The 102,852-nt window shown below is 27.8% G+C and overlaps 7 protein-coding genes, 1 long non-coding RNA gene and 2 pseudogenes across 9 annotated transcripts; 7 read left to right on the forward strand and 3 right to left on the reverse strand.

Annotated features, from left to right (window-relative positions):
* The first annotated feature begins 15,486 nt into the window (after positions 1–15,486).
* Positions 15,487–17,412, forward strand: LOC149062545 (uncharacterized). The gene is made up of 3 exons (XM_089217089.1): positions 15,487–16,416; positions 16,479–16,699; positions 16,783–17,412. Exons 1-3 carry the CDS (start codon positions 15,861–15,863, stop codon positions 17,113–17,115), a joined length of 1,110 nt encoding a protein of 369 aa, XP_089073215.1. The 5' UTR covers positions 15,487–15,860; the 3' UTR covers positions 17,116–17,412.
* An 804-nt stretch (positions 17,413–18,216) lies between these two features.
* Positions 18,217–21,319, forward strand: LOC149062546 (uncharacterized). Of its 2 annotated transcripts, XM_089217088.1 has the most exons (9): positions 18,217–19,073; positions 19,156–19,287; positions 19,392–19,450; positions 19,519–19,705; positions 19,774–19,971; positions 20,063–20,217; positions 20,392–20,560; positions 20,644–20,795; positions 20,956–21,319. In XM_089217088.1, exons 2-9 carry the CDS (start codon positions 19,218–19,220, stop codon positions 21,316–21,318), a joined length of 1,353 nt encoding a protein of 450 aa, XP_089073214.1. In that variant the 5' UTR covers positions 18,217–19,073; positions 19,156–19,217; the 3' UTR covers position 21,319. The 2 variants fall into 2 exon arrangements, with proteins under 2 accessions (XP_089073214.1, XP_089073213.1); XM_089217087.1 differs by having other exon boundaries at positions 18,217–19,287.
* Positions 21,320–26,419: 5,100 nt separating this feature from the next.
* LOC149062547 (uncharacterized) lies at positions 26,420–28,359 on the forward strand. The gene is made up of 3 exons (XM_089215354.1): positions 26,420–26,825; positions 27,771–27,910; positions 28,351–28,359. Exons 1-3 carry the CDS (start codon positions 26,420–26,422, stop codon positions 28,357–28,359), a joined length of 555 nt encoding a protein of 184 aa, XP_089071480.1.
* Positions 28,360–33,491: 5,132 nt separating this feature from the next.
* Positions 33,492–37,207, forward strand: LOC107169772 (uncharacterized). The gene is made up of 6 exons (XM_089217805.1): positions 33,492–33,690; positions 33,815–34,060; positions 34,432–34,605; positions 36,030–36,271; positions 36,772–36,937; positions 36,998–37,207. Exons 4-6 carry the CDS (start codon positions 36,182–36,184, stop codon positions 37,153–37,155), a joined length of 414 nt encoding a protein of 137 aa, XP_089073931.1. The 5' UTR covers positions 33,492–33,690; positions 33,815–34,060; positions 34,432–34,605; positions 36,030–36,181; the 3' UTR covers positions 37,156–37,207.
* Positions 37,208–40,805: 3,598 nt separating this feature from the next.
* On the forward strand, positions 40,806–50,946 carry LOC149062548 (uncharacterized; annotated as a pseudogene).
* Positions 50,947–52,159: 1,213 nt separating this feature from the next.
* On the reverse strand, positions 52,160–53,013 carry LOC149062549 (uncharacterized; annotated as a pseudogene).
* Positions 53,014–54,184: 1,171 nt separating this feature from the next.
* LOC107169771 (cullin-3-like) lies at positions 54,185–84,072 on the forward strand. The gene is made up of 16 exons (XM_089217716.1): positions 54,185–54,718; positions 72,075–72,321; positions 72,477–72,663; positions 73,490–73,687; positions 73,840–74,025; positions 74,432–74,635; positions 74,697–74,876; positions 74,957–75,151; positions 75,856–76,032; positions 76,265–76,435; positions 76,497–76,607; positions 79,566–79,684; positions 82,691–82,928; positions 83,032–83,201; positions 83,260–83,398; positions 83,483–84,072. The coding sequence occupies exons 4-16, from the start codon at positions 73,496–73,498 to the stop codon at positions 83,633–83,635; spliced, it is 2,235 nt and encodes a 744-aa protein (XP_089073842.1). The 5' UTR covers positions 54,185–54,718; positions 72,075–72,321; positions 72,477–72,663; positions 73,490–73,495; the 3' UTR covers positions 83,636–84,072.
* On the reverse strand, positions 60,464–61,282 carry LOC149062550 (uncharacterized). The gene has a single exon (XM_089215355.1). The coding sequence runs from the start codon at positions 61,280–61,282 to the stop codon at positions 60,464–60,466; it is 819 nt and encodes a 272-aa protein (XP_089071481.1).
* An 8,195-nt stretch (positions 84,073–92,267) lies between the features above and the next one.
* On the reverse strand, positions 92,268–93,323 carry LOC149062551 (uncharacterized). Its single transcript, XR_016189297.1, has 2 exons — positions 93,133–93,323; positions 92,268–92,475 (listed from the first exon to the last, which is right to left on the reverse strand). It is a non-coding gene; the product is annotated as an uncharacterized LOC149062551 (long non-coding RNA).
* A 624-nt stretch (positions 93,324–93,947) lies between these two features.
* LOC149062552 (uncharacterized) lies at positions 93,948–95,973 on the forward strand. Its single transcript, XM_089217762.1, has 3 exons — positions 93,948–94,199; positions 95,294–95,549; positions 95,619–95,973. The coding sequence occupies exons 1-3, from the start codon at positions 94,029–94,031 to the stop codon at positions 95,870–95,872; spliced, it is 681 nt and encodes a 226-aa protein (XP_089073888.1). The 5' UTR covers positions 93,948–94,028; the 3' UTR covers positions 95,873–95,973.
* The last annotated feature ends 6,879 nt before the right edge of the window (positions 95,974–102,852 follow it).

Raw genomic sequence — 102,852 nt, forward strand, 5'->3', positions numbered from 1 at the left:
CATGCGTGTGGACTTATTTTTCAAGTCAATTTATAGTCTGATACACGAATACACGATTATCATTATATCTGTGATTATATCTTGGCTGATATCACATCACAGATAAAAGATAAATGTATGTAATAATATATGTATCACATATAGCCGCCGAATTCATATTAGAATAAAAATAGAAATATATACCTATAAAAATAAAACATATTATTATAATATGCGCATACCATAGACATAATCTATTATGTCTATAGACATAATAGATTATGTCTATGGCGCATACGTAATATTTATATTTGATAATATTATGATTTGCCGCCAGAATTCATTTAATATTATAACAATCTTGAACAATGAACTTGAACTATATAGTTTATCCATACTAATAGTACTACTGTGTATTGTTCTGTGGTAAGGTAACTAATAGTTAATGATTTTTAAATTACAAAGTGTAGTTTAAATAGTTTAATCATGAATAATGAAAATAAGAAGGTAAGCAAAAAATTTAAATATACAGTTTTCAGCTAATTAATAGCAAAACATAATGAGTTCTCATGAGTCATGACAACAAAATAATGCATACAACTATATATTATAGTTCCTATATTGCTGTTCAACCAAAAACTTAAATTAAAAAGATTTGTATTATTTATAAAATTATAAAATGAATGTTTAGTTCTGTTGTAGACAGGTCCTTTCATAATTCTAACAGCAACAATCTTACTATGAATCACACAGTCTATAAAAGTGTCTATTATAATATGAATACAAATATAATATACAGACATACAGTACATAATAATTTAAGTACTTAATACAATATGAAATATTAGTAGAAAGCATCTAAATAGTAACTATTATGGAATTAAATGTTTCATTTATAAATACTAATTAAAATAACTCAGGACTTTTTTTTTGAAAATTAATTTTGTTTTTGGTATAAATAAAATGTTTTAAATAAATATTTAGCTCTATTAACATGAGATCATGTTTTTATAACATTAATTTTTAGAGATTTCAGTTAAAAATTCTATACATAATGTAATTTACAAATAAGTATATGCAAATTTGATGTAGAACCTAATACATTTTATTATTTCATTAAATGTAATTCTTGGTGAATAAATAACAACTAAATGTAAAAACAATTGTTTCATTTTCAAATAGCCTTAGTAGGTATTAATAACATTGAGTACTGCTTGTGGTATTCTTATTAACTAACATAATTTTTATTGTCTGAATTTTGTTCAATATGTAATAAATTATTAAAATATAGAATAAGCATATAATATATATATATTCTGAAAAATGAATGTATTTATATCATATATCACAATTCATATTATATTTTACCTACCTAATTGTTTTGCTTTTATATATTTTTCAGACACTGTTTTAAAATACAATAACAACATAATGCTAATAAAAAATATATATTCTTTAATTGATTTTATCACTATAGAAAATGTTCAGTATTTTAATTATTGAAATTTCTTTTCAATAATTAGACTTATAATAAACAATTAATTTATATAGTTTGATATTTATGTTATATAGATTATAGATATGTTAATAATTATCATAAAGTACAAGTGGGCCGTTCTATTGAATAATATTAAATTTGAACTCAAATGATATAATATCATTGTATATGAAAAAATTCTAAAGGAAGACGGTATATCAGCCTGTAATATTAGTTATTTCTATAGGTAGCCATTGTTCATGATATTATTGTGAATAAAGTAATTGATTTTAGTATTAGACATTAGTATCTACTACAGTAGGTTGAATTCATTTTTGCCAAAAGAATTATTTTTGAAAATGTCATGGTGTGAATAAATATAAAAATCAGGCGTGGACTAGTAAAAAAGTACAAGGATTGTTATATAATTTAAAGGTCATAAATAACAAATAAATTTGGGACAAATTTAAAATATGTAGATTATTTATAAAATATTAAAATATTTTATTTTGTTTTAATAAAATATTGAAAATACATAAAAACCGAAATAGGTATCAAGTTACAAGAAACATTCAAACAAAATTGTACAATATTAGATTACTTAATTTTCTATAATTGTATGGTGAAAAACTACAAATAAATTGATGGTCTGTTATTAAACATTCTAGTATTATATTTAATTACCTTATTAACATCATAAATCCGATTTTAGGGATTGAAGTATAAACAAGTAGTAGATTGTAGATATATGATTAAATAAAACTACAAAGATAAATGGTTAAGTGCACTTAAGTGCAGTACACTTAAGTGCAAAAGGTACTCATATAATATCTCAATCATAAATTTTTATGTACACTTCCAGTACAATAACTATAATATTAATAAAAATAATAAATTTACCAAGACAAATTAAAATCTTTAAAAATTGAAACTTGATAACAATTTAATTTAAGCAAGAAATAACCATCAAAAAATGTACTAATATTTACTTATAAAAAAACTGTTCAAACTGATTAACCTTTTTCCTTACTGGCTACTTAAATGTATTATTTATGATTATTATTAATATTTCATAAATAATAAATCTAGGCACCTACAATTGAATTACTGTAACTTTCATCTTCAAAATTCACATTTATTTTAAGCAAAGTAATTAATTAAGGCATATTTATACCGATATTGGGGCAAATATATTTTAAGGCAAGGGATGCTGTAGCGTCCCAGCATCACAGCCAGTCCGCGCCTGATAAAAATATACTCTAAAAGTTCCATATACCCATGAATAATTTTATTTAAATTACAACAAACTAGGTAACTAAAGTCATTATTGTTACAGCTTTAATATGTAATTTCGTCCAAATTTAGAATTAGATAAGAAAATATTTCCAAAGTTTTTTATTTGTTACCTAATACAAAGATAGAAAAATTGTCCATAGCACGGCCTATTATTGTTTGTTATACAAAATTCATTATGTGTAGTTTGAAATTCTACATAATATATATCTGTGTAATGATTAATTAATAAAACGTGTATATTATTAATTATAATGACAAATTACAAAGTACAATACTTGTGAATTTTTATTTAAATTTTATACCTACCTAACATGTTCAATATTTGATATGCTTTGATATTTTATAGGATTTTAATTGTGAAGATTGTGGAATTAAGTATAAATATAAACATACTCTTAAAAAACATCTATCAGAGAAACATAACATACAAAACATTAATGCTAAAGTGAAACCAATAAAATGTAAAAAATGCAACAAAACATTTACATTAAAGACAAATATGATACGCCACATGAAAACTTTACACTCAGAAATAATTAATGAAGCAAATGACTTGAGTTCAAAAGTAATTTTAAAATAAAAAAAAATATTCAATAACCTTAATTTATTTATTAAATTTAAATTTACAGTCTGTAAAAAATATCAAAAATGACAGTTTATTAAAATCAGAAATGTTTCAAAAAACAAATCAATCTATGCATTATAATTTAGAGGTATAATTAATAATTTTAAGTCAAAATAAATTTAATAAATATACCGTACATCTCTAAAAATATATTTTAATTTGTGCAATTTTCTCTTTTGTGTAATTATATTTTATTTAGATATGTATAAAATATTAATTTTAGAGTATAGTCCCTGATGGATATGATTATACAGTAATTGAATACACAAGCTTAGGAGAGGAACAATTCATAGCGAAGTTTGATATTAACAATTTTGGAGTTGATAATATAAATTCTTGGTTATTAACTATGAGAGAAAAAAGTAAAATAACATTTTTGTCCACAAGTGTAAGAAACTCTAAATCTTCTGAAATTATTTATAAGGTGAAAATAGTAAAATATTAAGAAACTATAAATACAATATAAAATATGCTAGTAATTCTTATTCTTATATATATATATTCAATGTATTGTTAAAGAAACGTTTTCGGTGTCATCATGATACAAGACCAAAAATAGGTAATACTCCAAGTCAGAAACATTACAATTGTAAAGCTACTTTAGGATTGAAAATTATTAAAGATTTAAGGTATGTGTAACTATTAATTTTAAAGTAACTTAAATTTAAATTTTTGGTTTTATGCCTTATTCACAGAAATGATAAAATTGGTTTAAAAAATAATTTACAAACTAAAGCAGAAATTGTATTAAAACACACACATAATCATGAAATTTTAAGGGCCGAAGTTATTAAACACAGAATTCCATCAGATGAAGTAAAATCTAAAATTTTGAAATTGTTTGAGGAAGGGAAAACACCCTCTAAAGCACTTTTTGCTTTTAAATCACAATTAAGAATTGAGAGAGGTAATAATTATTATGTATCTGCTGGTGATAGAGGAGAATTACCTGACCCACAATGGGTTTACTATTTGTATTACAAAATGTTTAAAAAAAATTTTGGAGTAGCTCATGGCAATGACATGATGGTATCTCTTAATGAAGCAATTGAAGAGTATAACACGGAATGCAAATCAAAGGTAGCTGCAATGAAAATACTTGATGATGGAAATTTTGCCATAGCAATATTAACACCCTTAATGAAAAGAATCAGTGTAGGCTTTGACGAATGTGGGCAGATACTTTTTATTGATGCATCAGCCAATGTGGATAGATATGGTTGCAAAGTTTGTATTATATACACAAACAGTTGTGCTGGTGGTCTACCTGTGGGTACAATTATTTTGACAAGCGAATCAACTTCTGTAATTTCAGTTGGTTTAGAACTATGGAAATCATTATTTCCATTAGATGCTTTAGGAGGAAGAGGTCAAGTAGGTCCCAAGATTTTTATGTCAGATGACTCAACAGCTGAGCGAAATGCATTACATGGAGCATTTACTCAGTCAGAACTTCTGCTTTGTATTTTCCACATACTACAGGCCGCATGGAGATATTTATGGGATATTAACCATGGCGTGCCCTTAGATTATCGTCAAACCCTTTACTTGGAAAAAAGAATATGGTATACTCAAAAGACAGAGATGAATTAGAAACTACATACAATAATGCACTTCAAAAACCATTAGTAAAACAATTCCCAAAGTTTGTAAAATACCTTCAAAATTTATATCAAAGAAGACAAGAGTGGGCACTTTGCTTTCGAAAAGGTTTAATTACACGGGGACAAAATACTAATAACATCAGTGAAGCTGGGATAAAGATAATAAAATATGTTATACTGGATAGGACAAAAGCTTATTCTCCAGTCCAGTTATTTTTTTTCATTGTTAACGACTTGGATGCTTTTTATGAGATAAAACTTTTAGATATCGCAGCTAATAGACCCCCACAATACTTTAAAAATAAAATTAACATTAGTAAAACGTTAAAAACTAATTTATCATATAAAATAAGTGACACACATTGCTCACTTTTTGAAGTGAATAACAAGGTACATAATACTCAATACACAGTAGATCTAAACCATGGAATATGTTCTTGTCCCCAACACAGGTTTTCCATGCAAACACCAAGTTTTTATTGCTAATGATTTAAATATTGATCTTAATATTTGCTTACCTATAACTGAAGAGACAAGAAAAAAACTTCACATTATAGCTACAGGTTCTTCAGACATTGAATCTGGATGGTATGGTCCATCAAAAATTGAAAATTCTAATACAAATAAACTGGATTTAATCAAAAAAAATAAAATAAATAAAGCAACGATGAACAATAATAATCAATTAAGTTACCAAGTCACAGATATAAGCAAAAGTATACAATTAATTGAAGAAAATCAACCTAAAAATCTTCTAGAAACACCTCCTGCCGAAGATTTTGAAAATGCGTTGACAAATTTTAATGAAGTTATTGAGAAAATGAAACGAGCTTTTGAATCTGACAAAGAATATTTTTTACCATCAATGAAAGCTTTTGTTAATTCTTTTCAAACAAATGTCCGTACACATGCAAGCCTTAATTCTGCTATGCAAACTTTTGGAAAATATTCTGGATTAAATCCAAATTCAAAAAAACCCAAATTAATGGGCACTAAGCAAATAGGAGTTCAACCTACTACTAGAGCTAGACGCAAAACAGAAATAGGTGGTAGAAGGAACTTGGCAGCAGGAAGAAATCCAAAATGGAAAAGAACTATGGAACATGGATATGTGCAGAAAATGACATCAAGACTTCAAATTAAAAGAAAACCATTTGATCCAACACAATTACCTTCAAAAGTATTAAAAACACCTCATTTACTATCATATTATGTAGAAAATAATAAGTTATTAGGAGCCACACATAGTGCAAAGTAGTTCTTATAGTATAACTATAATTTAAAAAAAAATAGATAAAATTTCAATAAATTTAAAACATTTAAGTTTTTATTTTTTAACCTATCCTTTAATTTCAATAGCAAGTGTTTAATTGAATTAATATGTAAATATTAAACAGAAATTAAAAAAAAAAAAAAACATATTGTGCAGAACTGATAATAAACAATCCTATATCCTTAAACCGTTTTGTTTATTAGGATTAATTGAGACTAAAAAAGGGATGTTGCTGACTTGGGTATAATACTTTTTAAAGTACCTATTCAGAATATGTATTTGAATACTTTAAGATAATAATATTCCCAAATATGTTTCGAATACTTTCTTTTAGTAGGATTAGATTTAAATTCAGTATGTATCTATAAATTAACATTATTATAATCTCGACATTATATTTAATAAGTAATAATTAGTAATATATATGAGTTAATATGTTATTTCATCATGGTCACAACTATAAATTGAACTAAATTCAAATTTCAAATACTAAATAGTAAATACCTAGTAAATATTTAAAATTGTTATCATTAAATGATTAAAATAAAATTGTTATTATTATGTATATGAATTCTAGCGGCAAATCATAATTATTAAATTTAAATATTACGTATGCCCATATAATGTGATATCAGCCAAGATATAATCACAGATATAATGAAAATCGTGTATTCGTGTATCAGACTATAAATTGACTTGAAAAATAAGTCCACACGCATGCGCAGATCATTGGTTAAATGATCAGGCGTAGCATGTTTTAAAATTTCGCCTCCCAGACGTTGAGCGCTTATCAACTCAGATAAGGTACGTAACCGCCATTCCTGCATACTCTATTTCCTATTCGTGTCTTGTGAGGAGTTTCATTAAAAATATTTATTTTTCAGATATAATTCAGAATTCAGGATGGTCCATGGACGAATGATAATTGATAATTATTAAAAATATTAAACATATTCAAATTTTAAATTATTTAACTAATCTGAACTACTAACATATATGGTAACACAAAAAATATCATCTATTATATACCAATGTTTGATTTTATCTTAACTGATTTTTATTTTTGAGTAATATAAGGGTTATAGCGTTATATAATGTATGTATAAAAACTGAAAAGGCTATATCATTACCAGAGGTATAATGTTAATGGATAATACATTTTATTATCAATAGAGTGTTATAAAAACGAGGTGATTAAAATATTGTAAAAACAAGATATTTAAAATTATAAAACAAAAGTAAAATACTATTCTCTATATACACTTATTAAAAAATGTATCTAAAATTTCAAAGAGTAAATTACAATTTACAGACAATTGATTCAATTTTGCTAAGAGGGCAAAGTTTGTACTTTATACTATTCAACAACAACAACCAATCAACAGTCATACTGTACCTAATATTCTAAGAAATTAACATGACATTTTGGTTAAACAGGGTTGTAGGGTGAGTTTAAAAATATCTAAATGTCATTCGATAAAATACAGAACCCAATAAAACTTAGTTATACTAAATAGAACAATAAACTGGATTCTATTTTAACTGTAAAAGACCTCTCATTATGCTCATAAATTATTAAAAACATCTAAATCATTTTAATAAAATTATACGACACTAAAAATATATGAAGAACAATTTTATAGTATAGTTCCAAAGTCTGGAGAAAAATCAGGTTCTAACATAGATAGTAATTCAATAAACGTGGTAAAAAATCGTAATGTTGAACAGGTAGCTCTTAAAAAATTACATACGCTTTGTCCATTGGAACTACACATAAACAAATCTTTTTAAATACAACTGGATTTAGCTATATTGCCATATTAAACATACATTTATATAATATATATAATAACTTGTTAATTATCTCATCAATGGACCACGGACGTCGGATAATAAAAATAGGTCATCACTACACTCATTAGTTCTATTAGAAATTATGTGTTGGGAGGCAACTTGCCAATTTGTATGCACCATAGAAATTAGAACCCTTCTAATTTAACACCTAACCTACATGGGAGGCTAAACACCTACAATTATATTATCCAAATCATTTTAATCCAAAGGCCCAACGTCGAAAAATTAAATCTGTATAAGAAGGGGAAATGTGGGGGAATTGGCCTCCAAAAAAACGATATGCTTTGGAGGACTTTTCGAAATGATTACGGAAATTTATGTTTTTTAAACAATTTTTAATGGAGAGGAAATTCAATATAGATTAAAAATTCTTAGTTTTTGGAAGGGGCGCGAGGTGGACTTGAGCTCTAGAAAAATAATAAAATATAAATTATATGGCATTTTAAGATATTGAAAGCGTGCGGTTGCGCGGTGTATTTTGGAACTTTTTTCGAAATGAACACCAAAAAATATGTTATCCAAAACATTTTTAATCCAAAGGACAACAAATTTAGATTCAAATTTTGTAGACATGAACACCAACATTTAAAAGAGAAAATAATTGAATTAAAATAGAAATTAAAATTATTAATAAAATAATATAAATAATTCATTAATACAACTAAGGCTCCTCCCAATAGTTATATTAAATAATATTATAAACAATAAATTATAATTATGATTATAATTATTGTTAGGAGTAAGTAAACTTTAAATAAGGTGCGCATTATAATGATATTGATTTGGAGTGAATAGATATTATGGGTGCGTATCGTTCTCTACTCTTATAAGAGCTGGAGAATGGCACTAATTATGAATATTTAAACTATCTAAATTTGTACTATTACATTCTTACTGATCTTCGAGAACTCTCGAGGTAGTGATTCGAGAATTTGATCAAATACACCGTAGTAGTGGAGTAGGTATTTAAGAATTGTTATAGGTTAGGTTAGGTTAGGTTAGGTTATTATTTTATTATTAATTAATTTAGCCCCCCACATCCCCCTTTGATGTTTCCAAAACTCGATCACTAAATACTGCACAGTTTACACTTTACACACCATATATTCATTGAAAACCAATTGATCATTATTTTTAATAAATAAAAATAAATTATTGATTATTATTAATTAGATTTGAAATAAATTTATAAATAAAATTTACAATAAGAACAATAAGAAATTTAGTACAAAAATAATAGTAACATAAATATTTATTTTTACTATAATAGTAGCTATTACATAGAACATTTAACAATATAAATTGTAAATGAAAAATACTTATTATTACTATAAATAAGAAAAAATCAAGTTTTCTTTGATTAGTTGCCAGTTCATCAATTACTACATCAATATTTATGTCTATTGTCCGATGAACTGATAAAATTGCTAGTCCGTTAAGACGTTCCTAATACAATAAAAATAATTAATAATATATTAGATAATTATAAATAGCATATCAATATTAGAAAATAATATAAGAAAAACCTCATTCGTTGAATTTCTGCAGTATAACTTTAAACGTTTAATGTGGAAAAGCCGCATTAAGGTGTTGCTGTAGAAACAGGTAAAGTAACTAATATTTTAAACAAAAATTGTACTTTTAGATAAATATCTTTATCACAGTTTTGTAAGGCTTCTAATCCATTTTTTGTTAGATTTGTACAGCTTGAAGCTAATTTGAGTTTCCACATTTTGAGTTCAGCCAAAACATTGTGCTTATTAATAATAGGAGAAAATATAGATCAACTAACTTTTGAAATTCTGTTTTATCTTCATCAGTTAAAGGAAAAAATATTATCATTCGAAAATAGTCTTCATCTGATTTTATATTTTGAGGATTAGCTCTATTAGTTTGTTTGGTTGTTATATGTTTTCTATTGATAGTAATCCTAAATAGGTCTGCAGATTTCTAGATAAGTGAATATTTAGATTAAAATATAAAATATACATTATCTATATTAATTCTATTATAAGGTTTCTATATTACCTTTGCTTCATTGAAAATTAATTTAAATTCTTTTCCAGAAGCTTCTCGTATATCTGTTAATACACTAATTATATTTTAAATTAAATTTATTGTTTATTTTTTAAATCAATTTTTTCTTTCTGCAACTGTTTGAAAACTGGCAATCCATATTTGAAAACAATACCTAAGATAAAACAACTAACTATTATCAAAATTTTTCAGATTAATACATTTGTATTTCTATAATTATAGAAATTTAATTCTAAATAATAATAACTATAATAATTTTATAATTTATTCAATTGAATTATTAAATAGGTAATTGAAATTCTATTTACATTAAATTTATATAGCTATGTATTTCATATTTTATTTTAATTTTACCTCGGTAACATATAGTGAAACTATAAACTCTGAGTCTTGAATACTCTTCAGAAGCATACTAGCATCAGTGGCAGATGAATCTTTCCATTTGTATTTGAATAACTCCATAAATTATTAATTACCTATTGACATTTAAAAAATTTAATTCATAAGCGTAGAAATTTAGGAAATATATCAAATACAGCTAACTTACCTATCATTATCAATTTGTAAAATTATTAGGAGGAACCCAAATCTGTTTCAAAACCTATGGAAAAAGCAATAAGTTAGGAATTGTTTATGATTTCATATTAATTATTTATAATATTTATAATAAATAAATATGATTTTTTAACTCTCAAAGTCTAAATGCTTGCAAAACATAATATTATAATAGAGTGCTGTAGTCAAACATTTTTTTGGGGGTCATGTGAGGCCCCAGCAATCGTCTGACTATTTCACTGTTATAATATCATATTACTTAGCTACCTATATTAAATATTACCTTTTGTTTTTCCTCATCTGTTAATGATTTAGGTGTTTTAGTAAATAAAGAAATATCATTAACACAAATCGCAGAATCCTTTACACTTTCATCAATATTATACTAATATTATCACCAGGAGCATTTTCTATCTAAGACAAATTAAAACAATAAAATATAATATACTCATACATTAGGCATACTTTACAAAACACATATAAGTGGAGTTACATATTATATATATATATATAAATATATAAAAATATATATATATAAAAAGCGGGTAAGTCGTGTATGTCGCTCTGCTGTACAGAAGGTTACAATTGGGTTACTCTAATGGATGGAATTAAATTTGAATCCAATGATATTATATCATTGTATACGAAAAACGATTCTGAGCGAAGACGGTTTATCTGTCTAGGATATATTATAGATTATTAAAAATTTTCAAATCTTAGTTTTAAAAAGAAAAATTTTTATGAATTTCTAGTTTGAAATAATTTGCGAATTTTCGTGATTTTTATATATGTTGTCAAAATTCAAACTTTGAATGCTTGTAAAAAAAAAATTGTGACTACGCATTTCTTTTATTTTTCAATTTTTATTGTAAAAATATATTATGAGCCTTGTATTAAATTTTCAAATCTTAGATATAAAAAGAAAATTTTTTATGAATTTCTAGCTTAAAATAATGTCTGTATTTTCGTGATTTTTACATAATATGTTGTAAAAATTCAAACTTTGAATGCTTAAAAAAAAATTTGTGTTTATGTATTTCTTTTATTTTTCAACTTCTATTGTAAAAATATGTTAGGAGCCTTGTATTAAATTTTCAAATCTTAGAATTAAAAAGAAAAACTTTTATGAATTTCTATCTAAGATAATTTGAACATTGCCGTAATTTTTACGTATTTAGTCAAAATTTGAACTTTAAATGCTTATAAATAAAAATTGTGCGTACGAATTTTTAATATTTTTTAACTTCTATTGTTACAATGTGTTAGAAGCCTTGTATTAAATTTTCAAGCTTTTCTACCGAACAAATAAATTTTTATCGATATTTATAGAAAAAAAACTAATAAAGTTGAAAAATTAAAATGTCAGTAAACAGCTCAAAACAAATCTAAATATTTTGAAAATTTTATCAAACATATAACATGCCTATATAAACATTCAGTCGAAATTTCAAGTATCTGTTGTAATTTGTTTTAGAGTTACACCAAAATAAGGAAATCACTAAAAGTGAAAATCCAATGTTGTAAGAATTTAAATTTAAAATGCTCATAAAAATTTAATTTGAATTTCAGGTGGACTTTTTATTTGTGATAAAGATTGAAAAACTTGTAAGGAATCTTGTATTAAATTTTTAAATCTAAGATTTAAAAAGAAAATTTTTTATGAATTTCTAGCTTAAAATAATTTGTGAATTTTCGTGATTTTTACGTATTTTGTCAAAATTCAAACTTTGAATGCTTATAAAAAAAAATTGTGACCATGAATTTCTTTTATTTTTCAACTGCTATTGTAACAATGTGTTAGAAGCCTTGTATTAAATTTTCAAGCTTTTCTGCCTAACAAATAAATTTTTATCGATATTAATTTAAAAAAAACTAATAATGATCGAAAATTTGAAATGCCTATGAATAGTTCAACTTAAGTCGAAAATTTTTGAAAATTGCATGGTGGATATAATATACTTATATAAACATTAGGTGAAAATTTCATGTATCTATGGTCATTTGTTTTAAAGTAACATCAAAAACCAAAATCGATTTTGTCGAAAAATGAGTGTGCGTAAAATTTCCCGTTTTTCCCTTAATTTTTAGTTTGTTTTTCTCAATTATTTAGAAAAGTATTAAGAATTTTTTACTTTTGACCCCCTAAAGTACCAACTAGATTCACTTTCTGATCGAACGAGGTACTGAAGTCAAAAATCGAAGGATTTTTACTGCCCCAAAACGTGATGACAGACACACAAAAAAAAAAAAAACACACATCATGGTAAAATCAATACATTCATCGCTCCGCTCAGAATCTAAAAACATATTATATTACACATAAAAAGTGTCCTTTTCGCAAAACATAAAAATATGTGAATTAAATTTTTAATTCAAATTTTATTTGAATTAAATAATTTATTTTATTTTAGTTCTTACTAGTGGTGGTTGTTGGCTAGTTATCTTTGAAAGTATTTTTTCCACTGGTACCTAATTGATCAAAAATCAATAAGACAATAATTAATAGATAGGTACGTTTAAAAACGAAATAATTTATATTTATAATTAGTTAAATTCGCGATGTGTGATTGCGTCCCACACAGCAATAAAATATTGTCAACATGTTTAAATAATAAGTTAAAGAGACATATTTTAATGTCTAAAATATTATAAAAAAATGTTTTTTAAGTTGTATATTCGTGATCTGAATATGTTTTAGCACAAATATTAATATGTTTACAATATGATTTACATAAATTTCTATCACATTAATTATTACATATTTCCAATAAATGATTTTATGATGTTTTTTAGTGTATTAAATATTTGTATTCAAATTTATTGTTGATTCTGATAATGGTTTGAAATTTAAAAATATATATACTACGCATATATAATACACCCTTATTATTTTTGTTTAACTAAATGAATTATATAAATTAATTATATGAATTAAACTATATGTCTGAAGTACGTATAGTAGTAAAATAATTGTAAAGAATCTAGATATGATATTAGTTATAATTATTAATTTTTTTATATGTATAAAAATATATACCTATATATTTATTTAAAATAACATTAATTTTTCTTTATGTATTATAATTATAATTATAAGCTATGCCAGAATAATTCATAAATGAATAATAATAAAGCAATTACAATTAAAAGACCATTTATTATTTAATATATACAATATAAAAAGATCATTAAAGTGTTAATTTATATTTATTTAATATAATAAAAATAAATTTGAACTCAACAACTAAAAAATTATTTAATACAATATAATATTATAATATTATGTATTAAAATATCGTAAAAATTATAAAATCAAAAACATCTTTTATATGTATGTAGTATATATAAATAATAATAATTATTAAATACAATGTAATATTAATATTATGTATTAAAATGTCGTGAAAATTATAAAATCAAAAACATCTTGTATGTATGTATATAAAATATTAGTAATAAGTATTTTGTTTTGTAGTAAAATATTAGTTGAAACAAACATTGAGTATAATTAAAATAAAAAAGTTGATCTTCAATTTATGTATGATAGAAATATAATATCAACATATTACAATAAATATAAAAAGTAGAAAAATTGGATGGGAATCTGATTTTTTTATTATGATATACATTAACAAAAAAATAAATATTTATAGGAAGTGCTTTACTACAAGAGTAGCAGAATCATTTTTGTTTTTTGATTTTATTAAGCGATAATTAGCTTGTGCTAGCCAGGATTTTTTTTATAGGGTTGGAGATATCACAATCTGGAACATTTTCAAATGTTTTCACTCTTTTTATAGAATCTAAAATATAAAAACAATTAAAATCTATTAACAATTTAAAAACTAAGATTTTTACCAAAAATTAAAGAACAACAGCAAAATCGAACCAAAACTTTCCAGACGACCTCAATAATTTCGATATTGCTCATTTTCAATTTGCACTAATTACATCAGTAGATGTAGAAAGAAGTTTCTCAAAGTATAAGAATTTACTTTCGGACAATCGCAGGTCATTTACTATAGAAAATATTAAACATGCACTCACGGAAAAAAATATAAACTAAATATTTTTAGTTGGGAAAAATATAGTTGAAGTAACTAAATTTTAGTTAGATTTACTATAAGATACCTAAATGGTTTAGTCAATAGAACCAGAATAATAAAGTTAAACAATCAATTTGTTCAACTGATCAATTTAGTTGAAGCAACTACAATTACATGGTTGCTTAAAATCTTCACTGTATCGTTTAGTTGTCTCCACTCAACGTTTAGCTATAAATTGGTATATTCTTAAATTTGCTATATTTAAATCAAGAATATTAGTATTTTTAATTTGTTTGGGTTTTTCTTCTTTTTTCGTTGTTTACTTATATATCAACCGACGCTGTAATCTCGTTCCCGGTTCCCTGCACGTCCTGCAGCCTGCAGTCCACACTCCGCAAGCGCGACAGTCAGTTTAGTCAAAAGTCAATGACAACCATTTACCATTTTAAAATATTTTGTCAATTTGTCATTTGCCTTCATAGTTATTCGTTATATTGCGTCGCTGCATAAAATATACTAGCATTTTTAATATACTATACGTTTATAGTGTTGTACTGTTGTACTGTTGTCTTGATTTTTTAGTCAGACAGTCAGTTAACCTATTGTTGCTTCAGTTGCTTGTGAAATTATTTTAATGGACGTCTTCACGAAAAATATTTTGTCCGAATGGGGTTTTGAATATATGATCGAACAATTTAAAGGTAAGTTGGCATAAATGCAGTTTGGTTCCCACGCGAATTTTTCGATTTTTTTTTTTCCAAAATGTGTGTTTCACGACACTGAATACAAAAGTCTAATTCCAAAATTCTCGCAAATCATTATTTTGGAAGTTATAGCCATCCAAAGTTTGCGATTTCACGTATTTAGTATTTACGCATGCATGCGCGCAAACCGGCTTTAGATACCCACTTTCTTACGTTTTCGTATTCTCGCCTCTCATTTATATGTTATTTTATTTTATTACAATATTATCTAAAGTAGTTTGATGAAAAATGTTAGATTATACCCTATAATTATATTTTTGTAAAAGTTATATTTAACTTATTAGTTTTATGTAGATATCTACCTCATTATAATTTTAATTAACGAGTTTCAAAAGGCAATAGAACTGATAATGTTTTATTTTCGTTTTAAATATTACTTTTTGAAGATTGCTATGTTAGTACCTACAAGCGTACTCCAGATCACTACAGTTTTTGTTACAGTTACGACAACATATCATTTTAAAATGACATCTATTAATTTTATTGAGTTGTATGATATATTTGAGCATAAAACCAATGGCCCCGTCTCAATGAGTGTTATACAAAAATTGCAATCGTGGAATTTGTTAGCCCGTGATGGTGTATTAAAATGTAAAAATGGTCATTATTTACAATTATACAGCGATATACGTTCTTTAGACGGGTTTAGTTGGAGATGTAGGGCACCTATAAATAAACAAAAAAACAAATGTGACTATTATCGATCGATTCGCATAGATACATTTTTTCATAAATCGCATTTGTCGTTATACCAAATAGTATCGTTTGCATATTTGTGGTTAGAAAACGTGTCACTGTCATTTATTGTTAAACAAATTCGAATTTCTCAACATACTGCTGTAGATTGGTCATCATTTCATAGAGAAGTCGTCTTCGAGGCTATGATTACGAATCATAATAAGATAGGTTAGTTTAAACTTAAATAAATCATTTTTTTATAGTATTAAAATAATTAATTCATATAATAGGTGGAGTCGGACAAGTTGTTGAAATTGATGAGTCCAAATTTGGTCGAAGAAAATATAACCGCGGGCATCGTGTAGAGGGGCAGTGGATTTTTGGTGGTGTTCAGCGAGAAACTGGGGCTTGTTTTTTAATACCCGTAGAAAAGCGAGATAAAGATACCCTATTAAGAGCAATCAATGATTGGATCTTGCCAGGGACTACAATTATCAGCGATTGTTGGAAGGTAGATTTAGTTTTTACTATGTGGGCTGTGCCGAGGGATATTGTGGTACTGAGTTGTGATATTGTGTTAATTTGTTTTACTAGAGTTATCAATGTTTGGAGGATGAAGGGTATGTTCATTTAACAGTGAATCATTCCATTCAATTCAAAAACCCAGAAACCGGAGCACACACTAATAATGTTGAGGGAATGTGGCGTCACGCCAAGGCTTCGCTTTCCCAATATTGTCGTAAAAAACGGTTTTATGGTGGATATTTAGCAAAGTACATGTTTTTGAAAAGGTGTCGTATATTAAACATTGAACCTCTAACGGAATTTTTTAAACTTGCTGGTGAGCTGTATAACTCAAAAGAAAACGATGTTTTGATAAGTGATGATGATAAAGACTCTTCTTCTACAGGAACGGATGACGATTAATAAAATATTGAAAAATTTAAATAAAATTAAAATTGCAAAAAATGTTTGTTTTCAATAACCCTCCCCATTCAAGTTTGATTTTTTAGCCCGGGGGGTTTGAGGGCCGAGCCCACATTCAACGAGAGGTCCGTAGGACCTCGAGTTTGGTGACTGGAGCTGGCAGGCGGAGGGAGCTACTTATACTTATTTTACTTTATCTGGCCATCAAGTCCGGCGACCGGAGCCGATAGGCTCCGGGAACCGGGGGTCCCTTGAATTTAAAGACATGAGTCATTTGTGTTAAATTAGTTTCAGATTACTTGTTAGGTCATCAGGCTGCCCGCAGGGCAGGGACGCTCTCCCCCCCGCGACCCCGGAGGGGTCGCCCCCCCCCCCAGGTTTGCTATTTAAGCCCCGGGGGGTTTGGGGGCCGAGCCCCCATCCAACGAGAGGTCCAGAGGACCTCGAGTTTGGCGACCGGAGCCGACAGGCGAAGGGAGCCACTTATACTTATTTTATTTTATCTGGCCATCGAGTCCGGTGACCGGAGCCGATAGGCTCCGGGAGCCGTGAAGTTTATTGACTTTAAGACATGAGTCATTTGTGTTACTTAAGGTTCAGTTTACTTGCTAGGTCACTTACCTACAGCGAACGTGCGTATATATTGGCGATGTGCACGGCATTAAAGTAGTGTTGCGCGTATATGCGTATAAACATAAAATCGCAAACTTTGGATGGCTATAACTTCCAAAATAATGATTTGCGAGAATTTTGGAATTAGACTTTTGTATTCAGTGTCGTGAAACACACATTTTGGTAAAAAAAAAATCGAAAAATTCGCGTGGGAACCAAACTGCATTTGTTCCGGTAAGTTAATACTTTTTATATTTATCTCCTTATTATTTATAAAATAACATAGTTAGGGTGCTCATAGTATTCGTATAATATGGAATATATTATTTGTGATTATGACTATTATAATATGACTATTGTAGCGTATTATAAAATCTGTGGTTGTAGCCTGTAGGTAAATATTTAATATATTAATTCAATATATTATTATCTTGTTATGTAGATACTTAGGTATCATTGATTAATAATTTAATAACCTTATTAAAAACATTAAAAATACACTTAGTGTTTGTATTTGTACTCTGATTTGTGGTCTAAGGCCTTAGGTACTATAACCTATGAAAAACTAAAAATTAAATTACATGTGTTTCTTTAAGTATCCAGAGTATCCTTTTGATATAATATTAGGTACCTACCTACTATACGTCTGTACAATACTGGACCAAATATTTAATAATGCATTACAATTTATATTTAATAGTTTTAAATACCTATCTATATATTATTTCAGAAGAAGAAATTGGGCGTGAGCAATTTCTGACATTAACAGAGTCTATGATTAGAGAGCTTATACCAAAGATGGGTAGACGATCTTCTTTTTATAGTAAATTTGTTAATTTTATAGAGAATCAAGTGAGTAAAACAATACTTAGACTTAGTACAAATAATTGAATAGGTATCTATTTGTATTTTGTGGGTACACATAGTGGCGTGCCCAGGAATTTTCAAGACTGTCTATACCCCCCTTGATTCTTTTAACGAACAACACTCCTTATTTCATAAGCTATTAATGTTTTAAAAATATTTTGAAATTTTTTTATAGTTATCTTATATAATCACAACATAGGTTTTGAATTCCATAATGTAGAACAGAATATTATTCGGAGTATTATGGTGCATACAAATTAAATTAGGTGTAGGTACTGCATTTATACATTTTAGACTTAGAGGAACCCCACAAAATGTTTTTACATTACTTGGCTCATCAAAACTTGAAATGCTTACAAGTAATTAGTAATAAACTACTCGTCTTAATTGTGTTTTATGTTACATTTATTTTGCATCCCTACAGAAAGTTAACAAAGATGTACACGGTCAAAATATTTCTATCAATCCTGGAACATCATGTATTTAAATTTTTTAATAATTAGCAAAAAATAATCTCCTTAGGTACCTTTAAACAATTTAATTATATGTTCATAATATTAGATTCAGAAGACATAACTACAGATAATTTAGGTTGTATTGATATTCAGAGTTTACCATTTGAAATGGATGATAACGCTTCAGGTTTAATAACACCATCTTTAATAATGTATGGATGTAATACATTGATTGATGGTAAGTGCCAACTAGTGTTAAATAATTTTTTTTATAAATTTCAAATTCAATAAATATTGACCACTAAATTGAAGTTACCATTAATATCCACAAAATAATTTTAGAAAGTATTCCTGCCTCAACTCAATTGACAAAAATGATACCAGTTGTTGATCCCGAAAAGGTATAAATATTTTGTAAACCTTTGTATTCTGATAAAAGTAAAAGAACTGAGTCTAAAACTTTTTCTAGGGAAACATTGTAAAGGAAATTCTGAATAAATGCCGAGATGGTTTGATGATTTTAAAATTTTACACAACAAATGGCATTTTAAATAGTGTTACCAGAAATACATTAACATCTATATTAATCAAACATGAATTACAAACTGAACCAGATCACCAAATTAATAAATCAAAATTTTTACTGTTAGCTGAAGGTAAATAATAAAAAATAGTTTTTATTTAAAAATTATTTTAATTCTAAAACTATACATCCCATGTTTAGGCATAGAAATGATTTTCCCTACTGAATCTAAGGACACATATTACACACCATATTGCAGAACTGGACAAATCCAAATTCCAACTAGAGGGAAATTGTACGATAAATATTGTAATCTAAAAAAAGAAATAAAGAAAATTGGAGCTCCTGCCACTATAGCATGTGTTAATGATGATGAAAATAATGCAATCGATGATGCCGGTACTTACCACTAGTTTTTATATTAATTCTTTTAATGTGATTTACAATCATCAAGAACTTAGAAAATAAAATAATTTATTATTTGCAATAGATAATGAAGACAGAATTCAATGGCTAAAAAACAATGTCGAGCCTGAACACATTTTGTACAAATATTGGAAAGAAACCTCTAAATTTAGAAATAAGAAAGGATTTTTAGAAACACATAGTTATCCCGCTTTAAAAAAACCTGCAGGCTACCTTTTGGTAAATAAGTTGTAATATTTCACCTTTAATAATTTGCATGATAATTTGTAAATCTAAATAAAATAATTAATTGCTCCGAATAAACAGGCTCAAACACTTTTATAACATAATAGTGTTACTAATTAATAAATTTTTAGTGTTTTCTTGAATTTATATATTTTATTTTCTATATAGATTGAAATTGATTTTGAAGAACTATATCCAGCAGATAAGAAATTATTGTTATTTACTAAGTTTGATGGTTTTATAGTCAAATTAATAAAATATATTGAAATACACAAAATCAAATTTGGCGTGCAAGAGACTTTGGTACTACAAGAACTTAGAGCTCCTTCAAATTCTGGTAAACTATTTAACATAATGTTATAATATTTATATTATACCTCATAAATATAATAAGTTATAATATTTTTAATATCTACCTAGGTAATGATACCATTGCAGCCTTGAGACTGATACCATTTTTATTTCAACCAATTACATTAAAATTGGATAAAAAAAGAAAACATTGTAGTACACCTTCGACTTGGCGTCCATCTAAAGTGGAGCAAGCTTCAGCTTTCATAAAATTTATTGCTGTAAGTTTCATAAATAATTATTTAAATTTTTTTCAAAATAAAAATATTATTGAATCCTTCATAGTATTTTAATACAAGTATACACATGTGACATTTTCATGTACCTACTGCTTAAACCAAAAATAACTAAAATTACTATATTTTTTTTTACTTATTATAGGATGCAAATGAATTAAAGACAAGCCACACACAAAAGGTAGACAAATCAATTCAATTTGAAACTACCTTACAGCCGTATGTTATTATTGTTGGACATAGTGTAGATGCATATCAAGAAGACCATTCCAATCCTACACCTATTGAATCATACACGGTCATAAATAACACTTATTACAAATTAGAGACTCCTCTAAAAGCTTTAGACATCTGCTTTAAATCGTATTATTCTTTAAACTTACAATATCCGATCGAAGTACAACATATATGGAGTTTTATCCAACAGTATTTTTTTGAAATTTTTGACAATAATGATAAAAAATTCCCTTCAGTTACAACTTTAATTAATGACTTAAATCATTTTTAAATAATTCATTGTGTAACAAATGTTTAGTAAATTAATTTAAAGAAAAAGTGTTTTCTTAATATTTCAGTTATAAATTTTTTTTATTTATATGTTATTTGCTTATCAAAATATACAACATTACAGACCTAACTGTATGTTTTGTTTTTTTCTAAAGGCTAATAAATTAACTCCTACTATAATTCACTATAATGGTTTCTTGTTTTTTATGTAAAAAATCTTTCAAATAATATGTTATAGATATGTCATACTGACGTATTATAAATCTCACATATGTGCTCGGTAACCGTTCGTCGGAGCCGTAACGTTAATATTCATTTTTATTTCCTTCCTTATACACTTGCCATATAACTACCTTTAAAATTCTAATTTTGTTAAATAAAATATTTTATATAAAAGATTATATAGATTATAAATCTTTGGTTTCAGTGGCGTAGCGTGTGCGTATGCTGTGTATGCACAGCATACACTTCACAAATTGAAAAAATATTTTTTTTTTATATTAATAATTTAATATGTTTATAAAAAAATGTTTGATTGTATTAATATTATATTTTATAATATTATTATATTTTGTATATTTTCTTCTAAGTTCATTAGGATTAATCCGCAACACTACGGCCGCCTCGCGCTTTTGTCCGTTATATTTATATCTAATAGCTAGTACATGACGTTCATTACGTACGCAGTATGCACGTAGGCGATTGCATACGGGTACAGACATTTGGCGACAGCTATTTATATTTCTTATCGATAATATTAATAAACAAACATAGAATTCTGGCGGTCGTGTTTTCGTCACTCGTGTATGCAGGATCAGTATTGCATACGCTATCGCATAGAACCGTTGTCCGTTTGTCGTATATTTTGCCGGCTATAAGTGCGTATTATTAATCGTATATTATAAGACAGTGTGACATATCGTTTTAAATTAAAACTATTTAAACTAAATAAACAATAATGAATATAAATAATACAATATGTGAGACAATATTTTAAGATAAGTGTAGGGGGTGTGGGGGGCTATGCCCCCCACGATTTTATCAACTTACAACTTCAATGCATACACTAAGCTGAAACGCACGCTACGCCACTGTTTGGTTTTCATTAACCACTGCGTGTACAAAACCTATAAATTCCATCGACCTGACTCTCGAGCCAACACCCCATACAGCAAATTTATGATTTTGATATTTATATGATATCTCGTTTAATATGTTCTTTGTATTATTATAGTAATATCTTAAATCTAATATTCTACTACTTTTATTTCAGCGATGTTACTCTGATATTGACATTGAGATATTTCAAAGTATTTATTTATATTATAATAAATAGATATTACAAACTTGGTATTATAATGATATGCATTTCTTCATATCTTCATAATATAAGAAATATATTGAAAGTGAGATATTTCTAAGTATTTATTTATATTATAACAAAAAGATATTAAAATTTAGTATTATAGTGATATGCATTTCTTCATATCTTCATGATATAAGAAATATATCGAAAGTGAGATATTTCAAATTATTTATTTATAATTTATATCACGTATAACAAAAAGATATTACAAATTTAGCACTAGAATGATATGCATTTCTTCATATCTGCATGATATGAGTTATAATAGTGCAACTGAGATAGGTATATCAAAGTATTTATTTATTCATATTATTATAACAAAAAATCATTCTGATCTGGCGACTGGTACTAAATTTATGATTTCAGCCGTCACCCTTCAGTATATTTGGGTTTTTGTTACGGCCGTTTTAAGAAAGTTAATAATATAAAGTTATATAATAAAATATAGTGGATTATAAAAATATAAATTCCCATAGATAACCATTGGGGTTTTCCCTATAATGTTCTACACACTACACTACGTCTTGTACAAGTCGTCGTTACGCCGAGAGCTGATTATCACGGTCCCCTCCAACCACCCTCACCATAATAAATAATAATAAACGGTTGAACGTTAAACAACGACTCGTAATTCGTATAGTTATTACTTATTAGTTAGTACGCCCGTACGACATTTTGGTGAAACCACGCGGTAACGCAGCAGCCTATATTAATTATTAATCGTATCACTGTACGCGACATTTGTTTTTTTATGTTTTTTTTTTTTTCGTAGCCTCGTCGTCTACATTTCTATATTCTCTGTAATACCTAGTTACCTACAGTGTATAGTTTTATAGTGTTTTACTAACCTACCCGTGACTGGCGTGACTTCAATACCATTGTAAGTATATACCTTTGCTCAGAACAGTCAGAACTCGTAAGTATAAAACTAAAATTTTAATTGCGTAAATTAGTTATTAATTAATACTAAAATAACAACATGCATAGACAAAATTTTATGAGTAAATCTACTAAACGAAGGAGATTATTGGAAGAAACTGCAAATTTAATTTCAGAACATTTACCCAAGATTCCTCTAATACTTAACCCTCCAAGTATAAGTATTTCTAATGTGTCGGTTAATGCTAATTCAGACGATAACAATTCTAATTCCGATAATATTGTCCAAAATATAAATCCAGTATCCGAAAACATCTTACATCAAATTGCATTAAATAATGGAATTAATAATTTAGAAAAATCTACTATAGATAATTCAAATTATGAATACAGTATTGATAGAGATGAAACATTTGAAAACTGTCAATAGTTAGATGTGAAGAGTGAATTAAGTAAATGGGCAGTTGAGTATGCTGTACCTAATAATACACTATCAGGTTTATCAAAAATTTTAAAAAGACATAATTGTTTTAGTAATTTTTCCAGTGATGCTAGGACTATTCATCAAATTAATTCTAATACTCCATACAGTGGCGTAGCCAGGATTTTTCAAGGGGGGGGGGGGTTAAGTATAAATTAAACTTAGTTATATAATTATATAATTATATATTATAAACACCTCAATATGAAAATTAATAATCTAATATAATCGGTTTTAAAATTATACATATCAAATCAAAGCCTAATAATATTATGAACATAACTATAATATTAATTACTATTTTTATCTACATCAAACGTATTATTCTTGTTTTTATAGCTAATTTATTCAAAACGTCTTCCGGCTTTAATATTATTTCTCTATAAATATTCAAAAGTGCCAAACCATTTAATCTATTTTCGCAAGTCATACTCCGCAAATAAGTCTTCAATCGTTTCAACGTAGAAAAAGACCTTTCACTATTGGCAGTAGTAACTGGAAGGGTTGCTAAGATTTGAAGCAATTTAAAAGTTGATGGGAAAATCATTTCATTAAATTTTTTAAGAGCGTCAAGGGCATTTTTTGGAAAAACTTGTGACTGTACAAATTTTTGTTGCCATGTTTTTATTTCTCCGATTGCAGCTAATTTACCGCAATCCAGATCATCTTGGTACATTCCGATAAGTTTTTTTATATTATCTTCTTCAAAATTGCCATTTGAGGAAGGTAGAAGATGTGTGAAATTTTTTAGCATAGTTTTATGAGATAAAAATTGCTCATTTAATTCATTTATAAAACTATCAATAAATGGAATAAATAGAGAAATCCTATAAAATCTTTAGGAGAAGTTTCTTGTACATTACAACGATTTTTTTGAACATTCGTCCTACGAGGCAAAGAAATTTCAATATTTAATGCATCACATTTAGTTTTAACTTCATCGAATATACTTTTAAATTTACTTTCTGCGTTTTTTCTTATACTTTCAATAATACATCTAACACTGTCCGCATTCTCAATAGCATCAATCAGATCTATATTTTTAGTTTGGAGATGTTTACTTAGTGGTAAGCTTATACCAAATAGGTATAATACCTATCTTAAATACCAAATAGGTATTTAAGATAATTATATAATATTATTATTATCAATCAGGTTTCTGGACGAGTTCTCGGAATATCCAGAAACGTTTTGTTATATATTTTTATTGATAGAAAGTACTAGAATTAATGAAATATTAATAATAATTTATTAGACGTGGAAAGGCAATGTGTGTGTGTGTGGGGGGGGGGGGGGGTAAACACCCACCCCCCAGTGGCGTACCTGTGAAACATTTTTTTTTTTGGGGGGGGGGGGGATTAATTATTGCACAATTTTTTATGATTATAAATTATAATATAATCTGAAACAAAATATGAATATGTTGATCACTTGATATCAATGATAAGTGATAACCACATTATGAAATAGTAACTATATATTCTGACTATATATCATTACTCCTAATCCTAATTTAGTCGAATATTGAAATTTTATACATAGATAATATACTATCATTATTTTATAATACATTGATAAGTGATATCAAAAACTTTTGGTATCAAACACGATTAAAACCAGTGAAAATTAAAAATATTTATCATTTACATTATTTAAGCTGGACAATGAATTTGCATTATGACATCAAAAAACTTCTCGGGGGGGGATGCCCCTGTTGCCCCCCCCCCCCACAGGTACGCCACTGACCCCCCCTGCCAACGCCACTATATGGAGTCTCCATATGGTCAATCCGTACAAATAAAACCTGTGTTGCCTGGTGTATACTATCATTTTGGATTAGCAAACTGAATAAAAAATATATAGATAAATTTTTAAGGCTTAAAGGCTTAAACTTAATGGCCGGAACCCCCCCCCCCCACCAAAAAAAAAAGATAAAACTATCAAGTTAGTAATAGGTGTTGATGGTCTGCTGGGGTCATGAAAAGCCAGGGGACAGTAATATTTTCATGAATGATTTTATAGAAGAAGTTAGTGATCTCATTTTAAATGGAATTACCGTTGTGTTATTTGATAAAAATAAACAACTAATTAATTTTTAAAAAAAATGTCATTATTGATGCATTTTGTTGTGATGTTCCCGCAAAGGCATTTTAATTAAAAACAAAGGGCCACACTGGTTTTTATTCTTGTTCCAGATGTTCAGTGCAAGGTACTTATTTACTTCGACATGTTTGTTTTCCTGATCTAGATTGTTCTAAAAGATCACACCAAGATTTTTTTTTTTTAAATCAAGAACAATATCATACTCCTGGTCATAGTACTAGTATAGTGAATATTCCTGGTATTGATGTTGTTCAACATTTTTCTATTGATTATATGCATTGTGTTCTTTTGGGAGTTATGAAAAAAAAAATGCTAATACTATGGAAAGGTAGTGGTGAAATTGGTAGAGTAGGTGTAAATCAACAAAAATTACCTTCTGAGTTGGTTAAAAACATAAGTACTCGTCTAATATCATTAAAAAAATATATACCTTCTGATTTTAGTAGAAAACCTCGAAGTTTAGATGAGTTATGTCGTTGGAAAGCAACTGAACTACGACAATTTTTACTATACACAGGACCAGTAGTGCTTTATTCACTTGTGTCTAAAAAAATTTATTGCAATTTTCTTAACTTAAATGTTGCTATGACTATATTTTTAAGTCCTAATTTTAACCACCTTGCACCATATGCTCAGGTTTTAATGGTAAATTTTGTAAAAGAGTTTGGTAACTTATATGGTAATCATTTTTTTTTTTTTTTTTTTTTTATTAATGATAAGGCTTCAACAATAAAGTCATTAGCCGGAAAAACATGTTTACAAGTTATTTACAATCATCTTAATATTAATATTTAAATAAAGGAAGTACAGTATAATACAGGTATATGGTGTTAATGGTATAGGTAACAGTAATATATAATTATTTAAATTCTATTATAGAGATTAGTTATTTTAAGGAATGTTATTAGGAGGTTAAAATTATCTATACTTAAAATATCTTTTAATGTTAAGTGTGGAAAGATTTTTCTTTGTTCAGATAGATTAGGGCATTCCAGGAGTAGGTGTGCTGTGGAAATCGGTGCGTTGTTGCATAGTTCGCAGTTTGGTCTCGGCTCTCTTCTCATTAGGTGTACGTGTGAGATGTTAGTGTGTCCAATTTTCATCCGTGTCCATATTACTTGTTGTCTTCTCGTACTTGAGGGAGGATTTGGGTTAGGTGACAGAAAAGGTTTTATTTGATGTAGTTTGTTGTTCAGTTCCTGGTCCCAGAGTCGTTGGTGAATCTTTTTGCTATTTATTAAGGAGTTTCGGGCGGTGTCCTTGAAAGACGAAAGGTCTAATTTGGGGGTATTGATGTTGGTGGAGGCGGCTTCTTTAGCTGCTACATCAGCTTTTTCATTTCCTGGTATGTTTTTGTGGGCAGGAATCCACATGAAGGTTACCGAACGGGGGGCAAGGGAAGAGGCTCTTTCTTGTATGTTTTTTATTATTTCATTTGATGTCCCTTGGTTTTGTATAGCTAGAATAGAACTAAGGGAGTCGCTGGCGATTAAGAAAGATTTTGTATTTTTCCAATTTTGTTCAGTTAGTTCTATGGCTTTCAGGATCGCTAGTGCCTCGATGGTGAAAATAGAATTAATCTCCAGTGAAGAGAACTTAAAGGTTTCTTCATCTGTGATTATAGCTAGTCCTGTTGGTAATCATTTTATATCAAACAATGTGCACTCTTTAATTCACTTATATGATGATTATAAAAAATATGGTTCTCTAGATCAGGTCAGTTGCTTTAAACTTGAGAATTGTATGAGTAAATTGAAAAAAATGGTAAGGAAAAATGAAAAGCCTCTCCAACAAGTAGTAAAAAGATATAGGGAACAATATAACCTCGAATTTAATGATGAAACTAAACATAATTTTATAATGAAAATGTTAAACCAAAGTTTGAAAAATTACACACTGAAGGTCCTTTAATTAGAGAGATGGCTTCGCCACAATATAAAATATTAGTTTTGGAAAACATAAAAATAAAAATTCATTCTGATCCTGATTCATTTGCAAGTGTGAACATCAATGGAGAACTAATATAATTAAGATAGTTAATATTTGTTATAATACACATTTGAAAAAAGAAGTGATATTAGGTAGAAAATTTGAAATGTTTGGCGTGCTCCCCGTGGTTGGATGCATGAATCACAATCAATTATGCGATACCTCAATATCGATACATTTGTTATCGATGTTATCGATGTCTTTACTATTGATAGTTCATGTAAAGTACATAATACTATATTATTTTATGTATTATTATATACATAAAAATAATGTGAAATATATTCTTAAATAATAATTGATGAAAAAAAAAACAAGAAATGTATGTTCTGTATTAGATAATTTATTTTTAATAACATACATCATTTGGAGTATTAGGTATAAATTATACAAAGTAATACCTAATAAATATCACTTATATGTCATTATAAAATATACAAAATTGAAAATAATAATAAATATCACTTATTAGTCATTATAAAATATACAAAATAATAATAAATATCACTTAAAAGTCATTATAAAATATACAAAATTGAAAATAATAATAAATATCACTTATTAATCATTATAAAATATACAAAATAATAATAAATATCACTTATAAGTCATTATAAAATATACAAAATTGAAAATAATAATAAATATCACTTATTAGTCATTATAAAATATACAAAATAATAATAATTATTAATTATTATAAGTCAAAAATTAAAATATTATTATAGTTACAATAAAAACTATTTGTTTTATAGGAAGTTGAAGAGTTTAAGTTACCTTATTAAATTTTCCTAATGTGTTTTTTTGGTTTTTTAAAATGCTTAACGTGCCAAACATTTGCTTTTAATTTCATTGGGTCACATTCTAAACGGTGAATTTTTTTCTTCCCTATCAAAATTTTATTTATTTCTGTAGACCAATGGTTAAGCATTACATTAACAATATTATTTATGATTTTTTTTTCGAAATTTTCACCGTAATGGTTTGGGCACAGCGGAAGGTCTTTAAAATTAAAATTACTTTTAATGTTTAGACTTAGTGTCATACAAATATTTTTATGGTGACAAATTTTAGACATTTGTGAGCTTACATATACAATTATTTGTTGAACCAAAGAAGCAAATAACTGTGACGGGTACTTTAACGACTGTCTGTTAATAGTGTAATCTCTAGCTGTTACGAGATCATGTGTTGATGTAACATTGTTAGCACAAAGATTTTTTAAACATATACTACAATTTTTAAATAAGTTTTTGTTTAGTTTTTTTAAAATGTAACCAGCTATATATGTGTGAACGTGCTCACGTATATCATTTATACCCACTGGAACATTATAAATTGTAATTGGTAAATCAACAGTGATGTTACAATTATTTTGTACCTCATTTGTAACATTAGGGTCTTTTAGAATTAAATTCCTATAAGATGTTAGACTTGCTTCTACTATATCTTCACAGTTGGAGCCTGGTGAATTTGATGACATTAAATTATTCAACAATAATGTCTTATATGCTGAAGCAAAAGCGTGGCATGATGGATTACTTGAGCTGACACTTCGTGCTGCGCCAAAAAAACATTCTAAGGGATCCTGATTAATGTGTCGTGGTAAGAGTGATCGAATGCCATTGCTGGATAAGGTTTTGAACAATCTTTGAAAACCTAAAATCAAACAATAAAACATAATATCAAAAAATGAATCTTTAAAGGTTTCATATCATTTTTTTTATTATTATTATATTATTTTATACTAATATGAACATATATTTAAAAAATATCAATGTCATCATTATATAGAAAATACTAACCCCGTATTGTTTTCATCCAATTGTTTAAAGTTGGTACAGCACATGTTTTGCCGTTTTTATTAATAAACTTCATTGTGGATAATACTTGAAGACTCTCAGTCCAAAGTGCATGATGAGGCGATTCCTTTTTTATTGATGTTCGATAAATTTTCCCATCTATTATTCCATCAAAACTACCATTCAAGGAATCAAATAACTTATCAAAGAACAAACAGATTCTTGCCGTGTCCTTAGCAGTGGGATCAATCAAATTTTTAGCTGTTAACAGAATATGAAAAGTATAATTAGTGATTGTTTTGAAACAGATTTATACATTAACTACTAGCTAGACAGAAATGTATTCATTACTTACATGATAAGAACATCATTGTAGATGACACACATTGTGAAAAAATTTGAGTTGCACATTTCACTTTCATTTTCAAAATTTTTTCAGGTACTACATGTTGATCGCTAATTCGTGGTAACATTTTACAATCGGGTATTGCACTATCAATACTGTATAGATTTTGAATGTGGGACCATTTTGCACAACCTTTCTCCCTATTGATTGAAAAAACTAAATCTTTTGTTAAGAGGTGATTTCTTATACATTTGATCAAATGTGGGACATCAAAAATATGAACGATTTGGATAATTTTTTGATCATCCACTTGTATTTCATAAATATCATCCGTATATTTTTCATTGCGCTTGATAAAAAATTCTTTTGTCTCATTCATAAGAAGTTTTATGGCACTATCATTAGAACGGCCTTGGTCGGAAATGGTTGCCACAATTTGTAAGCCGGTCTTTTGGACTTCTCTTACAACCTGAACACAAAAATTTATTTTTAGATTTATGTACCAAATTTCATAATTTATTTTATTCTTACTTCTTTTAATAAAACAGCTAGTTGTTCATGTTTGGTAGCCCCTTGACAAAAAGTATATGCTACGGGTTGTTTGAATTTTTTTTTTATGCCACGCACCATAAACACAAGTGCATGATCAGCATACTCTTGGTTTCTATTGGAAGCACTGTCCACAAATCCATCAATTTGATCGGTTGTTTTGTTGTAATGTAAACCACTGCGTAGACACACTTCACCAAACATTAATGTACAATATCTAAATGAATGTACATTTAATTATTTTATCATACAAACGTTGATTAGAATGTGATTTTAGTTACCTTTCCAGTGGTTTCAATTTTTCAGATTTTTCTTTTAGCACTTTCATAACTATTGGACTGACTCCAGTAGTTATCGACACACTACTTAAGACATTTTGTAATGTTTTAGGGCTTGGTAGAGTAAACATAATGGACAACAGGCGATAACACTTTGGGCTACGCTTATACAAAGATAAACTCATTATTTTTTCATCTAAAGAGAACCTCCGACCTTTGTTTTTCTTTTTGGTTTCTCTTAATTGCAATTTAGTAAATAATGAAGCGACAACTGTCATTTTCTCTGAAAATTTGTTATTGAGATACTTTTCAGACATACTTTCTGCTGCCTTTAGTTGCTGTTTAAATAATTTTTTTTTGGCTCCCTGTTTTTTAAGCTGCTTAATTAATTTGTTTATAATACCATAAAACTTTCTGCAATGAGGTGTTAGTTGATTGCAACGACTAAACCCTATTTTTTTTAACAGACCTACAATTGAAATAGTTTACATTAGTTAAAGTTTATAGATGTAATATTAATGATTAGGAGGACTCGAAAGCTGATTGAGTAAGATTGTATATACAAACAGATTCGTAAAATAATGAAAAAAGTTTTCGAGCCCTGAATATTATAGAAAGAATAAGCTAAACTACCAGATTGGTTACTTGATTTTTTATTAGCAGCTTCACCAAATTTGGATTTTTCAACTAGACAATTATTACCTATTTTATAGGTAAAAAAATTATCGAAGCATTAAAGCGTGCATGCTAAGGTAGTGAGTAGCAATTTTAATCATGCAATAAATGAAATGAAATAAATAATTATATAGATACAATTAGAAACAAATAACTTACGCATGACATCATTTATTGTAATTCCTCTATCTTTTAGTGTTTCAGTGTCTTCTAAATTTAAAGTACCAATTCCAGATACATCAAGATTATCTAAAAAATAATTAAAAAATAAATTTATCTAAATGTATACATAATTTATTTAAGTACAAGTATTGGCCCAAACTAATTAGAATATTGCTTCGAAGCTTCTGTATGTACTGTTACCTGAACTACAATGAGGTTGAGGAACATCCACTTCAATACTTGAAACATTATCAATAGCATTACAAGGAGTTTCCAATATGAAATGTTGGTTAATCGATGTGCTATGAAGTTGTAATGGAACATTATGTATAAATGTAACCTCACTAGACACTATAGAAAGCACATAATAATTAGTGTTTGAAAATTTCATGAAATTTAAAATTGTAGATATAAATAACTTACCAGGCATAAATAAAGTTGGATAAGCATTACAATTAAGCCTCTTTGTACCAACGCTAAAACAGTCATCAGAAAAATGACGGTGACAAATTCTTTTTTTGTTGTACACTGTTTCGGGATTCATATTTGTTAATCCAACTAGTCTTATCCATTCTAATAGCCTATCTTTATGTAACCGAGGATTTGGAAAGCGGTGTGTCATAATATCTATAATGTATTTACAACAATAATTAAATGACACAAATTACATTAAATGCATGACAATACTAGAAATGTAATACAATAATAAATTAATTTACTTACATTTTTCTCTACATCCATCCACTGAACACTGGTACTGACTTTTAGGCATTATTAATAATGGTCAAACTAAATACTAATACTATGTACTTAATGTACTTATCTTATAATGTAATTAATATTAACTTGAAACAAATCACTAATATATATTTGACATTTGACTCGAAAACGACGAAAATTGAAAAGTCATAAACAGTCGAATGTTTTTCGTTCGACTAAAGTCATACATCTTTTCAAGAATACCAAATATTTATTTTCATGCGACAAAAATTTTATCGCATGCGACAAAGTTTGTCACGATTTCAAGAATTGGCCCCCAGATTGGCGATTGCACAGTCAAAGTCAAAGTCAAAAGCTAAAATGTCATTACGCCCGTGACGGTTGAACGGTGATTACTGATTAGGTGAACGGTAGAATCGTATGTGGCACGCCCGGTGGTTGGTATATGTACTAATACGCTGTTCCGATTACTGCTTATGAGTTACACCCCCCTGGAATAAAGCATGAGAACCTAACTTATTTGTTACGCTGTGGCTATATCCCCGACAGTCGGGTCCTCGGGTCTTTATCAAAGACCCGACAACTATGATAAGAAATACGCATGCGTGTGAAATGTTTACGATAACAATAATAATGAAAAGTGATAACGCGATATTTATTATCCGTCATTTACATTGAACTATATAATAAGTGGAACGCTCACCGCCCATATGACTAATGTAAATAAAACCGAGCGAACGTGTTAGAAAGAGATAGCGAATACTTTAGGTGTTTCTATCTCTGTCTTTATTGATAATACGCCGTACCGTATTCATTTACAGGCATACATTTTGTGATCGACGTCCGTCAATTATTAATTGATTAATTATTAATTATCAATTATCAATTATTTAAAGATTTTGTATAATTACATGTACAATTAAACACATATTTTTCTATGATTAACAATGGTGAATTTTTGTAGTGCGTTTACTGTTCAAGTTCAAGTGATGTTAAAAATCAAAATGCATTAATATTTCACAAGTTAGTATTTATGTTAATTGTGATTGATTATTTAGTAATTATATATTTATTGTACTATTAATTTAAGTTATAGGTCCCTATATAATTATATAAATTATTTAACTTTGTATATTTATTTCCAAAGTTTCCCCTTAATGATAGTGAAAGATTAAAAAAATGGATACATGCTGTCAGACGGATCAATTTCAATCCAACCTCTAGTTCATTTTTATGCAGTCTACATTTTACTGAGAATGACAATAATAAAGCAGTTGTAAGTGGAAAGTTAGTTTAAAAAAAATGTGCTGTGCCAACTGCCTTCGAATTCCCAGATCATTTAATGCCAAAGGTGAAAGAAAGGCGAATTCTGCAGCGATCTGTGGAAGTTCAAGTAAGAATTGTTTTGAATTTACTTAATATGATAATAATGCTTATTGGATAATACAAAACAATACATTCATAATAATTATTAAATAATATAAACAATATAAAACAAATTACATTGATACTATAGAATCTCTTTGAATATTTATTATTTTTTCTTCATAAATAATAAATAATATTATATTATAATGGTTCTAAAGGTGGTTTAGATCTTCAAGTAATAAACACAAAATAATAATATTTAAAATTCCAAATTAAAAAATGAACATATTTGTTTTAATTTATAAATAATATAATTTATATTGCTATTAACATATTTACTAAAATTTCTTTTCATAATATATGATATTATATTGATAAACATTTACATTTGTATAGAATGAATTAGAACCAGTTCAAAGTAGTACAAATGCTTCAGATGGTACAAAAAGTATGTTTGTTGATGTTGGGGTCCAAACAAAACTAACTGGTAAAGAGTTAGATAAGACAATACAAGATTTACGCAGAGAAAAGAAAATTCTTCAACAAAAACTTATAAGAAGAAATAATCGAGTAAGTAATATGGGAGAAATGATACATTTATTAAAAAAAAATAATTTAATTGAAGACAATGTACAAGATATTTTTAAAATGCCTGATTTGACTATATGCGTACGACATATATACTGTATAACAGAGGTGGCCAGCGAAAAGAGACTCGCGAGCCACCAAATATATAAATATGGAAGAGCCTAAATGTAAAAAAATTTCATATTATTAAATAATTTATAATCCTATAATCTATATGATATTGTAAATTGATATAATTTGTAAAAAAATTATACCAAGAACACTTTATTTTTACTAATTTTTTTATACATTGTAGACTGTAGTTTAATAAAATATTATATTTTTTCAAATACATAAATTCATATAAAAAAATTTTTTTTGTAAAAATGTTACAAAAAGATGCGAAAGTTTGGTTTGGTTTGGTTTACCCCTGCTGTATAATATACCTATGCTATATTTACTATCCATTCAAAATTTATAAAAAAAATAACCAACCTGGGAAAGTAAATATACAATGTAATGTATACGAGTAGTTATTTCATATTTCAAACAATTGTATTTCATCCTGTTTCTGTATATTACATTTTTTAAATAAATAAATAAGTAAATAATTTAAACATATCAACAACATTGCTAAAAAAAATATAAATTGGTTGTCAATTTATCAAGCTGACAGTTTAATTTCGGAATGCAGGTAAGATTTAATGCTAATTAATCCAAACATTTATGGTATAATATTTATATTATAAATAAATATCTCGTTGTTCAATAATTATTATTCAAGCGTCAAGCCGCTTAAACCGTAAAATACTATTAGTTATTACTTAAAACAGCATTATAAAATAAAATTACAATTTGGCGCCGTATGTTAAACAAGGATAAATACACCTAATGTAAACGCTATCTCTTTTTAACATCCTCGCTCGGGCCACACTGCGTGGTGAGCGTTCCAGTTATTATATAGTTCAATGGTCATTTAGAACACGTAAAAATGTTAATATGTTAACTCCTGAACAGACCTATGTATATACCCCAATTAATTGTGTATTTAACTTTATACAATGTAGGTGCTTTGAGATCTATAGAGTATACACCCAAACTTGATTCTATTAAGATAAGACCAGAAGATTTATGACATATTTTCTAAATCTGTTACTTACTTTATAATAGTATAGTATAGAAATGAATACTTGTTCAAATTCCTCAAAAGAGTTAAACTCATCTCCTATTTGTAGAGCCATTTTAATCTTATATTTAATAATAGTCATAAACTTCCAGTTAAATATTTCTAAACTCAAAGTTAGAGTAAATGAGAAAAAGAATAAAACTATTTTTTTTTTTTTTAATTTTAATGAATTAACAAAAATAATTATGATTAAATCACTTAATAAAAAATGAAAATGTATATTTAATATTACATTTTTCAGCTGTACTAAAAACTATTCTCAACTACTTGGCATACTTGAAAGTTGAAATCATTAAAATATCCGACACTCAACAAGAAATTATTCAATTGATCAACAATTCGAGCTCCATAACTACTACTTATAATTCATGGATAGGGGAAATAGACAATCTTATGACTGCTTGGCCAGTATCCAACCACAAAGAACTGAACGATTTTGAAATAAAACTACAAGCTAATGAACAAGATTTTAAAAACAAAGTTGTAAGTAAATGTTATATCATACTCAAGGTTGATTCTTTCTAACTCATTATTCCAAAGCTTAAGAAAATACATTTATTTTTTATTTGTTCATTTAATTTCTTAAATTTATTGGTTTGTGCCATCAAAAAAATAACGACGCTATGACACAGATAAAGATCTTACCTATGCGTTGTGAAATTCTGATAACAATAATAATTTTAATTATATAATTTTATAATTCTATTATAAACACTGAGGGAGAAAAGCTGTTCCACACAAGTGAATTTTTTGCTATGTTCTACGTTTGTAAGACAGAGACAACGCATGAGACATCCTCGTAATGCTTTATTCTAATAATAATAAATATAAAGATTCTAATACTTTTTTTAGTATAAATCAAATTTTGTTTATAAGTTAATATTTTCTAAATTATAGAGTATTTTACCAGGTAAAATTTTTACTAAAAATGTAAATGCAATTGTGTGCATATGTTAATTTTATGTTTTAATGTAATAATGTAGAAACTTGAGATGCTCAGAACCGGAGGAAAATCTGCTAAACATATGATCCAAAAAATAATGAAAAAAGTATTTTCCGATTTTGTATTAAAAGATTTCACATATTTTGGATTGAAAAATAAATATAAATTTTCTACATTAATATTATTGATCAACAAAGTTATTTTTGGTAATAATACTATTGGAATTATTAATTCTAAATAATAATTATTATAATAATGTATTTTAGATACTATACACAAATCAAAATTCCAAATCATAAAAGATGATGATGAAATAATATCAATCATTGGAAAATGGTTAACAACAGCTAAAGCCAGAATTGATAATAAAAAACAAGCAAAAGATGCCAGTAACTCCTTACAAACAGAAGAACCACTATTATAATGTTCATGATTTTATTCCGAGTTAAAATATAATAAATCCAAATCACACTTATTATTACTTCTTGTTTATTATAATAATTATTTTTAACTTCTTGTTCCCTATTTATGATTCTTGTTTAAAAACTATAATGTTAATGTACATATATATATATATATATATATACTAATTGAGTTTATGTTTTTATAATACATATTACATTAAATTTATAATTAAAAAATATATATATATATATATATATATGTACCATATTAAAATAAAATTAAAAGAGATATTTACTAAATATAAATAAATTGATATCAGATCAATAGTTGAACTTAATTATTCTAATTATAAAGTATATTTAAAAAATGTGATATTCACAAAATAAAAAGAATTTAATATTTCTTTGATATTATCATTTAATTAATATTGAAAATATATCTTGATAAATATATCATTTTGATATTGTATGTTGTTTATGTGAGCAATATGAAAAGTTGGTTCATAAGACATCTGTACAATATCCTTATAATATCAAAAAATACGCCAGAGACATAGTACAGATATTAAATTAATATTAAAAACACAGTGAAGATATTCAGGGGATATTTGATTATGCTGTATGGGACGCGGTGCGGTTTATAGGTCATGTGGTCAGTGTTCCCCTGATCACATGGGTGGAAAGTAAGTCCTTAAGAGGACGCCACACCCGTCTTTCTGCATCAAAAATAATGCATTCGTATTTCAAATGCTACGAAGTCAATAATGGTCGTAGACCCATAAGTAATACACTGTTTGAAAGGTGATAGTTTTTACTATGTTTTGTTGGAATCAGATATTTGAAATGTAATTTATTTTCTAAAATATAAGCAAATTAGTTTTTATAAAATGATCTTTTGTTATGCCGTAATGCTTGCTTGTTAATACAATTTTCAGAAATCGGTTTCCAACAAAACATAGTAAAAATTATGGCCTTTCTAAGAGTATATTTTTTATGAGTCTACGATCGTTGAAGACTTCGTAGCATCATAAGCGTGCGTAGGTATTCTTGGCAGGGGAGGCAATACTTTAGCTAAGGAGGTCCAGACTCCAATCCCCCCACCCAATTTTCTCCAATTGGTAGGTATAATATTATATTTTGGTATAGAGGAAAATCTCGCAGGGGAGGCAACCGCCTCCCCTGCCTCCCCCGTGCGCACGCTTATGCGTAGCATTTGAAATATGTAGAACTATACTAAAGTTTGATGAAGAGTTTTGGATAAATAATATGGTAGAAAAACCTAAACAGTAACTATTATTTTCTTTATTATAAAATTCATATCTGAATCGTATCTTTGTAAAAACTTAGGATCTTATAAATAATAATAGATAGCTTTGATAAGTGCTACTGTATTATGTTTAAAAAAATACCCAAAAACTGTCGTTTAAAAAGTATACCTATATGGTAGCAGTATAACGTAAAATAATATATTCAATTAAATATTACCTTATTTACTTACTAAAAAGGTTACTGTTATAAATTAGATATTATTTACTGTATTAGTATATTGTATATATTTATTATTGAGTAAGTATCTAAAAATGCAATAAATACAGGTCGCGTAAGTACGCGCGATTATTAAAAATATTACGGCGGCAATGCGGCATAATGTACGTGTAACGTGTACCTATGCATTTTATATTTACGCGATCCTCCACAGACGAAGGTTGAGAATATAATGATCACCGCTCCGAATGAGCACAATCGTCGGCCGGCCGCCGACGATGAGTGGTGGGCGCGGCTTAAACGTCGCGTGCTTGCGCATCGCGAAAACACCTAACAGCTCGTTCTCTCGGTCATTGTATACGTTTCGCTTTCGGTGTGGCGTCCTCTTAAAAAGACCGAAATCTCACAAAATATTTGTGTATTGAATTTATGGTTTATATTTAAATAACAATTTTTAACAAGATGTTAAATAAGAGGTTTTTTTTCTTAAAAATATAAAATAAGTCATTTTTTTGCATTTTTAGTTAAGTCATTTTATTTCATATTTTGATTATTACTGGGTCATTTTTTGCAGTCATTTTTTAAGGTTCTTTAGGTCATCAACTTCCAAGCCCTAGCTATGACTTATGAATAATACACAACTTGCAGCTAACTATATTATCATACATGAAATATCTTTACCTAACTTTGCTGTCTAATGTTCTCTGTAATATTGTTTTGTTTTAGATAAAAAAAACTGAAATTTATTCCAGACATGAACGAATATAAAACTTATAAAGTTGATTGAAAAAAATAAAATGAAGAGCTATAGATACACATCACACATTGCTAATTAAATAATGAAAAAAAATTTACAAAAGTTTCTGTGACAATAAGGTATAATACTATAATATAACCTAACCGTACATACTACGTCGGTTAGTTCATTAGCAAATGTTAAATATATTAAGAACATAATAAAAGTGTATACAATTAACATTGGCTATATTTAAGTTTTAAAACAATAGACATAACTAAATTACGAAAAAAAAAGTAATATTTGACATAATATGTTGAAGCTGAAAAATATGTTTGTTTTTATAATATTATAACGTTTGATAAGAGATGGAGAAATGCTTACGTCACAGACATGCGTATCACGAGTTGCTGACATAGTGACATACCTATTTAATTTATCATGGTATCTAATACAATTTGTCTTATAATAATATTACCAATACCCACGCACAACGCTCACTGGGTCCCCCGTTACACGGAAAAACCATGCTCTGCTACCAAAATGTTTTCGCCGCCAACACTTGCTTGGGCAGTTTGCTGAGCAACTCGTGAAATGTGTGGGAGCAAATGATAATATTAAAAAGAATGTGGTATCAACAGTATATAATAACTAATATATTTTTAAAACACAAACAATACAATATTGTACAACGCCCAAGACGTCTCTTCGGACGATTGTAGTACTAATAATAATAATACGACTAATAATAATAATTAATGACAATTAGTGTATAATAATTATGATGCACTTTAAAGAGCACAACAATTGCGCAATATGCAAATTAATATATAAGTAAATAATAATCAAATAATAACGATAACGCTGGTCACAACTAATTACCTGATCTCACGATGGTGACGGATATGTTCACGCGAATAATATGTCGCAGACGTACGTGCTTCACACACTTGACACATGCACGCTCCGCGACGTAGTACGGAGACGGACGCACACGAAAGTGCGGGCACGTGTAAATACGTGCGGCGAGTGACGATGAAAATCACACCCGCTCACAAACTATTATAATAACAGATCGACGATCGACACAACTTTAAAATAATAATAAAATATATAATATCGTCGACCTGCGGCACAGTATACAAACTGGATTTGTCGATCGTCCCACAATGACAACGTGGTATAACAAAACTTATACGACACCCACGGTCACGACATACTATATCGGACGACGGTGCTGTTAATTGAACAGACAGACCGCCGGATCGCTGGAGAACCGGTGGTCAGCGATGCCGGTCGCCAAAAGTTCGCGCAATCGCACTTCGGCGTCGGACAGCCAGCGGGGTGACCAGACAGGTGTCAAACGGCCACACTACTAGTCACAGGTGCGAAAAAAACGGCTCAGGTTCAAACAATTACAGTGTCATATATTTATAGTTTTTTTTCATCATGGAATCAAAATTATTCACTCCAGAAAATGATGAACAATTATTAGCACTTGTTCGTGATCACCCTGTTTTATATAAGTTAGTGACAAGAACTATAGAGACAATAACATAAAGGATAATGTTTGGAAAGAAATTTCATGTATCGGAAAAAGTGGTAAGAAAACAAAACAATAAATTAGTAGTTAAAAAAATAAAATAAAATACTAAACTATATCATTAGGTACTTTTTTAAATATTATTACATTTTTATACAAACTGTATGTGAAATGTTCTTAACTTGTCCTTGTCACTTGTTTTGTCTACCAACTACTAACTGATCCAGCCCCACTATTAAAATAATAGTTGAATGATACACGTATACGAAAAGCTTCATGTGACGAATTTCCTCCTACGGCATTAAAAGGCATCATGTTTTTCGGAAGTTCCATATTTGCATCATTTTCAATCGAATGATTTATACGTTCCTTTCGTAATAACTAATAAGTTATGAATAATACAAGCCGCCATCACCATATTTTACTTGGATGGGGGGGGGGGGGTAGACAAATGCATATAAAATAGTCTTGGGTTAGTCCACGTATAGTCGCGTAATAGTCCACACCCCTTAAGTATGTCTTGAAATTTTACTGAATTTATATAATATGTAAACTCAGTAATAATACTATTATGTTTCATTGATAAAATACGGTATTATACTCATTTATTTACTTACTTCTTTCCAACCAAGAAATAATATACCTAGGAGTTCTTCATATACCCATTGACAATAACACTAAAAAAACAGATCAAATGTTTTAAAACAATTAAAACAAGCAAAAAAAAAAAAAAATACATTTGAATATTAATATTGCATTTTATTATTAAAAAGAGAATCTACGATCTTTTTTAGAAAATTCAGCTAAAAGATTACCTGTACAAATGTTATTTGAAATTTCTCTTTCTATGTGTATCAAAGAGAGATTTGTAAATCTTTCTTGGCGCATAGAAGTTCTTAGCCATGTTTTAATTCTTCTCAATGCCGAGAATGATCGTTCACATGTCGCTGAACAGTTTTATCTAATAATAGTTTCTTCAAATCTTCTAACTCAACATTTTCTTGTATATTTAAACGAATAATACAGTTCTTTGCTTCTAACATTTCCGATTTCAACATTACAACATCAACATTACATAGTTTCTACAAAAAGGCAAAATAAAATAATACATTTGTTTTATAATATACCTACTACATTATTATATGTTTTAAATATTCTAATTGTTACCTTGTAGTTGTCTACGAAAAACAAACTATCATCAAAGTTTAATGTTATAAAACTATCAATAGCTTTTGCCGTATGTATGCTTTTTCAGGTGAAAATCGTTTTTCATATTTATTATTATTGCATCCAAGATATTAAAATATTTAACCTTCCAGATGTTTTTAATGTCATCATCAAAAGTTAGTTATTTGTAACTAATAGTGTGTTACCATTTGTGGGGGAAGGGGCTATAATTGCCCCGTAATTGCGCTTATTTTTTTTTTTTAACTGCCTATGGCATCTTTATTTAAACGATTAAAATTCTTTATAAATATAATACATTGTGGGTGAATACAGTATAACAATAGTAATACAATACATAAGTAGTATTATACAATGATAATAACTACTTATATATACATAAATATATATATATTATACAAGAACAAGTTTGGGGTTGTACCTCCAATGAGATAGCCCCTTTTCTTAGCCTAAGTTAATTAAACTTAGTCGTATGGCTTCAGGCGTTTGAGGCGCCTAATGTCTTGCGAGTTGTGAAGAAGTTGTTTAGCAGTTGCATTTGGGTGCAACTCAAGTTTTTTCACATGTTTGGCAAACTTTTTAATTTCGTCATCTATAGTAGTAGAATGTTTGTTCCGAAACCCATACTGATGATCTGGTATGAGGCGCCTTTCTTTTACAAGCAGTTTTAAACGTTTAAGAAGAAGCTTTTCAAAGAGTTTCGACATACTTGGGAGAAGTGATATTGGTCTGTATGAGGTAGCTCGTTCTGGTGGCTTACCGGGTTTCAGTAACATGATCACTTGTGCCTTTTTCCATTGCTTAGGAAAACTTTCTAGTTGTAGAATTGCGTTGTATATATGTGTTAAAAGGATTATCGCTTTCTTTGGTAGCTCTTTAAGTATTCGTTGGCTGATCTCGTCGAAACCAGTGTGTTTATTGGGTTGATGTTGTTATCAATTTCATAGGCAACTTCTAGAGGAGTAAAAACCAGTATTTTTTCTCTTGTTCCATTGAGTGGTTGACATTGTATCATATCAAGTTCATAAGCGATATTATTTGGTTGAAATACACTTTCAAGATGTTGAGCGTATACTTCGGCTTTATCTTTCTCACTGCGTGCCCAAGTACCGTCTACCTTACGGATAGGTGGAACATGTTCACGAGGTCTTTTAATGCGTCTTGTAGCTTTCCACAGAGAGTAATCTGTATCGTCCGTTGCGGATAAGCCACTCAGATAAAATTTAAATGTTTTGTTTTTCATTTCGTTGATTTTCTCACGTAAAATTTTACTAATACGATTCCATTTAGTTTTATCCACTGGATGTCGCGTTCTATGCCAGGTTCTTCTCGCCTTACGCTTTTGTTGGACAAGTTCTCTTATTTCAATTGGGTAAGTGGTCTCTTGATTAATTCCTTCATGTATTATGGGTGTGGCCACTCTCGCTGCCTCAGCAACGTCATTAGTTAATTTTTGCACTACCGCATCAATGTCTGATGATGTTTTTAGCTTAACTGAAAGAGTGATGGTTTCTTCGAGAGCACTCCTAAAGAGATCCCAATCAGTTCTTTTGTTTGTAAGAAAGATTTTTCTTTCTTTCGTTATGACATTTGAGCTTAGTGAAAGTAACACGGGAATATGATCAGAAGATAGTTCTATTAGTCCTTCAGCTTCAACATAGCTAGAGGAAATATTTTTAACTACGAAAAGTCTAATAAATCAAGGATTTTATTCGGATCAGTTGGCCAGTAAGTTGGTTTACTCGTAGAAATTACTTCAGCGTTGATAGTATTGACTGCTTTAAATAGAGCACGTCCTAATTGCGCATATAAGACTGAAAAAAAATTCAAAATGTATTTTCAGTAGTTCTCCGAGCTCAACTTAGTCGGTAGTTAAAATTGCTTTAGTGACATGCTTATGACTGTTCTCGAGGATATTGTCTCATCATATTATTTGATGGCTTAAATGCTTCGTCCCCTACGAAAACATGAGGTAAAACTATATCTGGAAATAGTAAACACTTAGGCTCTGGAAATGGAAATTCCCCAGATGAAATTAATTTTCCCAAATTTGATTTAGGAAAAATACCAGCGTCGCCTTTTTTTCCGTAAGACCCTATGTCCACGAATAAAAACATATAATTTGCATCAACTAACGCCAATAGTACAATGGAAAAAAAGACTTGTAATTGAAGTCCAATGAACCAGAGTCAGCGGGACAAACAATACGAATATGTTTTCCATCTATCGCGCCACAGCAGTTCGGAAAATTCCATGTTTTATAAAACTCTGCGGAAACATTGTTTAAAAGATTTTTTCGGTTGGTTGTAGAATCGCTATATTTTGTAATTTTCCACAAATTTCTGTAAGGATTTCTCGTACTATTATGCTTATCCAACTATTCTAAATTCTAAATTGAAACGCTAAGGACCTGTAACTTTCTCCTGTAGTCAAAAATCTGTAAAAAAAAATATAATTGATATTTTTAGCAAATGATTGCAAGACACGCTGGAGAACTATACCTCATACCAAAAAACTTAAAAAATAATGAAAATGGATAATGGTTCAGCTGCAAAAAATAAATAAAAATACAATGATGACTCATTAAACTTTTTGAACGAACAAGAAGAAGAGAGAAGGTAAACGAAATGTTCTCAATATTTTTTTATAAGCGTTTAAACTTAGAATTTTGACGAAAATTTACACTATATTTATTTTATAATTTTCTATTGTTCAAAATATTTTTTTTTTTAATTTCAATATAGTAAATTTGTAAATCTGGTTTTTATAAAACTTAATTCTAAAAATATTTATCCAAGTCGAGTAGTTTATTTTTTATGATTTTTTAACATATCAATATTTTTTGTTACTCATTAATTTAAAAAGTAATAACTTTTTAAAACTTTATTTAGGTTTTAAAAAGAACTTATTTAAAAATTCTCATAAAATATTTAAAAAAAGTTATACTTTTTGAATTTAAAATGTTTTTTACGACTGGATTAACTTTGCTTAACAAAATTAATGACATATTTTCCTTTGTCTTCATCTTCTAGGACATTTCGACTAAATTGACTTGCAAATCTATACAATTCTTCTAAGTATTCTTTCCATATGTTTACCTTTTGTTCGGCTCTTATAAGTATCTCACCAGTTTTACTTTTCAGGACGTCCGTGTCCCCAACCCCCCATCAAAAGAAAATCTAGAAAATTTCTATCCAAATATTTTGTATGTCATTTGTATGAATTTGTTTGACTGTGATTAGAATTTGTACGACACCAGTATTCGAGCAATATTGAAAATACTGAAGGGGGGCTGATGACACATGTCTCCAGCCCCCGTAATATAAGTAATTAAGTATTCATATGTTTTGTACTGCCAGATTCAATAACTCAATTTGTATGAATTTGTATGACCATTTTTGGAATTTGTATGCGACCATTCCCGAGCTATGATCGGAAAACCAATTTTCTCGTGTCTCCCGCCCCCCATTCAACGGAATTTTCTACTTTTTCTAGTTATTCGATCATTCACCCTCGAGGTGGGGGGGGGAATGGTCAAAAAGGTTAAACTAAATTTTAGGGGCTAAAGGGTTGCGCACAAATTTTGGTTTTGGTCACACAAATTCACACAAATGGCGCACTAATTGTTGGCAAAAAAATCCAAGAATGTTGGTTTTTCACACTTAGGGGGACAAGGGAACCTTTCTCCAGCCCCCTCCCCCCCAAAGTTCTTTTTAAATGTATCTTTAATCCTTTATCGCACAAATTCACACAAATTGAACACTAATTAATGGTGAAAAATAAACACGATTTACCAACTTGGGGGGGCTGGTGAAATGTTCGTGAATTAAATTTGAATCCAATGATATTATATCATTGTATACGAAAAACGATTCGATACGTTAGGAGCCTTATATAAAATTTTAAATTCTAAGATATAATAAGAACATTTTTAATGAATTTCTAGCATAAAATAATTTACGAATTTTCGTGATTTTTACATAATATGTTGTCAAAATTCAAAATTTGAATGTTTATAAAAAAAATCGTGCTGTATTTTTAATATTTTTTAACTGCTATTGTTACAATGTGTTAGAAGCCTTGTATTAAATTTTCAAGCTTTTCTACCGAACACATACATTTTTATCGGTATTTAAAAAAAGAAAACTAAAAAAGTTGAAAAATTAAAATGTCAGTAAACAGCTCAAAACCAATCTAAATATTTTGAAAATTTTATCAAATACAGAAAATGCCTATATAAACATTCAGTGAAAATTTCAAGTACCTGCTGTCAATTGTTTTAGAGTTACACCAAAATAAAGAAATCGCTAAAAGTTAAAATCCAATGTTGTAAAAATTTAAATTTCAAATGCTCATAAAAATTTAATTTGCATCTCCGGTGGACTTTTTATTTGTGATAAAAATTGAAAAACTTATCTATGGTCATTTGTTTTAAAGTTACATCAAAAATCAAAATCGATTTTGTCGAAAAATGAATGTGCGTAAAATTTCTCGTTTTCCCTTAATTTTTAGTTTGTTTTTCTCGATTATTTAGAAAGATATTAAGAATTTACTTTTGACCTCCCAAAGTACCAACTAGATTCACTTTCTAATCGAACGAGGTACTGAAGTCAAAAATCGAAGCATTTTTACTGCCCCAAAACGTGATGACAGACACAAAAAAAAAACACATCATGGTAAAATCAATACATTCATCGCTCCGAATCTAAAATATTAAACATTTTTAGTCACAGTTTTTTTTTATAAGCATTAAAAGTTCAAATCTTGACAAAATACTGAAAAACACGAAAATTAGCAAATTATTTTGTGTTAAAAATTTATAAATATTTTTCTTTTTAGAAAGATTTGAAAGTTTAAGTCAAATTAAATTTTTATGACCATTTGAAGTTAAAGTTTTTACAACAATACATTGAATATTCAGTCGATTTGTCATGTAGTGATTTTCTTATTTTATTTTAATTAAACGCACATGATGAAATGATGACTGGTTATTCACTTTTCCGGTTCTTGACCGATGGCTGGGATAGTCCTGGCCTGTTGGCCGTCGACCCCCAAGATACGTGGTCGACATGGCCCATCGGCATCGGCCACGAGAAACAGGTAGACTTTGCACGGCATCGGGTACGTAGTGGACTCTTAGTCCATCATTTTGGACGTAGTAGTTGACAAGAAAAGCAAAATATATAATATGAATCGCCGCCGCGTGGTTTCAGGCGTTGAGTTCGGTAGACATGACGGAGCGGACGTAATCGTTGTCAGAGGTCGCATGAAAAAGTGTTTGACGTTCAACTCGTAGCTGGTCGCTGGTGTCCAGACGTTGAGTTCGGCAGACGTGACAAAGTGGGGCAGGTCAGGATAGGCTTTTTATAAAATATATTACAATAGTAATAATTGTTCGGGGATCAGAGTGCACTGCGGTGAGTGCACCGATGGACGCGACAAGTCCAGGCAAATTAAATAAAATAGCGGAAAAAAAGCTGGAAAGCTGAATTTTGGTATACACCTTTATTGAAGGGTACTAAGTAACATACTAAAAGTCCCCTAAGATTTGATGACCGCTACCTCCGCTAGAGTGCGCTTTGTGCAAGAAAAATCAGTTTTTCTCAAATAACTCAGTTGTTATTAAGATTATAAGAAAAATACCTATATACTATATTATAGAAGAGGTAATTACCTATAAAAAATGTACTTACAATATACTTCGTGGGATCAATATTTACCTTGATAATTGGACATCCAATATTATAGAATTGGTAATTTCTGTCTTACGGCGTCCGTAATTGTGTCTATAACACAGTTTTTTTTTTGTATTAATTTTGTATAAATGAGCGGTTTATTGTTTTATAATTATTATCTAAACATATTTCGAGCTCATAACCATCACATTGAACCTCTTTTATCAAATCTCTAATTGCATATTGACATTCATCACTACTTTCCAAAATGTTGTATATTTTTTCCATCGCAATATTCAGTTCTTCACTTGCGGGTCTACCACGTTTTGTACCTTGTTTAGGCAGAGCAAAAAACTTTTTATGACAGTCTCCGTGGTATTTAGCCTCAACCGCTACTAAATCGAACACATTAGTAATACGATTAACAATCTTTTTACCCCAATCATCACCCCTCTTAATCGCAATGTCTAAAGTTGAAATCTTTATTTCTAAACTCTGGACATCATGAACAGACCTCCTATTTTCAATTTTCTTTTTTTTCTCTTTTTTAAAAAACTCGTCATCTATGACTTCATCACAAAACAAACATTGCAACTTAAAATTAAATTCTGGTATAGCTGACCTTAATTTTCCTTTTGTTGGAGAGATGTAACTGGTACCGCGTAAATCCTTCGCTGCATTTACTGCATTGATTGCAGCTTTGATACTTTGCGGTCGGGTGTAATCCTTACGACAGTTTGGGTGCACTTTTATATTTTCGTTAAATTTTAACCACTTGTCGTCAAATCTTTGTTTACTTGAACTTATTAATGAATCTAAACCTTTAGATTTTAAAGTTACCACCTCACTTTCCAAGTTAATTAGATTTTCACAAATGCAGCACTTACTTAAAGACATACCTATCTACTTCTATTAACTAATTTCAAATAAAAAATAATCGATGAATAATAATTAAAATGATATAATACATGATCGAAAACAATATAATCAAAAATACGCGTCGTATATAGCGACGTATTGACACGATAAGCTCTATTACATTACAGACACACGACTGAAGTAGATTAGCGCGACACGAACTGATTCGCGATAGTCAAAGTTATTTTTAAAGAAATACTATGTACGGGCCACTATGGGGTATTCCTATAGTAAGAGTAATAGGTTTTATGATGGTAGTTATTATAACTGGACATACAAATATATACTATTTATAACCAATAGTAACACAAATCAGTCGAAATTGATAAACTGCATTTAACATAACAAGATAATAATTATATATTTTAAACAAAATAATAGATTATTTTTCTATATAAATTATTTCGATGTCGTGTTATTCAAATAGGTACATTGCAGTGATGATGATACACCTACTACTAGTGTTCAAAAACGACCAAAATTACATAAAAATTAAGATGATTATGTTATAAATAAAGTTTTGTTTAAGTTAATAAATAAATAATATTTTGTTTGTCAAGCAGTAACCGAAATTGTGTCATCGCGATATTAACCAATATTAATTTTTATTATTATATACCTACCGGTTACCTCTATATGTAATAGTTATTTTATGTTTAGATAATAATTATAAAACAATAAACCGCTCATTTATACAAAATTAATACAAAAAAAAACTGTGTTATAGTCACAATTACGGACGCCGTAAGACAGAAATTACCAATTCTATAATATTGGATGTCCGATTATCAAGGTAAATATTGATCCCACGAAATATATTGTAAGTGCATTTTTTATAGGTAATTACCTCTTCTATAATATAGTATATAGGTATTTTTCTTATAATCTTAATAACAACCGAGTTATTTGAGAAAAACTGATTTTTCTTGCACAAAGCGCGCTCTAGCGGAAGTAGCGGTCATCAAATCTTAGGGGACTTTTAGTATGTTACTTAATACCCTTCAATAAAGGTGTATACCAAAATTCAGCTTTCCAGCTTTTTTTTCCGCTATTTGTCAAAATGAGTCTAATTTTCTAAAATGATGGCGGCGAGCTGTGGTGATGACGGTTACACTGCTACCTGTGGGGGTTGGGGGACATGTATTGCATAACATTGGCGCGCGATAATCATAACAATATAATAATAAGGTATGCTCGTGAATGGTAATATGGGTTAGGCAAAAAATGTTGTAATGTTACATTATGTTCATATTTTCGGACGGAATTATATATAAAATATCCAAGAAAAACGATTTTAGTTACTTTGTTGTAATTTTATAATAATATTAATTCAACTTACCGGCTATCGTATTTATAATAAGTAATAAAAATTATAATATAAAATATCCACATGACAAACCGTCCCAGCTCAGAATCGTTTACAATTTCATTACATTCGTATACAATGATATTATATCATTGAATACAAATTCAATACCATCCATTAAACAGTGTCCCACTTGTAACCTAATGTACAGCAGAGCGACATCCACTCACCCACCTTTTTTATATTATTGCTTAAAATTCAAACATTTTATGATTTATAAAATTATTTTTAGAACTAAATCGAACATTGTCTACATTGAAAACTTAAACTATTCAGAGGTTATGGAAAATGAAAGTTTTAATCAAACTGCGGAGTTAGAGTCAGAAAAAAGTGTTTTTCTAATAATTCCGGTCAAGTTTTATTAGAAACAGATAGTTCGATAGTCGATCAACCACTGGAAAATGAAATACGTGATATTTTGACAGATAGCTTTCGAAAACCGTATGAAAAACCAAAAAAAAAATTGGAACAAAGGATAAGCTAATTGAGGAAATCAAGAAAAGGCGAGAGGAGCGTTTGGTGGTGTTAAAAGAGATGAGAAGAGGCGAATTATGTAATGATCCAATTCAAATTTTTTTTAAAAGCATGGCTTCGACAGTTGCAACATTTCCCTCAGAATTGGCCATAGAAGCAAAAACTAGGGTTTTTAATATTATTTCCGAATTGGAATTACGCGCAATAAAGGCAAAGGCTTCGAATACAATAACATCCGTAGAATCAATTGTACCGGTATCACCTATTCCATAAACAGATAGTTCCAATTCACGGAATAGTTCAGTGACAATATTTGTCAAAGCAGATTTTTCGAGTTCTGCAACTTCTGCAACAAGCAGTGTTTTATGCCCAACCGCAGCTGCAAACTCCAGTTATGCTTTTTTACAATATTATAATAATGATTATTAATTTTTTTTAACAATTATTGAGCCAAGGTGTTATTATTTTGTTTTATTTTGCAAACACATTTTAAAAGGGTTGTTTTGTTTTTAATTTATTTTAAGGAATATTTGTATTCTTTTTTTTTTGTATTTAAAGTAAAACATGTAATTTGTTTATAACCTTAAAAATATCTACAATTTCAGATATATGAACAGCAATTTTTTGTAACATTTTAGTAAATGTTACTATACTTAAATAATTAAAATGTATACCTACATACACAGTGGCGTAGCCAGGATTTTTTTTAGGGGGGGGTTTTAATAAGAGAATACATTTTACCACGACCAAATGATTGTATTCCTATATTATAAACATTATATTTTTGATATAAATACGGCTGAGGGGGAGGGTTATAACACCCAAACCCCCCCCCCCTGGCTACGCCACTGTACATACATCTTGTTCGTGTACTGTTATTAAAATGAAATGCCGGTGTTATAATATGCTGTACCTTTATTTCTACATTGTATTATATTGTTATTTAAACTTTTCTTGGTGTTTATGGAATATGTTCCCTGCAACAATAACTTTTTTTTCAAATCATAATTATATTTAAATAAATTAAATTATGTACTTGTTTATTAAAAACTAACATGATATATTATACTATTTTTTTTTAAATCTAAATTACTGAATATACAATAATTATAGTATCATAATTAATTTTAAATACAAGGTCAAATGCACATGACAAAAATGTCACCTGCAATTCTTATTATATGGACTACTAAATCTTTAGTTGCTTTCAAAATGTATAAAGATCCAAATTGGTCATCAAATATTGATATTTTATTAAATTTTTAACATCATAAATTCATACCTTATATTTTAACAGAAAATTAATTTTTGTACATAACAAAATTTATATCCTTCTATTTATTACATTTTATATACTTGGAATAGATAGCCTTATAGTCTAGGAATTGTTTATAAAAAAAATAAAAATAATATATATTTGGGTTAATTTAATAGAATTATAATTTAGAACAAATTGATTAATAATAATAAAATTTTCATTATAAAATTTATATCCTTAATATAATATATATTATAATAAATAATTAAATAATATAATTTAAAAAAAAGGTTATTTGTATTAATATTTGTATACATACTAAATAATAATTATTATATTATAATTTTTTTAACAAATAAAAACTGAATATTGGAAATTTATATTTTATGTGTTGTCATTATTTACCAACACATGCTCAACTTCTTTTATTATTGGATTTTGGAAATTTACTAATGCAGCACATAATTGAAATACTAATGATGACATATTAAAAAAGCGCTTTTGGTGTGTGTGTTAAAATTTTTAACTTTTTCAGCCTAACCATCACCCTTTCAAGTTTCAACATGAATTCTGGCTCTAGCTATGCTCTTTGTTTTCAGAACTTCGCTTGGAGTGAATTGCGGAGACATAAGAAAAGGGGGAATGATTAAGGAAGTTTCTGGAGGCATTAAGTCTGAAATTAGGAAGCCTTTATCAGCCAACACTAAATCACCTGGTTGTAATATATTTAATACTCCACAGTGGCCTACAATTTTTTTATCAGAAGTGGATCCAGGATATAATTTCCTGGCATAAGTAATAACGTCATTATGAGCCACTCCAATAAGCCCTTTCAATGTATTTTTATTCTTATAAGAACTATAATATGTGAGCTTTTGATCCAAAAGGGATTTAGGAATAATGCATGCAATTTCAGTACAATCTAATATTATTCTACAATTTTGAAAATTATTGAAACATTCTGGTAAGCAATTTTGATTCTTATTTTGTGAAGGTACTGTATTCATTAAGTTAATAAATAAAATTCAGTGAAGAACACTTATTAATGTTAATATAATATTACCTACTGTGGATTCACTAGTCTTAAATCTAAATACTAAGTCTGGATAAGCTAAATTCAATCTTAGTTTTATAAGAGTCATAAGCATTTGGTCCTTTAAACAGAATTTTACTACATTCCAATCATAATAATATTTAAAAGAAACTTTTGAACATAAATCATCAATTAAATCAAACATAAATTTACTAATCCCACGGTAAAACTCAAATAATTTGATATAAGATTCAATAGAGTGGTAACCAAAAGAGTTATTTTTAAGAAACAATTTTTCTTTTTTTAATTCTTCAATTTCTTTATGAAGAAAATACTTTTCAACTTCATCACTTTTACTATTTGTAGGCGTTAAAACATTAGTTTCAGTTGTTGTAGTATTTTCAATAATAATTGAACTTTCGTTTTCCTGAGAACATGATACACTGTCTACCTTCTTACGCCTTTAATATAATAATAGAAAAATGTATTCTTGATTTTAAAATTTCATTTTTTAATACTAATAATAGTTTGTTATGCCGACAATACATATACAATTATGCTTGCATCATATAATTATGTTAGTACAAATAATTTAATAATACTTACCTACTTATTAATTCATTTACAATGAGCTTATACAACTATTAATTCTACTCTAACACATTTATTAATGATAAAAAAAATATGATTTATAAGTTATAATTACCTAGTTAAGTATTAGTTTGAGATAAATACAGAGTTGTATAAAATATAAATAAACAGATATATTTTTTTAATATACATCATATATTTAATTTATTTTGAACCATATACACACACATTATATTAATATCCATGTAGTGATCGCCGTGAAGGACACGTTGAGCACAATACAATTAATTATTTAAACGACGTGTGCTACGTCTTGTTCAGTCTTGAGATGTTGTGGTTGAGAAAGATAGGTAAGAAATAATTGAACACTTGGTTTTCAATTATTATTAAATAAAATACACAATTTATTGTGTAATTTATTGTTACTTAATATGTATGAATCTATAAATATGTACATTATATTTTGATATATATATATGAATTATATTATAAATGTAATAATGTCGGGTTTACTACATCCACAACTATTTATTAAAGAACATGCAACATCACAACATTTTTTGCCGTATTATTATTATAAATACAACGAACATACCAGCTGTATCCACGAACAAAGGTATCTTAGTTCGTGCCTGTACCCATATTATCATTCACGAGCATACCTTATTATTATATTGTTATGATTATTGCGCGCCAATGACTATGTTATGCAATACATGTCCCCCGATCCCCGCAGTTGGCAGTGTAACCGTCGTCGCCGCAGCTCACCGCCATCGGCTGCCGTCGGTGCCTCTGTCGAGTCTGTCGCGTCCGTCGGGGTCGGACCCGTCGGTGCACTCACCGCAGTGCACTCTGATCCCCAAACAATTATTACTATTGTAAATATTGTAATATAATATTTTATAAAAAGCCTATCCTGACCTTCCCCACTTCGTCACGTCTGCCGAACCCCGAACTCAACGCCTGGACACCGACGACAAGCTACGAGTTGAACGTCAAACACTTTTTCATGCGACTTCTGACTCCGTTACGTCTGCCGAACTCAACGCCTGAAACCTCTCGGTGGCGATTCATACTATATTTTATATTTGTTTTTCTTGTCGATTACTACGTCCAAAATGATGGGCTAAGCATCCACTACGGGCCCGATGCCGGACAAAGTCTTCCTGTTTCTTGTGGCCGATGCCGATGGGCCATGTCGACCACGTGTCTTGGGGGTCGACGGCCAACAGGCCAGCCCAGCCCAGCCATCGGTCAAGAACCGGAAAAGTGAATAACCAGTCATCACTTCATCATCTCAAGTCACCAGCAGTTGTCAAGTATTACTTTTCCCTCAACCATTACTTGTTATAATTTCATATATTGGGCAACGAACACAACTCATAAGAATACAAAATTTAATGGATTAATGAAATAAGAATATTATGGGTTTCAACTTTCAAGTTACTGATAGGATGATGTGATATTTTCATATTATATAATATTATTATAAATTTAAAAATGGTGGGAATATAAATGTCTAAATTATGATAATAATTTATGGTGGATGTAAATCGTTCTAGTTAGCAAATTTCTGTCTAATCCGGTGTAGATCAACATGAATCGGAGTCATGAATCGGTATCATAAACGATACGGTATTGCACACCGGTTTGCGCAGGCAAATTTCTTGATTGTAACAACTCGAAACTCAAACAAACATTTCACCTATAAAAAATATACAGTGAATAATTTGAACATTAATTAATTAATTAAAATAGCTATGTATATTTTGGCCACAATTTTAAGAGCATAATGTTCATCGTATAAAGGGGAATAATAAGGTTAATTGATTCAAACTTAGTTCTTATGTAATTTTAAATCTACTAAAGAAATTAATTTGGCGGGAAAAAAGTTAATTACAAACTATAATATAACCACGTACATTTTTAAAATTATGATGTACATTATTTATTATACTGCTATTCTGAGGACTTATAGTTTACATTCCATCCCAAATAATAATTTAAATTTACATCTTTAAACATCTCATGAAGACTGCTGAATTTGGAAAACCAGTATAAAGATTAACTAATTCATCACTATTGCATATAGTTTCATAAGAAAATATAACAGATAGCTTATACAGTTTGCTTTTCAGTTTTTAATTTTTGTTCCAAAGGAAATAATTTTCAGTTTCTAATACCGTTACACTTGGAATTGATTGCTTGGACAGAACCGAAACATATCTAAAAAAATAATAATACTAATACATTATTTTAATATTCAATGAAATATTAAATTATGAAAATATGAATACTAATTATAAAATCAAATAATAGTTACCATAATTGTATCATCTATTTAAAGAGTGACATGACATTTAGATAAAATTAGTAAAAATAATAATATAAAATCAAATTCTCATCCAAAATAAATATTTTTATAGTTTTATAAACCATTTTCGAAAAATAATTTGTAATTCTTAATCCCCCAATGCAATTATTTTATCTTTCAAAACAATATGCATTATTTATGAAAAGTATAAAAGTATATAATTGTTTTAATTTAACGTTATATATATATAATGTATATTATGTATATTCATAAACCTACATTTAGTACAATATGAAGTATTTCATTATTTCATTTTCATCAACTATATATTTGATATCCCTAGACCATATTATTATAATAATACAATTAATATCCTTAAATAACCAAGTTTATTGCATTGGTACCTATCAACGTCTAATGCATGTTGTGTATTAATCTCACATGATGGCAATCAGGGCCTGATTTAGGCTTTTTGTGGCCTTAAGCAAAATAAAAATTGTGGCCCCTTCAGTAGCATATATAGCCCCCTCCACAAATAAGTAAACAAAACAAATATATAATTATAATTTATTTATTTATTTTAACAAACATAGTTATGTTATACATTTTTTATTTCTACAGACTATAGACTTCTTGTACCTACCTATTATGTACAAAATTAAACATTTTTTTTTTTTTTTATATTAACTGTAAGAAGCTATTTTTATATACTTATAATAGAAATAAGCGGTTTTATAAAATTACTTCTCTTGCTTTTTTTAAAGCAAAGTCATTTATTATGTCATCAAAGTTTAAAGAAGATGTAAGATCACTTTCTATTGATAGTAAACCTTAGTTATCAAGTCTTTCTTGAGTTTGTGTTGATCTTAATCTTGTTTCAATTCTCTTCAGTACAGAAAAATACCTTTCACTACTACAGTTGGTACATGGAATTGATAAAAATATCCTTAAAATAGTTACGGCGTTTGGAAATGTTTGCTGAATATTCATTTCTTACAAATACTTAAGTTGATTATGTGGATTCTGCTTATATTGGTAAACATTATCAATGGACTCAATATAAGCTTGAAACCCCGCTTGAAACTGAATGAATTCATCAAAAAAATCATTGACTTCAATTTCATCACAATAACTGCTTAAACATTTTTCAATTTTCAATTTGGTTTCAATTTCAGTTTGATTCTGATTTGTATAAGAAACCAAATTTGTCATCCAGTTCTTGATATTTGGATTTTCTTTTATTTAGCTCGGTCATCAAATTATCACAAATTACAAAATGCACATCACAGATAAATTTTTGCCTTTCTGATAAAATAATTTCAGGTGTGTCTGTAGCATTAAGACATTTACTTTTAGGAGTTTTTTTTTCTCAATAAAGTATAATCAGTTGCAACATTAAAGCATGATGATTTTTCTTCATATAAATTGAAATTATCTCTTACACTTTGAATATAAATTATTAATGAGTTATAAATAGGAATAATATTTGAGAAATTTCTAGTCGTTGATTGTAATTGAATACTACTCTCATTAATCCTGCTAAGAATACAAGTTCCAAATACAAGTGAAAACAGCAGTTTCTTTTTTTTCAGTTGTTTTAATAAGTTATTACTTTCAACTCTATATTGAGGCTTCTCATTTTCATTTTCATAAATATTATTCAAAACTGATAAAATTATATTATAACCATTCTGAAGAGCTTTTACTGCATTTGCATTAGATGACCATTGAGTTTCAGAATGTGGTTTTAAAATATATGTATTTTTTGTTTTCTTAAGGTTATCAGTAAATAATTTCGATCTTTTGGTAGAAGAAGAAAAAAATACATAGATAGCCTGAACTAATCCAAAATAGTTGACAGCCTGTATGCAAGATTCAATTAAATTCACACCAACTAAATTAAGCGAATGTGCTGCACAATTGGGGAAATATTTTTAATTCATGCTTGGACACCAGTTTATTTACCTGCCATGTTACTTGCATTATCAAATGACTAACCAACACATTTTTTAATATTTAAGTTCCAATTTTTAAAAAGATCAGAAATACTAGACGACAGATATTCAGCAGTGTGACCATCAATACTATGAAAAGTCATAAAACGTTCAATAGGTTCGCCTATATAATTTACATAATATCTTAATACCACTGTTAACTGATCAGTATGTGTAATGTCTGGTGTAGAATCTACAATAAGATCGAAATATTTTGCTTGTTTTACATTTTCTATTATATTAATTAAAAATGTATTTGCCATAATATCTATGAATTCACGTACCTACAGTAAAAGATGATATGTAATTTACATGGCCACTACCAAGATTACCATATTGCTTTAAATGTTGAGAAAGAAACGGATCATATTGACTAATTAATTCCATAATACAAAGGAAATTACCGTTATGAGGAGAATTTAATTTTTCATCACTTCCAAAGAATGGTAAGCCTTGCCCTAAAAAAAACTTAACAGTGCTGGCTACGCGTTCCAAGATACTACGCCAGTAGGCAGTTTCTTGCTTTTGTTGTACAATTAAAGCAGAATCTATACGTCTTAATATGGATGATCTATTTGAAAAAGTGCATACAGCTAGACGATGTCCGAAAGATTTTTCATGAAGAAGTAGTCTATTACTAATATTTTGTCTATCATTTAATCCACTTTTACAAAGTTGAATATCTGTATGACTTGTGTTATAAAGAATACAAATATAACAAAATACACTTTTTTTAGAGGGAGAGTAAATTAACCATTCTCTTTTTATTTTGTTTTCATTTTTTTTGTAGAAATAAAAGTTGTCATTGGTCATTTTTCTTAAAACCTTACCATAAACCAGAACTTGAAATGCGATCCATGTTCTGATTTGGAGAACTTTCAGTGAAATATTCTTTAAATTGATCGTTGATCGTTGATGGCCAAAGACCAATATCTTCTATATAAATAGCATACTGATCAATGGATGTATGTGTAGTCTGATTGGAAACACCAATATTTTCATTGATGTTTGTTGTACATGAGAGATTTTGTTCTACACCTAAAATATTATTAAATTATAAATTATAATAATTATTAAGTACCTATATTTAAAATAATTACTATACATAACATTTGAAATTATTCATTGTCAAAAAAATATAAATATAACTGTGATAGTTATTTGTATGTTCATGGTCATTTAGAATTATTTTGTATTTTATTTGATTAGTTTATCTGTAAATTGAACATATCAAGTGATATCTACAATTTTTAGTTTTTCCATTCATTAGATTCTAATTTTATCTAACTCTATTTTGTAATTAATACTTAGTTTTATTTATTTACAATACATATACCTAGTAATAGTTTTTAATTTTTTTTTTACCCTTCATTATTTTTATCTATAATTTAAAACAAAAAAAGTGAAATGTATTACGTTGTTGAGTTTGTTCAGTTGTTAGAATAGTGGTATTTGAATTTCTAAAATCTTCAAAATCTTCATTCAAATTTTGTGATACTACACTTTCTTTGTTTCTGTTTTATATCTGAAATATTTAAAATTATTGTGTACTAATAATATTAACAAAACAAAAGTGAAATTTATTACCTTGTTGAGTTTATCCAATTGTTAGACTAATAACGTTTGAAATGTTTGAATCTCTAAAATTAGTAAAATCTTCATTCAAATTTTGTGTAACTATACTATCTTCTTTCTATTGTACACCTGAAGTATTAAACATTATTTTTTACTAATAATAAACAAAACAAAATTATTACATTTAATTGCCACACAATTTACCTGAATTGATCACAAATTCGTTCATTAACCTTCTATATATTTTTTAATTCTTTGTTTTGTGACTCTTTTCTTCTTCTTTTAGAAGCACCGCTTTCAAAATTTCTCGACGACATTTAAAACAATTTAATTAAATACAATGTAGACAAAATCTCAACTACCAAAAACGTATAATAAACTATGCGTATATGCCGTAAAAACAAACACTAACAATAAAATATAAATAAATATAAATTTATCATGTGGTCATGGGTGTTTACTGTTAATTTATTATTAATAACTTATTAATATATTATTTTGCGTCATAAATCTGTTATGACTGGTGGCCGATGGTTGTGGCCCGTATTGTGTTTCCAGTATGTACAAAAATAGACTTTTATTTATTTTCTTTGCATTTTACGCTGATAAGGATTAATTATTATATTTTTTTGAAATATTATATTTATTTTTCTTATGCTTATTTTATACACTGAAAGTAGTGTTCTAGAAAAAAAATAATATTAAGTTCATAAATATCCGAGGCCCCCTAATAACGGAAACCATAGGCAATTGCCAATCCTGCCTAATGGTAAATATGGCCCTGGACAGGGCCGGCGCTAGCAAATATTGATGGGGGGGTATAAATATACGAATTTGCCGACTACATTCATAAACATGAACCACAAGTGTTGTCTTGGTCGACTGTCTTACACGCAAATAACATGGCAAATTTTTGCGTTCAAAATAATCCATTTTATTATTTGATTAAATTAAATTATTGATCAATTTACTCTAATTTTAAAAATAATAGATACTAGAGTGAAATACATACTAAACGCAAAATTTGTAATATAACGCGTGTGTAAAAGATAGTCAATAATTGGTGTCTTAATAATTTATTGGATATTAACGAAGTTAAACAATATAATACAAATTATAATATCGTATTATATAAAAATACAACAACTTCAACATTATAAATAGGTAGGTAATTGAATAAATTAAATTTTAATCCTTCTTTCCTTTAATAGTGACCATGATTTCACTGAACTTTTTAAATCTATACAATCCAAAATATCTTTGTTACTATAAAGTAACATTAAATGTTGAAGACGATCTGCTCCCATAGTCGATCGTAAATAGTTTTTAACGATTTTCAGTTTACTGAAAGCGCGTTCGTTTGAAGCAGTACTTACGGGAGCTGTAAGTACTAGCCTGCATAGCTTGTTTGCAGTTGGCAAACAAGTTTTACAATCTTCAGATAATTTAAATATTTTTGTCAAGCTATCCAATTTTTTCACGTTACACTGATGATCTAAAACTTTCAATTCGGCAATCACTCCGTCATAGTCATTCATTTTAAAATCTTTGCATCCCGGTGGAAATAGTTCGATTACTTTTTTTACATTTTCTGTTGAACAAATTTGTTTCCATGGCATTTTAAACAAAGTAATCATTGGTTCAAATGTCACCAAAGATTTTTTTAGATGTTCATTTAATAAAACAATCAAAGTATTTAGAACTTTTTTAAATTCTACTCGATAAAAAGTAGGTAAATCAATCGAACACTGTGTGTTTGGATTTTGGTCAATGCTTTTTGGCAAAAGTCTTTTTCGATGATGGCGATTAAAATCTGACACTGGATCAATACCTAACTGTTCAGAAAATGTTATTGCACTGCTTACTAGGTTGTTCGTTGCTGTATCATCGCTGTTCATTTCATTTAAGCTACTTATTGAATAATCAATCAACATTAAAGCATCAAGTATGTTCAATTCAGTAGCTTCAAGTTTTTCCGTTAATATTTTGGTCTTGTACATTATATTTTTCATGAAAAATAAGGAAACAACGAAGTCAAATGAAAGAAGTTTTTTTACAAGTCCTAGTGCTTGATTTCGTGTATTTTTTGTCCATGTTATGCAAATTAATTATCTCCTGTAAAGTTTCAATTATTATTTCAAATGAAACCCACACAACTTTTATAGATTCCGCACGCGCTGTCCATCTAGTTTTTGAAAGATTACGGAGTTGTAATGAATTTTCTATGGTGGCTAATTTTGACTTAAGGTGAATGTGTCTTTTGGTGCTAGCCGAGAAAAAAACGTATAGATTTTCAAGTGTAGAAAGTTTCATGTTTCTTTCTATAATCATCATCAAATATACTTCCACATGCCAAACATTCTAATTTCGTTCGTTTTCTTTTTTTCGTATTTGTGCAATTCATAACGAACAAATTAATAAAACACAAACGAATAAATAAACTGTGTTAAGTTAACTCGGTATAACACTCTCACAGTCGTCACAGAACTACAGAAGTACAGAATAGCAATAGGCAATAAATTGTAGACAATCTTTATTATTTACTATCAATTATAATATATTGTACTATTGTAGCAGTGAAGTACGATCGTCGATCACAACAATAATCAATCAATCAAATCAAATATCTAAGACTAAGATAACGACGTACGTATATTCCGACTACGGCTATAAATACATTCGTTGCCCTATGATTCGGGAATTGTAGCCGTAGCCGTACACGAAAAATGTTTTTGTAATACCAACTAGCGGCTAGCGCAATCTAGTTCTATAGTTCAAATTTTTGCCGACTATATAATTTTATTCAGCGTATGGCTATATATGCCGACTATATAAATGGGTTATTCGTTGGTGGGGGGGTATTGCACCCCCCCCCCCCCCCCTAACGCCGGGCCTGGCCATAGATGGCATAGTTATAGATATGGACAGTGTATGCACCCCACAACAGGGGCTACCCGAAGGACCACTCGATGACAACCGAGACGAGATGTTTTTAAGTTGATGGTGGTCAATGTCACCACTAAACATTGACTAGGTTCAATGGGTAGGTAACCAAATGTGCCTTCGCTTGATTTTGTGGTGGATAGGCAATTTTATACACAGCGACGACAATGACGAGCATGGGAGCGACTGACCGAGGAATGAGGATGATGCAAGTTAATTATGAGTAGAGGGTCTCTGTGTTCGATTTGGGTTGGTGTAATGACCACAGAGCTCACAAAAGCAGAGATAATACTTAAAGCTAACTTAATCCTATTGAAGTCTTGAGAGGATGATGGATTGAGCAATAGACAGAACGACCTGGGCGCGTATTTATAGACCGTAACTGAATTCGGCCAAACGGGTATGCACATCACCCAATGCGCATGCGCGTGACACACCTGTATCGATTAGATACGTTATCACATTCTTATAATTTTCCTTAGTTAATGTACGATGATATATTATGATCTAAGTAATTTTTATATTTAAAAACTAATTCATATTTCATTCTTCATACCATAAAAAAAAGGTAGCTACAGTCAATAAAATATAAAAATGTATAATAAAATGTGAAATTAATTCTGTAATTCCTAATTCTGTTTTTGTCAGGCGTTTGTTCAACAGAAAGACTTTTGTGTCTTGACGCATGTTGTCACACATAATATTTCCTATATGGGTATCTCTGTTTATTAGGTTAAGTCTTAAACACAATCCAATTTGTTTTGGTTACTGTAGAAAAATTTTGAACCCAATTATTACATAGGTCACTAAATGAACTATTTTCTTCTTCAGTAAATTTTGTACGGATCAAGTAATTATTTCCAGTGGTAGTAATTACTTTAGAAAAGATATCAAAATTAAAATTAATAGTTTTAGACATCTTGACAAAACTCACAACGAACACAAGAAAACTTAAATAATTGAAAACTAACACGTCACTATAAACAGTTCACTGACCTAAGTGAACTATACTGAAAAACAGAAAAAAAAATGTTTGAGATAAATAGAGCAGATAATTATTCTTCAATAATAATCTACAAAAAGAAATATCTTATCTGTGGTTTATTGGGATTTTACTTGAAATCTAGGACAATATATTAAGTACCTAACTAAGTTAGATATAACCATTGAAATGAACCAATATCAACAATATTATGTTATTGTGATATATAAATAATAATAATATACAAACAGTTGATGAAACAATGTTTATTGATTGACATAAAAGGTTAAAATATACAAGTTAGAATAGTAAGATACTTGTGCAATTTTTTTTTTTTTTATTATTTAGCACAGGTTATTATTAGCTTTTTACAAAAGTATTACATTTTTTCAATTTATTTTAAACATAAAAACACTTAATTTAATTTTCATTTTGTGCATTAAAATATTAAGTGCTTATATTGTATATGTTGTATATCTGATGGATAATATATATAGAAGAACTATATTCTTGATAAAAACATTATAAAACATTATAAACTGATGAATAATTAAAAGAATTACGGTAAATTTGTGAACTAAATGAACTAAATAATAGTTTATTTGAATTGTAAACAAACAGGTGAGATAAGAATGTGATAACTTATCTAATTGATACAGATGTGTCACGCGCATGCGCATTGGGTGATGTGCATACCCGTTTGGCCGAATTCAGTTACGGTCTGTAAATACGCGACCTGGGCGGCCTCTCACACAACGTACGTGTATGTACGTTGCTGGCGGACTTATGCGGAGACGAATGACGGATCCGACGTAGACAACAACCAGAATCCCGGTTTGACGGCGATAATAATAGCAATAAAAACAAGACTTACGATTGCGTGTTGAAGATCGTATTTTTTATTGAACGTATCTCCACAGAACAAACAGAAGGGAATCATATTTCATTTAACATAGGCTCTTATGGGAGATGATAAAACTACGTCCGACATTTCTAGAATTTAAACGTGCTGCCACGTATCGGGAATTTCCCTTTTTTCTATATACCGTGCAACACTGTTTATTCGAAAATCGACAGAACGTTAGAACGTGTTAGCCATGACGTTTTGTCCAACTGTGTAAGTTGTTGTTGTTATGAGTGGAATTGCAGATTAACAGTGTAGCCACACACCACAGAAAACTTAAAATTAAGGGGATTTCTCGGTACTTGGCAGCACGTTTAAAATCTAGAGATGTCGGACGATTTTTCGATACCTTAGGATTCCTTTCTGTTTGTTCTGTGGTATCTCCAAGTGTATAATAATGATAGGCAACCGTGTGCAACAAAAAACATAATGTTAATAATTCGACCATATACGTAATAATAATAATTATCGTGCTCGCATTAATAGCGGATGACACATATCTAAATAATATCGATCGCTAAATTTAGCGGATCACAAAAAAACAAGGTATGATTATTTTAATAACGGACCACACAAAACAAAAGGGCGTTGGCCGCATAATAAAAACAACAACAATAATAATAATAATAAATGATACAAAATATAATGATAGCGTACAGCAAGAGCTGACCAATAATTTACATAGAGAACATATAAATCAAAGAGAATAAATAAACAAAACTATTATAATAATTCAACAATTTAAGATCGTGAGGTGGATGAAAGAGAAGGGAAACGATTAAGAGGTAGAAGATAAGGTCGTCGTCTGGCACAGACACTTGTAACACAGATTATATAAAACCAGATGGTGCACTTCTTCGATTTACTGATAACACGAACCTACCTCAAATCAGTAGGGTCACATAAGAGAAATAAATTAATGTACACCAACTTTTACCATAATTTTTAATTATTGTATCAAATAATATTTAATACATAATAATATAATATTATATCATATATAATTTATATGTACTTTGAGCGTCAATGGCTCAATGCTAATGGAATTCCAAAAATCATATAAAATTTTGTGTAGCTTTAATTCAATATAAAATGGATTAGTCTGTTATAATCTTGGGGCTTATGTTTATCAAATCTACTTGTATTTTTAAAAACTTTTAACAGATATTCATGTTAAGCACACAAATACTTCCCCAGCATTTTTTGAGAAGTGTTTTTTAAATATTTAAAATATTTTTTTGTGCATATTATTCCAGAATACTAAATTTGTTTTCTCTTTTTCGATATTTTTATTTACACTTCAAGAAATAGTGACTCTGTTACACAATTTAAAAATATTTTACTGTGTACATCACAAAGACAAGGAGGAAATACATTATTTTTAAAATAAAAACAAATTTTGGTCTGTGGCAGGAGTATTAAATCATTTATTATAATGTTCTTCACAAGTTCAATACACAAAAGATAAATAAATAAAAAAAATTATAGGTAGAGAAGATTAAAATCAGATTCCGTAAAAGAAGCCCGACTTTTAATTTTTAAATTTTACGTCCAAAAAATTTCGAAAAGCTAACTAAATGGGCATGGTTTAACATGAAATATTATACTAAGTTTTACACATATAAAAAATCGGGTATCTTACAGAATCAAGTATGAAAAATATTTTCTTTATTATTAAATAAATATAAAATAAATTATGAAGATTAAATAAAAAAGTTTAATAAATAAAAAAATTCACACTCGGCATACCGCGTGCGTTGAGCAATGAACAGCAAAACAATAACAGTAATTCGGTACTATATATTTAAATATATATTATATTACTATATATTTAAATATATATTATATTACTATATATTTATATAATCTGTGGTACAACGGCTGAATAGTGTCAAAAAAGTCAGTGATGTGTAGTAAATAAACAATAATTTCTTATAAAGCCTTATTTTCCCTATCCGTGGTGACACTGATTTGAGGTAGGTTTTGATTTTTCGCATTTTTGAGAATTACATGGGCCGAATAGGGAGTGCACCATCTGGTTTTATATAATCTGTGCTTGTAACGCGATGCGCTAATTGCTTGGCGCGAACAGACAGTTTGGGTACTTTTTTGGTTCTTTGTATTTTTTTAGAGGGTGGTGGAAAATCATTATTAAACGCCTTTTTTAAGTACTCTTGCCATTTAGGCCCGTTAATTCGAAATCCATTTTTAAAATGACAACTTCAAACAACATATCCACGACCAGGTTGGTCACTTCGCCTATAATTGTTTACATTAAGTATAGATTAGGTATCATTTAGAATATTAATATTATTATTTTGTAACACATATTATAAATATGAAGAAAATACTGACCTTAGTAATTTTAACCTCTTGTTACGAGTTTTTGTATCTTTAGGGAGTGTAAAAAAATTACACATTTTTCTTTGGTTGTGATGATTACATCCAACAGCTCAAAAATAACCCATATTAATCTTTAAATAAATAATGAAATACAATAAGTTATTTTCGAATAAAAAATAGGTAATTATACCAGTTTAGTAAAAATGAAAATGCTTTAAGACAATAGTTGAGGAATGTTTAATTGACTAAAATAATCTAATGATTTTCGAAAACTAGAAATAATTTAATAACATGCAAAATTCAGTCTACAATGTACAAATTGCAGTATAATCAATAATGTACATCATAATGTTAAAAATATACGTGATAATATTATAGCTTGAAATTAACTTTTTTCTCGCCAAATAATTTCTTTAGTAGATTTAAAATTACATAAAAACTAAGTTTGAATCAATTAACCTTATTATTCTCCTTTATACGATGAACATTATGCACTTAAAATTGTGGCCAAAATATACACATTTTAATTAATTAATTAATGACCAAATTATTCACTGTATATTTTGTACAGGTGAAATGTTTGTTTGGGTTTCGAGTTGTTACCATAGACATATAAATAAATGGACTGCGCTTTCTTCACCCCTCATCTATCCGAATCTGAAATGTACATTGTGTGAGTGAGTAGAAACTGTTGGGGGAAATCATGGAGGAAATAATATTATATTTCATTTATGCCATGAAATTATTGTAATTTATAGATAACAGTAATACTGATACTAGTGATACAGAAAAGTGATAATCATTATTATTAATTATTAAAATATGTAATTCGTTTTTAGTTTTTAATTTTAAATTATTATTTCTTATTAATTAATAATTATTGACAATCGCCATTCAGTGAAATAGGCAATACCGAATGTTAAAAAGTAAATAGTGATTGTGTGAATATTTATTGCTTTTACATAAAAACATATTTATTATACAAATAAAGGTAGCGTAACATTGGTATTCCAAAAAAACTATTGTAATATAAAAATAAACTACTGATTTTTAAAATGAACAGTTTTTGTTAAAAAACTTTCTTATCCGCTGTTTTGGTTCACTTGTGGTGTTGTTTAAATGGTGTAATCGAACAGTAAAATATGTCTTCAAGGTCAGATGAATTAATTGAAGCAGGTGATTATTTAGTGGAGATTGATTTAATATAATATGGTCAGATATACAGTTAAACATTTTATAAATTTGTATTTTTGACATGGAATTTGTAATTAAATAATGAATTGGGTCGTTTCGAATACTTGATAGTTTATGTTGAAATGATTTAAAAATTTGTTCAGCTGTTTTGCATAAAACTACTACATCACGTGACGGTTTTATTAATCCACCTCTACTCTTTGCTCGTATCAATGAAAATGCATTTTCATCATTATTTTCGGTTATTGCAGTTACACAATTTAAACATGACATTTTATTTACAATTTTTCTTACAACAAAACCAGCAATAAATTCAACTACATCATCTATGTATCGTTTTTCATTGGGACTTAAGAAAACCAATTCATCTGTAACTTGATTTTCTTCTGACTCTTCTTCTATTGTACACAAGAGATCCAAATAGTTGGTATTTGTTACCTGTTTTGATGATGTAACAAATAGGATAGGAGTCAAATCTTGTGGTTCACAGTTTGCACCATTTGATAATTTCATTTCATTGTGTACAATGAGGCGTTTGTATGCTGCTTCGAATTGTGATGCAGTAGGGTTATTATTAAACCCACCTTTTGCTCTAATTGCAGAAAAGAACATCTCCAGATGGTCTTGGGATATTTTGTACGTAAGGAAAAAGTCTAGTATTCCAGTTTTAATAACATCATCAAAGAAATTTTCAATACTGGTTAAACAAATAATCAAACCCATAAACCCAGTTTTCCTTTTGGATGTAATTACAGATTCAAACAAATTTGGTGAATTCTGTACAGGTACTTTTAAATTTTTTATGTATTCAATTGACTCTTTTATAAACATTTTAATATGATTTTCACTGTTTGGAAACAATGGTTTTTTAAACTCGCTTTTACTCAAAAAATTTCTTGTATTCAAGACGTCAAATATGTTATTAATATGCCTACAAAATTTTGCTGTATGTTCAACGTGTTTAAAATCGTCCATTTTTAAACTATTACAGCAATATTCAAATGCATCAGCCACACTCGTGCTAAATGTTTGTGCTGCAAATTTAACTTTCATCTTTTCTTTATAGTAGTTAATATGCCGGTTACGAATTTTTGTTCCAGCATGAATAGTAACTTTATCTTGTAAATTAACTAGTTTTACAAAATAGTCCCATTTAATTGGATTTTTATCTTCATCGTACAATTCTTTCCAGTCACCTAATGTGTTTCGACATAGTTTGATCATGTGTGCCGGATCCAAAAATAAATGTACTTTTTGTTTGGTTTCAGGATGTTCAAAATATGGTTTGATGTCAGGAAATAAAAGTTGAGCACCTAAGTTTGTTGCCATAGATAAATTAGTAGCTGTTCCATCAAATGTTAGTGTTTTTACACTAACATCAGTATCGTGTACAAATGACAATACTGTATTCACCAAATTGGCTTTTTCCTGAGAATTTAAACCGTTTACTAAAAAATAGGCAACTGGAACTTTCCAATTTGAATTCAAAGCCACTAGCATAAATACTAATGCTTCTTTGGCTCTTGGCAACCCATCGTGATCTAGTTTACCCGCTCAATAGTTTATAAATCCCTGTTGTCTTTGGCCATTATAGTGTATTTGATCATTTATATAAACTTCGTCCATAAGTAAACCACAAACTAACATTTTGTTTTTGTTTCCATTTCTTTACATTTTATTTTCACAGCATTTAATGATTCAGATGTAAATCCAGGCGCACCATCTATTGAAGAGTATCAATTTCTTATAGTGCTTGGATGGGGGAGATTTTTGTTAAAAGCATCTCGAACATAGTTGTACGCTGATGGTGAATAAAAGTGCAATGTAAGAGCAAATTTTCGAATTTCAGGGGTGATCATCTTAGCTGTTGTTTTATGTAACTGTTTAAATATAATTTCACTTTCAAAACTTGGTAAAGTTTCCTGAAATGTTGATAGTTTAAATGGTTATTAAAGCCATTAAACCATAGACATATAAATTTATATGTCTATGCATTAAACACCAAAAGGTGTACTAACAAACATGCATCACAATAGAAATGAAACACTAAAGAAATAATACAATACAAAAATGTTATATTTATACTTACATTTAAAATTGATTACAAAACATCATAGAATAAATACTCTACACAACATGTATTTTTCAGTTGGCTGGAGACATTTTTAAACAAAATTAGTACCAAAAATGAAAAATTAAGTTGCTACCTTTTTAAATATTAAGCACATTCACTAAAAACAAAGTCTTGCCATTAGGATGGAGTATACATATGAGACCTTAACATAAAATTCTAATAAAAAATATAAAAATTTACCAGTTTTGATGTGCAAACAAAATAAAGGCCACATTGGGGTAAATAATGGTAGCATTTCAAAGTTCTAAACTGAATGATAGCCTATGGTTAGCATGCACCACAAGATAGAGTATGAAGAATTTGGTTTTAAATTAACATACATTACATTTAAGGAATTGGAAATGGTGATTTCTGTTTCTTTCTATCACATAGGCAACAGCAACTTTTACAGTAGGTATGTAAATTAATTGGAAAGTCAGTAGCTCAAATTCAAAATATATTGAGGTGCTGTTTTTAACAATGTAATATATGACTAAGAGCCCATCTTTTACCATGGTCTTAAAAAAATATATTAGGCTAGGTTCCTAACTAACCTAACCATTTTTTATAAGATTTTAAAATAACAAATTTGTTTGAGTATTTATTTATAATGTGAACAAAACATTTTTTTTTTTTTTAAATCAGATGAATTTTGAATGAACAAGAGCAATTTATAATATTTTGTATACAAACAAATTAGTTTTCTTATCGCATCAGAATACAACTAAATATTGCTATGTTGACTGTGTGTCAGGTGATAGACAAGAACAGAAAATCCTCGCTTACAATAAATTAAATCAAAATATACCTTAAGAACAGAAAAACAATTATCTAAAATTAGTTTTTTCTCATCTTTTAAGTGGCTTATTTAACTATGCATTGTTTTTATTCTATTTTTTAGACGTAAGTTAGCTAATCTCAGTTGTTTGATTTTTTTTACATGATTTTCGTGTTCATTCTTTGAGGCAATCTAATATTTTAATCTGCTGTTTGGACTTTCTATATCGTCGATACTTTTGAAATCCCTTGCATAGAATTTGCGCTTCCTGAAATCATACAATATATAATTGTATAAATATAAAAATTAAAACATACCCGTATAAATTAATGTCTACTTAAATTAATCTATAGCTACCTGGATTTTATAGGCATTGGTATATCTATGATCGCAGAATTTATTGATTCGTCTGAGTCTTTGAAAACCATTTGTTCTGGTATCATACCTTACATTCAAAATGGTTAGGTTAGTTATGCAACGATAGAAAAACATAAATAATTAATTAGAATACATACATTGAGTATCCTGTTTATCCAACTGACACTCACTATCACTGAGGCATGTTTCGCTCAAATTTTCAGGAAATACCTCAACAACCTCATTATTTTCACTTGGAAAAAGATTTTTATTGATAGCTACATTAAAAAAACAGTAAATGAAATAGATATTGTGACACATTTATATGTAATATACCTAATGGTAAGTACTAACGTTTTTTAAACAAACTAGGTAGTGCAGATTTGTCCAAAACCTTTTTACCATGTATTCCACCTTCAAAATAAGCTGATTCAACAAAATGTTTTTTCTACAAATCACACTGTATTTTGTTGGCTGAAAATCTGGCTGAAATTGTCTTATTTGGTGGACCCATTGATCACCAATATTCCCTTTGGGTATACTAAATTAATATATAGTTGAGTAATATTATATGAGTACATATAATTACATAAATTATTTAACTGGCAATATAATATCTGATATCTACTCACCCATGCATTTTAATACCTTCTTCTTTAATAGTTGTTTTACAACCTTTAATAGAACAAGTTTTCATTTTTAGGTATTATTGTTACCTATATACAATAAATATACCTAATAAATAAAAAACTTATTAAACTATAGTCGAAGCCCGAAGTGCCAATTAGAGGGCCTTGACGCAGGTGGTAGGTGCAATCATAGACTTTACCATAAGTTTACTTTAAGTCTATGGGTGCAATCGTTTGCAGTAATCACAGATCACAGCTATATATACTATATTGTATACAATCATAGACATAAATAAATTTTATTTATATGTCTATGCTTTGAACGCGGGAGTAGTTGATAATATCATGGAATAATTTGAGTATTAAATTATTTCCTCCATGGTTGCCCCCAACAGTTTGTATCTCTCTCATCAATGTCGGTTTCATGATTTCTCTCTCTAAGCGCAGTCCATTTATTTATATGTCTATGGTTGTTACAATGTCTTTGGAATGACGGTAATGACGTTATCACTAACATAACGTATTCAAAATTATTGCACAATCCCATAGTTCTTGTGCGCATGTGCGGTTGGACGTTTGGGCGTCGGAACTACAACATCGTTCTGTCTATTAGTATAAGATCTATGTCATCCCCAGGGATTGAGGTTAGTTTCTGTTACGCCCATATACCGCGGTAGTGGTGACAACTCACGTGCCAGCCATTATATTTCATTTCCGCCGAATTGACAATGATCGAACCTTGAAGCAAAACGAAAACCACATGGGATTGTCTGGTCGTCATGTGTGTAGTAATACGGTCAGTCATGGTTTTTTAAATTTATTTATTTTCTACCACAATTATAATTATTTTTTTTTGTGTCAACTTTTTTTAATAACATTGTGTATTTTGTATCAGATCTTAATGATTTTCCATTTTTCAAAGTGTTATTTCATAATTATGCCCTTGTTTAGTTGATATTCGCCACCAATGTCTGACGCGAACGCTTAAGCAAAGATCACCGCCACTATCATAATCGAAACGAAGCTGTGTATCCTGTCAGCCAACGTGAATATAAGGCATAGCTCTCATATCCTCAAACACACGCACGATCACACTTTACATAGCTTTGTATACAGATTGATCAACAGAACCATAGAAGTAATGATTCATATTCTCAGAATAATATCACGTAACGAGATTATTGTGGTGTCTAAAGGTGTCCCGCCTTTGGCTGTTGGGGTTAAAAAAATAATTATTGCATAACTCAATCACTTTGAAAATCCACTGGTTCTCCGGCTTCCGTTGACGTTTGCGATCTTCGTCCCTTTAACGCCGTTTTGTTAACTCGATTTCGTTATTTTAATGGATTTACATTATAAACTTTAAAAATAAAAATTTAATTAGATTTTTTCTTGAGTGACAGTTACTCTTTTCAGACTGGTATTTCTAATTTTGTTTAAATAATTTTCATTGAATTATATTATTTTAGAATGGATATTAATTTTCCAAGTTTTGAGAAATATTACTTGTCCCTGAAAATCATTTTCATCTTGATAACATTATATAGGGTGATTTATTGAGCATGCTCACCCCCATTTTTCTCTTTATTAAAACAAATTAATTCAAATTCTTATTTTTAGAATTTTTGAGTAGACTTTAAGTCCATATTTTCAAATTTCTGATCTTTTTTGTTGATGATTGAGAATTTTGATGTATCTAAATCTAAATTTAAACTATTACCTAGTTTTTGAGTTATTTGACTTTGTGTTTTAAGGATAATATAAATAATATAATATATCTATGGTAATGGGTTAAGTAGTTAGTGGGCATAAATGATTTACAGATTCACATGCTGCATGCCATAATTCAAAGAATAATATACTATATGAAAGTTTATTTTTAATTATAGTATATTTATTAATTTTGAAGGTTTTCATCTATTTAGTATGGGACATAATAATATTTAATATTAATATTATTTCAGTTGACAATGGATGATACATCAATTGATAATAATTGGGCGATATTAAAAAATTCTATTCAAAAAATTCTAAAGAAAAACCATTCTGGTCTAAGTTTTGAAGTACTGTACCGAAATGCTTATATGATGGTATTGTTAAGAGATGGTGAGACATTGTATTATGGCTTAATGGAAGTTATAATAGATCATTTAAAAAATAAGGTATAATTATAAATAATTATTATATTAAATCATTAATAATTATTAGATTAAATTATTAATAATCATTGAATTAAATTATTAATAATTATTGTATAACATTGTAATTTAAAAAATGTAGTATAATCAAATTTAAAATATATAATTATTTTTAGGTTAGAGAAGACGTTCTAAAGGCATTAAATCAAAATTTTTTACAAGTTTTAAATGTTGTTTGGAATGACTATCAAATTGCTATGGCAATAATATGTGATATATTGAAGTACTTGGACAGATGTTATGTTAAGAATAATGGAGTTGATAATGTTTATAATGTGGGGCTCACTTTATTTCGCGATCTAGTAAGTTATACAAATTTAAATAAATATTGATATTTATTAACTAATAACTTTTGAAAAATATGTACAATATACTATTTATAATTTAAATAGTTTTTTATTTTGTTATAATATTAAGAAGGCGCCTGAGCGATGGTCAGTTTTAATCTGACAATCAACACTGTAACACCTAACCACCTTACTTTTTCTTCTCCACTGAGAATCTATGACTGTTGTGCACAAAAAATTACAAGCCAAGATTCTTGACTTCTTAACTTAAATGGAATTTAGCGTTTAAATATTTTTCTTATATTTCTGACTATAGTCTATTAAATTAGTGTAATATATTGTGTGTAGTGTATTCAAAGATTTATGAAAATATTTTTAAATGCATAATCTATATTTTTAACTGTAATATTTGTTCTGATAGATTGTTCGATATGAGTATATTCGTGATCATCTTCGAACGACTCTGTTGAATTTGATAGAACTTGAAAGGAAAGGTGAAGTAATTGATGGAATAGCCATTAAAAATGCATGTAAAATGTTAATGGATCTTGGAATTACTGGAACTATGGTTTATGAAGAAGATTTTGAAAACCCATTTTTGGAACAATCTGCTGAATTTTATAAAGTATCTATGTCCTTAAATGTTTATAAATTCATAATTGCATTGAAACTTTGAATATTTATAGATAGAAAGTCAAAAGTTTTTAGAGGAAAACAATGCATGCATTTATATTAAAAAAGTTGAATCTAAAATTATAGAAGAATCAGAACGTGCAAAAAAATACCTTGGTGATTCAACTGAGAATCGAATTGTTGAAGTTGTTGCAAATGAACTAATTAAAAGGAATATGAAAACCATTATTGAAGTAAATATTCAATTATTTTAAACTAGGATTTAATTAGTTAATGTCTTAAGTTATTTTAATAATTTTATATTTTTTTTAAGATGGAAAATTCTGGTGTTGTATACATGTTGAAGAACAACAAAATTGATGATTTAGCATGCATGTACAAACTATTATCACAAGTTTCTGGAGGTTTAAAAACTATGTCTGATAGTGTTAGTCAGTATTTAAGAGAATTAGGAAAATCACTTGTACAAGAACAAGATATTAATACTAATGCAGTCCACTATATACAGGTCATTAAAATTTTAAATTTATATCTCAAATTATAATAGTAAAAATAATTCTTTGCCTATGATATATAGAGTATAATGGAAATTGGTTATAATGACTTTCTATAGATCAAGACAATTTTTAGTAATGAAAGAAACTAGCTTTGAAGTCATATTATAAACTAACATTTTGGATACATCAATATTTATTTTATTTGAAAGTTATATTTTTACGTATCAATGTATCATATGTATATATTAATACTTATAATAATTTGCAATGTCAACATTTTGTTCACCTTATTTAATTCAAATTAGTACTATGTTTTTTTCAGAACTACATACTTTCCATTACTTTAATTAATTTAACGTTCAAAAATTGATTAACTTTAACTTAAATAACAAAAAAAAAGAAACATTACTTCAATAATTGCATTATTTTAATTGTTATAAATCATTATATAGATGTTATCTATTATGCGCTATACACAAAGAATAATAGTTAAATTAATGTCCTAGATACTATTGTAGTAGTATGATCATTCAACTGTAATTCCTATAACTATGTAATGCTTTAACATTAAAATATTAGGATAATATTAGAGGTTGACATATTTTAGTTGCCTTATCAGTGCTTAAATAATAGTCAATATTTTTTTTTTTTTTTTTTACTTCTATTCTGTAGAATTGTTTAATTAACATTATCTACTGCAAATTTTATTTTTCAGAGTTTGCTGGATTTGAAAGATAGATTTAATTTATTTTTAGTACATTCTTTTAACAATGATCAAATGTTTAAAGAAAGGATTGTAACTGATTTTAAATATTTTTTCAATATCAATTCTAAATCACCAGAATATCTATCATTGTTTATTGATGAAATGTTGAAAAAGAACGTGCATTGGGTAATATTAATATTAAAATATATTTGTTTACTTATTTATAGTTTTCTTCATGAAATTAATGCATAAATGTATTACAATTTGTATCAGATAGCAATACTCTTAAAAAAAATTAAAAAGTTTTGGTTTAGGCGAGTTTTTCCATTATTTAATTGCAATAACAACGGGAAAAAATATTTTATCTAGCTATTTTTAAAATGTCTTAAAATTTAAAATTGTTAATATATTATAACAGTTAACTGAAAGTGATGTAGAATCAGTTTTGGACAAAGTTATGGTTATTTTCCGCTTTATTGAAGGAAAATATGTATTTGAAAGGCATTATAAAAGACATTTAGCCAAGAGATTACTTTCAAATAAATCCTTCAGCAATGACAATGAAAATAATATGATCTCAAAACTCAAGGTAATTTTTATTTTATTTGGTAAAAACTTTAAAATTAAATGATTTTATAATTTCCATGTAGGCTGAGTGTGGCAGTCAATTTACTACAAAACTGAAAGGTATGTTGAAAGATATGTCCATATCTAATACTATCATGGAAGAATTTAAAGAATACACTGCTAAGTCTAATAGTGTAAGTAATATAAGTATAATAAGGCATAAGTTTAAGGATTTTTTTGAATAATTCACTTTTGTCTTTTTTAACACCCAATACCACTTCAACTGTTAGATAGGGACAGTGGTGTATCTATGCACAGGGATGCAACAATTTTTCAGGCCCTTTATCATAAATGCATTTTATAAGAACCAAACAAAAATTTAGGAAAGTTAACTTTTAGTTTAACTTTTGCTAAAAAAGTGACCTCCACAAAATGTTTCCAAAACTAAGAGTGGCACAATAATGAAACAAAAGAGTTACATATACACATAGGTACCTTGATATTTCACAAGTATTGCGCCACGCTATAAACTAAATTTGAAATATAAAATCAATATTTTTTTTCTATTTTATAGTAATTTAGTAGAACTAATACTAAATACATTTTTATTTTTTCTAAAATTCATACAAAGGCAAGCTTAAATCTAAAATTATGTTTTATTTTGAGAAACATTGAGTAAATGTAATTTAAAATATTAAATTTCAATGTTTTTTTTAAAAATAATAGTTATGCTAAGCATAAAACAAAAATTATAAAATACTGTGTAGAACACTAGCTAAAAAAAAATACTAACTATATAAAATAAATCAATGTAACAAATTAATTACGTTAGGTTGGGTTCACATAAATACTTTAACCAGATTAACCACTAAATTTAAAAATTAAATTATATCAAGACATTTTTCCGTCTTGACTATGCATTTGCAAAATCGTTAATAATTTTTTCAAAAGCAATATTAATTGTTTGCTCTAGCTCTGTGTTTAATACTGCTAAACTGCATAGACAATCATGACTGCAGGTGTTTCTCAATTAGTTTTGTTAAGGATCAATACCAATCTATATTATATTATTATAAATAAATAATGTAATGCCTAAATCTATACATATTTTTAAATGTTTTTGAAAAGTATTTCAATTCAGGTCAACAAAATATCAAAAAGTAGAAGTCACAAAATTACTAAACATAATAGTTTATTTACATGCATTTTTATATCAAATAAATGTATCATGTATGTAACAATAAATAAAAAATACAAAGTAAATTAAATTATAAACATGTAGTTAGCTAAATAGAGCGTATGTAATACATAATTTTCAACTCTATTTTATTCAAATTATAATTTTTTTCTCTAAAATTCAAATTTGTTAAATTGAAGACCTACATAAATAACAATTTTAGCTTAGTTTACTGAATTTCAAATTATTGTATAATATTAGGATATAATACATTGTAAATATATTTTTAATGTTGGCCAACGATATAACTTTCTTTCAATATCGATATTGTATCGCGATATATCAATGTAAAATACTAAAATATTTATATTTTATGCTATTAACATTACACTTTAGGTAATATTAAATGAATTCATAATTAAAAATCTCTACCGTTTGTTCTTAATCACTTACTAAAATTACTTTACAAAAAATAAAAAATATCAAATAATTATTAATTATTAAATTTTATAAAATTATTAAACATAAATACTAATTAATTACTTATAATATTGTTTATTTATCTCCTACAATTTCATCTAGTACTTTTTCCTAAAACATAAATGAAGTTATGATATTTATTTATTGGTATTTTAAAATCTTTTATAAACAGCAATGTATTATTATTATTTGTCTTACTATTAAGCTTTCTGCCATTGCTTCAGATATGTAAAATGAGTTTAAAAATAGGAGTTGAATAAGTTGATTGACTTTATTTGGTGATAGTTTGTTTCCTTTTTGTGATATGGTCTGTCCCAAAAATCACTGAATAAGCGTTCACGGGGAACAATAGTTGCAACAGCTAATAATACTTACAGTTTCAGTTTCTTTCCACTAGCTAAGAAGATTTTGATTGTAAGAAATTTTCGTTTTTAAGTTTTTGTACGCCTCAAGTTGATCGATTGGAGAATTTGGAATGATTAGATTTAACGTTTTACCATCTTTTACTTCATCATCATAACTGTCAACCATTAAGAATCGAAAAAATTTAGGAGAGTCTTCTTCAGATTCTATTTATATTTATATATATATTAATCGGAACTAAACTAAATGTCTAGGAATTATCTACCAGTTGACACAAAGTACAGCCGTTTCAAATGTTTCAATAAATATATACCTATAAAAATTACAATATATTTTTATTTTATTACTATTAGTAATTAGTAATGTTCCAAAAGTAAAGTTTAATATTTCTAATACCATTTGGCATGTAATAGCTATTAGATAATACAATTCATAAATAAGATTAATAATATTAAATAATAATCCATTATATAGGTACCTACTAACTACTAATAGCTAAATACTTTATTATGTATAGTGAAAAGATTTGATCTTAAGAGGACGCTACATCCGCATGTGTTGTCTTCGTCTTACAAGTGCGTAACATAGCAAAAACTGTTTCATGCGGGAAAGAACCGTGAAAGATACGAAATTTTCACCACTTAAAAGGAGAATTTTGTCTGTGCAATATAGTTTTTATTTTTTCGATATCACTTATACAAAAAAAAATTTTATTGTTTTATAATACATTAATTTTGTGTTTTTTAAGCATGAATAACTTTTTTTGTAATTCTGATATCGAAAAAATAAAAACGATATTGCACAAACGAAATTCTCCTTCTTATGTGGTGAAAATTTCGTTTCTTAGTCATAACTGTAGTTTTCTCGGTTCTTTACCGCGCGAAACAGTTTTTGCAATGTTACGCACTTGTAAGACGGAGACAACATATTATGCGGGTGTAGCGTCCTCTTAACGATATCGCTTTATTGTTTATATCGATACCTATAACATTTAATTCAATATCGATTTAATATCAAAATGACAATATATTGATATCGTTGGCCAACGCTAATATTTTTAATTATATTAGTTTACACCCATTATTCAATTTAATATAATATTGTACAACTAACCAACTTTTTATTTTTGCAGCATTTACATGGTGTGGATCTTACTGTGAGTGTTTTAACCTCAGATTTTTGGCCTATATGTGCATTATCAAAGTGCAATGTACCATTAGTTCCTAGGAGTGCTTTTGAAGAATACCAACTGTAAGTGTACTATAAGAATATCAATATTTATAATTAGTGCCTAATTTATCTTGAATCATATTTTACGAATAAAACGAATTAGTTGTACTGGTGGGTTGTTGTTGAGTGATATAATTACTGTAGATACACTAACTGTATTTTTTCTTCTAAATAACTTGAATTTTAACAATATTATTTTATTAATCACTTTACCACCTAACGCAAATTTATCAATTTTTTTTTTTTTTTTTGAAACTTACTTATGTTAACCATTTTGGAAGAATGGTACAATCAGAATTTGTCAGTCGGAATTAGTTTCGAAGTTATGGCCTTTGAAAATAAAAAATTTCGCGTTTTTTACGCATATCCAACACGCTATAATTTACCACGCTCTTCATACATATTTTTTTCTATTTCGGTACTTACGTATCTTAACCTTTTTAAAATGATAGTTTTTGAAATTTGTTTAGAGAGCAAGTTAGAGCATGATAAGTAGTTGATCGCTTCGCCTGCCTGCTCCGGTTACCGGGGCTCGGCCCCCATCCCCTGGTGCTAAAATAGCTAACCTTTGGGAGGGGGATGAACCCTTCGGAGTCGTGGGGAGGAAAGCATCTCTTTGGGCAGACGGATAATTTAATAAGTAAATTTAACCATATTAGTTAAAGTAACAAATAGTTCGCCTACTGGCTCCAGTCACCCAAACTCCCAACCTCTTGGGTAATACCTAATAATAATTTAATTTTAAATAAGATTTTAGATTATATTATATTATTTTGAAAATTATAATACACCATTAAAATGTCGTTACGCCAAGTGCCAAAATCAACTTGATTGTGCCGTGCCTGTGCGTGACCAACGCGGGTTAGCAATTACAACAATGTTGGCGTAAATAGTTATGACCAGGGCTGTATTTAGAAATTTAGGAGCAAAAAAAAATACGCCTCATTAATCATTATACAAAATACAAATTTAAATTATAAAAAAAATTAGCTGCCCTCTCTTACTCAGCCGCCCGGGGAAACAGTACCCTGTAGCTACCACCCAAATACGGTCCTGGTTATTACGTTATATTACCACAACTTCGAAACTAAATTCTTATTGCACCATCGTTCTTAACTCCTTAATATCTTTATACGTAAAACGTAATAATGTAATATCCAAGAAAAAACTAGAAAAAATCACAAAAGACGTGGTTGACATATTGTTGCGCTCATGCGTAAAACACAGTCAATCAGAAACTTCCAAAGGCTAAAACTTCGAAACTCAGTCCAGCAGACAAATTCTGTTTGGAACATTATTTTTAAATAGTTAGTAAATAAGATCCAAAAAAAAAAAAAACAAAATTAAAAATTTGCATGGGGTTGTAAAGTACATTTTAGCCATTAGTCGTACCATAAATATATACCTATATTTATATCTCAATGTAAGATCTATATTATAACTAGGGCTGGGATTTCAATGCACTTTGCATTGTTTTTCAAAGCTTACTGTGCAATGCTCGTCTTGTCACAAATTTGTTTTATGAACATTTGAATGAAAATAAGAAAGTTTATTTTGCATTTTTTAGTTTTTAGGTCATTTTCTTAATTTTTTAGGGCATTTTAGAGTTTTTGGAGCATTTTTTGTTTTTGGATACCAAGTGTATGAATTTGAAATTTTATTTTAAGATTTTAAGATTTTTACTTCAACATGGTTTTTAAATAAATATAACAGATTATAAGTAGGTACTCCTAATTCGTATTATATTATTGGACAAGGTTTGAGTAACTTTTTATTGTAATTTATACTAAAATTATTAAAAATAAAAAAATTTGTAGATTTATTGCCCTTTTTTCAGGGCATTCTTCGGGTTTTTTTAGGGCATTATTTAGAGTTTTTAGGTCATAAAAGCATTTTTTTTAGGACATTTTTCGGGGTTTTTGAGTGCATTAAAATCCCAGCCCTAATTATAACGTTCTGGACTTTATTCAATGAATCTAAACTATTACAGTATTATACAATTTAGTATTTAAACATCATATTATGAAGATTGTCATATTTATAATGTTTAATGATAAATTTTAAACATTTGTGATAACAGTTTTAATATAATAGCGAGTTCGGATCCAATAAAGGTCTATGTGAATATTTTATAAAATATGCTTTGTGGATTCATAATATATTGCGACGCATCGTGTGGTCGGATGATGTAGTAAAAAGTTAATTACATAATGTTATAAATAGTTATATAAGTACATATTTATTTACGTTGTCCCTCATATTCTAATAATCTACGTTTACGTACATTTCTTTATTATAATATTAAGTTTACATTATTTTTAAAAATATTAATATATTGTACTAGGTATTATAGTGTTCACAACTATAATACTACAATTTTGATAATATTACTATACTTAACGCATAATGCATACTGCATTTTACATCAGCTACTCGCTGTTAAAACTCAAAAAGTATGACGTTCCAAATAATACAGCGCCTGTCGTTTCGCAAGCTAAATAAAAAACAACACAACAGTGCATATTATCTCAAAGCAGGATTAGCCCATTTAAAGTGTAAATGTTGGTGTTTTTTTTAACCACACCTAATTAATTATCTACGGAATCAATTAATAGTAAAAATTGTAAAAATTGTGCAGATGATTCTTTTGAAAAAATCATCAAAATTGTACGGTTAGAAATTAAGTTATTGATAGAAAAATACAAAAGTTTTAATGAGAAATTATAATGAAATCTGGATTTCAAAAAAAAAAAAAACTTCTATCAGTAAATAAGTTGTCAATTCTATATTTTGTATGCTATCAGGATTGTCTATAACACTATTAATAAAGTTTGAATACACACTTTTTAATTCAATTAAGAACAAGAAGTAAATCAGAGGAATACAATATGAGGTGGTGAAAATAAAAAACATTGAGTTGTAATTTCACATTAGTAACTCCTGAACATGAGTAGAACCTTGAATATTAAAGATTTATGATTTAATAACTTATTTAATTTTAGTAATTTATAAAATATTTCATAACAGATTTTATATGAGGAAATATGAGCGACGATTACTAACATTGCAACCACAACTTGGGTCAGCTGATTTGGAAGCTGTATTCTATGGTTCAAAACTATCAGACAATGACTTATCGACAAGTGTATCTTCTTCAGCTAATTCCCCCAAACCATCTACTGTGCAAAAATACATAATTCAAGTGTCGACATATCAGATGTGTATTCTTTTATTGTTCAATACTCATGAAAAATTATCTTTTGAAGTAAACTAATATTATTAATAATAATATAATATTTATTCAAATTGTATTTTATTTATATAGAATTATTTTGTATGTTAACATAATATTAAAAATAAAATTTTAGGACATACGAAGAGAAACTGATATTCCTGATAAAGATTTAATTATAGCATTACAATCTTTAGCATTGGGAAAGCCCTCACAGCGTATTCTTTTGAAGACTCCTAAATGTAAAGAAATAGAATTAAATCATGAATTCTGTGTTAATGAGTTATTTATTTCAAAATTGCATAGGTATAAACAATATATTTTTATTTGAATTTGTGTCACTAAATTACTCTGTTCATTTTAGAGTGAAAATCCATACAGCTGAAGCTAAAGGTGAAACTGAATCAGAAAGAAAAGAAACTAGAAACAAGACAGATGAGTACCGTAAGCATGAAATTGAAGCTGCTATTGTACGCGTTATGAAATCTCGAAAAAAAATTAATGTAATCATTAGAATACGATTTTTATCTCATTGGTTTCATGTGAAATATTTATGTTAATGATTTTATCTATTTTTGTTTTTATAGCATAATGCCCTTGTAGTGGAAGTTGTAGAACAACTCAGAGTCAAATTCATACCTCCTCCGGCTATTATCAAAAAAATAATTGAAGGACTGATTGAAAGAGATTACCTTGCAAGATCAGATGAAAATTGGCAAACTTATCTCTATGTTGCATAAAATTTCTGTATAAAAATGGAATGATATCGCCTTCTTGTGTCTTCCTATTCCTAATTGACAACTGAATATTGTAGATACATAATTTCATTAAAATTCAGTCAATTTAGTTTATAACAACATTTTTATACAACTATTTTTCGAATAAAATTCAGTCCGTCTCAATCTGTAAGCATAAAATGTGTTGTTAAAGAAAATGATTAGGTTAGGTAGGAAATTGTCTCGAAATGTATATTTAATGCTCGTAAATCCCCCATTTCAATAAAATATTATCCATCTGAAATAGTAGTTCATCTTAGCAAAATAACACGCGTACATATTAAATTAGAGACTTGTTGTTCCTATTAAAAAAAAAAAATCATTGGAGAAAATGATCAAAATATACTCAATAGATTCCTTAATTTTTTCATGCAAATGAAATATACATCGAGCAATATTACAATTATGGAACAAATTTCATAGTAAATATATATAATATATTAAATTGATCTAGCGATAATTTCCAGTCACTATTTACAAAAATCAAAAAAAATAAATATTAATCATAAGTTTAATGTGACAATGATCGTTTTCATCCATAGTCTTCTTTTATTGTAAATATTAAATGTGCTCATTCTATTTTAAATATATTATCAAATGAACTCAAATAGTTGTTTATCTCAGAACAATTTGTATTGCACATAAATTACAGCATTAAACATTTTTTTTCATACTGAAATATAACAAATAATATTATACTAGATAATAAGTAATATTGACACAATTAAGATTTATATAATATTTATTAAAAATAATTATTTTATATTTTTTTTTTTTCGTTGATTATGTCTAAATTAATTTTATGTTTACATGTTTCTATTAAGACATTTTGGTATTTATATGCAAATAATTTTCTACATACCATTTTGAAGTATTTCAGCATAATAAAACGTGCACACTTTATGTATCTTATTAAGCCATGAAATTTTCATTTTCCATGAACAGTAATTGTATGCTTTCATTTTAATTAATATATCTTGTCTTAGAGAAATTTAACTTTTTTTTTCCTATTAAATAATTTATATTATTTTAACACCAGATTGAATACAAGATTGCCAAACAGTGAGCTAATCATTTTTAACATAGACCATGATTGGTTATTAAATTTTAATATAAATACATTTTCTATGCGATCCGGCATAAATGTTTCAAATAATTAAATTATTGGGTAGTTTCGAGGGTTAACTTTTAAAATTCAAACGGAAACCTATATTTTTAAAATATGATTAGTGTTCAGAATAATTTTTAATGAATTTTGACGGGTCGTTTACATTAATGTGTTTATAATTGAAGGAGCTATGAACAACTGAATATTGGCGTTAATTTATAAAATGTCAAGAGTAAATAGTATTAAAAGTGCTACCGTGGTACGACCTTAATAATATGGGTATCGAATTATCAATTTATTACAGTATACAGTAGTCAGTGCGAAATGTATAATATGGTATATCCGTATATCGTTTGATATTATACCAATTACAGATTATTTTTATTTATGATATAATTGCATTTCTTATCTGAGAAACAAAGGGATTAGAATTTTAGATTTAAATCTACTTATCTTCTTATATCTTCAGATCTTCTCACAGTATAAAACGCTAAAGCAGTTGAGGCGCAAACCACTGGTACTTGGTAGCCCCAGGCGCTGGAGAGTGGCGGCCAATGAGAAAATTCCATAGACCTACCAACTAATGGACTGCGTGTTCCTCACCACCCGGCCTACAAGATGTGGCGTCGATATAGAGTGAGTGAGAGAGAACTATCTTGGGGGAATCATGGAGGAGAGTTAGTCATTAAAGTTATTTATTCCATGAAAATATTTAGTTATCACCACAATATAAAATTAAAAAAAATCCATAGCTTTGTTTCCACATTTTAGTTTTCTACTTTCTGCTTTATTTAACTATTTTAAGTTAACTTAAATAGTTATATTGTTTCAATTTCAAATGCATATTAGTACCTACTCACCTAGAAGCCAGGTATTATTGAATAGTAAATATTCTTTACTCTATAATATAATATAAATATTTTATATATTTCAAAATAAGATTTTAATAGGTACATATTTTTAAATGAAAACAACAAATACATTGAGGTAATTAATTCTTTATTAATGTTGAAACAAAATTATTTTTGTTAATTTGGATCTCACTCTCTTTTTTGGTTGACATAACTGATTATTATAAAAGTGTAATCTAATTTTCATGTATTTTTTAATGATAAATTAAATAATTTGTAATAAATGATTGTTAAGTGGCGATTATGATAAAATGTGACTATTTAAAGAAGGAAATATATTTTTTATGTTAATTTGAGACGGGATGTTTACTTTTGCATAGTGTATTTTGACTATTTTGTTTTTGTTTTCGTTTATTTCTATCTTCTATAGCAAACTGCAATGTAATGGTTATTTTAATTTTTTTCCCTGAAAACGGTTATCTTTGACGACAATCACCGACTAAGATAATAATCATGGCTAAATAATTATATTATATTTTATATGGTAAATAGCTATATATGTAGCCATGGATGATGGATATAATATTATTATTGTATAATATTTAACGATTGCAATCGAGCTGATATCAGCTTCGGTGGTTATTGTTTTTCATAGTATACCGAATGATTATTACCATAGACCTATTAACTACTGGACTGACCTAACCTTAGAGAGAGAAACCCGTGAACGAGGTAGTCTAAAGAGAAATAACTATGCATTTGGGCATATCATGGAGGACTATTTACATTAGTTTTTTCATCCATACGTATTATTAATATTGTCTATAGTTACAGTGTGCCAGTCAAACTAACAAAAAATTGTGTTACAAAACATGGTATGGTTGTGTCGTAGTTTCACAACAATTAATTTTAGATTCTGAACGGAGTTATGCCGTGCTTTCAGAGATGCGCATAGGTGAAAATAGGTGCTAAACACAGGGCCGGATTGGTTAGGAGAGCTACCGAGAAAATCTCGGTGGGCCGCTTAAAGTTTGGGCCGGTCGTGTGAGTGAAAACAAATTCATCTTTAAAATACGATTGGCCACCTATAAGCTCGTAATAATTATACACGTAATTTTGGGCCACTTATATAAGTGAAAATCTCGATGGGCCAATACATACCAAGTATTCAGCCCTGGCTAAGCCCCTCCAATCAGCGGCGTAGATACGATTTTTTTTCTGGGAGGGGGGGGGGGGTTAAAATATATTTATGACACAAATTACAAATTATTAGTTAAACTAAACGGCATTTTTATTTTTTTTCAAATTGGTATTAATTCCATATATAAAAAGTTTTTTTTTGTGGTTGGGGGTGGAAACCCCTTACCCCCCACCCTGTAACTACACCATTAGTTACAATACACGTTATAGCCCCCCCCCCATCAAAGTCAAAAACTGAAATTGCGTTTATGGCGTTATGCACTACGAAATCTTAAAGTGCACCTAAAATAGTACTATAGTACCTACCACCTAGGCCTAGGCGTAAAAAAAATGGTTAAAATCTGGGGGTCTAGAAATATAAAAAAAAAATAAATATTAACATAATTTATTATATTTACGAGGTCAAGTTAGAAAATAGGTACTTTGAAATATTTTCATTTTTTTTTAGCTTCTTATGTAGTCATAAGTTAGGACAATTTTTTTAATTTTATTTTGTTTTATAAATATCGTAAGATAAAATTTCACTTGACCAAAAAGCATAAATATTTAATTCAAGGTTCCTCATAAGTTGATATAATAGCAGTTCAAAAATACTGAAGATTCATCAGTACAATTTTTTTTTTTTATAATCATTTTTTAAACTTCTAATTTTGGCATTATTCATCAAATCAACGACATTTTTAAAAATATTTTGTAGTTAAAATTTATAAAATGTTTAATTTTATAGTTAATGGTGATTATGTTTTTGTAATTCATAAATATAATTCGTGGGTACCTACTAGAAACTTTTGAAGTATATTAGTACATTACTATATTTTATTCACAGAATGCAATTTTCAAATTACAATTATTTCGGGAAAATATTTTCAACCAACTGTATTAGTGTATAATATAATATAATATACTAATACTTAAAATAAAAATAAATTAGCAATTACATTAAAAAATATGCTCAGTAATATAGGCTGACAGATGTCTACTCTCAGAATAGTTTTGTTTTATACGATTGAATTCAAATTTAACACAGTGGCCGCCTTTTTATTTCGTTCGTCGTCGATGTTGATTGTTGTATTTGGTTAATACTTAATGGTTATTAATTATTATTTTATATTATTTTCGTACTTTGTATTATAATAATAATATTATTGTTCTCGTGCAACTTTAAACACAAAATGGTTAACAAATGCTGTGTCTATGGCTGTAAGTCAAGAGCTGGTCAAAATATCAGGTTTCACAGGTATTTTAATAAATTTAATTTATAAATGAAATTAACATGAATAAATGGTCCTTACTATTTTTCAGATTTCCTAAAGGAGATATTGGTAATAAGTAGATTTCATATTTAAGACAGTTTAATCCATCATTTGAAAAGAAAGTTAGTTCAAATGTATGTGGTCTTTATTTTGATCCAGATTTGGATTATGAAATTTCGAGGATCACTGATCGTAAAACTAGAGTTTTAAAAAAAATTCTGTGCCTAGTATAATTAATCCAACTTTGATTAATTATATACTTACTTGGATTACCCAAGTAAGTTAAAACATAAATATAACTTATTTTCTCATATTATATAAATTATTAATCAGGCACGGATCCGGCCTAACAATTTTTTTACAACACAAATACAATTGGGTATAACAAAATATTATATTTTATTCTTAATTTAAAAATGTTGTCATAATAGTAGGTAGGTAATCAATGTGATAAATAAATTATTGATTATTTAATATTTATTATTTATATTTATAAAAAAAATATGTCGTGGGGGGCCCCTATGCCCCCATGGATCCGTCCATGTTATTAAAAAATAATTTGTTTTTAGTTATTACTTATTTACTATAGCTGCACGTACAACACTGTTTAATGAGTCAATTGTTTCTGATGACAATGAAGAAACTGAAATTATTACATTGTCATCTGATGATGTGAAATTTGAACCATTATTGACTCCCGTGTCAAGTATGATTACCAAATTTATCTTTTTCTTAAAATGTGAGTAGTATGATTTTGTTTTCGATGATTTCTGCTATTTTTATTTCAGCTGTAGCGAAACCGAATTCAAATGTTGTTTCACCTTCATCAGTACTACAAGGTACTAATATTGTAATTTCTACATCATTGTCACAAAGTACAAGTACAGTTGAGAAAAAATTAAACTCATAACCGTAAGTTTTACAAAACCATTAAATAAAGTCGCAGAATAACGGTAATATCATTACCATTTTCAAAAAAATATGATTGTGTGACTGCAATAATTATACTAAAACTTATGATTTCAATAATATTAAAATATGTTTATTTTAATTTACAAACAAAAGAGAACAATTTTCAAGACTGTCAAACATAAACTTAAACTATTGTTAATTTTATTATCAGGTTGAGAAAAAGAAAATGTTTTATGGGAGATTTTCAATCCCCTGATGATATTGAGAGCCCAAACAGCAGATTGAAGTACTGGATTGCTTCACAAGCGACCACAAGTAATCAGAGAAAGCGAATTAAGTAGTTACATAAGCAAACAGCAGACTTAAAAAAACGAATCCAGACACTAGAAAACTTGGTAGATCATCTGAAACATGACAAAAAATTCATATCGAATAACTGCTACACTGTTCTGAAGGTAAAAATATTTATAAGTATCTGTTGCTTTACCTTAGCGTTTGGTGTAGTAATATTTAGTTTGCTTATTCTTTGGCTTTGGTATAATAAATAGGAAACGTTGTCAAGTAGTCAGCATGAAATGATTTTGAAACAGCTGAATCAACTCTCGGGTAAAACAATAAAGCCATCATTTGCGATCATTTGCGCTCACTATTCATCTTTATTCACCTAATGCTTATAATTATGTAAGAAAAAGTTTTAATAAATGTTTGTCACATCCTAGCTATTCGAAAATGGTACTCTGTAATTGATGGATCGCCTGGAATAACTGCAGAATTATTGGATGCAATTAAAGTCAAAGTTGAGGAGATGAAAAACAAAAATTTAAATCTAATTTGTGACTTAATTATGGACGAAATGTTCATAAGAAGTGGAATTAATTTTAATGGTCAGCATCTTCAGGGGTATATCAGTGTTGGACACAAGATAAATGATTCCGATGCCATGATTGAAGCTCTTGTTTTTTTGGTTGTTGCTTTGAATTTCCACTGGAATATCCCAGTTGCTTATTTTTTGATTTATGGACTAACTGCAGAAGAGAAGGCTAACTTACTCAAAACAATTTTAATTAATATACATGATAAAGGTGCAATTGTCAAAACACTGACATTTGATGGAGCTGTCTCTAATATTTCTATGGCCAGACATTTAGGGACAGATCTTTATAGTAGTACACCATGGTTTTCACATTCATTGACCAATGAAGAAATTTGCATATTTTTGGACCCGGCTCACATGGTAAAACTGAACAGAAATACCCTTGGAGATTATGGTGTATTGTATGATTCCAATGATAACCCTATTGCATGGAAGTACATACAAGAATTAGTGAAACTACAAGAATATGAGGGAGTTCATTTAGCCACTAAAGTTAGAAGGAGGCACATTAATTACAAAAAGGAAATAATGAAGGTTTGCTTGGCTACGCAAGTGTTCAGCAATAGTGTTGCTGATGCTCTGTTTTATTGTAAATTGAAAAAAATTGCAAATTTTGATAACTATGAATCCACAATAACATTTTGAAAGAATATAAATAATATATTTGATTTTTTAAATACCAGAAATTGTTTGAGCAAACTTCAATATAAGAGACCTCTTTATTTAGAACATCACAAAGATTTAAAACAATTTATTAGTTCATCTATAGCATACTTAAATACAATAAAAGATAGAAATCATTCAGCTATATTAACATCTCCACGGAAAACTAAATTTGATGGGCTAATTGTGTGTCTAGGCAGGTTGTTTGACAATGTAGTTAAGACCGGACAGTTAAGTTTTATCCTTTCTTATAAAACATCTCAAGACCATATAGAGATTCTATTTTCGGTTATTAGATCAAAAGGAGGCTTTAATAACAACCCGACAGCTTCACAGTGCTGCCTATAAAAGATAATTGGTGCACAGTGAACTATCTATTTCTGAAAATGCAAATTGTTCAGTCCTAGATAACACTAAGATCCTTCATGTTACTTCATGTTACAAGTAGTATGAAGAATAAAGTAGAAAACTTTCAGGATATACTTTGTATTGAAGAAGAGTATAATGATGATGATGATCAACATAATGAAACAGAAGAGATAAATGTTTATAAAGATGTCATTGAACATTTTTCAGGATTTGTGATCAAACAATTAAAACGAACAGTTAATTGTCCAACATGTTGTAATGCTCTTGAAGATACGACTAAAAACCATACACTGATAGACATCAAAAATCGAGGAGGACTCATAAAACCATCAATTGATGCAATTAAAATTTGTAAATTAATTGAAAAAACTTTTGTGTCAAGAATTCATGAAGTGCCAAAACATTTAGAAGATCCAATCAATTTTTTAATAGTTAAAACAATGGCTAATATTAATATAAAAAATTTGTTTAATTGTTTAAATGAACATATTTTATGTCAGTCCCCAAGAAACAACCATGTTCTACAAATTATAAAACTAATTATAAAAAAATATATTGTCATTAGCCTACACCACCACAATAAAGAGCTAAGCCAGTCGAAACATAGAATTAGGTCACACCTAACAAAAGTTATATTATTTAAACACCAGTAATATGTTGTTTTATATTTATTATTGTATTTACCTATATCTTCACAATATTATTATTTATATCTTATATATTATTATATATATTATATTTTACTACATTATAATATTATGTAGTATATATTAAGCATAATATTATTATTTATATTAGGTATATTATGTTTTAATTAAAAAGTGGTCTACATTATATTATAATTTATAAGTTTGAATTAATAAAGTTGATTATGATGTAATACAAATACTTGCCAATGATTTTACTGTTAAAAATTGTAACATAAAAACTAGATCTGATGAAATCAAAATAAATATTACTTTATAATGAGAGTGTACCTAAGTAACAAAAAAATATTTATTAAATGTTTTAAAAAAATGATAGAAAAAGGTTTATAAGTTATTTTATAAAGGTTAATAAAATGTTCGAATGGCCAGTTTTCCATTGAAAATAAAATGTTAAAATATATTTTAATTATATGAAATAAATGTTTATTAAAAACATTTTAACTATTTTCAAATTATTTAAAAAAATTCTTAAAAATCATTTAAAAAATATTTAAAAATATTCTTATAAATCATTTAAAAATATTTTATACTCTAAAAAAAAAACATTTTTTAACTATTATTAAATGTTTTTAAATATCAGTGAAGTTATATTAAGTACTTATATTTGTACCTGTTGTGTGTTTATTGCTTATATCTATAAATAATAAGAAAAAGTGATATGAATATATCCATTGTTCCTTTATTAGTAAATTGTAATATTAAAATAACAAATAATAATTCTGGATCTGTGTGAAAAAAATAATGAAAATTAATTAAGTTAGTGCATTTATATGACCGCTTGATCGTCATGTTTTTGACTGTCAGAATTTTGATTAGCTGTGATGTTTCCAGTGCTATCCTGTTTTTTTTTTTAATACGGCTTCAATCCTTTAAAAAAGAATATTATATGCCTACATTAATTACAAAAATCTATATGATATACCTCATCTTAAAATTATTCAAATTATGATATGTTTGCATTTTGTTTAGATTTAAAATAGAAACAGAAATTTAATACTCAAATATTATTTTGTAGATGTAAAATAAATTGTTTTGTTGGAAGTATTTATATAAATTATGGTATAAAAGTTAAAAAATACTTAATCAAATAATTTTTAATGGCTGATATACATTTTCCCTTTTTCACAAGAGAATGTCGAAGTAAAACTATATAGTTTTTGACAGTAGAAAATCTAATTTTCCTAAATTGTTATTTACATTCAGATTGCATTACCAGTTATGGTTGTTCAGTTAATAGTTGGCCGTAGATTGACATTATATCATAATAGTGTAAGGAATCATTTATTTGTGATTAGGCGAGGAATATATATATAATATGTATGTTCATTCAAAATCAATGTAATGCAGTAAAACCTTCGAACTCGTAGTATTTCCTTCTATAAAGTTTTTCATAAATATAGTATTGCAATAATAATATGTATATAGTGTTATAGAAATTTTTTATTATAAGACAGTTTCTGACTTAGAGAGTGTCCTTTAAAGGAGGTTTTACTGCATATATAATGATAATATAAAAACACTTACTGATAGGGCGCTCTAGGAAACCATGTTTGAATTGATTGAATAACAGTACGTTTAACTAGTTTCTTTGGGAACCTTCTTGTCGACTGCATCTAATATAATAAATTAGTTAAAATATGTATCTTATAAATATATTTTTATAAAAATAATACTTATATCTCATGGAGTTTTAAGTTTTAAAGAAACTTTTAAATATTTGAATTATTTTTAAATAAAACTAAAAATGTAATTATGGCCATTATGGCCGTATTCATAGTCGATGCTTAAAACCATTCTTATCTTTAACTTTTAAAAGCAATACTTATGAATAGGTATTCATAAAAAAATATAAGTATATCTTATAAAAGCATTAAGCATAAGAAATGATTAAGTATTCCTTATTGAACATAAGTTTGGTAACATGGTTAGTATAAGTTATCAGTATCTTATCACAAATTATTTTATTATGTTATCAACATTTTTCAATTTGTATTATTTTCATTTTTTTCAACTGCCAAAGTTAGGTAGTATAGTATTCATATTTTTAATATATTATTATATATAGTAGGAATATTAATTAGCATTGTTAATTATCAGTATAAAGAGTTTTTATTTTGTTTGTTAATATAATATTGTGAAGAAGATATATATTTATATTTGTATATCCTTCTTGAAATATATTGTTTTAGTATATTATTTTATTGAAATAGGTATATTGTTTTACTAAAATAGCATTTTATTGAAAATGTCTAATAATGAATTTGGATCTTATTATAAGTCATAACTTATAGTTCATTTCAGTTAATATTTCATAGGTGCCTACCTAGTTAGTCGGCTAAGTCCTAATTTAATTAGTATTTGTTTTTTATTTGATTATTTTCTTAGTGGTAGGTACTGTTATATAATTGTTGTCTGTGATAATGGGGAAAGGATTAGCTTACTCATCAACAGAAAAAACATTAATAACGGAATTGGTTCAGAAGCATTACATAGTAGAAAACAAAAAAACTGATTCCACCAGCATTCATGAAAAAAATAATGCATGGGAAAAAATTACTCAAGAATTTAATTCAATGGGCAATCATCCAATAGTAAGTACAATTGTGTATTTATTTCAAATTTCCAATAAAAACTTATATTGTACAATTAAATTATTATGTACAATGTAAAATGTTATTTAATTATTTAACTATTTAAATATCATAGACATAGGCGCAGACTCCATAAATTCAAGTGTGTACAATATATATTAATCTATTTAAATTAATGTTTATTTTAATTATAAATAGGTAATATATGCATTTTCTAATCTAAGGTAAATTAATAATGTAAATCATTTAGAAATTAAAGCCAATAATATTTTAAGTACTCTGGTCCTTACGCAGTTAGTTAAATAAATATCTTTTTTGCTTTTTATGGAATAATTCACTGCCATATTTTAACTATTTTATTTTTATCAAATTTTTCTATTGTGCATATTATGCATATTAAAGATTGTAAATTTTCAATTTTAATAAAAAAAAAAATAATAATAATATACAATTCATATATTACTTTACCAATAGTAATATACTTTATTTCACCTGTTATTAAATACATACCTACATTTATTTACTTAAAATTAACAAACATACCTAATTGATAATATTATAGGCTATACATTTATTGTGGTATAACAAAAAGAAAAAAGAAATAAGAATATTATTATAGTATTATTTAAAAGCTTTTTATGCACCTGAGCTCAAATTATATTTGATGGAAACTCAATAAAATAGGATACTACATTGGAACCAGATTAATAATTTAAATCTGGTTTAAACCTGAATTTGAATTAATTTGATTAGATACATACATCATTTGCAATTGTTCTTACTGTTTTATGTGTTTATTTTATTGTGTTTTACTGTTCAAATTACATTAAAGTAATTAAAAATTTATGATTGATAAATATTATTTCTAGTGTTAATAAAATAATAACATTTTATATTTTTGATGTAGGTACTCCATTGTGTTTCAATTATTTTGTTATTAAAAATAATAGTAAATTACAGTGTAGACTCCAATATAATATTTGAAAATTTTTAATTTATATGGACAAGATTAGTCAGTACAAAACTTATGAGGGAGCCCGTTTGGTGTTATATATATATATATATATATGTATTTTATTTTTTGTATGTTATAGAGAACATTAGTTCAAGTCAAAAAATGCTGGAACAATATTAAAACTAAAAGAAAATCAGAAATAACTGCCCACAAACAAGCTCTTTTAAGAACAGGGGGTGGTCCAGAAGTACCTAAACTATTAGAAAATCCAGCAATTGACAAATTTGCAAACATCGCACTTGAAATACCAGATTCCATTGATAGTGATGTACAATGTACCGTTACACCTGATAGATCTTTGGAATTTAGTTGTTTTGATGATGAGAAGCTATCTGGTAATTGTTAAGAAATATTTCGTGTATGAATAAAAATGTATTTTATTACTTGTATTGTTGTTGTAATAGATTCAAATGATAATGATGTTCAAACTTTCACTAAAAATATTGAAAATGAAGTAACTTCTATACAGTTTACTGATGAGAATGTGACTAGAACTAAGAAGGAAAAGCAACATCGTAAAATCAATAAATTGAATTTTACTTCTGAGATATCATCTAGAATGGAAAGACTTGAAAATCAAAAAAAAAACGATGAAGAAATGCATGGTTTATTAAAACAAGAAATACTTTTAAAAATTCAAAATGAAAGGGAACTTTAAAAAAAAAGAAAAATAGAAACAGAAATCTCAGAAAACGAATTAAATTTTCAGCAAGAAAGACACCAAATGGAAATTGAAACATTGAAAAAAAGATTAATATATGATAGTGATAGTAATTACTAATTAGTTTAGTTATATTTTGTGTCTTAATACAGTCGTCAGGCTGCTCAAAGATATGAGATTTATGCATAAAAAAGGATAATTTTTTTTTGTTTGTATTATTTTCATTTTTTTCAACTGCCAAAGTTAGGTAGTATAGTATTCATATTTTTAATATATTATTATATATATAGTAGGAATATTAATTAGCATTGTTAATTATCAGTATAAAGAGTTTTTATTTTGTTTGTTAATATAATATTGTGAAGAAGATATATATTTATATTTGTATATCCTTCTTGAAATATATTGTTTTAGTATATTATTTTATTGAAATATATCGTTTTACTAAAATAGCATTTTATTGAAAATGTCTAATAATGAATTCGGATCTTATTATATTGCCATATAAATTAGGTGGACCATTGTATTCCTGTTGAACTATTTGATTATAATCAAAATCTTCCTATAGGTTTTGTGGAAGTTCTTCGTATCTAAATATGGCAATATTATGAAGAACTGCACAAGCTGATATAATTAATAATGTTGTACTAAGTTTGGTGGCTAACTTTTTTGATAGACAACCAAACCTTCTTTTTAGTATGCCATTCAATCTTTCTACGGTATTTCTTGTTGCAATATGGGCTTTGTTATATCTCTCTTCTGCTATAGTTTGTGGATTTCTGATTGGAGTAAATAAATATTGCAGTTGTGGATAACCACCATCACCTAAAAGGCATCCTGGTAATTGCTTTTGTTCGTACATCATATTGACATTGCTGTTGCTATAATTGAGTAAAATATAGGTAATAACTATAACCATGTCTTGGATATGTTGTAATGTAATATTTTACCTAAAAATACGACTGTCGTGAACAGAACCAGGCCATCTTGCAACAATATCTAAGATCTCACATTTAGGGCCACTAACAATTTGTACGTTGATTGAAAATATACCTTTCCTGTTCCTAAAATTTTCAGCCTGGTCTCCTCCAGGACTTTGTATTGGGATGTGAGTACAATCTACTGTTCCATCAACACCAACAAAGCCTAGATTAAAATTGTAAATTTATTTCAAACTAAATATAGTTAAGTATATATTTCAAGTAAAAATTACCTGCAATATTGTAAAATAACAATTGGTTTTGTCTTTGTTCTTGTAGGTTTGATGGAAATTTTATAAATTTTTTAAAACTTTTTAAAATAACCTGGGAAATATGTTTAACACATCTACTTATTGATGGTTGACTAATTCCAACCAAATCACCCGAAACTAACTGAAATTAGACAATTTTAGAAATTATTGATATAAAAGTATTTATATTCTAATTTAAATATAATTAAAAATGTTTTTTTTTTTTACTTGAATGTTTCCTGTTCCATAAAATCGTAATACTGCTAAAAGTTTAATAAGTTGAGGAACTGGTAAACCCCTCATTGTAGTAACAGCTTCAATTTCATTAAATATGAGAGGCATTAAACATTCAATAACTGAAGTTTTAGAAAATCTATTAAATTCATTAATGCATGTTGTCAAAGTATATCATGTACGATTTACATATTCATATTTATTATTTTCATATGCATAATTAACTTACAGAAAATATTTACAAACCTGAATCTGTTTTTGAACTCTTTGTCACTGTAGTAATCTATTGGATTTTGCATATCTCTCACATACCTTTTGGGAACTCGTTCGTGCATTGCAACCCGGTCATAAAAATCAATTAAATTATAAAATTCATCCATTTTATGAGTATTATGACAGGAGTATTATAGAAGAGTAAATACAAAATTATAAAATGATTTTATAAAGTACAAAACGATAAATCGATAACAACTATAATATATCTGTGGTATGACGGCAGAAGCTGATATGTACATTTTTTAAACTTTCGGAAAAACGAGTTTAAAGGTTTAGAATGGAATAAAAAATACAATTTGATGTGAAATGCCTTTATTCATGTATCATTGTAATCAATAACCTTTCATGAATTAAATTATTACACTATAATAAATAAATTATTTTTCAAAAAGTTTTTAAGTAGAAAATAAAGACATATCATTTTTTGCCAACATTTATTTTTTTAAATTTTCAACATATCAACAAAATAAAAATTATAAAAGTAACTTTTTTTAAAACACAGCATTATAGCATTCAAAACAATTTTAGAATAAAACAACAAAGTTCATTAAATAAATGTAAAAACATAAAATTGATCTTTTAACTCTTGGTCAATAAATAAAAAAAATGAAATTAGCCTTTTATAAAACTTAACAAAATAACAATTAGTTAAAAATTTTAAATAAAATACAATAAAAGTAAAAAATAAAACAACTTATGGTTTTAATTAGTACATAATATATTATTATAATTTTAGCCTTCATCTGATGAAAAATCACTATTGATTGAAGGCAGTTCAGCAGCTTCTTTGGACGTTTTTAAGTTTTGGTAGAAGCTATGGCAGTCTTCATGTATCAGCGGCAATAAACTTAACAAATCTTTTTTTTTTTTGGGGTTGATAGGTAAAGGACTTTTATAACAATTGGTTAACGCTATTGAATATAATGATGTTATAGGAGATACTGTGTCATCGTGTACTTCAAATTCATTTGTATTATGACATACTAAAATTAAATAAAATTAGAGGTAAAATAAAATATTTTATACAGCATAATTAATATTTATTTATATTATTATATAAAATAAACAGTACCAGGTTCAGATTCTGAATCTGAGCAAATCAGCTCTGTATTGATGTTATATGTTTTGTCCAAAACATCATCATCATTATCCTCATCAGAACTACTATTAATTAGTAATGAATTATTCTAAAAAAAATGTTAATACAACTTATTACAAATAAATGAAAAAACAGCATTAATTGTATTTTACCTGATGAAATTCGTTTTGTGTGGAATTGAGCCATTCATGCACTTTGTGATGATCATTTTTATAATATACTGGCTTTACTTTTTTTCTAGTGGAATATCTCTACAATAATATTGTAATATTATTACATTATTAATAATGTTAACTGTTAACATTAATTTATACTATAAAATACTAAAATAGATTCATTTATGCTGTACTTACTTCAGGGTTTACATTAGTTTTTTTTGTTTGTACACTTTTTAAAGATTTAAAAAAAGATGATCTAGAGTTAAACATTGTAAGAAAAGTAACACCACAGAATAAACTAACACAGCTAAAACCAGCTAACAAATAATTATATTAGTAGTAGTAGTAAACATCAAACTATACAAATTTAAAAATATAAGAATAATGTCTTAAAGAATATAAAGATAAAACATATCATGATATAGGGATGTGTAGCTCACATAAACTATTATTATGTCATGAGACATATCAAGGTTTGCCATCATGTTTATTTTTAAATAATGACTTATCAGTTTTTGTTTTTGACATATCAAGATTTGCCATCATCTATATTTTCAAATAATGACTTATCAGTTTTGGTCTTTGCTCATAGATGGCGCTACACACATAAAAGACATATCATACTTTGCCACCATTTGAAACACATTATTTATCAACTATTTACATGATAATCCAAAAATCAACAAAAAACGACATATCAGCTTCTGCCATCATACCACAGATATGATAATCATGAAAAGAATTGCTTAAGCATGGTCAGCCCTAACCTTTTTAAAATGCTATACTTAAAGCAGTACTTTTTCTTATATATAAGTACGCAGAGTACGCTAAACCAAATTAATTTATATTTACCTATAATAACTTTAAAAATGTTCAAAGTGTGTAATTTTTTTTTTTTGTTTTTCTGGCCTTTCCAACAATATTCTGAAGCTAGCTCATAAGAAAATATGGATTTTAGCATGTTTGTTGTGACTTTTTGTATTGATTTTCCTTCTGAGGCAAATACAAATGAAGTTATCTATAAAATATATGTATACAATAATTATAGAGGAAATGTTACATTTTATAATACAGAAAAGATTAATTTTGTTTTCATTATCTATAAAAATGTTTCAAGTTAAGGGTTAAATTGGTCAAAGGAAAATTAATATTTGTATACAATTAATACATATGCAATATAATACATGTACCCAAGTAGCAAAAAAATATTGTTTAAATATTTGAAAAAATAATTTTAAAACCTTTTAAAAATGATTCTAAAAATATTTATTTAATGTTATAATGGCCGCTATTTGATTGAATAGAAAATATTTTATTAACATTATAAAAATCTTGATGAAACATTTTTATGAAATGAAAAATCAATGTTTTAAAAACATTAAAAATATATTTTTAATAAAGTAATTAAATTCATGACATAAAATATTTTAATAAAGTTTAAAAAATCTTTTTTTGTTAGGTAAAAAATATAATTATTGAAATTATACAACAAAAAATGTGTTAATATATTATGAACTCCATATACAATATATTATAAATAACTTTTTTATAACATGTGGTAATTGAAAAGAATTTATTGACATAAGAACTTCTGGCTGGAATTCTGTGTTCTAGCAGCTGTGATGATATTATTGATTGTCGTCGTTGTTTGAACAGTTGCCATTATTATTGCATCTTTATTTATTATTGACTTGTTTGCTATAAATAGATACAAAATAAAAATGTAAAATTATTATTGTTATTTTAGTATAATAATTTATTTGAAGAATAATATTTTTACAAGTAGGTATTTATTTAATTTTCCCATAATATATGGTAATAGTAATTGATAGTAATATAAATGATAACTAGCATAGAAAATGGTGTAAAAAATACAACTAGAAATATTTGATTAATTCAGTACTAATAATAATTATAAATACATTGTATAGAGTATATTTATATTTATTGAATTTATATTCTTAACTGTAAATTGACCTAATATGAAGGTAAGAATGTTATCTTTGGCTCTGCTAGTCTTTTATTGATATCTTAATTTTAAAGCAAATTTTAATATTGTAATATACTACACAGTTATATAACTCACATTAAAATAAATATCAATAAAAAGATTTGAGATTTCTTAGATAATATTCTTATCTTAAGGTTTGATAATAAGGTAATTTACTCTAAAAACACAGGATCCGTTCCCTTAAACCCAAATTATTGCTACACTGTGAGTGGGCCAAGAAAAGATAACAAATTTGACATTCAACTATAATAATATTTATGTCATACATAGAATTACCTTGCTTTAATTTTGTGGGATGCTTGAGCAAACCATGTCATTATATTAGGCTTTATATCATCTTTGTTGATACCAGGGAACTTATTTTTTACAGCAGCTAAAATTAATAAATATTAATTATTGTTATCATAAAATGTTATTTCAAATAACTTTAATTCTTAACAAACAAAATGTTCTATATCATCAACTTACCAATAATAACTTTGAAAATATGGTGATCTTGAAGTTTTTTCCCCCCTTTTTGTCCTTTCCAGCTGTATTCAGAAGCTAATTCAAGTGTAAATATTAGTTTTAAAAGACTAGAAGTTACTTTTTCAGCCGTTTTTCCTTCACTTGCAAATATAAAAGCAGATATCTAAATGTAAATAAAGGAAAAATGTATAAAATTATAATATTATTAAAAATTAAATATCAGGTGGGTGAATATAATAAGGTTTATCTATTGTACCAGTAAATGTATAGTAGAATAGTGGATTGTAGGTAATAAAATATCTAAAATACAAATATTATTTTAAATGTTACTTACCAACTTTTGAGTATTTGATAAATCCTCATCTTTTAATTTACACTCTATAGCCGAAAGCTCATCATCAGTATTTAAAGGAAATATTGATAATACATCTTTAATTCTTTTTTCAAGCGTTTGTGATTTATTGTTGTTTCCTTTCTTAGTGTCATTAGAGACGAACGCCGTGTTAGACACGGTCATGATTTTTAGATACGCGGGACGGTAGTATTTATATAATGGTAATACGTTAGGGACGAACGCCGCGTTTAACGCGGCGCGCGTGTTAAATGCATACGGACGGTCATTTCCCGCCAATTATTTGTTGTGTGGACGAGCAATTTTCACAAGTTTTCTCTAGTTATTTACTCGCTATTGAATAATTTTCTTGTTTTTTTTTTATCGAACTCGCCGAGTGTTGATCTAAAAATAGGTCTTAAAATAAACATCGTAATCTAAAACCGGATATCAGTAATACATGGCTTAAGAGGACGCCACACCCACATGTGATGTCTTCGTCGTACAAGTGCGTAGCATAGCAAATTTTACGCTCAGCAGTATCACGTTTATCTCCGTTATTTTAAAATTTAGAGTGAATTGGCCTATTATAAAAATTAAAGGCAAGATTATTACCAAGTGCATCTCATAGGCTTTTTATTATATTTTAATTTTAGAGCGAGTAATGAGTATTTTAAAATTGTAAATAATTTTTATATCTAAAAATATTCATAACTCGGCTTAAAATTAAAATATAATAAAAAGCCTATGAGATGCACTCGGTAATAATCTTGCCTTTTATTTTTTATAATAGGTCAATTCACTCTAAATTTTAAAATAATGGAGATAAACGTGATCTGCTGAGCGTAAAATTTGCTATGCTACGCACTTGTACGACGGAGACAACACATGCGGGTTTGGCGTCCTCTTAATACGACAACTCCAATGTTCAAAACAAAAAGTCGACCAAGATATTTATTTTGTCTTGTCTGTTTATTATAAAATATAAATACGAGTATAATATAGATGATTTGAGAATAAGTCTAAAAATATAATGGTATAATTGATTTCTTTTAATAATATTATTTTTATGTAAAACACGAGTCACGACACATTATTCATCAGTGAATATTCAGAAATTCCCACTTATTACGTTTTTATAATCTTGCTTCAATCAATATGTTGGAAAT

This window comes from Diuraphis noxia, unplaced genomic scaffold (assembly GCF_037042655.1).
Source record: "Diuraphis noxia isolate RWA-SAM2 unplaced genomic scaffold, SU_Dnox_SAM2 contig0001, whole genome shotgun sequence".
Taxonomy (NCBI): Eukaryota; Metazoa; Arthropoda; class Insecta; order Hemiptera; family Aphididae; genus Diuraphis; species Diuraphis noxia.

Coding starts and splice junctions, on each gene's coding strand:
- LOC149062545 (XM_089217089.1), top strand. CDS start 15,861: ATGTTTTATTTTCGTTTTAAATATTACTTTTTGAAGATTGCTATGTTA. Junction 16,417..16,478: donor TACGAATCATAATAAGATAG/GTTAGTTTAAAC, acceptor TTCATATAATAG/GTGGAGTCGGACAAGTTGTT. Junction 16,700..16,782: donor TTATCAGCGATTGTTGGAAG/GTAGATTTAGTT, acceptor TTGTTTTACTAG/AGTTATCAATGTTTGGAGGA.
- LOC149062546 (XM_089217087.1), top strand. CDS start 19,140: ATGTTCATAATATTAGATTCAGAAGACATAACTACAGATAATTTAGGT. Junction 19,288..19,391: donor ATGTAATACATTGATTGATG/GTAAGTGCCAAC, acceptor AAATAATTTTAG/AAAGTATTCCTGCCTCAACT. Junction 19,451..19,518: donor CAGTTGTTGATCCCGAAAAG/GTATAAATATTT, acceptor AACTTTTTCTAG/GGAAACATTGTAAAGGAAAT.
- LOC149062547 (XM_089215354.1), top strand. CDS start 26,420: ATGCATTGTGTTCTTTTGGGAGTTATGAAAAAAAAAATGCTAATACTA. Junction 26,826..27,770: donor AGAGTTTGGTAACTTATATG/GTAATCATTTTT, acceptor CTGTGATTATAG/CTAGTCCTGTTGGTAATCAT.
- LOC107169772 (XM_089217805.1), top strand. CDS start 36,182: ATGACTGCTTGGCCAGTATCCAACCACAAAGAACTGAACGATTTTGAA. Junction 36,272..36,771: donor AAGATTTTAAAAACAAAGTT/GTAAGTAAATGT, acceptor GTAATAATGTAG/AAACTTGAGATGCTCAGAAC. Junction 36,938..36,997: donor GATCAACAAAGTTATTTTTG/GTAATAATACTA, acceptor AATGTATTTTAG/ATACTATACACAAATCAAAA.
- LOC149062550 (XM_089215355.1), bottom strand. CDS start 61,282: ATGTACAAGACCAAAATATTAACGGAAAAACTTGAAGCTACTGAATTG.
- LOC107169771 (XM_089217716.1), top strand. CDS start 73,496: ATGGATGATACATCAATTGATAATAATTGGGCGATATTAAAAAATTCT. Junction 76,033..76,264: donor TGAAAAAGAACGTGCATTGG/GTAATATTAATA, acceptor ATATTATAACAG/TTAACTGAAAGTGATGTAGA. Junction 76,436..76,496: donor ATATGATCTCAAAACTCAAG/GTAATTTTTATT, acceptor ATTTCCATGTAG/GCTGAGTGTGGCAGTCAATT.
- LOC149062552 (XM_089217762.1), top strand. CDS start 94,029: ATGGGGAAAGGATTAGCTTACTCATCAACAGAAAAAACATTAATAACG. Junction 94,200..95,293: donor CAATGGGCAATCATCCAATA/GTAAGTACAATT, acceptor TGTATGTTATAG/AGAACATTAGTTCAAGTCAA. Junction 95,550..95,618: donor TGATGATGAGAAGCTATCTG/GTAATTGTTAAG, acceptor TTGTTGTAATAG/ATTCAAATGATAATGATGTT.